Raw genomic sequence first — 141,549 nt, forward strand, 5'->3', positions numbered from 1 at the left:
GTTTTAATATGTTTAACCTGTTCATCTTTAACTACAAGTTGTTCAGTTTTAATATGTTTAACCTGTTCATCTTTAACTACAAGTTGTTCAGTTTTAATATGTTTAACCTGTTCATCTTTAACTACAAGTTGTTCAGTTTTAATATGTTTAACCTGTTCATCTTTAACTACAAGTTGTTCAGTTTTAATATGTGTAACCTGTTCATCTTTAACTACAAGTTGTTCAGTTTTAATATGTTTAACCCGTTCATCTTTATCTACAAGTTGTTCAGTTTTAATATGTTTAACCTGTTCATCTTTAACTACAAGTTGTTCAGTATTAATATGTTTAACCTGTTCATCTTTAACTACAAGTTGTTCAGTATTAATATGTTTAACCCGTTCATCTTTAACTACAAGTTGTTCAGTTTTAATATGTGTAACCTGTTCATCTTTATCTACAAGTTGTTCAGTTTTAATATGTTTAACCTGTTCATCTTTAACTACAAGTTGTTCAGTATTAATATGTTTAACCTGTTCATCTTTAACTACAAGTTGTTCAGTTTTAATATGATTAACCTGTTCATCTTTATCTACAAGTTGTTCAGTTTTAATATGTGTAACCTGTTCATCTTTAACTACAAGTTGTTCAGTTTTAATATGTTTAACCCGTTCATCTTTATCTACAAGTTGTTCAGTATTAATATGTTTAACCTGTTCATCTTTAACTACAAGTTGTTCAGTATTAATATGTTTAACCCGTTCATCTTTAACTACAAGTTGTTCAGTTTTAATATGATTAACCTGTTCATCTTTAACTACAAGTTGTTCAGTTTTAATATGTTTAACCTGTTCATCTTTAACTACAAGTTGTTCAGTTTTAATATGTTTAACCTGTTCATCCAGAGGACCCAGACCTCCTGAGGTCCTTCCAGGTTTTCAGGTGTCTCAGACTCTCTGATCAGCTCTCAGGAGCTCCTTCTGTTAGAAATGGTGTCACCGTCTGCTTTCATGTGTGAAAGACGGAGCAGAGTGACGACAGCGAGGCCTCGAGCTGCCCCCCCGACCTGCTGGAGGTGACAGCTTCACACACGTTTCCACGGTGATAATTTATGAGGCGGGAAAGTGATTCTGGCAGCGGGCAGCTGATGCTTCTGCAGCTTCATGGAGGTGTCCTCATGTCCTCCTCCTACCTTCATCCTGACCCAGAGCTGGATTTACTGCAGATGAGCGACTTTAGACCCAATTTATTAAAAGGGACACATTTGTACTTCGGTTAAGGAGAAACTTCGGGGCTTTATAGCTTCATCAAACTGACTTTATCTTTGACATCATGTCATTGTGTTTAAGATTTTTGTCTCTTTGATCTCAAACTTCTGCAGCTCATGACTTCAGTTTCATTCATACAGCGATAAATGTTGACCCGGCAAACAGGAAGCAGAACGAGCCGCTGATTTATTCTGGGAATAAACGCCGTCTTCGTCCTCGGGTTTCCGCACAGCTGCTTCCTGTTAAAGTCGTAATGGCCGTGTTGTTGTGGTGTGTTTGTGTCCCACAGGACCAGTTTCTGACGGAGACTCAGACCAGGCTTCAGTCGGAGATCGCTCAGCGCTGCCTCGCCAACGCCGGACGCCTCGAACCCTCTGAGACCTGAGCTGAGCTCAGAGAGTCCAACACAGATCCCCTCAGGAACCTCAGGAGTTCCCTCTCACAGAAAAATAATTCCACAGCAAGTAATGATGACCATAAAACTCCAAATCCAGGCAATAAAGTCGGAGGAGAGCTCCCTGATGCTTCCTGCCTAATGTTCCCGCCGAGCCGCTCGCCACTTTCCATAAAGCAATTCTGCACGCCCACTTCAAACGTGAATCACCCAAAAATGAAGAGAAATACCCCCCCCCCATCAGCCTGAACCCCCAGCAGCCATCCCCTCTGCTCCTCCGACACTTTCTGCCACAAATTCCTGTTCGCCTGGGTTCCATCATCCCTTAATGTTCACAGAGATGCATTGTGGGACGGCGTGTGTGTGGAAATATGTAACCTCTTTACTCTACGGGACATCAGACCAAACACAGGGCGTTACGCACCTGTGAGAGGGCGGGGCATCAGACCAAACACAGGGCGTTACGCACCTGTGAGAGGGCGGGACATCAGACCACAGACAGGGCGTTACTCACCTGTGAGAGGGCGGGACATCAGACCACAGACAGGGCGTTACTCACCTGTGAGAGGGCGGGACATCAGACCACACAGGGCGTTACGCACCTGTGAGAGGGCGGGACATCAGACCACAGACAGGGCGTTACTCACCTGTGAGAGGGCGGGACATCAGACCACACAGGGCGTTACACACCTGTGAGAGGGCGGGGCATCAGACCACAGACAGGGCGTTACGCACCTGTGAGAGGGCGGGGCATCAGACCACAGACAGGGCGTTACACACCTGTGAGAGGGCGGGGCATCAGACCACACAGGGCGTTACACACCTGTGAGAGGGCGGGGCATCAGACCACAGACAGGGCGTTACTCACCTGTGAGAGGGCGGGACATCAGACCACAGACAGGGCGTTACACACCTGTGAGAGGGCGGGGCATCAGACCACACAGGGCGTTACACACCTGTGAGAGGGCGGGGCATCAGACCACAGACAGGGCGTTACACACCTGTGAGAGGGCGGGGCATCAGACCACACAGGGCGTTACACACCTGTGAGAGGGCGGGGCATCAGACCACAGACAGGGCGTTACTCACCTGTGAGAGGGCGGGACATCAGACCACAGACAGGGCGTTACTCACCTGTGAGAGGGCGGGACATCAGACCACACAGGAAACCCTTTCACATCCTGATCAGCCACCTGCTGATGTGTGTAAAACTAAAATAAAGTTTCAGCTTTCATGAAAAAAAGCAATGCTTCTGATTATTATTGATCCAACGTGGATAATCAGGAGAAGTGGAACGTTTTTCTGTGGATTCCTGCTTCTGGACCCTTTCAGTTCTTATTTGGGATAAAGCTTGTTGCCCCCCCCTCAGTGACAGTTGATGTGAGTCAGCACCGAGCACATCGAGTCGTTACCATGGTAATAAACATGTACAGACCGAAGATAAGAGTCTCTTTAAGGTGCATTTAGATCAGATATTGAATGTGATTAACACAACTTCACATTCTAAACTGCTCTGTTTTTTTCAGCTGTCTTTGATGCTTTTCTTCTGGTGTACCTCAAGGATCCATTTTGGGTCCTTCTCTGTTTTTGTCATGTCAGCGTTTGGGATGATTTTCGTTGTGATGACTTCAGGTCCTCGTTAAGCTGGACGCCTCCGTCCCTCTGCAGCCTTTAACTCCCCTTTGGAGCAGTTTCCCCTCTAGCTTCTCTTTCTTCCTCCACTGTCAGACATCTTGGACAAAGTTCCTATAAATAAAGAAGCAGGTGAGCTGTCAGGACCAGTTTTCATCAGATCATATATTGTCAAAGTAGAATCTTATCTCCCTGCTTCCCGATCAGCTTCAGATCTTTATCCTCGTCTCTCCATCAGCTTCAGATCTTTATCCTCGTCTCTCCATCAGCTGCAGTCAGTGCAGAGCGCTGCTGCTCCTTTTAAACGGTAATTTAACTGCTCCACTTACATAAAGAGCACTGAGGTCCTCCGACACAGAGGCAGCTGGATTTAAACCAAGTTCCTGGGTCAAAGGTCATTTGGAGGCGGATCTTTCCCGGTTTCCTCCATCCTGGAGGTGAGACTCCGGCCCGGATGAGCCGGTCTAAGAGCTTCCTCCATCTCTGCTGCTCCTTTAAACATCTTCAGAGGAACTCTGTCACTGATTCACTTTATTTAAATATGTGTTTCTGTATTTATCAGACGCTTTTATCCAACTTACAAATGAAGATATAACAGCTTTATAAAAAGCTAACAATAAGCTAACAATAAGCTCCATAGAAGGAACCCAGGAGTCCGACTCTGTCAGAGGGGACAGAGCAGAGATAGGGTGCAGGCATAGAAGGAAGAGCAGAAAGATAAAGTGCAGAGATAGAGGGGGGAGGGAAGTACAAGGTAAGTGCTGGGATAGGAGATGCTCTCTGAAGAGATGGGTTTTCAGGAGCTTCTTGAAGATAGACAGGGACGCCCCTGTTCTGGTAGCGCTCGGTAGGTCATTCCACCATCGTGGGACGACACATGAACAGAGTTTGGATTGTCTTAGGCGTGGTGTAGGAGCTGCTAGACGACAATCCTGGGACCAACGGAGGGACCCAGTTGGGACAGAAGCCTTTTTTATCACCTGAAGTGTGAGCATGCTGGAGCAGGCTATATAAATATATATGAACTGATGAGGAGGCGATGCAGACCGCCCCCCCACTCCACTGACTGTGATTGACAGACGGCATCAGTGGGTTTACTCACAGCTCCTCACACGGCGCTCTGCGGCCCCCGACCTGAGTGGGAGGCGTGAAGCAGACTGACAGCAGCATGTGGCACCACCCCCCCCCCCCAGTCCTGCCTGATGTTTCACATCCAAACCCTGCTGCAGCCAAACTGACCCCAGAACTGGTTTCCAGCCCGCTCACCGGAGCGCCCCCCAGCCCGGCTGGTCTGAACCTGGTCCAGTTCTGATGGCAGAGGCAGGGGAGGCAGATGCCGGGGCAGTGGGAGCGCGGCGGCGTCTGGGAAGAGGCCACGCCTACTCCATCATTGTTAGAAAGGCGAGGTGTGAATGTCAGCACACACACGGCTGCTGTGGTTTCCAACAAACTCTCAGTTTGAATGAGACTGAATGAGACTTTTAAAGGAAGTTAGGGCCGTCCACATTAAAAATACTCAAAATACTCAAAATACTCAAAATACTCCAACAAAGGAAATAACACAGAGAAACTGAGAGGTTCTGATAGTTTGGATCAAAGAGATCTGAGCTCTCAGCTTTTATTCAACAGGCAGAGGCTCGATCATCATTAACAGGGAGAAGGCCACGGTTCTGACCCTCCGGGTCGGGATGAGTCTCTGCCTCAGCTGGAGCAGTTTCAGCATCTCTGGTTCTGGTTCTGACCCTCCGGGTCGGGCTGAGTCTCTGCCTCAGCTGGAGCAGTTTCAGCATCTCTGGACCTGGTTCTCAGTGATGGTGAGTTGGATCAGAGATGGACAGACGGATCGGGGCTTCGTCAGCAGTAATGAGGGCGCTGCTCCGGTCCGTTTGGTGAAGCTGAGCCGGAAGGAGAAGCTTTCAGGTTCCTGCTCCATCTTTGTTCCAACCCTCACCTGAGCTCACAGATCTGGGTTCTGACCCAAAGAAGGAGGAGCTGGATACAAGCGGCTGAAATGAGTTTCCTTCGGAGGGGGGCGGGGCTCAGCCTTAGAGATAGGGGGAGGAGCTCCAACATCAGGGGGAGGAGCTCCAACATCAGGGGGAGGAGCTACACTATCCAAGGGGGAGGAGCTCGGAGTAGAGCCGCTGCTCCTCCACATAGAAAGGAGTCAGCTGAGGTGGCTCCTCTGGTTAGATGCCTCCTGGGAGGAGGCCCCGGGTCAGAACCAGAACTCTCTGGAGGGGTTATTCATCCAATCTGATGGATAGAAGTTGATGACGTTTTCTAAACTTTATAAGAACTCCTGAAAGTTCAGAGGGCGGGGCATCAGACACACACAGGGCGTTACGCACCTGTGAGAGGGCGGGGCATCAGACACACAGGGCGTTACACACCTGTGAGAGGGCGGGACATCAGACCACAGATAGGGCGTTACGCACCTGTGAGAGGGCGGGACATCAGACACACACAGGGCGTTACGCACCTGAGAGAGGGCGGGACATCAGACCACACAGGGCGTTACTCACCTGTGAGAGGGCGGGACATCAGACACACACAGGGCGTTACGCACCTGAGAGAGGGCGGGACATCAGACCACACAGGGCGTTACTCACCTGTGAGAGGGCGGGACATCAGACACACACAGGGCGTTACGCACCTGAGAGAGGGCGGGGCATCAGACACACACAGGGCGTTACGCACCTGTGAGAGGGTGGGACATCAGACCACACACAGGGCGTTACGCACCTGTGAGAGGGCGGGACATCAGACCACACACAGGGCGTTACGCACCTGAGAGAGGGCGGGACATCAGACCACACACAGGGCGTTACTCACCTGTGAGGGGGCGGGGCATCAGACCACACACAGGGCGTTACGCACCTGAGAGAGGGCGGGACATCAGACCACACACAGGGCGTTACGCACCTGAGAGAGGGCGGGACATCAGACCACACACAGGGCGTTACTCACCTGTGAGGGGGCGGGGCATCAGACCACACACAGGGCGTTACTCACCTGTGAGAGGGCGGGACATCAGACCACACAGGGCGTTACGCACCTGTGAGAGGGCGGGACATCAGACCACACACAGGGCGTTACGCACCTGAGAGAGGGCGGGACATCAGACCACACACAGGGCGTTACGCACCTGAGAGAGGGCGGGACATCAGACCACACACAGGGCGTTACGCACCTGTGAGAGGGCGGGACATCAGACCACACACAGGGCGTTACTCACCTGTGAGAGGGCGGGACATCAGACCACACACAGGGCGTTACGCACCTGTGAGAGGGCGGGACATCAGACCACAGACAGGGCGTTACGCACCTGTGAGAGGGCGGGACATCAGACCACACACAGGGCGTTAGGCACCTGTGAGAGGGCGGGACATCAGACCACACACAGGGCGTTACGCACCTGTGAGAGGGCGGGGCATCAGACCACACACAGGGCGTTACGCACCTGTGAGAGGGCGGGACATCAGACCACACACAGGGCGTTACGCACCTGTGAGAGGGCGGGACATCAGACCACACACAGGGCGTTACGCACCTGTGAGAGGGCGGGACATCAGACCACAGACAGGGCGTTACGCACCTGTGAGAGGGCGGGACATCAGACCACACACAGGGCGTTACGCACCTGTGAGAGGGCGGGACATCAGACCACAGACAGGGCGTTACGCACCTGTGAGAGGGTGGGACATCAGACCACACAGGGCGTTACTCACCTGTGAGGGGGCGGGACATCAGACCACACACAGGGCGTTACGCACCTGTGAGAGGGCGGGACATCAGACCACATACAGGGCGTTATGCACCTGTGAGAGGGCGGGGCATCAGACCACACACAGGGCGTTACGCACCTGTGAGAGGGCGGGACATCAGACCACACACAGGGCGTTACGCACCTGTGAGAGGGCAGGACATCAGACCACACACAGGGCGTTACGCACCTGTGAGAGGGCGGGACATCAGACCACACACAGGGCGTTACGCACCTGTGAGAGGGCGGGACATCAGACCACAGACAGGGCGTTACGCACCTGTGAGAGGGCGGGACATCAGACCACACACAGGGCGTTACGCACCTGTGAGAGGGCGAGACATCAGACCACACACAGGGCGTTACGCACCTGTGAGAGGGTGGGACATCAGACCACAGACAGGGCGTTACGCACCTGTGAGAGGGCGGGGCATCAGACACACAGGGCGTTACGCACCTGTGAGAGGGCGGGACATCAGACCACAGACAGGGCGTTATACACCTGTGAGAGGGCGGGACATCAGACCACAGACAGGGCGTTATACACCTGTGAGAGGGCGGGGCATCAGACCACACACAGGGCGTTACTCACCTGTGAGAGGGCGGGGCATCAGACCACACACAGGGCGTTACGCACCTGTGAGAAGGACATCAGACCACACACAGGGCGTTACTCACCTGTGAGAGGGCGGGGCATCAGACCACACACAGGGCGTTACGCACCTGTGAGAGGGCGGGGCATCGGACCACACACAGGGCGTTACTCACCTGTGAGAGGGCGGGACATCAGACCACAGACAGGGCGTTACGCACCTGTGAGAGGGCGGGACATCAGACCACAGACAGGGCGTTACGCACCTGTGAGAGGGCGGGACATCAGACCACAGACAGGGCGTTACGCACCTGTGAGAGGGCGGGGCATCAGACCACACACAGGGCGTTACTCACCTGTGAGAGGGCGGGACATCAGACCACAGACAGGGCGTTACGCACCTGTGAGAGGGCGGGACATCAGACCACACACAGGGCGTTACGCACCTGTGAGAGGGCGGGACATCAGACCACAGACAGGGCGTTACTCACCTGTGAGAGGGCGGGACATCAGACCACACACAGGGCGTTACACACCTGTGAGAGGGCGGGACATCAGACCACAGACAGGGCGTTACGCACCTGTGAGAGGGCGGGACATCAGACCACAGACAGGGCGTTACACACCTGTGAGGGGGCGGGACATCAGACCACACAGGAAACCCTTTCACATCCTGATCAGCCACCTGCTGATGTGTGTAAAACTAAAATAAAGTTTCAGCTTTCATGAATAAAAGCAATGCTTCTGATTATTATTGATCCAACGTGGATAATCAGGAGAAGTGAAACTTTTTTCTATGGATTCCTGCTTCTGGACCCTTTCAGTTCTTATTTGGGATAAAGCTTGTTGCCCCCCCCTCAGTGACAGTTGATGTGAGTCAGCACCGAGCACATCGAGTCGTTACCATGGTAATAAACATGTACAGACCAGGCTCCGAAGATAAGAGTGTTAAAATGTCTCTTTAAGGTGCATTTAGATCAGATATTGAATGTGATTAACACAACTTCACATTCTAAACTGCTCTGTTTCTTTTCAGCTGTGTTTGATGCTTTTCTTCTGGTGTACCTCAAGGATCCATTTTGGGTCCTTCTCTGTTTTTGTCATGTCAGCGTTTGGGATGATTTTCGTTGTGATGACTTCAGGTCCTCGTTAAGCTGGACGCCTCCGTCCCTCTGCAGCCTTTAACTCCCCTTTGGAGCAGTTTCCCCTCTAGCTTCTCTTTGTTCCTCCACTGTCAGACATCTTGGACAAAGTTCCTATAAATAAAGAAGCAGGTGAGCTGTCAGGACCAGTTTTCATCAGATCATATATTGTCAAAGTAGAATCTTATCTCCCTGCTTCCCGATCAGCTTCAGATCTTTATCCTCGTCTCTCCATCAGCTTCAGATCTTTATCCTCGTCTCTCCATCAGCTGCAGTCAGTGCAGAGCGCTGCTGCTCGTTTTAAACGGTAATTTAACTGCTCCACTTACATAAAGAGCACTGAGGTCCTCCGACACAGAGGCAGCTGGAATTAAACCAAGTTCCTGGGTCAGAGGTCATTTGGAGGCGGATCTTTCCCGGTTTCCTCCATCCTGGAGGTGAGACTCCGGCCCGGATGAGCCGGTCTAAGAGCTTCCTCCATCTCTGCTGCTCCTTTAAACATCTTCAGAGGAACTCTGTCACTGATTCACTTTATTTAAATATGTGTTTCTGTATTTAGCAGACGCTTTTATCCAACTTACAAATGAAGATATAACAGCTTTATAAAAAGCTAACAATAAGCTAACAATAAGCTCCATAGAAGGAACCCAGGAGTCCGACTCTGTCAGAGGGGACAGAGTAGAGATAGGGTGCAGGCATAGAAGGAAGAGCAGAAAGATAAAGTGCAGAGATAGAGGGGGGAGGGAAGTACAAGGTAAGTGCTGGGATAGGAGATGCTCTCTGAAGAGCTGGGTTTTCAGGAGCTTCTTGAAGATAGACAGGGACGCCCCTGTTCTGGTAGCGCTCGGTAGGTCATTCCACCATCGTGGGACGACACATGAACAGAGTTTGGATTGTCTTAGGCGTGGTGTAGGAGCTGCTAGACGACAATCCTGGGACCAACGGAGGGACCCAGTTGGGACAGAAGCCTTTTTTATCACCTGAAGTGTGTGAGCATGCTGGAGCAGGCTATATAAATATATATGAACTGATGAGGAGGCGATGCAGACCGCCCCCCCACTCCACTGACTGTGATTGACAGACGGCATCAGTGGGTTTACTCACAGCTCCTCACACGGCGCTCTGCGGCCCCCGACCTGAGTGGGAGGCGTGAAGCAGACTGACAGCAGCATGTGGCACCACCCCCCCCCCCCCCCCCAGTCCTGCCTGATGTTTCACATCCAAACCCTCTGCTGCAGCCAAACTGACCCCAGAACTGGTTTCCAGCCCGCTCACCGGAGCGCCCCCCCAGCCCGGCTGGTCTGAACCTGGTCCAGTTCTGATGGCAGATGCCGGGGCAGTGGGAGCGCGGCGGCGTCTGGGAAGAGGCCACGCCTACTCCATCATTGTTAGAAAGGCGAGGTGTGAATGTCAGCACACACACGGCTGCTGTGGTTTCCAACAAACTCTCAGTTTGAATGAGACTGAATGAGACTTTTAAAGGAAGTTAGGGCCGTCCACATTAAAAATACTCAAAATACTCAAAATACTAAAAATACTCCAACAAAGGAAATAACACAGAGAAACTGAGAGGTTCTGATAGTTTGGATCAAAGAGATTTATTCAACATGCAGAGGCTCGATCATCATTAACAAGGAGAAGGCCCTGGTTCTGACCCTCCGGGTCGGGATGAGTCTCTGCCTCAGCTGGAGCAGTTTCAGCATCTCTGGTTCTGGTTCTCAGTGATGGTGAGTTGGATCAGAGATGGACAGACGGATCGGGGCTTCGTCAGCAGTAATGAGGGCGCTGCTCCGGTCCGTTTGGTGAAGCTGAGCCGGAAGGAGAAGCTTTCAGGTTCCTGCTCCATCTTTGTTCCAACCCTCATCTGAGCTCACAGATCTGGGTTCTGACCCAAAGAATGAGGTCGTGGTTTCCTTCAGAGGGGGGCGGGGCTCAGCCTTAGAGAAAGGGGGAGGAGCTCCACCATCAGGGGGGAGGAGCTCCAACATCAGGGGGAGGAGCTCCAACATCCGGGGGGGAGGAGCTCCAACATCAGGGGGAGGAGCTCCACCATCCGGGGGAGGAGCTCGGAGTCGAGCCGCTGCTCCTCCCCATAGAAAGGAGTCAGCTGAGGTGGTTCCTCTGGTCAGGATGCCTCCTGGGAGGAGGCTCCGGGTCAGAACCAGGACTCTCTGGAGGGATTATTTATCCAATCTGATGGATAGAATTTGATGACGTTTTCTAAACTTTATAAGAACTCCTGAAAGTTCAAGTGTCTGATGGCCTCAAAGCAAAGAGAATGTGCAGCTTGTTGTTTCCTCAGTCTGCAGGAAGTCTGGAAGCCAAATTAACTGGAACCTGCTGCAGGGAAAATGAGTGAAAATGGGCCAAAGAAGAGCTGAAATCTTCTTTCAGAGTCTGAAAAGTGTTAACTAACCTGTTCTGTTCTCCTGAAACAATAAAATGTGGAAATAAAGAAGCTGAACGGTGGAAATTAACCCTCTGTTTGTGTCTTCCTCCTCCAGGTTTAGCGTCCCATCAGGCTACAGCGCCACCTGCTGGCCACCTGAAGCAGCTGATGGAGAGACAGGTTTTCCAGAAACACACGTTCAGGCCGCTCCCCGGCGTGATGGCGGCGCTCCGTGGCCTCGGCGCGGCACAGCGGCGTGTTGTTGGACTCTGTGGAAACCTTCCTGAGAGCAGATGATGAAACGGAGGCTGCGCCTCACTTTTCTGGCTGCAGCGCAGTGATGAATACGCAGCGGCGTGTTGGATGAGGAGGTGAAGCTTTGCTGAGAAGAAGCTCTGCTTGTAATCACTCATCAGACTCTGACATTCTGGCTGAGCAATTAGGCAGAACAGTTGTGTACTTTACTAATGAACAATGGTTGAACGAAGCCTCCTCGGATGCTCTCATCCATCACACGCTCGCCCTGCTGTTGCTGGGCTGTTGGAGGTGTTTCCACCGCTTTGATGAGTTTCTGGCCGCTGCTCCCAGCCTCCCTGCTGAACGTGTGGCTGCCTCTCCTCCTCCTCCTCCTCTTCCTCTTTCCCCCTTGTCAACACAATCCCTCCATCCATCCGTCCTGCGGCAGGGGCCCGGCGGGGGCCAATCCGCCCCTCGCAGCGTCCTCTGGGTGCTCTCTGCTTCTCCTGTGCCCCCCCCCCCCCTCTTGTCTTTGGGCAGCAGTGAAGACCTTTGATTTATTGCAGCAGTTCTCCAAACTCACAGCTTGGCGCTGTGTGGGTTCAAAACTTCCCGTTACAAGTGGCGACTGAACCCGAAACCTGAAACTTCCTCTGACCTTAACAAGGGGACAAATCTGCTGTGAAATCAGTTCTTTAGGAAGGTCGAAATATTCTGCCGCCGTGAGAAAAAGCCAACATGTCTGAGCTGAATCAGACGGGTTCTGCTGAGACACATTTCATTTCAACTGTATTTTCTTACAATCTCCAAACTCTCTGTGTAGAAAACCTAAGAAGTAAAAAAAAAAAGCTTTTTTTCACATTGAAACTTCAGCAGAAACAGGTCTTCACTGTATTTATAAAACAGAACCAAATCCAGTTTCCATCGGGTTCCTTCAGCTTCCTTTAATGACTCTTTTTAATGAGTTTTTCACAGGAATCTGAGTCCATTCCTGCTGAATCCCAGATTCCAGCTGCTCAGCAGTCCCTGGTTGTCTGGTTCTCCTCTTCATGATGCTCCAACATCTGCAGCAGGAGACAGATGTGGACTGCAGGCAGCAGCCGAGCTCACACACTCTGTGTGTCTGAATCTGTTGGAAGTCCTGCAGAATGAGGTCTGGCATCGTCCTGCTGAAAGAACCACGGACCTCCCGGGAAAAGACGGCACCTTGATGGCAGCATCTGTCTCTCCAGAACTCCAACATCCAGCTGTGCATCAGTGGTACCTTCACCCAGATGAAGCCCTCCATGCCCTGGACTCTGCTGCAGCCCCAGACCATCACAGACGCTGCTTTAAACCTTCCTCTGAGAACAGCTGGATGCTCTTTCTCAGCAGTTTTTCCCAGAAGCAGCTGAAACGTGGACTCATCTGCCCACAGAACACGTGTCCACTGTCTTTCTGTCCCTCTGAGATGAGCTGGAGTCCAGAGAACTGGGCCGTGGTTCTGCTCAGAGCTGATATATGGCTTCCTCCTGGTGTGATGCAGCTTCAGCTCACATTTCTGGATGCAGCCGTGGACTGTGTTGAGTGGAAATGCTTTTCCCAGCTCCTCCTGAGCCCATGTGGCTGTATGGATCATGGTGGCCTGACGGTTTCTCCTGCAGTGCTGCCTGAGGGCTCCGAGCTCATCCAGCAGGGCTTTCTGTCCTTGGCCTTTCCACACTGAGACTTCCCCAGACTCCCTGAATCTGTTCCCAATATCCTGCTCTGTAGATGCTGAAAGACCAAAGTTCTTTACAGTCTGACTCTGAGGAATATTTCCTGAACTTATTGATGATTCTCTGATGGAGTTTGGCCCAAAGCGGTGAGCCACGACCCATCCTTGTTGGAGAGGCTGAACCTTTGGTGGAAGCTGCTTTTATACCCAATCCTGCTTGGAGAAGCTCCAGAAGCTGTTGCTGTAGATTCTGTAAACTTTCTGTCTTTCTTTGGCTCCAGAACAACTAAATAAATCCCAGGGTTGTTTTTGGGGAGTTTTATACCCTGATATCTGCTCCCAGGAGCCGGAAGAAGACTCTGAATTTGCCCATCAGAGCATTTTTGGTGTAAAATGTGTGATTTGTTTCCATTCAGAGCATCATTTTTAAACCAAAGAAGCACCGTTCACTGTGCTGTCAGACAGGGCTGAGCTGTGGCCAAGCTGCCTCTCATTAATGGAGAGGAGGAAGCAGACTGCTCCTCTTCCTCTCTGGAGTTGGCCTGCCTGCTGGAATGACACACGAGCGTTCATTACAGGGAAATACGGAGCGGGGAGGAGGAGGCTCCGCGGGGCTCCTTCTCTGTGCCAGCTTTCAGGAAGCACCGGCAGGAGTGGAAGTCTGAGAGGAGGCGAGTCGGAGCTCGACGGAAACTTAAATTAGTCTCGTTCAGAGAAGCAGAGGAGCTGAAGGTGGAGCTGAGTGGAGGTCAGGCCTCTGCTGAGACTTCATGAAGAAGGACGCCCCCTGTGAGCGCTTCATTTTAAACGCCCTGAATGCAAAGGTCTCCATGTTGACTCATCTCTGCTCATCTTCAGCCGGGCCTCCATCAGGCCCTGATCACCATCTGAGTGCGTAAGCAGGTACAGATGCAGCCATCCACCCATTCATCCTAATAACCCCCTCTTCCTCTCAGGCTTCTCACAGAAAAGCAAAGCGTTGGGAGCCGCCGGTTTTGATAAATTTCCATCGGAGGAGCTGAGGTGTGCGGCGGCGCCGCCTTTAATCAATGAAAATCTTTCTGAGCCTCCGGAGAGCCAGCGGAGCCCAAGATAAATATTGGCAGAAAAGAAATATGTGTCGTCCTCCACAGTCGAGGGACGAAATGATATTCAGACGGAGACCTCCCGCTGAGACTGTTCCTTAGCAACAAAACACCAACGCGAGAGGTGTGTGTGGCGCCTGTTTGTCGTTTATCTGCGGGTTAGTGCGCGATCCCTCGTGGATTAAGGGTGTTTGGGAACAGTGACCAGCATCAGTGAGAGTGGATTCAGCCCGGATGCTGCCACACAGTTTACTGCGAGCGATGGCTGGTATTAGTTCTGATGTGTCGCTGTGGCCAGTTTACTGATGAATATCCGGTGTTCTGCAGGGGTTACAGAGGAGGCTGAGCTGGATGTTCTGCTGGAGTAAACCTCGTGTTTCTGAGCCTTTCTGACATCCTGTGGGTCTGCACCAGCACACTCTGCTCCGGGATCCAGGGGGAATGTGGGAAAGTAATGGCCGGCTGCATCTTTAACATCTCCTCAGATGCTGGAAGTCGGTCAGAGTTGGAGGAGCTGAGGTCAAATCTAATGATTCACAGCAGTTTCAGAGCATTTTACACCACGAGAGGCAGCAAATCTCACTGCCAGCGTGCTGTATGTCAAACTAAAACAAAAACCGAATGCCCACCAAGAACAGCCATCTTTTGGGAACCAGAACCCGGGCGGCAGAAGCAAGGATGCTCCAAGCTGTCCACCTCCAGGCCTTCCATCCACCTCCAGGCCTTCCATCCACCTCCAGGCCTTCCATCCACCTCCAGGCCTTCCATCCACCTCCAGGCCTCGGATCCACCTCCAGGCCTCGGATCCACCTCCAGGCCTCGGATCCACCTCCGGACCTTGGATCCACCTCCAGGCCTTCCACCCACCTCCAGGCCTTGGATCCACCTCCAGGCCTTGGATCCACCTCCAGGCCTTGGATCCACCTCCAGGCCTTCCATCCACCTCCAGGCCTTCCATCCACCTCCAGACCTTCCATCCACCTCCAGGCCTTCCATCCACCTCCAGGCCTTCCATCCACCTCCAGACCTTCCATCCACCTCCAGGCCTTCCATCCACCTCCAGGCCTTGGATCCACCTCCAGGCCTTGGATCCACCTCCAGGCCTTCCATCCACCTCCAGGCCTTGGATCCACCTCCAGGCCTTCCATCCACCTCCAGACCTTCCATCCACCTCCAGACCTTCGATCCACCTCCGGGCCTTGGATCCACCTCCAGGCCTTCCATCCACCTCCAGGCCTTGGATCCACCTCCAGGCCTTGGATCCACCTCCAGGCCTTGGATCCACCTCCAGACCTTCCATCCACCTCCAGACCTTCCATCCACCTCCAGGCCTTCCATCCACCTCCAGGCCTTCCATCCACCTCCAGGCCTTTGGGTTATCTGGGGACGGATGTGCAGATCGGTGCAGGTGCAACTCTAAGCACATACCTGGGCCCACTGTTCATCCTGTGGATAAACCCGGCTTTTCCACCGTATAAATGTCCAACACGTCTTTAGCACGGAGGCTGCATCGTAATCTCTTCCCACCGGGTCCCTTCTGTCGTACGGACACACTGACAATGACCCCACTAACTTTACCTGCTCTGTAGCAGCTGTTTGTGGCGGTCTTCGGCCACATTTCTCCCCCTGGCTGGATGCCTCTGTCTGAGATGCTGAAATAAATCGGTGGAGCTGCCGTTAGCTGCAACCTTTGAACAGACTGCGGTGGACCGTGCTTTGTTCCAGGTCTGACTCTGGAGAACCAAAGCAGTCCAACCCTCAGGTGTGCGCAGGGCTCTGTCTTTGGCCCCCTCTTTTCATCATTTGCCTCATTCCACTTGACAATATTTTCCTTAAACATAGAAAATGTTTTCCCTGCTACATCCAGCTGTATTTCTCCCTCCCACCTTCCTCCCCGACTGACTGCCTCTGAATTAAAATCCTCCTTAAACTAAACAGCGTTAACCTGAATCTCTTCTATCTGGTTTAACAAACACTATCCAAAGCTCTCCCCTCAGGTGTCTGCCAGTCAGACATCAGCAACATCACTCTGTTTCACCTTCACCCCCAAACCCCCACCATCCCGGTTCATAGCCTCGTCACTTCCTGAATCGACTCCTTCAGATCCCTCCATAAACTTCAACTAATCCAGACTTCTGCAGCTCGTATAGTCCCTAAAACCCTCGCTGTTCTGCAGCAGCTTCTCTGACTCATGGATGAGTTACGAATCACCTTCAAAGCCTTCTTTACACATTCAAGGCCGTCCATGATCCGTCTGACCTCGTCCACATTCCTTAAAACTTCCTCCGAGCTGCTCTAAAACGTCTCACCACCGGACATCAGACTCATCTGTTCAAACAGCACTGCTGACTGCCCCCTTTTATATTGTTTTAGCTGCTTATTATTCTTATTTGAGTTTGGGATTTTTATTTTCGGTGTCTGTGAGTGTTGTGAAAAAATAAAGTATTATTATTCTTATCAAAATGATTCATTATTGACTGAAACGTGGTCAAACATGTGGGAGGCAACAGAAATAACTAAATAATGAACTAAATTCAGATGTTCTGTAAAGCAGAAAGTCACACAAACAACTGAAATCACTTTAGGGCTGAAAACTGCATCCAGAAACATTCAAATGAAATGATTTAACCAGGTTTTAAGTCGGCTGAATGACCTTCAGATATTAGTTTCAGTCTTTTTCTTTGTGCAGTTTAAACGGGTTCAAACTGTGTAAATATGTCTGGTTCCTGTAACAACACCCACAGAGATGGACCTCAGGTAGGTTTGATGTAAATAAACTGATGAGGCTCCCAACATCAAACTGAAAACACATCAAACAGGACATTCTGTGTTGTTACAGCCCTCTGCCAGTAGGGGGCACTGCAGCTCCCACAGCCGCCACACTTCAGGCGTCGCTGCATAAAATTCAGTTGAAATTACCTGTTAATTCACACTTAATTCTCATTTATTAGCATCAGTCAGTGGTCTGTTATTAGCTCTGAATTGTTGAAAATTGCCTTTGTTTTAATTCTGTCAAACGCAGCCTGAGTTTCACACACAATCAGATAAAAATGTGTCGTCTGAATCCTCTGCTCTGGCTTTTTCATTTGATATATTCATATTTTCAGCAGCACTTCAACACATAAAGTGTGTCATTTATTCACATTGTTTAAAATAAGATGATCTGCAGCCACATGTGAAGGGTTCGAGCCCCAGATGTGTGTCAGTAAATAACTGCTTCAGTTGGAGAGTCGCTCCAGTGAGAAATTAAAGAAAAATTAAGTTCAAACTGCTGCAGCATCACCTGGACATGATCAGGATTATCGGCTCAGACCTCAGGAAGCTCCACCACAGCCACAGGTTTTCTCCACCGGCACATTTCTCCTAAATAAACCTGCTCTCCTGCAGGCTGATAGATGGTCTGAGGCTGACACCTGGTGGAAGAAGGCTGCCGTTGAACCAGCAGCTCTGCAACCAAACAAGCTGCTGTGACTCTGCTTTGTTAAGGATGTGCTTCTGCTGTGACTCTGCTTTGTTAAGGATGTGCTTCTGCTGTGACTCTGCTTTGTTAAGGATGTGCTTCTGCTGTGACTCTGCTTTGTTAAGGATGTGCTTCTGCTGTGACTCTGCTTTGTTAAGGATGTGCTTCTGCTGTGACTCTGCTTTGTTAAGGATGTGCTTCTGCTGTGACTCTGCTTTGTTAAGGATGTGCTTCTGCTGTGATGCCTGAACAAATGGATCCGGGTCAGTTCGGATCAGCACTGGATCGGGTTTCATAAACACCGGCTGCTCTTTTAAGACTGGATCTAACTGTCCGCGGATCCTCTGTGATGCAGCAGCTACAGAGAAGAAGAAGCACATCTGTCACCATGGAACAGTCACAGATTACAGCAGAAGTCAATTATTCAAACTTTTCAGATCAATTTTAAAAGAAAAAACCAAACTGTTGTGTTAATATCTGTTTTGTCCTTCCTGGGACACTGTAGCAACATGAAGGAGTCCTCAGATAAAGACTGCTTGGTCTTTCTTCTTCTGTGGTTCTGCATTAATGAGCATTAAACTGTTTTCCTGCCTGAAACCATGTGTTTATGGCAGAAAGTCAGCGTGTTGGACCTGAGAACACCTGCAGCATGTGGTCCAGATGATGCAGGATGGATGTGGGACTGCTCTGGGCTGCCGGGCCTGAACAGAACCAGCCCGTCTGCTTCTGTGGTCAGGTCTCAGCCACTAACGGAGGAAGCTGTTTCAGAGAGACGAACTCCCATGTTGTGTTTGTTATTTGTCGCAATGTTTCCCACATAAACTCAGCTAATTTCCCCGTGCAGTGATTAAGTCCAATAAAATGATTTGGTGTTGTGTGACAACAAATTATGAACACTTTGGATCTGTGAGTGGCAACATGAGGGATCCACAAACGAGCCGCCGATGCTAACATTCATACTTCCTGATATCAGAAGCCAAATCAGAGCAATTACGACCCGAGCGCGTCTGCTCTGGAGTTTACTGAGTTCATTAAGTAAATTAACTTCCTAATGAGCTTCTGGCTACAAACACACTTTTTGGGCTGCTTTTAAGTGATGGCCAGCACACAGGAGCCCAAACAGAGCGGCAGAATGGGCCCCTACCAAATCAGACCTAATCAACATCCCAGCGTGACCGGAGGGACACTTTGCATGTGACGACTGAAACTCCAACAGAAAAGCTGCATGTAATGAGTTTAATATCCAAAGAGCTGCAGAACACTCAGAGAAACTCTCTGCATCCCTTCTGTGGGAAGTCAAAGGTGTTGTTCTTCAACAAGAACTCCGCCTGCAACGAGAAGCAGCAGAACACATGGTTAGGACCACAAACAGCGACACAGCGAGCGAGGAGCTGTGGCAGCTCAGTACCAGGAAGTCCACTGGGTCCGGGGGCTGAGTTCTGCAGCATTCGCTCAGACCCTGGACCAGCGTGGGCATGATGTGCTCCAGCAGGTAGCTCCTCATGGGGGCTGACAGGTCCTCCAGCTGCTGCTCCTCCTGCCGCTTCGCCTCCTCCAAACTCTGAGTCTGAAACCAGGAAACAGGAAGTGAACCTGACCTGTGAGGACAGGAAGCCCCGCCTCCACCCTGATCTGAGAGGCTCCACCTACCCACTCCGCCCAGCGTTCAGCCCTGCTCCTGGCCTCCTCCTGCTCCTGCTTCTCCTCCTCCACCCTCTCCCGAGCCTCTGTCCTCGTCCTCTCCTCAGCCTTGCTCCTCTCCTCCTCCTCCACCTCCTGGCGGCTGGGGCTGTAGTTCCTGGGGGGGCCCAGGCTGTCGAAGACCTTCTGCATGAGCAGCGAGCTGCCGGGCTCCTCACTGCTGGTGACCTCTGGATGGAAGAGACACAGCTGCTTCAACAACATGCCGGTGGCGGGCTGAAGAACAGCAGCAGGCCTGCTGGATTACCCAGGTGCAGAGGGGCGATGTCCTGCTCTATGAAGTAGCTGACGACCGTTTCGTCCCACGTGACGCTCTCTCTGTAGGCCTCCAGCCGCCTGAGGAACAGCTCCGGCTCGTAGTCGTGCTCCTGCACCAGCCTCTCGGGCAGCTCGATCACTCGATCCATCAGGAAGTCGTCCGACGCGTCGAGACACAGCACAAAGTCTGCGAGCACAGCACAGGGAGGCTTACAGACTGTGGGAAATGTGGCTGAAGCATGGAGGGCACAGATGTTTTACAATTATTCCTCGGTTCTTTAATCTATTCTGTCTTTTGTTTTTCAGATGTGTTTTTGGTTTGCTTTAAAATAAAGACCTCAGTTATCATCCGGACTCCTCCGGATCCTCCAAGACTGTTTACTACTGACATGCATAGACAGAACAAAGACCGATTGATCAGATCCAATATGGAAGTATTGATTAAGGGGAAAACCTCCTTGAACAGTCTGGTTGGGATTGGGTCTAAAATACAAGTTGATGGTTTAGAAGAGACTATTGCTGTTGTTAGCTCAGAAAGATCATCTGGACAGAAGCCGTCTAAATACAATTCAGGTTCTAAAGATACTTCTAAAGCTGCTCTACTTGATGATACATCAGTGATAATAGTGGGAAGGATTCCATTAATCTTCTCTCTGATAGAAACAATTTTATTGATGAAGAATCTCATGAAATCATCACTGCTGAGAGTTAAAGGAATACATGGCTCAACAGAGCTCGGACTCTTTGTCAGCCTGGCTACAGCGCTGAAGAGAAACCTGGGATTATTCTTATTCTCTTCTATCAATGATGAATAATAAGCAGTTCTAACTTTACGAAGTGCTTTCTTATACGATATTAAACTGTCTCTCCAGCTTTCTTGCAGTCTGCTTTAAAGCAGCTGTGAATTATACCAAGGAGCCAACCTCTTCTGACTGATTACCTTCCTTTTCAGAGGGGCAACATTGAAGCTGTAGTGCTGTCAACAGGAGAGTCAAGTTCTACTGGAGTAAAATTTAGGTAGCCGTCCTCTGTCATATCTGCACATGGCAGTGAAGAAAAGGATGATGAAATCAACTCTTTAAATCTGGTTACAGCATTCTCTGACAGACACCTTCTATATGTAGAATTATTCTCAGAAGCTGTACAGTAAACCAAAATAAACGAGTGTGATGATCACCTGGCATCCTCCTCCTGCTGTGTGGAGTCGCTTCATCCTGTTCTTCACCTGAAGAGCGAGTAAAACACAGTTGTGTTATATGTTGTGTGTGTTGTAGTCATCCTGTTATCCTGACGGTGCAGCAGCTTTCCGACTCACCATCAAACACTTCTTTAGCTTGTTCGTATATGTTGGGGAAATCATCGAGAACAAAACCCTGGTTTCTGCAGGGGTAGGACATCAGTTTATCCTTCAGCACCTGCAGCTGCTCCTCTGAAACTCCTGTGAGAAAGAAACATTCCACTCATTTACGACTGCATTTCTGTAGAAAACACAGAAAAGTAGACTTTCTATAACTTTGTGGTGAACTTTATTTTACATTTGTTTCTATGAATGTTTACTGATGGGAACTCAGCTGATGATTCACATGTTCAGCATTTGTTTCTGAAAAGAAACAGTTTTCATTAATTGAATCGTCTATTTTTAACTCTTCTAACCTATCTAACAGACTCAAAGGAGCCTGTTGGAGCAGCTAACCAAGTTTTCCAAAGCCCAACTAATACCTGGAATAAGACCCTAAATCAAAATGAGATGAAGAGGAGACGTCCAGGATGCAGAGCAGGAACAAAATGGAGGAAAAGGAGGAAGTTTAAAGCATTTCTTCCTTTAATCATCAGGGGAAATGTGAGATCTCTGGTGGATAAAATGGACGAGCTTGGAGCCCTGATGAGGACACAGCAGGAATATCAGGCAGAGACCTGGCTGCAGGAACAACTCTAACAGCTCTCTGCTCAGCTTTAAGACTATCCGGGCAGACAGAGACTGCAGACAGAGCGCTGACAGTAAAGGAGGAGGATCACAGAGCTGGTTAACAACAGATGGTGGAATCCTGGACCTGGCTGCAGGAACAACTCTAACAGCTCTCTGCTCAGCTTTAAGACTATCCGGGCAGACAGAGACTGCAGACAGAGCGCTAACAGTAAAGGAGGAGGATCACAGAGCTGGTTAACAACAGATGGTGGAATCCTGGACATTGAGAACCCACTGATGGAGACCTCTGAAGGTTCCTACCACACCTTCCTCTCTGCTACACTTCAGCTGGTTTACATTTTATTCTGTTATCTGTAACAACAGCTGATTAATAATAACTGATACTGCAGGGATATAACTCACCTTCAGGGATTAATAAAGCATTACTGAACAGAATTAAATGGTTTCAGTAGACAGACCTCTGTCACTCTCCCCACTGTCCTTCAGGCTGCTGAGCAGCTCCTGGGCCTCCGTCACAGAGTCCTCCACATCACTGTTCTTCACTACATCTTCCTAACAGCAGGGACAAACATGGGGAGTGTTAACAGTGGAAACACCTGCAGCCACATGGGTGAAAATGGATGTCAGGCCTCCGTGTGATGTGGCGGCTAACCAGCTGGGCGATGGCCTCGGAGACGACGTCCATCAGCGTGATGTGGTGGAGCTTGTAGCGCTCACAGATCTGCTTGGACACGGTGGTCTTACCGACCGCCGGAGGACCAAGAACACAGATACGGATGGGCTGCAGACGGCAACATGGAGTACAGCCTCATGAGAACCAGTGCAACAGATCAGTGTGTTAGCTGCAGTGTGATGTTCGCTGCTCCCACCTGCAGCCCCCGGGTCTGCCGGTACTCCTCCACCACCAGCTCCATGTTCTCCACCAGACCAAACTCACACAGCCAGTTGATGGAGAACAGCTTCTTGATGCAAACAGCCTCCATCCGAAGATTGACCAGCAGGGAATCAATTTCCATCACCTGCCACATGGAAACGACTTATCACAGATGTTTTAATGCCCTCTTCAGAGACAAAATGACAAATCAGGTGGTTAAAAATCAGCATGTTCATCCATCTGAGTCCACCTGATGACATTCACTCTGATTCAGACCCGACCTGAGTCTCAGCTCCGTGTTTCTGAGTCTCAGCTTCGTGTTTCTGAGTCTCAGCTTCGTGTTTCAGAGTCTCAGCTTCGCGTTTCAGAGTCTCAGCTTCGCGTTTCAGAGTCTCAGCTTCGCGTTTCAGAGTCTCAGCTTCGCGTTTCAGAGTCTCAGCTTCGCGTTTCAGAGTCTCAGCTTCGCGTTTCAGAGTCTCAGCTTCGCGTTTCAGAGTCTCAGCTTCGCGTTTCAGAGTCTCAGCTTCGCGTTTCAGAGTCTCAGCTTCGCGTTTCAGAGCCTCAGCTCCGCGTTTCTGAGTCTCAGCTCCGTGTTTCTGAGTCTCAGCTCCGTGTTTCTGAGTCTCAGCTCCGTGTTTCTGAGTCTCAGCTCCGTGTTTCTGAGTCTCAGCTCCGTGTTTCAGAGTCTCAGCTCCGCGTTTCAGAGTCTCAGCTTCGTGTTTCAGAGTCTCAGCTCCGCGTTTCAGAGTCTCAGCTCCGCGTTTCAGAGTCTCAGCTCCGCGTTTCTGAGTCTCAGCTCCGTGTTTCTGAGTCTCAGCTCCGTGTTTCTGAGTCTCAGCTCCGCGTTTCAGAGTCTCAGCTCCGTGTTTCTGAGTCTCAGCTCCGCGTTTCAGAGTCTCAGCTCCGTGTTTCTGAGCCTCAGCTCCGTGTTTCTGAGCCTCAGCTTCGTGTTTCAGAGTCTCAGCTTCGTGTTTCTGAGTCTCAGCTCCATGTTTCTGAGTCTCAGCTCCGTGTTTCTGAGTCTCAGCTCCGTGTTTCTGAGTCTCAGCTCCATGTTTCAGAGTCTCAGCTCCGTGTTTCAGAGTCTCAGCTCCGCGTTTCAGAGTCTCAGCTCCGTGTTTCTGAGTCTCAGCTCCGTGTTTCTGAGTCTCAGCTCCGCGTTTCTGAGTCTCAGCTCCGTGTTTCTGAGTCTCAGCTCCGTGTTTCTGAGTCTCAGCTCCGCGTTTCTGAGTCTCAGCTCCGTGTTTCTGAGTCTCAGCTCCGTGTTTCTGAGTCTCAGCTCCGTGTTTCTGAGTCTCAGCTTCGTGTTTCTGGATGTTTTCTCCTGAAGCTCTTTGACTTTTAAAAGCTTTCTTTAAAACTGCAACAGCTGAAATCAAACCACCTTTAACTGCTCTAATAATGACTGAATATGTTTCTTAGCTTTTCTACTGAGACAGACGATAGATGGATATCAGGTTGAATGTGATTAAGAAAGAAGATCAAAGGACGTTAACAGCTGAACTGTAGCAGCTACATTTCTAATTGTGTGAATTTAACTGAAGCCACTTCCTGTAACCATGACCCGACTTACCTGAAACACCACAGATACAGATCACAACATGTTGAAGCGAGCACAATAAGTGTGTTAATAAATACCACTAAATACATTCTCCGTGGGTCAGTGGAGGAGACCATATGTCACAAATTAGAAATGTTCTTTAAATGAAAGAAACAGGAATGAAAGATGATTCTGGTGGCGTTTAAAACACTAATCTGGGTCAGATAGTGGACCGCCTGAAAGGACACAAACAGCTGAATATCATCAGCATAGAAGTGACGAGAAATGTTAGAAAAAGATCGAATGATGCTGGTTCAATGAATAATGTAGAAATAAACTATTAATGGACCCAGGACTGAACCTGGTGGAACTCCACAGGTTAAAGATGTTATCGGAGAACCTGAGAAAGTCCTGTCAGATAAACAGAAAGAAAACCAATCTGATGCAGAGACCTTAAACCTCTGAAGTCAAATCTTATGCTCAACAGTATGAAAGGTGCACTGAGACCAAGTAAAACCATCACAGAACAACAGCCTGTGTGGGTAAATGTGGCGTTCGCCTACACTCATGTCCTGTAAGAGGAAGGCCTCCTCAAACGGGCGTTTCTGGATCTGTCCTGGTCCCAGTGCGGCGGCGACGGCCTGCAGGAGAAACAGCTCACAGGTTAGTGGGCTGCGATGTGTTGGTGAAACAACGAGGAATCTCAGAGATTTCTTCATCGGTTCCTCACCTTAATGATTTCCTCCATGGTGTTGTGGGAGGAGTCCACGGCCAGCAGGTAGAACGGTTTGGGTTGGTGTGCGATCACGCTGTGGACCACGCTGGAACACAGGGAACCACACAGTCAGAGCTCCCACTTAAGTTCTGATCCACGTCAGAACGTGCACACACGTGCACGTGCACACAGCGTGCACGTGCACACAGCGTGCACGTGCACGGTGGGTGCCCCACCTGGACAGGTCCCTGATGTGAATGGTGGGAACGATGTTGTGTCCATGTCCAAACACAGATATCTCAGCTGCCCGTCCGAGCCACGATTCCTGCAGACACACAATGTTTCTGATCGTCACGCACAAGATGGCGGCTTTGGTCCAACAACATGTCGTGTGATAAGAGAAAGGAGCCCGTCCTCCATCAGGCTTCCATCCATATAAATGTTCCTTATAGGTATCCATTATACGTAGCTATATAAACAGATATATTTATATTTATATGTATTTATATGTATTTAATGTTCCTTATAAGAATCCATTATATGTAGCTATATAAACAGATATATTCATATATATTTATATGTATTTATATGTATTTAATGTTCCTTATAAGAATCCATTATATGTAGCTATATAAACAGATATATTTATATATATTTATATGTATTTATATGTATTTAATGTTCCTTATAAGAATCCATTATATGTAGCTATATAAACAGGTATATTTATATTTATATGTATTTATATGTATTTAATGTTCCTTATAAGAATCCATTATATGTAGCTATATAAACAGATATATTCATATTTATATGTATTTAATGTTTCTTATAAGAATCCATTATATGTAGCTATATAAACAGGTATATTTGTATTTATATATATTTATATGCATTTATATGTATTTAATGTTCCTTATAAGAATCCATTATATGTAGCTATATAAACAGGTATATTTATATTTATATGTATTTATATGTATTTAATGTTCCTTATAAGAATCCATTATATGTAGCTATATAAACAGATATATTTATATGTATTTATATGTATTTAATGTTCCTTATAAGAATCCATTATATGTAGCTATATAAACAGATATATTTATATGCATTTATATGTATTTAATGTTCCTTATAAGAATCCATTATATGTAGCTATATAAACAGATATATTTATATGTATTTATATGTATTTAATGTTCCTTATAAGAATCCATTATACGTAGCTATATAAACAGATATATTTGTATTTATATATATTTATATGCATTTATATGTATTTAATGTTCCTTATAAGAATCCATTATATGTAGCTATATAAACAGATATATTTATATGTATTTATATGTATTTAATGTTCCTTATAAGAATCCATTATATGTAGCTATATAAACAGATATATTTATATTTATATATATTTATATGTATTTAATGTTCCTTATAAGAATCCATTATACGTAGCTATATAAACAGGTATATTTATATTTATATATATTTATATGTATTTAATGTTCCTTATAAGAATCCATTATATGTAGCTATATAAACAGATATATTTATATGTATTTATATGTATTTAATGTTCCTTATAAGAATCCATTATATGTAGCTATATAAACAGATATATTTATATTTATATATATTTATATGTATTTAATGTTCCTTATAAGAATCCATTATACGTAGCTATATAAACAGGTATATTTATATTTATATATATTTATATGTATTTAATGTTCCTTATAAGAATCCATTATATGTAGCTATATAAACAGATATATTTATATGTATTTATATGTATTTAATGTTCCTTATAAGAATCCATTATACGTAGCTACATAAACAGATATATTTATATTCCCACGCGTTAGCGGCTCTTCTTCCAGGTTTCATCGGTTGAGAAATGAATAGAACATTTGAACAGGATCTGCTGGATCTGAGCTGGTTGTTGGTCTTCAGGCCTCACCTTGAAGAAGTGATGGAAGAGCTGCTCTCCCATCCCGTACTGCAGTCCGGACGCCACCACGTACGTGGACAACAGCGCTCGGTTCTGAAAACAACCACCATGAGACAGAGGAAGGTCTGCTGCACAGAGTGAAACAGCTGGACCATGAACGCACCGTTTTGCCCAGTTTCACCACCCGTTTCTCCAGCTCCAGGTGCCGTTTGAAGTTGGGATGAGCTTTTCTGCTCCAGAAGATCTGGTCAGTGAGAGGCAGCTCCGGATCATCCTGGTGCACAACAGGTGTTCAGCGTTAGCACGACGTCAGACACTCACACAACATCTCATGTTAGGTATGTGCTGGGGAGCACGAGGAGTCCCTGACAGGGTCGATGGCTTTGCTGCAGGCCCAGGTCATCACCGTGGAGACGAGGACAAACAGCTTCGGCCCACAGAAGCGGCTCATCTCTTCATGGAGGGCTGGGAATAAACCGAGAGCAGTCGTTAGTTGCTTTTCTCTGGAAGGAGGAAGCGTTCAGGAAGCTGGAATCAACATCCAGAAGATAATGTTTCTGAGGCTTCTTTCTCCTAAAGTTTAATGTTCCGCTCTCCAAAGATCACACATGGAAACAGTCAAAGCAGCAGTTAGTTCAGCTGCTAACAGACAAGCTTTTATTTCCCTTTAGTAGCTGAGCACATTACACTCCTGAGAAAGCCGTCCTGCCCTAATAAGTTCAAGGTTAGACTACAGCAATGGACTTTATGTCGCCTTCAACTGGTGCAAAATGCTGCTTTAACCAACACTAACAGACCTGTGCACATCACTCCTGTTCTTAACTCCCTTCATCGGCTTCCTGTCCTTTATAGAACTGATTTTAAACTTTTAAAGTTTGTTTTTAAAGCTCTTAACGGCCTCACCCCATCGTATTTATCTGAGCTTTTAACTGTAATCCTGGTGGAGCTCTGAGGTCAACAAATCAACTTTTGCTGGAAGTGTTCAGGATAAAATACAAACCCTGGGGTGACCGAGCCTTTTCTGCTGCTGCCCCTCTGCTCTGGAATAAGCCCCCCCCCCCCCCCGAGATGCGTCTTATTTCTGACCTGGGCCTCTTTGAAATAAGTAGGTTTTTAGCCCTGATTTAGATGGCTTTTAATACCCAGCAGTATGGTGACACTTTTATATTATCTTATTCAATTTTGCTGTATCTTATTGCATTTACTGTTATTTTATTGTTTTATTCTTTTCTTTATTTATCATCTGCTGTAAACCGAAACGGATTGTTGTAAAGGGCTGTAGAAATAAATTACATTTACATTACAGAATAATTCAGTTATTTTATCTGCAGCGTTGAGCTTTGTTAAAAACGTTCAAACTCTTTGTTTTTAACTTGAATATTTTCCATATTTGTCCCTCAACACAGTCCAGTCCTGAGCGGTTCTCACCTGTGACAGCCCAGGTCGCCTCCTCCACCTGGTCAGCGTGCTGAGTGACGTCATAGATCACTACGTCACAGTCCATCAGGTGAGACAGAAGCTCATCTCTGCCCGGATGCTTCCAAATGCAAAACAAAGCTGCTCATCGTGCTGCCTCACCTCTTTGGACAGGTTTGGATCAGTTCACCTACCAGATATTCCTCCAGCACGTGCGGCCTGCCCTCATTGGATCGGTCAGAAACGGTTCCAACCACCTGGAAAGCTGCGCCTCCGCTCAGGTGAGACCCCTGCTCCTCTTCTTCCTCATCCTCCTCCTCTTCCTCCTCCTCCTCCTCCTCCTCAGCAGGGGCTCCGGTCACACTCTCACACAGAAACTGAACAACGGACAACGTCAAACCAAGCCGCGTGACGTAACCAGCAACTGATCTCAGACCTGCTCTCGCGCCATCACCTTTGCGATGTTTCCGGATGAGTACGAGTCGATGTTGTTGAGAAAAACTCTTCTGGGAGACTGCTCGACTTTCTCCATCAGCTTCTCCGCCATCTTACCTGCGTTCAGCCGTTAGCCGATCTGTTGGTGTCGCGTTGCCATGGAGACGCGCTCCCTGGCGACGCGGACGGCCCGTTTTTTGTCATGTTTATTTCGTTCAGAGAAGTTTTCTTCTGGAAAATGATGTTTGCAGGCTGTTCATGCTGATCAGAAGTGTGTCGGACTGATAAAGTGCTCCTTAATTTAAGGCTGTGAACGATTTAAAGCCTGAAAACAAAGCTGTGAACGATTTAAAAGCACTAAAGTAACGGTAACGGATATTTTATGTGCCACATCTAACTTCACCCAGAACCAAGTCACCCCAAACCCCAAGAATGACTGAACTTTGGTCCGAACAAGGCTGATATTGTGAAGGTTTTCCAGGTTTTTACTTTGAAAACACAGATTTAAGCTGCTGGAAGAACTTGTTAACCTGTTAATGCCTGGAGTAGGACTCCAAATCAAGACGAGTTAAAAAAATAAGATGTTTAGGATGCAGAGCAGGAACAAAATGGAGGAAAAGGGGGAAGTTTAAAGCATTTCTTCCCCTGATCATCAGGGGAAATATATCTCTGGTGGATAAAACAGACGAGCTTGGAGCCCTGATGAGGACACAGCAGGAATATCAGGCAGAAACCTGGCTGCAGGAACAACTCTAACAGCTCTCTGCTCAGCTTTAAGACTATCCGGGCAGACAGAGACTGCAGACAGAGCGCTAACAGTAAAGGAGGAGGATCACAGAGCTGGTTAACAACAGATGGTGGAATCCTGGACCTGGCTGCAGGAACAGCTCTAACAGCTCTCTGCTCAGCTTTAAGACTATCCGGGCAGACAGAGACTGCAGACAGAGCGCTAACAGTAAAGGAGGAGGATCACAGAGCTGGTTAACAACAGATGGTGGAATCCTGGACCTGGCTGCAGGAACAGCTCTAACAGCTCTCTGCTCAGCTTTAAGACTATCCGGGCAGACAGAGACTGCAGACAGAGCGCTAACAGTAAAGGAGGATTCACCTGTTACCTGCTGACACGATGTGACATAATCAACTCAGTTGTTGCCAAGCTACAAAAACAAAAAGTGTCCAAAGTTTGTAAATTTTCCAACAAAGCCAGAGAAGTTTAAGTGATTCAGCCGAAATACGTGTTTTAAACAGACATTTAACTGAATAAAGCTTATGTTAAAGAATAAATCTGCATCATGTTCAGCTCCAGTCTGATGAATGTTCTGAGATATAAAGTCTCCATAATTACTCAAGTCACATGTTTTTTTAATTGAATTAATGAAATTCAGAGTTGATTCCACAGAGTTACATTCATTTAAAACAGTTAAAACAGTAAAAAGCCCACAGTGTAGAACTCATTGTGTTCAGGTCCAGATCAAACAGCTTCATTCTGCCGACACAGCAAAGTTATCAAACTGAGCCAGTTCAAACGAGCGAGTCCCTATCGCCGCCCAGCCGTTCTTCGGCGCCGGAACCACGACGTTCTTCCACAGCGGCGTTCCGTCCAGCGTCCCGAAGGCGTTCTGACCCTACAGGGGAGACAGCTCGCGTTACTCCGCTTCCCGCGCTCTCAGCCACCTCACATCAGCTACTTACCTGCACAGTGAGCGCTAAGGTGTGCCAGCCGTGCGCTGCGGTCCCGGACCGCCCCTCCGCCAGTACGGTCTGACCCGCTGTGACAAAACAGAGCCCATCAGAACCGGCAGAACAATCAAAGGGCATCAGAGGAGTCACACTGACCCAGATCATTGGTAACTTTGTAGGTGCCGTCAGCAAAAACCCAGAAGAAGACTCCTTTGGCGCTGCGGACCGCCTGGCCTCCTTTATCCACCCGGGCCGCGACAAACACGCCGCCGGCGTTCACGGTCTCCATGAAGACGTCACACGTGACCGTCAGGTTCTGCCTGCTCACACACACCTGGATGTTATCAAAGTTCTACCGTCACAGAACCACCGGCACCGGAGCGCCGCTCACCACTGATAGTCTCCGATGACGCTGATGGTCTGGTCGGCGTCCGTCGCCCAGGTGACCGGTCGCTGCATCACGACCTGTCGAAAGGTGAAGACGTGCGGCCCGGGGTCGGTGAGGTTCACGTGGTACTCGAAGACGCCCGTCTGGTCGGCGAAGTCCGGAGCCTCTGAGAACGGCGGGTTTCCTGCAGAGCGGCGAGAAAACGGGACGTTACCGTTCGGAGGCGTCCTCTGCGGCGCCCGTTTGACCAGAACAGAAAAATAAGCTGGTTTCCTTTTAATTAGCTCCGTATGAACCGGACTCAGTTAGAATTGGACAACATGAACTTATTTAATGAAAAGATTATTTTAACTTCACGGAAGTTTTATTAATAAAAATATAGAAAAACAAAATTACAATTTTTTTTATTAAAAATTCAGTCTAAATAAGACTTTTTTTTTTAAGAATCAGTGAAATTGTTGGAAATATTTTCAGCAGATTAACAAAATAAATAAATCTTTTCCAAATTTATGATACGAGTGTAAATTTTTTTAGGTTCACAGAAATATTTTTAAATAATAATTTTTTGCCAGAAATATTTTGATTTTTAACAATAATTTTGCCTCTAAAAAAACAAAATTATTTGTTGAAAATTAAAATCAGCTCATTAAACATTTTTATTTGATTCTAATCCATTTATTTTCTTAGTTAATATTAAATTCTTGTGTTTTTTCCCTGTAGAAATAAATCATTTCATTTGGAGATAAAAAATATTTATTTATTAATGACCTGAACCTGTTTTTTAATTAAATCTGAGTTTTATTTAAATAGCTGCTGCGTCGGTCTTTGGACTTACGGACATCGAAGTCGTCCTTGTAGGCTTTAGGGAAGCGGGCTGACGGCGGCGGCTCGGGGTGGCTGCCTTTCCTTCCCGTGGTGACGGTGGTGAGCGTGTAAACCTCGTCTTCAGACAGGTTCAGAGTAAACGATCCGTTGACCAGCTGCAGACACCAGAAACAGGTCAACACGAGACCCCACCCAACCTTTCCCTCAGAGTCTGCGTGGCGGTACCTTCACTGGAGTCAGCCTCTCGAAGAAGGACGGCGTCTTGGTCTTGAAGTTGAACTGCGTCCGCCACAGCTGCAGCTCCTTGATGGGGGCCTGGGGATAAAAGATGTTGAATGAGAGAAGAGCTCCACGCCTGGTGAAGAACTCTCTGAACTTACGAAGGATCCCTTCAGCTGGAAAGTTGCGCTCTGAGGCGTCACGTTGAAGGGAGGAAGAGGAGGTCGGACGCAGACTGAGTGGTCATGAGTCTGAGGGAAACATCGGAGAAACACGTCAGAGACTCCTGATAATCAGCTGATAATCAGCTGATATCAGGATTAAAAACACAAACCAACCGTCTGTGTTCAGCAGAAGGAATAAAAGAATCAGAGAAACGGTTCGTTTCCTATCCTAGCACAAAGGATTCATCTTTAACGTGTCAAACCACGACCGACTCACCATGGTTTCTATGACAACAGTGAGGTTCCCCTTCCCGTCGGTCAAGGCGACGTAGCTTCCTCCCTGTTCCAGGTGTCCGACTGTCTGCAGGTAGGTCCATCCAGGCTGAGCGAACTGTGTGCTGTGGGCTACAGGAAGAGCCATCAGTCAGTCCTACACAGATCCCAAAGCTCTCACCTTCAGCCATCTGCTGCCAAACCAGTTTATGGTTTATTTCTCAACCAGAACCGGCAGAAACCCTCAGTTTTATCCTCAGATGAAGGATAAACTCAGCTGCATCTTTATTTCACAGCGTATCAGAATCCGTTCAGAACCTGTTTCGGACGCAGACCTGTGATCCAGATCGGAGACTCCACCACATAGTTCCCGCTCCAGGGTTCCTGAGCCGTCATCAGCCCGTCTCGGCCGAACGGCAGCTCCTCGTAGTAACTCGCCACCAGGTTCCAGGAGATGGTTCTGCGGGGCGGTTCACCGTTAACCACACAGCTTCACCACCTTGTGAAAACGTGTGTTTGTGCGTCCTTACGAGGTCATGTGTCCGTTGACGTAGTTCTGGTTGAGGATGCGGGCCCAGCAGCCTCCGCCCACCTCATCGTTGAAGGTGCTGTAGTCCTCCGATGACCACAGCTTCTTCTGCGTCTTCAGGGCCTGCGTCATCGTGACGGTGCCCGGGTAGTGAGCCCTGAGCGCCACAACACAAGCGCCGGGTTAGTAAGACAGGAAGTGAAATTCCTGGGGTTTCAGAGACATCGCGGTCCTGTTAGTAAAGACTCAGCTGTTGCACCACACCTCAGGGTTAGAAAGGAGACAGACGGCGAGCATGAAAACAGCGCCCACACACGGGGCTCCTACCCTATCACGTCTACAGCTCCGCTGAGCTCGGGGTCGAGCAGCAGCGACTGGGCAATGGGTTCCCACAGGTTGTCGCTGGCTATGATCCTGACCCGCTCCAGACCAAATTTATCCAGAGTGTACCGCAGCAGCTGGTGACGGTCACACCGGGAGATGGAGAGGAAAACACAGACATTCACAGCTCTGATCATCTGACATTTGCTGCCAACACGCAAAACCGGACCGAAAGGATCGTTTCTGATCAAAGTTAAAGCTGATTTATGTCCCGTTTTACTCATCTGGAGGCAGCCATGAGGAATGATCTTTTGTAGAAATACAAACATTTACTTTCACTGAACCTGCTTTACATGATTCAGGAGATTCAGCGTTTTGCCTGCCCTGTGGGGTTCCTCAGGGTTCTGTACTGGGCCCATTAATGTCCCAGTTAAATGATTCAACAGCACCTTCTGCCACAGTGATAATCTGCTAATCCTTTGGGAACTTCATCATCCTCAAACTGCACAAACTGCCACATCCAGGCTCTGAGGGGGAATAGCATGCTAACATTTTTGGTTTATTTGGTGTTTAAACATTTAGGAGAAAATCCCACAGAGAACAGAGAGAGTTCAAACCAACCAAGTAAAGCAGGTCCTCTTTAGAGTCGTGTAGCTCCAACATACTTTACAGTAGAAACATTCAAAGTTTAAAACAGGTCACTAAAAGTTGGATTTTTTTCTGACAGAATCTGTATTTTCGTATCTTTCACAGTTTTTACAGAATCACAGTTTAAGTTTTAGTATTTTGATGCTCATAATTTACACTGGGTACAACATTCATACATCCAAACGTAGGCATTTTCTCCTCTTTCACCCAGTGTGACTGTGACAGGCCTTGCAGTTTAATCTCAGATCACCCACAGAAAGACTTGATATCTGCTAAATTACCAAATTACTGCAGCCTTAAAACCAACTGAGAGGTAAAAACATGTAAAGTTTGAGATGCTTCACGTGATGGCAGCAACAAGGTACAGTTCATTACCACCAAATGCCAACACTGGTCATGATGTGGAGCAGTTTTACATCTGTGTTAGTTTATGATTGAAAGGAAGAACAGCCACAAACATTCAGCTGAGGCGTTATAGGAAGAAAGAATTTCTGAGGAAAGCCAAACCCTGCAAAAGTTTTACCATCTGAGCATCACATGTTCAACAGGCGATTATACAGAGATCTCAGCACACTTTGTGCTGTACTTACCCAATCACCTCAACAGAATCATTAAGATACGGGTCAGAGATCATAGAATTAGCGACGCTCCAGTCGCCGTCTGCTGCGATGATGCCAACGCCAGCCAGACCAGCTCTATCCAACATCTCCCGCAGCACCTTGGCAACAAACAGACGCTCTCAGATGAGCCCAGAGAGAACCTTAAACATCTCAGTGGGACTCAGCTCAATGCGAGTGGCTGTTTTTCCCCTCAAGTCAGAGCAGACTGAGCTAAAATCAATGACAGGACATTCAAAGATGCAGATTGAGAGTAGGCTGCGTTACCTTGATGTACTTCACGTCGAATTGTCTCTCATTCCAAATCTAAAACAGACAAAAGTGAATTTTAGAATCATAGCAAACACATTCCTCTCAAAGACTGTTAAAAGGTTCCAGTTTATTTTAATGCTGAAACGACTGCTTGAGTAACTCAAACAAATTTATTACAAAAAATCTTTCCTTTAATTCACTGAAAATCAGTCGACTTGTTAGCAGAGAACAGAAGGAAACAAGCTAGCAGAGAACAGAAGGAAACAAGCTAGCAGAGAATAGAAGGAAGGAAGCTAGCAGAGAACAGAAGGAAACAAGCTAGCAGAGAACAGAAGGAAACAAGCTAGCAGAGAACAGAAGGAAACAAGCTAGCAGAGAACAGAAGGAAACAAGCTAGCAGAGAACAGAAGGAAACAAGCTAGCAGAGAACAGAAGGAAACAAGCTAGCAGAGAACAGAAGGAAACAAGCTAGCAGAGAACAGAAGGAAACAAGCTAGCAGAGAACAGAAGGAAACAAGCTAGCAGAGAACAGAAGGAAACAAGCTAGCAGAGAACAGAAGGAAACAAGCTAGCAGAGAACAGAAGGAAACAAGCTAGCAGAGAACAGAAGGAAACAAGCTAGCAGAGAACAGAAGGAAACAAGCTAGCGGAGAACAGAAGGAAGCTAGTGGAGAACAGAAGGAAGCTAGTGGAGAACAGAAGGAAGCTAGTGGAGAACAGAAGGAAGCTAGTGGAGAACAGAAGGAAGCTAGTGGAGAACAGAAGGAAGCTAGTAGAGAACAGAAGGAAGCTAGAGAACAGAAGGAAGCTAGCAGAGAACAGCTTCAGCCTGTTAATATGAACAAATATTCTGAGTTACATCAAAGTCCAAACAGAACAAAAACAGCTCATTTATCAGACCGTGTATCTGAAACATCAGAGACTGACAACTCCAAAAAGTACTTAAAATCTTGTCCTCATATCTTAAATGCAGCGTAGAAATGTGTTAACGAAAGCTCACAGATACTTCACACAATCCCTTTAACAACTATATCTTTAGCAGCATGCTCGGGACTAAAATGTTCCTGTGGGACAGTAAAAAAGCAGACTTCTCTTTAATCATTGCTCCACATGTAGGTTCGATCCACATTAAGTGGATCAGCCTGAAAAGTGTAAACCACAGCGGGTGCAGGAGTACACACCCCAACATACTGGATATCCAGGTCGTGATACTGCTTGGCACCGAGGATCCAGTTCACCACGTATGTAGCAGTGATGTCTGGGAAGTCATAAGGCCAGTTCTTCCCATGACCCACCCAACCAGGGAAGGCCCAGGGCAACCCTACAGAGAAGATGCATTAGCTTCACCATCCCTGGTGTCTACACAGCCTCTACAAACAGGTATGTTCACACCAGATATGCCTCATTTAACTGCTAAACCAAAGCTGGAGTTCAGCTCAGGAGAGCTTATTTGTATCTGTAAGTAGATCCATTTACCAGCCTGACAGAAAAGATCCACACAACAACATCAAATCTACTAAAACATGTTAAAAACATCCAAACTAATGATAAAAAGGTTAAAAACTAGAACTCCAACTCATTCTGGGACTAAAACCCTTCATCCAGATGGAAGAAGAACAAAGGATGGGAGTCATTCAGCTGAATGCTGCTGCTGTCTGTGGTTGATGGCACCACAGAAGAAGACAGTCAGAGGGAAGGTTTCCTTAAACACAGAAGCTTCTGAGCCCGTTTCCAGTCGGAGGGTCGGAGATGGTCCCAGATGTTTAACAGTCGGCGTAATATCCATGAACAAAGAGCCGGGTTCTTACCTATGAGCGTGATGTTGGGGTTCCTGTTCTTGGCCTCCTTCATCAGCCACCACTCGTAGCCCCTGAAGTAATTCTCATCGTTCTCGTAGTGCATGTGTGACGGCTCCGTTCCATCTGACCAAGACACAGCGTTATAAATAAAGTTAAAAATAACTCAATGATGACATAATCTTCCTTTTCTCAGCAATAAGACGTCAACAACAACGAAGAATGTGGCAGAAACATTAAAACTGGTTTAATAATGTACATAAAGTGGTTAAAATGGCTGCACCAAAGGTCATCAGCAGGTGGCGTTACTGAGCATCACAACAGGAAAGAGCTCCATAAATTAGGCTGTGTTGGTGACGTTCACATTATGGAACACCAATTTAATCCATAAATCCATAAAATCCATAAATCCATAAAAACAAACACATCAGCAGATGGAAGAAAGTAACATCAAAAGCAAATGAGCACATCGAATACACACACTAAAACGTTTTTAAATGGGCAGGTTAACCGTTTCCATTCGTATATTTGATATTTATATTTTTTATTTACATTTATTATTTATGTTAAAATGTCCCTAATGACATTCCGTACTTTCATCTGTAAGATGGATGGTTTTAATGATCAATAAGCCTTTTAAAGCTCTGATAAAGAGATTGGTATTCATAAAACAAACAACCTGAGGGAGTCACGTGACTCCTGACAGGAGCCAGGTGTGGTCACGTGACGCAGGAGGAGGCCGTCTCACCTGTGGTCTGAGCGTCTCCCCCAATCTCCACCTTCAGGATGTGCAGAGAGGCTCCGAAGTTTGGCTGCAGGCGGCGACACAAACACACAAACAAACAAACAAACAAACAAACAAACAAACAAACAAACAAACAAACAAACAAACAGTGAGTTTCCTCCAGCTGCACTCTGACCCGCTCACCTGTGGGAGGAGCTGCGTCACCTCACCTTGAACAGGTAGTCCAAGATCTGGCTCCGGTACGGCTCCGCGTAGTTCACCAGTAACCGAGACGTCGCCTGCACGCGCACACACACGCACGCACGCACGCACACAGATGAAGGGTCACATCAGTAAAACTGCTCCGCTGCGCGCACGCTTCCAGCACCAGGAAGTAGACGGTGAACTCACCCCTCCGCCGCTCAGACCTCCGATCCCATCAAAGACTCTGCCCAGCCCGCCCTCATCACCCAGCGGGTAAGACTGAGCGGAGGAGTCGGCGGAGAGGAGGAGGAGGAGGAGAGCGGGCACAGCCCGGGCGGACACCCGCTGCTCCATACTGCCAGCCCGGATACGAAGCTGCGCGGCGCCTGGTTTTTATGAGCGCGCTCACGCGTCTAAGCGTCACATGACAGCGCAGCTGAGTGGTCACGTGCTGTCAGAGCTGGCCAATCAGCAGTTTCAGGGAGCAAAAGTACAACATTAAAATAAAGAAAAGTCGTTAATGTCTCGTGACGTCCTGTTCCTTTAATAAACTCCATTTCCCAGAAGCCCCAGCGGGCTCCAACCAATCACTGCTCACTGCCCAAAAGCACAGCGAGAGCTTATTCTCTGAGGCAGATTCAGCTGATCTGCAAAGGAAGGCCTGAAATAAAGATGTTTAACTAACTCCTCTCACATCTAAACTCGAGTTTTAGACTTACAGGATCAAGTCAATTCAACTTTTATTTACGAAGCTCCAAATCTCAACAAAAGTCATCTCACTTCAGACATACAGCCCAATTCAAACTGATTACAGTACAATTAATTCAGTTCCAAATGAATTCACACAGAGCCTTTTAAATAAAGTATTTTAGCTCAGGAAACCAGCAGATTGCACTGAATCTTCTCTCTGATCCAATCCGTGAGCTGCACGAGGCGACAGAACCAGAACCAGGAAGGAATAATATAATCATTTATACTGCAGCAACAAAAGTTTCCGACAGTGATTATTAAGTATTATTGAACTGGATTGAAAAGTGAATCAATAATCCAACAAATGCAAGAAATAACTGGAAAAAATATGATTGAATTGTTTTAACAATTTCTTGGCAACATAATTTGAGTTTATCCATATTTGCATTATTACACAGCCCTCATTTCTTTATGTATTCATATATATAATGTACAATATATATATATATGAAATGAAAAAAATCAATATATGAAGCAAAAAAAAACATTTTTCTTCGACACAGCCTGAAGGATCAATAAGTAAAAAAATATGGATCAAAGAACAGAACATTAAATACAACATTTGAATTAGATTTAATTGATACATTGATTATAATCAGTTTAATCTCTGCTGATGTTACTGCAACAGGTTCACAAGCAGTTAAACGGTGGAATTACCTCGAAATGAAATGGTTTAAAGTATAATTTAAAGTATAATACACAGCTGGATCAAGGCTGACTCTAAACTCATCGTTATAACTGACACAGAGGTCCATAATGACACTTTTTATTGGATCTATCAGCAGATTCTCCCATTCACCATCACTCCCACGTCTGTTACTCTCTGATGCAGATGGTTTCTCTGCTGGTGAACTTTGTGGGTCATATTACTCTGAAGAAGGTCACCAGAAGCAGCTTCATGACACCGATACACAGGAGCAGCTCCACAGTCTGATGATGGAATACGTTTCTTTGGGTTTGCTTCATTTTGACCTTCTTTGGGTTCGCTTCATTTTGACCTTCTTTGGGTTTGCTTCATTTTGACCTTCTTTGGGTTTGCTTCATTTTGACCTTCTTTGGGTTTGCTTCATTTTGACCTTCTTTGAGGTGATTCAGCTGCTTGTCAGATGAAAAGGTTGAAACTCCCAGCATGAAGCTGTCTGCTGCCTCTGCAGCAGTGTGTTCAGCAGCTGATTCCAGCTGCTCAGTTCATCACTGCAGAACACATTTGTCTTTCCTCACCGAGCCTCCGGCTGAAGCCGCCTCCTGCTCCACCTGCACCCTCAGGAGGCTCCTCCTCTGCTGCTCCGCTGCCTTCAGCTCCTTTGAAAGTCTCCGTTTCTCCCTCTTTAAGGACCTTTGAGCCCTCAGGAACATCTTTTTGGAGTAGAATCCTCCGCTGTTGTCGACTATGATTTTGTCGATTTTGTCCAGCAGCTGCCTGGTTTGCTCCTCGTCCTTCACTTCGTTGTTGAAGACGTGATATCTGCCAGAGAACCGCTGCATGAGGGCTGTGAGTTCTGCACTCTTTGAAATAAACTGCTCGATAGTTTGTGTCTTTAGCTTGTCTCCATGTGTGAACAACACCAAGGAGTAGTTGGCGGCCGCCTCACCGAACGTATTCAGGATTATCTGGAGAGTGTCTGCCTCCTCCTGGGTGAACCTGCCCAGCCTCAGAACCACCAGGAAGACGTGAGGACCCGGAGCCGACAGCGACAGGCAGCTTCCAAGCTTCCTCAACACTTCATCTCCACTGATGTTTGTGTCAAACAGCCCCGGAGTGTCGATGACGGCGACCTCCCTGCCCCCCACGGCCGCCTCGGCCCTGTCACACTGAGCTGTCCAGGAGGACGGAGACGCCTGGGACTGGAAGGCTCCTCTGCCCAGGAGGGTGTTTCCTGTGGCGCTCTTCCCTCCTCCAGTCTTCCCCACCAGGACGATCCGCAGTGCGTCACTCTTCTTCTGCTTCTTAGATCCTGCAGACAGGAGAGACAACCACAGCTTTTTGTTCTTTAGCTGCTCAAACAATGGATCCCTGAGCTCCAGCAGCTGACCTCACGGTGCAAGATGCTGTCAGTCTATCCAAGAAAGAATGATATGAACATAGACTCCTTATCTGACTACAGAGGAAAGGAGTTTATTATACGCAGCTGTTATAATACAAGCAAAGGAAGGAAAAACGTGGATCTGAGAAAAATCACATTTCAACAGGAAATAAAATCAGTTTCCAATTCAAAGGTTGAGGAAACAAAAAGAGTTTCTACTTTAGTCGTCATGTTAAGAAGGACGAATGGATTTATTGTGTTTGTTAAAACCAGATTTTTAACATGATATTATTAACTGAAGTTGAATTCTCCTGCATGTATTTATTTATTCATCCGACCTAAAGCAGCACACAGTTCTCATCCCGGTGACCCAGAAAAAGCTGTTTCACAGAAGAAGAAAAAGCAGATAATGAGGCAATAACCAAAGGGGGGATCATACATCCCATTCATTGGAAAAGACGTGTACAGAGCTGTGAAGCTGTCCAACTCAACATGGCACCAATTTATCACAGATTCACCAGGTTTTACCTCCTGAGTCAGATATATGTCTGTAAATAAATCAATTCCACTGTTTGTGTTTCATGACAGAAGACAATCAAACGGCCGAGCTGAGCAACTGCTGGACGCTCCGTGTAAACAGGCTGACCTCTGACCTCTGGCAAAAACTGCATTCAGAAACAGCTGGAAGCCAAGAAGGTTTTAACTGAATTCCTCTGATCAACACATTCATTCTGGTCCAAACACCTGATTTAACCTGTTGCTGTGATAAGTTTAGCTTTTGCTCCACAGCTAAACCAGACAAACCAAACTTAGCTTAGCTAGCTAACAGGCTAGTTTGAATATTGCTGCTCTGGAAACATGTAAACTGTTTATTAATATCTTTCTTTTGATATTTTCACTTTGTATATCAAACAGGTTTAATGAGTAATTGTATTAAATCAGAGTGAAGTGATGAACTCTATATTATTACAGCTCCCTTTGGCTGAATATTTCAGTCTGATTGTCGGCGGGTTGTTTTTATGCTTTTGTCTTACTTTGGATTTATAACTTCAGTTTTACTTTGTTGTCTCATCTGTTCAGTCTTTGTTTCATGTCCTGTATTATTGATTTATTTCCTCAGTTTGTCCAGTGTTCTCAGGTAGTCCTTCTTTCTTCTCCCCTGTACATTAATCCCTAACCCTTGTTACTCATTAACCCCCTCGGTATACGTCCTGATTTTCCTTGTCCTTGCCACACATTTAATCAGCCTATCTGTTTGTCTGTCTGTCAGCCTGTCTTCCTGTTGGTTAGCTTTATAACTTTCATCTTATCCTGCTCCATCAGCGCCTTTAGTTTTAATTAAGCCTCCTGGATTATTTCTGCCTTTCTTCGCCTCCTCCCTCCTAACATGTCTGTAGACCCTTTGCGTTCCACTTTACAAGTAACCACTTGGTGATCCGAACACAACCGAGCTTTGCTAGCTTGCTTAAGTCCAGAGAAACGGAGACCATCGTTGCACATTGGTCATTATTCAGCAGTGGTTTACAGGCAGTTATGGAGCAGAGGAGACAGACGTGTCTTTTGAATAAATTGTGTTGTTTATTTTTTGTACATCTGCAACCATGCTAAGCTAATGAGCTAACAGTATTTCACCATTTCAGCGTTATTAGCTTAGTTTATCAAATGTCAGCAAACACAAAGAGCCTTTTTAACCTTATTTCAGGTCCACCCATAGAAAATGTAAACTAGATCTCATGCTCCATTGAATTTAGGGTGTTTTGATTTGTTTGTGCGCCTTATTGTAAAGATATTGTGTTAGCTCAGATCCTGTCCTTTGTTTGGAGGGACCCTGATATCTCTAGGATCATGTTTTAACGAATATACTGTAAGATGAGCCTCTGAAAACACCAATAATAATAAAATTCGATATATCTGCCCACGCCAAGTAAAAAAAACAACATTTTTAACAAGTTTCAGGGTACTGGCATCATCTTTATTGACAAGATGGCAACTTATATCAGCCACTGACCATGGCTCCATAACATGAACACACAGCTGAATATATGTGGAAGTGCTAGGATTTGTTGACTGGAATAAATGGATGAAAGTTGGGGATTTAGCAGGGAACCAGATCTGTGTTGACATTACAATGTAGGGTTGGATAATAAGTGGTGATCGTGATGCTTGTAACAGAGATTTAAAGTCTAAAGAGTTTTTCCTGATTGATCAAAATATTCTGGTTAAGCTTCAGATAAAAGATTATCACTGATTATGTGTTTAAGTGTAGAATCATGTGAAAGCTCATGCAGGTTCTCCCATTAACACACCGAACCACCATGTTTCCACAGACCGACTCAAACCAAATCAGGAATCTGATTTTCACAGTTTCTGCTACATGCATGGAAGGATGAGTTTAAATTATTCTTTCATGACTAAATGTCCTTCATTTAAAACTTTTGCTCCTTCGGTTTCCGGTTGTGTCTGTTGTTCTTTTCCAGTCAGCATGATATATGTACCCATACCCTGAGCTGGTTAAAGCAGTTTTCCTCTGACAGAGGGAGGTTTTCCTGTCAGTAATAAACTTTCTTCAGTTCTCCTTATTGTATGGTGCAGCGATCTGAGACCCCCACTGCTAAAGCTCCAACAGCAGCTCCAACAGCAGCTCCAGCAGCAGCTCCGACCACCAGGCCGATCGGACCCGCCGCAATCCCCAACACGCCGCCAATGGCAGCGCCGCAGGTCGTGGCGACAGCGATCGCTGGCGCCGCAGTGAAGTTGTTGGACCGCTCAGCTCGAGCTCGGGCTTCGCACTGGTATCTCACATGCAGCCGGGTCTCCTCCCGGCGGTACGATCTTCCTATGAATTTGACTCTGAGTGCTTGCAGCTCCTTCTGCTTCTCCTCTTGCATCTCTTTCAGGAGTCGCTCCTTCTCTTTCTCTATTGCCACCTCCGCTCTCTGATACATTGCATTCGTATAGTAGCTTCCACCGTTAGCCATGGTCATCTTGTCAATTTTGTCCAGGAGCTGTCTGGTTTGTTTGGGGTCTTTGATCTCGTTGTTGAAGACCTGGTATCTGTCATAGCACTTTCGGATGATGGCCTTCAGGTCCGGGCTCTCTGAGATGAAGGCCTCAATGGACTGGTTCTTCAGCTGGTCTCCATGTGTGAACAGCACCATCGTGAATCTCTCTGCATCCTCCCCAAAGGTGGTCTGAATCATCTTGACGGTGTCCTTCTCCTCCTGGGTGAACCTGCCCAGTTGGAGAACCACTAGGAAGGCATGAGGACCAGGAGCTGACAGAGATATGCACGTCTTGATCCGGTTCAGCACTTCTTCTTGGCTGAAATTTGTGTCAAACAGGCCCGGAGTGTCGATGACGGCCACCTTCTGACCATCGACATCTCCTTTGGCTTTATGACATTCAGACGTGAGGGAAGACGGAGAAAGGTCTGATTCAAAGGCCTCCCTCCCCAAGATGGTGTTGCCTGCTGCGCTCTTTCCCACTCCGGTCTTCCCGACCAGAACAATCCTTCTCTCGTCTGGATCTGTGTGTAACACGTAGTATTGTTATAACAGAACACTGCAGTGAGAATAAGCATCTTTTTGTTTCTTTGGAACAAACTACATAAGACTATTGGCTTCCAGAGCAATGTTGCAGCACCTTGTTTCTACAGAAGCCCAGAGAGGACAAACCCAACACTGGCTCTGGTTTTAAGTTACTTCTTCTCTGCAGCTTCACCATTAGATGCCACGACAAACTGCTCCTACTTCAAGGCAGTATTTGGAATCAATGAGTGTTTAAAACATTTTATGAGACAAAAGTTTAGAAATTTAGAAGAAGAAATGGTTCAGTAGGTATTGTCTATGCTTTAAAACACCATCCATTAAACGCGACCCAATGCGACCAATAAACCCAACACACCAATAAACACGACCCAACTTGACTCAACGCAACCCAACGTGACTCAATGTGAGTCAAAGTGACCCAACGTGAGTCAAAGTGACCCAACGTGACTCAACGCAACCCAACGTGAGTCAAAGCGACCCAACGTGACTCAACGCAACCCAACGTGAGTCAAAGCGACCCAACGTGACTCAATGTGAGTCAAAGCGACCCAACGTGAGTCAAAGCGACCCAACGTGACTCAACGCAACCCAACGTGAGTCAAAGCGACCCAACGTGAGTCAAAGCGACCCAACGTGACTCAATGTGAGTCAAAGCGACCCAACGTGAGTCAAAGCGACCCAACGTGACTCAACGCAACCCAACGTGAGTCAAAGCGACCCAACGTGAGTCAAAGCGACCCAACGTGAGTCAAAGCGACCCAACGTGACTCAACGCAACCCAACGTGAGTCAAAGCGACCCAACGTGAGTCAAAGCGACCCAACGTGACTCAATGTGAGTCAAAGCGACCCAACGTGAGTCAAAGCGACCCAACATGAGTCAACGTGAGTCAAAGCGACCCAACGTGACTCAACGCAACCCAACGTGAGTCAAAGCGACCCAACGTGACTCAACGTGAGTCAAAGCGACCCAACATGAGTCAACGTGAGTCAAAGCGACCCAACGTGAGTCAAAGCGACCCAACGCAACCCAACGTGAGTCAAAGCGACCCAACGCAACCCAACGTGAGTCAAAGCGACCCAACGTGAGTCAAAGCGACCCAACTTGAGTCAACGCGACCCAACGTGAGTCAAAGCGACCCAACGTGACTCAACGTGAGTCAAAGCGACCCAACGTGAGTCAAAGCGACCCAACGTGAGTCAAAGCGACCCAACGTGACTCAATGTGAGTCAAAGCAACCCAACGTGACTCAACGTGAGTCAAAGCGACCCAACATGAGTCAACGTGAGTCAAAGCGACCCAACGTGAGTCAAAGCGACCCAACGCAACCCAACGTGAGTCAAAGCGACCCAACGTGAGTCAAAGCGACCCAACATGACTCAACGCGACCCAACTTGAGTCAAAGCGACCCAACATGACTCAACGCGACCCAACGTGAGTCAAAGCGACCCAACTTGAGTCAACGCGACCCAACGTGAGTCAAAGCGACCCAACGTGAGTCAAAGCGACCCAACGTGACTCAACGTGAGTCAAAGCGATCCAACGTAAGTCAAAGCGACCCAACGTGAGTCAAAGCGACCCAACATGACTCAACGCGACCCAACGTGAGTCAAAGCGACCCAACATGAGTCAACGTGAGTCAACGTGAGTCAACATGACTCAACGCGACCCAACGTGAGTCATCGTGAGTCAAAGCGACCCAACGTGACTCAACTCGACCCAACGTGAGTCAAAGCGACCCAACGTGAGTCAAAGCGACCCAACATGACTCTACGCAAATTCAAACCAGTCAGGGCTCATCTTTCCTGTTTTAGTTGTGCTCTGATGTGAGGTCAGACATTTTTTAAGATAATCTGTCACAGCTCAGAGATCTGAATCAATGAGAATCCTTCATGTAGGTTTAAAAGTCAGCAGGAATCAGTTTGATGATGATGGAGATCAGTGAAGGTCGAACTGCGTCATGATGCTGTAGCTTCAGACGCATATTTTCTCCAGACTGTAAAGCTTTGACCGGCAGCTCATTCAGACCCGACTCTATCGGCGCTTTGTTAGCTGCCTGCTCCAAACACCACGAAGAGCCTCAGACAGCACAAAGAAGACAAAGTTAATAAAAGATTAAGCTGTGTCAGAGGTTTGTTGGTGGAATTATACGCAACTTTGACTTTGATCCATCCCTTTCACTTTTGTTTTCAGTTGCTGTTAATCGAGGTTTACCCACGAAAAACACTGAGGTTATGGTTAGAAAACACGGTGTCAATCAAACACAACCTGTCAATCAAACACGACCTGTCAATCAAACACAACCTGTCAATCAAACACAACCTGTCAATCAAACACGACCTGTCAATCAAACACACAACATGTCAGTCAAACACACAACCTGTCAATCAAACACAACCTGTCAATCAAACACACAACCTGTCAATCAAACACGACCTGTCAATCAAACACAACCTGTCAATCAAACATGACCTGTCAATCAAACACACAACCTGTCAATCAAACACAACTTGTCAATCAAACCGATCCTGAAAAGTCACAAAGTGAACCTGAACCTGTTACCTTGATAATTTGCCCCGTACATGCTGAGAGACTCAGTGTTCCTGCTGATGTGCGTCCTGTCCTGAATGAATCTGACTTCCTGACACTCGTTATCTTTCATCACACCTGCAGGGGCGTTCCCTCCGTCTGAATTTTTACAGAACGAGGAAGTACAGCTTTAGTTTAAAACAACAATCTGAAGTCACGAGGATCGTCCCGCTCATAGCTTCCGTTTCCTTGGCGTCAGCTGATGCCTGAAGGCTGAGAAGCATCAGCTGGAGCGTGTGAACCCTGCAGCCAGCCCACAGGTGGACGGGCCTCAGAGCTGCATCTCTAACAACATTCCTCTGTGGTGAACATGAAATTCAGGTTCCAGCCGGTTTGTGTGCCAGCGTTCAGATGCCTGAGGATGACTTCAGTTTTATGAGAAACAACCAAAACCAAAACCAGCTGCTGAACAGATTCTCACAAAGATCTCTGAATTCATAGAAATTATTATTATATCTTTTGAGTATTGCAGCTGCTGAGTATAAAGTATACAACATATTCAAAAGTTAAAAAGGACACTCAATGATATAAAAGTAAATATGAATTCACTAACTTATTAGATAACTCCTGGACCTGTTGGTTCTGAGACCCGAACTCAGATAAGAGGAAGATGATGGACGGATAGATGGTGGTTTTGGACTTTAACTCATAAATGACAGTGTTCTTCTGTCTGTGGGATTCTTCTGTCTGTGGGGTCTCGCATCATTAATGTGTTTCTTCATGTGAGAAGAACAGCTGAATTAAAACATGCAGACAGACGAGTCTGACTTGTCTTTCTGTGTCTTCTGACTTCTGGATCTTTCTTTCAGTGAATCAAAGGAACACCTCTAACATCTGTGAATGTTTGTCAAACTACAGCAAAGAAAATAACTGGAATCTGCTTCCTGTGACACACTCATACAGGACATAATGGAGCTGTAAAATCCCATGATGTCTCCCCATGAACACATGCAGCGGCTCCTACACGATGCAGTACCTAAAGGTGGCCACTTGATGTCAGTGTTGGCTGACAAATATCAACCATCAGCGTCATAACCACAGAAAACAAACCAACCCTACAGCCTAACCCAAGTCTGTGAATAATTTAATCTTTATAGGAACTTGTTTTGTCCCCAAAATGAAGGTGGCTCCACACTCAGAACCACAGACTACATTTATGACTGTATTCTGGTCTGCATGCAGAGCTTTAATGTTAAATAATATCCAGAAGCAGATATTTCTGAAGCAGACAATTAATGCAAAAACAACTCAAATGCACAGCTAACAATCTAATAAAAGTGAGACAAAATAAGTCATTTAATACTTCCATAGTGTGTAAAAATCCCCTCTTCCTGTTCCATATATCAGTCTTCTGGTGGAAATGTTCTGCTGTCAGCTGCACTGAGGAGCATGCATCTTCCATCCAGCAGCAGCCTCAGAGGATATAAGAGCCCAGTGGATAAACTATATCTGAGGCTAATGTTCCAGCAGAGTTAGCTAAAGACTGTGAATGTGCAGCAGACACTTTTCATCCCACTGTTTTAACAACTTGGTCCAGTTCAACGCTGGACTGAAGGAACTGAGCCACAAAGAGGATCAGTTCCAACTCTCAGAGCCTGAACTTCAGAGCAGGGAAATGGAAGCATCTGAGAAATAACTCCTCATGGTTTATTTACTGATTTATTTCTTCCTTTAGCAGCAGCTAACGCTAACAGCTTAGCTAATGAAATAACTCCTCATGGTTTATTTACTGATTTATTTCTTCCTTTAGCAGCAGCTAACGCTAACAGCTTAGCTAATGAAGATGACGTACACCAGCTTCTAAGGAGTTACTGCTGTTCCTTTCTGAAAGATGAACATTATTGTTCCCACATTACTTTGTCAGCTGAAGCTTTCTAGTTGAACGGTTGAACAACCTGCAGCTGTGTTTAAGGTGTGTTTCCAACACAACACCGGTCCTCTCCTCACTCTCGCTGTGTTAGCATTATGTGGCTAATAAAATAAAATAAATAATAAAATAAAATAATAATAATAATAATAATAATAATAATAATAATAATAATAATAATAATAATAATAATAATAAAATGAAAATAAAATTAATTTAATTTCTTGTAAAACATTTGTGTTTATGGGACACTTTTCATAAATATACATATTTATTTTTGTTTAATTTAAAATAGAGAACCATACGAAAGGGGGTCTGTTGATTCTGAAAAGCAGCGGGCGGAATGTTTGTGGTCGCTGCAGGTGTTCGGGGGAACGGTAACGGAGCGACACCTTCCGCTTCTCCCTCCCTCACACCCTGGCCCGCATCGTGTCTTCACCTGCTGTTACAGGTCAGTAAATGGTGTGTGAACCGGAAAAAGGTTGTTTAATGTGGTCACCTTTTATCCACCATACTGTAAATAAGAGAGTTGGAGGCGGTTTGTCTGAGTTATTTATGGGAAAAACGGGAGAAATTTCCCGCGCAGCCGCCATTACGAGCCAAGCTCGTTTAGGTCAGGAGCCTGTTAATGAGAGCTTTATACACGTTGAAACCACGGTTTATTTTTGTATGTTTCCTGTTAAAGTGTTTTTTTGAGATGTGAACACTTACAGTATATTTAAAAGTGAGCTGATTAGCACATGTAGCTCAGAGCGGTTCTGTACAGCTAACAGATGCACCTTAGATGCTGGATTTCATGGTACACTGAGTGATTCCTACCAGTAATTTACCGAATGAGACTAACATGATGTATTTACTGATACTGTTTATTGGATATAACTGTGTATGAAAGGAAATGTGATGATTAGAGACTGAAATGGCTTAAGAAGAACACATTTCACTGTGTGAATAGTTGAATGTAAGTGATGTGAACATAGAACCAACTGAATTGTGCTGTAAAGACTCATGTTTAGAGTTTACAGAGCTTGATTCTGTGTAAAATAAGTCGGACTCAGACACATTCTGGAGAAAAACGGAGACGCATCGTGTCTTCATTACTCTGCTTTCACAGGTAACACATCTGTCACCGCGGCCCCCATCCTGGGAACCCGTAATTACATTAATTACATCATCGGCATGTTTCTTATGAAGATGTGGGTCTAAAAGTACAATTGTTTAATGAGGTTAATGTATCCAAAATACCAACCTTGACCTTGTCTCATCCATCTCAGTAAGACCTCAGAAAATTGTGTCAAATTGTTAAAAAGGGCATAAAAAGATGGAATACGTCGCCTTTAAAGACGGGTTCTGAGCCCTGTGGGGTGATGGGGAGATCTTTGGGAAAAGGCTGGAGCTTGGCTGTTACAGGCACTGAGGTATTTCCAAGTCTTTTTTACACTTCACAGGGAGCTAATGTGGTGAAGCTGATGCAGGGAAAGTGTGATCAGTTCTCTGGCTGCAGCACTTTGGATCAGCTCAAGGAATGAATTATACGCCCAGATAAAAGGCCTGATGGTGGTTTAGCCTGGATGTGATGGATTTATGAACTAGACTTAGAAATATTCTGGAGATGAAAGGAAGCTGCTCTAAAGATGTTTAATATGTGAATTATCAGATGATGCTGGTTTGGGTTTGCTTCATTTTGACCTTCTTTGGGTTTGCTTCATTTTGACCTTCTTTGGGTTTGCTTCATTTTGACCTTCTTTGGGTTTGCTTCATTTTGACCTTCTTTGGGTTTGCTTCACTTTGACCTTCTTTGGGTTTGCTTCACTTTGACCTTCTTTGGGTTTGCTTCACTTTGACCTTCTTTGGGTTTGCTTCATTTTGACCTTCTTTGGGTTTGCTTCATTTTGACCTTCTTTGGGTTTGCTTCATTTTGACCTTCTTTGGGTTTGCTTCACTTTGACCTTCTTTGGATTTGCTTCACTTTGACCTTCTTTGGGTTTGCTTCATTTTGACCTTCTTTGGGTTTGCTTCACTTTGACCTTCTTTGGGTTTGCTTCACTTTGACCTTCTTTGGGTTTGCTTCATTTTGACCTTCTTTGGGTTTGCTTCATTTTGACCTTCTTTGGGTTTGCTTCATTTTGACCTTCTTTGGGTTTGCTTCATTTTGACCTTCTTTGGGTTTGCTTCATTTTGACCTTCTTTGGGTTTGCTTCACTTTGACCTTCTTTGGATTTGCTTCATTTTGACCTTCTTTGGGTTTGCTTCATTTTGACCTTCTTTGGGTTTGCTTCACTTTGACCTTCTTTGGGTTTGCTTCATTTTGACCTTCTTTGGGTTTGCTTCATTTTGACCTTCTTTGGGTTTGCTTCATTTTGACCTTCTTTGGGTTTGCTTCACTTTGACCTTCTTTGGGTTTGCTTCATTTTGACCTTCTTTGGGTTTGCTTCACTTTGACCTTCTTTGGGTTCGCTTCATTTTGACCTTCTTTGGGTTTGCTTCATTTTGACCTTCTTTGGGTTTGCTTCATTTTGACCTTCTTTGGGTTTGCTTCACTTTGACCTTCTTTGGATTTGCTTCATTTTGACCTTCTTTGGATTCGCTTCATTTTGACCTTCTCTGGGTTTGCTTCATTTTGACCTTCTTTGGGTTTGCTTCACTTTGACCTTCTTTGGGTTTGCTTCACTTTGACCTTCTTTGGGTTTGCTTCATTTTGACCTTCTTTGGGTTTGCTTCATTTTGACCTTCTTTGGGTTTGCTTCATTTTGACCTTCTTTGGGTTTGCTTCATTTTGACCTTCTTTGGGTTTGCTTCATTTTGACCTTCTTTGGGTTTGCTTCACTTTGACCTTCTTTGGGTTTGCTTCATTTTGACCTTCTTTGGGTTTGCTTCATTTTGACCTTCTTTGGGTTTGCTTCACTTTGACCTTCTTTGGATTTGCTTCATTTTGACCTTCTTTGGATTCGCTTCATTTTGACCTTCTCTGGGTTTGCTTCATTTTGACCTTCTTTGGGTTTGCTTCACTTTGACCTTCTTTGGGTTTGCTTCATTTTGACCTTCTTTGGATTCGCTTCATTTTGACCTTCTCTGGGTTTGCTTCATTTTGACCTTCTTTGGGTTTGCTTCATTTTGACCTTCTTTGGATTTGCTTCATTTTGACCTTCTTTGGGTTTGCTTCATTTTGACCTTCTTTGGATTCGCTTCATTTTGACCTTCTTTGGGTTTGCTTCATTTTGACCTTCTTTGGGTTTGCTTCATTTTGACCTTCTTTGGGTTCGCTTCATTTTGACCTTCTTTGGGTTTGCTTCATTTTGACCTTCTTTGGATTCGCTTCATTTTGACCTTCTTTGGGTTTGCTTCATTTTGACCTTCTTTGGGTTTGCTTCACTTTGACCTTCTTTGGATTTGCTTCATTTTGACCTTCTTTGGGTTCGCTTCATTTTGACCTTCTTTGGGTTCGCTTCATTTTGACCTTCTTTGGGTTTGCTTCATTTTGACCTTCTTTGGGTTTGCTTCACTTTGACCTTCTTTGGGTTTGCTTCATTTTGACCTTCTTTGGGTTCGCTTCATTTTGACCTTCTTTGGGTTCGCTTCATTTTGACCTTCTTTGGGTTTGCTTCATTTTGACCTTCTTTGGATTCGCTTCACTTTGACCTTCTTTGGATTTGCTTCACTTTGACCTTCTTTGGGTTTGCTTCATTTTGACCTTCTTTGGATTTGCTTCATTTTGACCTTCTTTGGGTTTGCTTCATTTTGACCTTCTTTGGGTTTGCTTCATTTTGACCTTCTTTGAGGTGATTCAGCTGCTTGTCAGATGAAAAGGTTGAAACTCCCAGCATGAAGCTGTCTGCTGCCTCTGCAGCAGTGTGTTCAGCAGCTGATTCCAGCTGCTCAGTTCATCACTGCAGAACACATTTGTCTTTCCTCACCGAGCCTCCGGCTGAAGCCGCCTCCTGCTCCACCTGCACCCTCAGGAGGCTCCTCCTCTGCTGCTCCGCTGCCTTCAGCTCCTTTGAAAGTCTCCGTTTCTCCCTCTTTAAGGACCTTTGAGCCCTCAGGAACATCTTTTTGGAGTAGAATCCTCCGCTGTTGTCGACTATGATTTTGTCGATTTTGTCCAGCAGCTGCCTGGTTTGCTCCTCGTCCTTCACTTCGTTGTTGAAGACGTGATATCTGCCAGAGAACCGCTGCATGAGGGCTGTGAGTTCTGTACTCTTTGAAATAAACTGCTCGATAGTTTGTGTCTTTAGCTTGTCTCCATGTGTGAACAACACCAAGGAGTAGTTGGCGGCCGCCTCACCGAACGTATTCAGGATTATCTGGAGAGTGTCTGCCTCCTCCTGGGTGAACCTGCCCAGCCTCAGAACCACCAGGAAGACGTGAGGACCCGGAGCCGACAGCGACAGGCAGCTTCCAAGCTTCCTCAACACTTCATCTCCACTGATGTTTGTGTCAAACAGCCCCGGAGTGTCGATGACGGCGACCGCTCTGCCCCCCACGGCCGCCTCGGCCCTGTCACACTGAGCTGTCCAGGAGGACGGAGACGCCTGGGACTGGAAGGCTCCTCTGCCCAGGAGGGTGTTTCCTGTGGCGCTCTTCCCTCCTCCAGTCTTCCCCACCAGGACGATCCGCAGTGCGTCACTCTTCTTCTGCGTCTTAGATCCTGCAGACAGGAGAGACAACCACAGCTTTTTGTTCTTTAGCTGCTCAAACAATGGATCCCTGAGCTCCAGCAGCTGACCTCACGGTGCAAGATGCTGTCAGTCTATCCAAGAAATAATGATATGAACATAGACTCCTTATCTGACTACAGAGGAAAGGAGTTTATTATACGCAGCTGTTATAATACAAGCAAAGGAAGGAAAAACGTGGATCTGTGAAAAATCACATTTCAACAGGAAATAAAATCAGTTTCCAATTCAAAGGTTGAGGAACCAAAAAGAGTTTCTACTTTAGTCGTCATGTTAAGAAGGACGAATGGATTTATTGTGTTCGTTAAAACCCGATTTTTAACACGATATTATTAACTGAAGTTGAATTCTCCTGCATGTATTTATTCATCCGACCTAAAGCAGCACACAGTTCTCATCCCGGGGACCCAGAAAAAGCTGTTTCACAGAAGAAGAAAAAGCAGATAATGAGACAATAACCAAAGGGGGGATCATACATCCCATTTATTGGAAAAGACGTGTACAGAGCTGTGAAGCTGTGCAACTCAACATGGCACCAATTTATCACAGATTCACCAGGTTTTACCTCCTGATTCAGATATATATCTGTAAATAAATCAATTCCACTGTTTGTGTTTCATGACAGAAGACAATCAAACGGCCGAGCTGAGCAACGCTCCGTGTAAACAGGCTGACCTCTGACCTCTGGCAAAAACTGCATTCAGAAACAGCTGGAAGGTTTTAACTGAATTCCTCTGATCAACACATTCATTCTGGTCCAAACACCTGATTTAACCTGTTGCTGTAATAAGTTTAGCTTTTGCTCCACAGCTAAACCAGACAAACCAAACTTAGCTTAGCTAGCTAACAGGCTAGTTTGAATATTGCTGCTCTGGAAACATGTAAACTGTTTATTAATATCTTTCTTTTGATATTTTCACTTTGTATATCAAACAGGTTTAATGAGTAATTGTATTAAATCAGAGTAAAGTGATGAACTCTATATTATTACAGCTCCCTTTGGCTGAATATTTCAGTCTGATTGTCGGTGGGTTGTTTTTATGCTTTTGTCTTACTTTGGATTTATAACTTCAGTTTTACTTTGTTGTCTCATCTGTTCAGTCTTTGTTTCATGTCCTGTATTATTGATTTATTTCCTCAGTTTGTCCAGTGTTCTTAGGTAGTCCTTCTTTCTTCTCCCCTGTACATTAACCCCTAACCCTTGTTACTCATTAACCCCCTCGGTATATATCCTGATTTTCCTTGTCCTTGCCACACATTTAATCAGCCCATCTGTTTGTCTGTCTGTCAGCCTGTCTTCCTGTTGGTTAGCTTTATAACTTTCATCTTATCCTGCTCCATCAGCGCCTTTAGTTTGAATTAAGCCTCCTGGATTATTTCTGCCTTTCTTCGCCTCCTCCTAATATGTCTGTAGACCCTTTGCGTTCCACTTTACAAGTAACCACTTGGTGATCCGAACACAACCGAGCTTTGCTAGCTTGCTTAAGTCCAGAGAAACGGAGACCATCGTTGCACATTGATCATTATTCAGCAGTGGTTTACAGGCAGTTATGGAGCAGAGGAGACAGACGTGTCTTTTGAATAAATTGTGTTGTTTATTTTTATGTTTCTGTTTCTGTATTTATCAGACGCTTTTATCCAAAGTGACTTCCAAATGAAGATATAACAGCTCTATAAAAAGCTAACAATAAGCTAACAATAAGCTAACAATAAGCTACATAGAAGGAACCCAGGAGTCCGACTCTGTCAGAGGGGACAGAGTAGAGATAGGGTGCAGGCATAGAAGGAAGAGCAGAAAGATAAAGAGATAGAGGGGGTAGGGAAGTACAAGGTAAGTGCTGGGATAGAAGATGTTTGTACACCTGCAACCATGCTAAGCTAATGAGCTAACAGTATTTCACCATTTTAGCGTTATTAGCTTAATTTATCAAATGTCAGCAAACACAAAGAGCCTTTTTAACCTTATTTCAGGTCCACCCATAGAAAATGTAAACTAGATCTCATGCTCCATTGAATTTAGGGTGTTTTGATTTGTTTGTGCGCCTTATTGTAAAGATTGTGTTAGCTCAGATCCTGTCCTTTGTTTGGAGGGACCCTGATATCTCAGGGATCATGTTTTAATGAATATACTATAAGATGAGCCTCTGAAAACACCAATAATAATAAAATTCGATATATCTGTCCACGGCAAGTAAAAAAAATAACATTTTTAACAAGTTTCAGGGTACTGGCATCATCTTTATTGACAAGATGGCAACTTATAACAGCCACTGACCATGGCTCCATAACATGAACACAATATATGTGGAAGTGCTAGGATTTGTTGACTGGAATAAATGGATGAAAGTTGGGGATTTAGCAGGGAACCAGATCTGTGTTGACATTACGATGTAGGGTTGGATAATAAGTGGTGATCGTGATGCTTGTAACAGAGATTTAAAGTCTAAAGAGTTTTTCCTGATTGATCAAAATATTCTGGTTAAGCTTCAGATAAAATATTATCACTGATTATGTGTTTAAGTGTAGAATCATGTGAAAGCTCATGCAGGTTCTCCCATTAACACACCGAACCACCGTGTTTCCACAGACCGACTCAAACCAAATCAGGAATCTGATTTTCACAGTTTCTGCTACATGCATGGAAGGATGAGTTTGAATTATTCTTTCATGACTAAATGTCCTTCATTTAAAACTTTTGCTCCTTCGGTTTCCGGTTGTGTCTGTTGTTCTTTTCCAGTCAGCATGATATATGTACCCATACCCTGAGCTGGTTAAAGCAGTTTTCCTCTGACAGAGGGAGGTTTTCCTGTCAGTAATAAACTTTCTTCAGTTCTCCTTATTGTATGGTGCAGCGATCTGAGACCCCCACTGCTAAAGCTCCAACAGCAGCTCCAACAGCAGCTCCAGCAGCAGCTCCGACCACCAGGCCGATCGGACCCGCCGCAATCCCCAACACGCCGCCAATGGCAGCGCCGCAGGTCGTGGCGACAGCGATCGCTGGCGCCGCAGTGAAGTTGTTGGACCGCTCAGCTCGAGCTCGGGCTTCGCACTGGTATCTCACATGCAGCCGGGTCTCCTCCCGGCGGTACGATCTTCCTATGAATTTGACTCTGAGTGCTTGCAGCTCCTTCTGCTTCTCCTCTTGCATCTCTTTCAGGAGTCGCTCCTTCTCTTTCTCTATTGCCACCTCCGCTCTCTGATACATTGCATTCGTATAGTAGCTTCCACCGTTAGCCATGGTCATCTTGTCAATTTTGTCCAGGAGCTGTCTGGTTTGTTTGGGGTCTTTGATCTCGTTGTTGAAGACCTGGTATCTGTCATAGCACTTTCGGATGATGGCCTTCAGGTCCGGGCTCTCTGAGATGAAGGCCTCAATGGACTGGTTCTTCAGCTGGTCTCCATGTGTGAACAGCACCATCGTGAATCTCTCTGCATCCTCCCCAAAGGTGGTCTGAATCATCTTGACGGTGTCCTTCTCCTCCTGGGTGAACCTGCCCAGTTGGAGAACCACTAGGAAGGCATGAGGACCAGGAGCTGACAGAGATATGCACGTCTTGATCCGGTTCAGCACTTCTTCTTGGCTGAAATTTGTGTCAAACAGGCCCGGAGTGTCGATGACGGCCACCTTCTGACCGTCGACATCTCCTTTGGCTTTATGACATTCAGACGTGAGGGAAGACGGAGAAAGGTCTGATTCAAAGGCCTCCCTCCCCAAGATGGTGTTGCCTGCTGCGCTCTTTCCCACTCCGGTCTTCCCGACCAGAACAATCCTTCTCTCGTCTGGATCTGTGTGTAACACGTAGTATTGTTATAACAGAACACTGCAGTGAGAATAAGCATCTTTGTGTTTCTTTGGAACAAACTACATAAGACTATTGGCTTCCACAGCAATGTTGCAGCACCTTGTTTCTACAGAAGCCCAGAGAGGACAAACCCAACACTGGCTCTGGTTTTAAGTTACTTCTTCTCTGCAGCTTCACCATTAGATGCCACGACAAACTGCTCCTACTTCAAGGCAGTTTCACGCTCAAAGAATATTTGGAATCAATGTGTGTTTAAAACATTTTATGAGACAAAAGTGTAGAAATTTAGAAGAAGAAATGGTTCAGTAGGTATTGTCTATGCTTTAAAACACCATCCATTAAACACGACCCAATGCGACCAATAAACCCAACACACTGATAAACACGACCCAACTTGACTCAACGCAACCCAACGTGAGTCAAAGCGACCCAACGTGACTCAATGTGAGTCAAAGCGACCCAACGTGAGTTAAAGCGACCCAACATGAGTCAACGTGAGTCAAAGCGACCCAACGTGAGTCAACGTGAGTCAAAGCGACCCAACGTGACTCAATGTGAGTCAAAGCGACCCAACGTGAGTCAAAGCGACCCAACATGAGTCAACGTGAGTCAAAGCGACCCAACATGAGTCAACGTGAGTCAAAGCGACCCAACGTGAGTCAAAGCAACCCAACGTGAGTCAAAGCGACCCAACGTGACTCAACGTGAGTCAAAGCGACCCAACGTGACTCAACGCAACCCAACGTGAGTCAAAGCGACCCAACGTGACTCAACGTGAGTCAAAGCGACCCAACGTGACTCAACGCAACCCAACGTGAGTCAAAGCGACCCAACTTGAGTCAAAGCGACCCAACATGACTCAACGCGACCCAACATGACTCAACGCGACCCAACTTGAGTCAACACGACCCAACGGGAGGCAAAGCGACCCAACATGACTCAACGCGACCCAACATGACTCAACGCGACCCAACTTGACTCAACGCAACCCAACGTGAGTCAAAGCGACCCAACATGAGTCAACGTGAGTCAAAGCGACCCAACATGAGTCAACGTGAGTCAAAGCGACCCAACGTGACTCAACGCAACCCAACATGAGTCAAAGCGACCCAACGTGAGTCAAAGCAACCCAACGTGAGTCAAAGCGACCCAACGTGACTCAACGTGAGTCAAAGCGACCCAACATGACTCAACGCGACCCAACATGACTCAACGCGACCCAACTTGAGTCAACGCGACCCAACGTGAGTCAAAGCGACCCAACGTGAGTCAACGTGAGTCAAAGAGACCCAACGTGACTCAACGCGACCCAACATGACTCAACGCGACCCAACTTGAGTCAACGCGACCCAACGTGAGTCAAAGCGACCCAACATGAGTCAATGTGAGTCAAAGCGACCCAACGTGAGTCAAAGCGACCCAACATGAGTCAACGTGAGTCAAAGCGACCCAACATGAGTCAACGTGAGTCAAAGCGACCCAACGTGAGTCAAAGCAACCCAACGTGAGTCAAAGCGACCCAACGTGACTCAACGTGAGTCAAAGCGACCCAACGTGACTCAACGCAAACCAACGTGAGTCAAAGCGACCCAACGTGACTCAACGTGAGTCAAAGCGACCCAACGTGACTCAACGCAACCCAACGTGAGTCAAAGCGACCCAACTTGAGTCAAAGCGACCCAACATGACTCAACGCGACCCAACATGACTCAACGCGACCCAACTTGAGTCAACACGACCCAACGGGAGGCAAAGCGACCCAACATGACTCAACGCGACCCAACATGACTCAACGCGACCCAACTTGACTCAACGCAACCCAACGTGAGTCAAAGCGACCCAACATGAGTCAACGTGAGTCAAAGCGACCCAACATGAGTCAACGTGAGTCAAAGCGACCCAACGTGACTCAACGCAACCCAACATGAGTCAAAGCGACCCAACGTGAGTCAAAGCAACCCAACGTGAGTCAAAGCGACCCAACGTGACTCAACGTGAGTCAAAGCGACCCAACATGACTCAACGCGACCCAACATGACTCAACGCGACCCAACGTGAGTCAACGCGACCCAACGTGAGTCAAAGCGACCCAACGTGAGTCAACGTGAGTCAAAGAGACCCAACGTGAATCAACGTGAGTCAAAGCGACCCAACATGAGTCAACGTGAGTCAAAGCGACCCAACGTGACTCAACGCAACCCAACATGAGTCAAAGCGACCCAACGTGAGTCAAAGCAACCCAACGTGAGTCAAAGCGACCCAACGTGACTCAACGTGAGTCAAAGCGACCCAACGTGACTCAACGCAACCCAACGTGAGTCAAAGCGACCCAACTTGAGTCAAAGCGACCCAACATGACTCAACGCGACCCAACATGACTCAACGCGACCCAACATGACTCAACGCGACCCAACTTGAGTCAACGCGACCCAACGTGAGTCAACGCGACCCAACGTGAGTCAAAGCGACCCAACGTGAGTCAAAGCGACCCAACGTGAGTCAACGTGAGTCAAAGAGACCCAACGTGAGTCAACGTGAGTCAAAGAGACCCAACGTGAGTCAACGTGAGTCAAAGCGACCCAACGTGACTCAACGCAACCCAACATGAGTCAAAGCGACCCAACGTGAGTCAAAGCAACCCAACGTGAGTCAAAGCGACCCAACGTGACTCAACGTGAGTCAAAGCGACCCAACGTGACTCAACGTGAGTCAAAGCGACCCAACTTGAGTCAAAGCGACCCAACGTGACTCAACGCAACCCAACGTGAGTCAAAGCGACCCAACTTGAGTCAAAGCGACCCAACATGACTCAACGCGACCCAACATGACTCAACGCGACCCAACTTGAGTCAACGCGACCCAACGTGAGTCAAAGCGACCCAACGTGAGTCAAAGCGACCCAACGTGAGTCAACGTGAGTCAAAGAGACCCAACGTGAGTGAACGTGAGTCAAAGAGACCCAACGTGAGTCAACGTGAGTCAAAGAGACCCAACGTGAGTCAACGTGAGTCAAAGAGACCCAACATGAGTCAACGTGAGTCAAAGCGACCCAACGTGACTCAACGCGACCCAACGTGAGTCAAAGTGATCCAACTCGACCCAACGTGAGTTAAAGTTATCCAACATGACTCAACGCAAATTCAAACCAGTCAGGGCTCATCTTTCCTGTTTTAGTTGTGCTCTGATGTGAGGTCAGACATTTTTTAAGATAATCTGTCACAGCTCAGAGATCTGAATCAATGAAAATCCTTCATGTAGGTGTAAAAGTCAGCAGGAATCAGTTTGATGATGATGGAGATCAGTGAAGGTCGAACTGCGTCATGATGCTGTAGCTTCAGACGCATATTTTCTCCAGACTGTAAAGCTTTGACCGGCAGCTCATTCAGACCCGACTCTATCGGCGCTTTGTTAGCTGCCTGCTCCAAACACCACGAAGAGCCTCAGACAGCACATAGAAGACAAAGTTAATAAAAGATTAAGCTGTGTCAGAGGTTTGTTGGTGGAATTATACGCAACTTTGACTTTGATCCATCCCTTTTACTTTTGTTTTCAGTTGCTGTTAATCGAGGTTTACCCACGAAAAACACTGAGGTTATGGTTAGAAAACACGGTGTCAATCAAACACAACCTGTCAATCAAACACGACCTGTCAATCAAACACAACCTGTCAATCAAACACGACCTGTCAATCAAACACGACCTGTCAATCAAACACACAACCTGTCAATCAAACACACAACCTGTCAATCAAACACAACCTGTCAATCAAACACACAACCTGTCAATCAAACACACAACCTGTCAATCAAACACATAACCTGTCAATCAAACATGACCTGTCAATCAAACACACAACCTGTCAATCAAACACATAACCTGTCAATCAAACATGACCTGTCAATCAAACACACAACCTGTCAATCAAACACATAACCTGTCAATCAAACATGACCTGTCAATCAAACACACAACCTGTCAATCAAACACGACCTGTCAATCAAACACACAACCTGTCAATCAAACACAACCTGTCAATCAAACCGATCCTGAAAAGTCACAAAGGGAACCTGAACCTGTTACCTTGATAATTTGCCCCGTACATGCTGAGAGACTCAGTGTTCCTGCTGATGTGCGTCCTGTCCTGAATGAATCTGACTTCCTGACACTCGTTATCTTTCATCACACCTGCAGGGGCGTTCCCTCCGTCTGAATTTTTACAGAACGAGGAAGTACAGCTTTAGTTTAAAACAACAATCTGAAGTCACGAGGATCGTCCCGCTCATAGCTTCCGTTTCCTTGGCGTCAGCTGATGCCTGAAAGCTGAGAAGCATCAGCTGGAGCGTGTGAACCCTGCAGCCAGCCCACAGGTGGACGGGCCTCAGAGCTGCATCTCTAACAACATTCCTCTGTGGTGAACATGAAATTCAGGTTCCAGCCGGTTTGTGTGCCAGCGTTCAGATGCCTGAGGATGACTTCAGTTTTATGAGAAACAACCAAAACCAAAACCAGCTGCTGAACAGATTCACACAAAGATCTCTGAATTCATAGAAATTATTATTATATCTTTTGAGTATTGCAGCTGTACAGAAAATAACTGTCCAGAAAGATAAGATGTGAAAGTATACAACTTATTCAAAAGTTAAAAACTTATTAGATTTATATATTATTTTTATAGAAATCTCTACACGCATTTATAAGATAAGAATTTATAAATCAGAGCTGGTCTACGGTGCGTGTTGGACTCCATCAGAGTTTAAGTAAGGCCCCGGGGCAGAACCAGAACTCTCTGGAGGGATTATATATCCCATCAGGCCTGAGAACGCCTCAGGCTTCCCCAGGAGGAGCTGGGGGGGGGGGGGGGGGGGGGGGGGGGGTTAACTCCTGGACCTGTTGGTTCTGAGATCCGACCTCAGATAGGAGGAAGATGATGGACGGATAGATGGTGGTTTTGGACTTTTTCATCTTCATCTACAAATAAACAAGATTTAGTTGGACTTTGACTCATAAATGACAGCGTTCTGTTGTCTGTGGGGTTCTTCTGTCTGTGGGGTTCTGTTGTCTGTGGGGTCTCGCATCATTAATGTGTTTCTTCATGTGAGAAGAAGTCATGAACAGCTGAATTAAAACATGCAGACAGACGAGTCTGACTTGTCTTTCTGTGTCTTCTGACTTCTGGATCTTTCGTTCAGTGAACCAATGGAACAACATCTGTGAATGTTTGTCAAAACTACAGCAAAGAAAATAACTGGAATCTGCTTCCTCATACAGGACATAATGGAGCTGTAAAATCCCATGATGTCTCCCCATGAACACATGCAGCGGCTCCTACACGATGCAGTACTTAAAGGTGGCCACTTGATGTCAGTGTTGGCTGACAAATATCAACCATCAGCGTCATAACCACAGAAAACAAACCAACCCTACAGCCTAACCCAAGTCTGTGAATAATTTAATCTTTATAGGAACTTGTTTTGTCCCCAAAATGAAGGTGGCTCCACACAGTGACCAGATTTATTTAGCTGGCTCAGAACCACAGACTACATTTATGACTGTATTCTGGTCTGCATGCAGAGCTTTAATGTTAAATAATATCCAGAAGCAGATATTTCTGAAGCAGACAATTGATGCAAAAACAAAAACTCAAATGCACAGCTAACAATCTAATAAAAGTGAGACAAAATAAGTCATTTAATACTTCCATAGTGTGTAAAAATCCCCTCTTCCTGTTCCATATATCAGTCTTCTGGTGGAAATGTTCTGCTGTCAGCTGCACTGAGGAGCATGCATCTTCCATCCAGCAGCAGCCTCAGAGGATATAAGAGCCCAGTGGATAAACTATATCTGAGGCTAATGTTCCAGCAGAGTTAGCTAAAGACTGTGAATGTGCAGCAGACACTTTTCATCCCACTGTTTTAACAACTTGGTCCAGTTCAACGCTGGACTGAAGGAACTGAGCCACAAAGAGGATCAGTTCCAACTCTCAGAGCCTGAACTTCAGAGCAGGGAAATGGAAGCATCTGAGAAATAACTCCTCATGGTTTATTTACTGATTTATTTCTTCCTTTAGCAGCAGCTAACGCTAACAGCTTAGCTAATGAAATAACTCCTCATGGTTTATTTACTGATTTATTTCTTCCTTTAGCAGCAGCTAACGCTAACAGCTTAGCTAATGAAATAACTCCTCATGGTTTATTTACTGATTTATTTCTTCCTTTAGCAGCAGCTAACGCTAACAGCTTAGCTAATGAAATAACTCCTCATGGTTTATTTACTGATTTATTTCTTCCTTTAGCAGCAGCTAACGCTAACAGCTTAGCTAATGAAATAACTCCTCATGGTTTATTTACTGATTTATTTCTTCCTTTAGCAGCAGCTAACGCTAACAGCTTAGCTAATGAACGTACACCAACTTCTAAGGAGTTCCTGCTGCTCCTTTCTGAAAGATGAACATTATTGTTCCCACATTACTTTGTTAGCTGAAGCTTTCTAGCTGAACGGTTCCGTTCTGTAACTCAGACAACCTGCAGCTGTGTTTAAGGTGTGTTTCCAACACAACACCGGTCCTCTCCTCACTCTCGCTGTGTTAGCATTATGTGGTTAATAAAATAAAATAAAATAAATAATAAAATAAACACTTAATATAATAATAATAATAATAATAATAATAATAATGATAATGATAATGATAATGATAATAATAATGATAAAATGAAAATAAAATTAATTTTATTTCTTGTAAAACATTTGTGTTTATGGGACACTTTTCATAAATATAGATATTTATTTTTGTTTAATTTAAAATAGAGAACCATACGAAAGGGGGTCTGTTGATTCTGAAAAGCAGCGGGGCGGAATGTTTGTGGTCGCTGCAGGTGTTCGGGGGAACGGTAACGGAGCGACACCTTCCGCTTCTCCCTCCCTCACACCCTGGCCCGCATCGTGTCTTCACCTGCTGTTACAGGTCAGTTAATGGTGTGTGAACCGGTAAAAGGTTGTTTAATGTGGTCACCTTTTATCCACCATACTGTAAATAAGAGAGTTGGAGGCGGTTTGTCTGAGTTATTTATGGGAAAAACGGGAGAAATTTCCCGCGCAGCCGCCATTACGAGCCAAGCTCGTTTAGGTCAGGAGCCTGTTAATGAGAGCTTTATACACGTTGAAACCACGGTTTATTTTTGTATGTTTCCTGTTAAAGTGTTTTGTTGAGATGTGAACACTTACAGTATATTTAGAAGTGAGCTGATTAGCACATGTAGCTCAGAGCGGTTCTGTACAGCTAACAGATGCACCTTAGATGCTGGATTTCATGGTACACTGAGGGATTTCTACCAGTAATTTACCGAATGAGACTAACATGATGTATTTACTGATACTGTTTATTGGATATAACTGTGTATGAAAGGAAATGTAATGATTAGAGACTGGAATGGCGTAAGAAGAACATATTTCACTGTGTGAATAGTTGAATGTAAGTGATGTGAACATAGAACCAACTGAATTGTGCTGTGAAGACTCATGTTTAGAGTTTACAGAGCTTGATTCTGTGTAAAATAAGTCGGACTCAGACACATTCTGGAGAGAAACGGAGACGCATCGTGTCTTCATTACTCTGCTTTCACAGGTAACACATCTGTCACCGCGGCCCCCATCCTGGGGACCCGTAATTACATTAATTACATTATCGGCATGTTTCTTATGAAGATGTGGGTCTAAAAGTACAATTGTTTAATGAGGTTAATGTATCCAAAATACCAACCTTGACCTTGTCTCATCCATCTCAGTAAGACCTCAGAAAATTGTGTCAAATTGTTAAAAAGGGCATAAAAAGATGGAATATGTCGCCTTTAAAGACGGGTTCTGAGCCCTGAGCTCAAACTCAGAGCTGCTTCCAAACAAAAACTGAATGTTCTGAATCCCAATCCAGTCTGAGAGATTCTGGGAACACGCAGTTCCTGTGGGGTGATGGGGAGATCTTTGGGAAAAGGCTGGAGCTTGGCTGTTACAGGCACTGAGGTATTTCCAATTCTTTTTTACACTTCACAGGGAGCTAATGTGGTGAGGCTGATGCAGGGAAAGTGTGATCAGTTCTCTGGCTGCAGCACTTTGGATCAGCTCAAGGAATGAATTATACGCCCAGATAAAAGGCCTGATGGTGGTTTAGCCTGGATGTGATGGATTTATGAACTAGACTTAGAAATATTCTGGAGATGAAAGGTGCTCTAAAGGTGTTTAATATGTGAATTAACAGATGATGCTGGTCCTCTCTGGGGGGCTGGAGGTAATAATCCATGTTTGGATCATTCTGAAGGTTTTTAGGCCGAAGACATTTACCTCAGTAGAAAACTGGCCTGATTTGTAACTTCACTGGTTACTGACCTCAGGTGTCCCTGATAAATAGAGCTGAGTGTCATCAGCATAATGTGTGTCATTCAGTTAGGGTGGACGAGGCGTTATTTACATGAAACAACTGGAATCTGTCAGATAAATAGGACTTAAAGCAGTACCCGTGACCCAGATGATGTGTTCAAGTCTTTGTAGGAAAACATCGACTCTGAGGTCCGACAGAACCGGATCAGAGGCTTTAACTTTAACCAGTGCGGTTTCAGTACTGCGATGAGGCAGAGCTTCAGGGTCAGTGGTTCCCTGGGGGTGGAAGGCGCTCCCTCAGCAGACTCCTCAGAGAACCTCCTCTCTGAAAAGGGTCACCCTGACTTTGGACTGGATGGATGCTCCGGTTTTATACCCAGAAAGTCTCCAAGAGCAGCAAGAAACCATGAGAATGCAGTCAGACACGTTAGCAACTCAACTTTAAAGACCAGTGCAGGTCAAAGATGAGTCCAAGGTTCCTCTCAGTGGAACCAGGAGCCAAAGGAGCTTCATCCAGAGACACTGAGTGGTTGGATGGTGCCTGTCGGAGCTTTTTATGGTTTTACCTGGATTCAAACGGAGAAAATTACAGCTCATCCAAGCTTTTCTCTTCAAGACAGGCTTCTATTTCATATGCTGTTACAGGAAATCAGGTAACGTTCGGTTTGGAGTCCATGTTGACAAATGAGCATGAAATTAAAGATATTATCAGTTCTGAGTTTTATTTACATGGCAACGGTTCACATGAAGAAGCTCTGCATCCAGAAACACTCCAGAGGTAGAAGTGAGAGCCCCTGCTCCGGTTTAAATGATCCAACAGTGTAGTAACAGCGCCGCCCTGGTGGCAGCAGCCTGCTGCAGCGCAGGCTCGGTCTTTTCTTCAGATTCTCTGTGCAGGTGTAACTGACACAACCCTGTTTCATGTGTGATTGCAGATGTTTCTGAGTGATGTCATCAGTCTGACCCAGTTCCAACTGCAGCTGCCGACACATCTCTGTTGGTTCATGAGGTTTAATCTTCATCAAAGATGTTTCCTTCTTTATAAACCTCAAGCATCTTTTATGCAGGGAACCCTTTAAATCTTTGCTGGTTGAGCCTTTCTGGCTCTGAAATCGGCTCCAGACTCATGGGTAACTGCCCTCATTGGTTAGTTTCTGCCCCCCCACCTGTGGGTAATTGTTTGAGCAGGATGTACCTCCACAGATCTGATCTTTGGACCTTTCACAGCTTCAGAGGAACTGCAGAGGCCCGTTCATCCTTTCTGGACTGATGCAGAAGAAGGAGCGACGCTTTATTCGCAGAAGCCATCTTACTTAGTGGAATGTTTTCCACTCCAGATGTGAGGGAGAAACTCTTTGATGTTATGGGGTTTTACCTTTTCCATCTCAGAACCAGCAGGTTGGAACCAGAACACTGCTGCTGTGGATCAGTCAGGGTTTAGAATCGGCTGTAATATTACATCTCAGGGTTTAGAATCGGCTGTAATATTACATCTCAGGGTTTAGAATCAGCTGTAATATTACATCTCAGGGTTTAGAATCGGCTGTAATATTACATCTCAGGGTTTAGAATCAGCTGTAATATTACATCTCAGGGTTTAGAATCAGCTGTAATATTACATCTCAGGGTTTAGAATCGGCTGTAATATTACATCTCAGGGTTTAGAATCGGCTGTAATATTACATCTCAGGGTTTAGAATCGGCTGTAATATTACATCTCAGGGTTTAGAATCGGCTGTAATATTACATCTCAGGGTTTAGAATCAGCTGTAATATTACATCTCAGGGTTTAGGTTTAGAATCAGCTGTAATATTACATCTCAGGGTTTAGAATCAGCTGTAATATTACATCTCAGGGTTTAGAATCAGCTGTAATATTACATCTCAGGGTTTAGAATCAGCTGTAATATTACATCTCGGGGTTTAGAATCAGCTGTAATATTACATCTCAGGGTTTAGAATCAGCTGTAATATTACATCTCAGGGTTTAGAATCAGCTGTAATATTACATCTCAGGGTTTAGAATCAGCTGTAATATTACATCTCAGGGTTTAGAATCAGCTGTAATATTACATCTCAGGGTTTAGAATCAGCTGTAATATTACATCTCAGGGTTTAGAATCAGCTGTAATATTACATCTCGGGGTTTAGAATCAGCTGTAATATTACATCTCAGGGTTTAGAATCAGCTGTAATATTACATCTCAGGGTTTAGAATCAGCTGTAATATTACATCTCAGGGTTTAGAATCAGCTGTAATATTACATCTCAGGGTTTAGAATCAGCTGTAATATTACATCTCAGGGTTTAGAATCTGCTGTAATATTACATCTCAGGGTTTAGAATCAGCTGTAATATTACATCTCAGGGTTTAGAATCAGCTGTAATATTACATCTCAGGGTTTAGAATCAGCTGTAATATTACATCTCGGGGTTTAGAATCAGCTGTAATATTACACCTCGGGGTTTAGAATCGGCTGTAATATTACATCTCGGGGTTTAGAATCGGCTGTAATATTACATCTCGGGGTTTAGAATCGGCTGTAATATTACATCTCAGGGTTTAGAATCGGCTGTAATATTACATCTCGGGGTTTAGAATCGGCTGTAATATTACATCTCGGGGTTTAGAATCGGCTGTAATATTACATCTCAGGGTTTAGAATCAGCTGTAATATTACATCTCAGGGTTTAGAATCGGCTGTAATATTACATCTCGGGGTTTAGAATCGGCTGTAATATTACATCTCAGGGTTTAGAATCAGCTGTAATATTACATCTCAGGGTTTAGAATCAGCTGTAATATTACATCTCAGGGTTTAGAATCAGCTGTAATATTACATCTCAGGGTTTAGGTTTAGAATCAGCTGTAATATTACATCTCAGGGTTTAGAATCAGCTGTAATATTACATCTCAGGGTTTAGAATCAGCTGTAATATTACATCTCAGGGTTTAGAATCAGCTGTAATATTACATCTCGGGGTTTAGAATCAGCTGTAATATTACATCTCAGGGTTTAGAATCGGCTGTAATATTACATCTCGGGGTTTAGAATCGGCTGTAATATTACATCTCAGGGTTTAGAATCAGCTGTAATATTACATCTCAGGGTTTAGAATCAGCTGTAATATTACATCTCAGGGTTTAGAATCGGCTGTAATATTACATCTCAGGGTTTAGAATCAGCTGTAATATTACATCTCGGGGTTTAGAATCAGCTGTAATATTACATCTCAGGGTTTAGAATCGGCTGTAATATTACATCTCAGGGTTTAGAATCGGCTGTAATATTACATCTCAGGGTTTAGAATCAGCTGTAATATTACATCTCAGGGTTTAGAATCAGCTGTAATATTACATCTCAGGGTTTAGGTTTAGAATCGGCTGTAATATTACATCTCAGGGTTTAGAATCGGCTGTAATATTACATCTCAGGGTTTAGAATCAGCTGTAATATTACATCTCAGGGTTTAGAATCAGCTGTAATATTACATCTCAGGGTTTAGAATCTGCTGTAATATTACATCTCAGGGTTTAGGTTTAGAATCAGCTGTAATATTACATCTCAGGGTTTAGAATCAGCTGTAATATTACATCTCGGGGTTTAGAATCGGCTGTAATATTACATCTCGGGGTTTAGAATCGGCTGTAATATTACATCTCAGGGTTTAGAATCGGCTGTAATATTACATCTCAGGGTTTAGAATCGGCTGTAATATTACATCTCAGGGTTTAGAATCAGCTGTAATATTACATCTCAGGGTTTAGAATCAGCTGTAATATTACATCTCAGGGTTTAGAATCGGCTGTAATATTACATCTCAGGGTTTAGAATCAGCTGTAATATTACACCCACTCCTCTCATAATGAGTGGAACCTCCTCATTCTGGGGGGGGTTCCCGGAGGGTCTGCTCCCGGGACAGTTGGGGTCCATGAGATCGGTATCTGGGGAGCACCTCGGACCTCCCTGTTGGACTGTGTGGTGACCTGCCCAAAGGCAGGGAGAGAATTCAATGAGAACATTAAGTTTAGTAATAATGGAGTCGGTATAGTTTAATTCCTGGGTCCATATTTTATCTGCTAACATTAAAGGGTCAGTATCTCCAACAGGCTTCTGTGTTGTAATTTATTTATTCTGCTCGGGGCTTGGCTGAGGTGATTACTCCGGCTGAGCTGAGCAGGAGTTTAAGCTTGAAAATGTGTTTTAATGGCTCATTTCATCATGTTCTGTCATGAAGTAGAAGATTCTGTAAGGACTTCCCAACTCTTCCTGTGTTTTCAGCCCTGAAGCCTCAGCAGCAGTTTTTCTGGGGCTCATTAGAACGGGGGAGGGCCTGACGGTGGTTTTAATGTTGTGGCTGAAGACATCTGATTCTGAATGAGCAGATTCATAAATCCAGTTTCATGCAGGAAGCCTCGGCTGAAGCTGTGCTGCAACAGAGTCCGTTTCATGGATTCCAGCCTGTGACTTTGATGAATCGCCTGTACTTACCTGTTCCTTACAGGACCAAATGGACCATAATCAAGATGAATGTGGCTGGCCGGCTCAATTACATCCGTATGGCTCGGGGCTTCTGAAGGCTCCCGTGTTTCAGCTCAATCAGATCAATAAGTTATTTATTGTTGCCTAAATCCCCCCGATGCTGACCAACTGAGAGAGCCGGGCTAATAATTGAGTTTCCCTGTAATCACGAAGGGTTTGACGGGTAAATGAAGTTTTAATGTGAAAACTAACTGTACTGATGGTCAGAGTTCCTTATCGCTTCAGTTCTATAAAGATGTTTTGTCTGTTTTTACTGATAAAGGAAAATATATAACAGAACTCTTCTGGAACAAAGTCTTTCTAACTTTACTGACAAAAGATCACAAAACCACGGCTGCAGCCTGACAGCAGATAGCAGGAAGCTCGAGGCTGGATGCAGATAGTCAGAAGCAGCAGGAACTGGGGGAGGGTGGAGCACCAGGACTCCTCACACCAGGCCTAACTCTCTGAACCGGGCCCAGGAGTTCTGCAGCGGTTCTCTGGGGTCAGAGGTTTCTGCTGGTGCTCACCAGGCTTGCATGAGTCCCCCCTGACCCTAACCCACGCTCTCTTTCACAAACACACAGTCGACACCCTGGAGAAGTTAATGTAACCAAAGGTGACCAGATTCCTGGGGGGGGCAGTTCACACTAAATAAATAAGTTAATAAAACATACCATTTATCGCGGCCGCTGGCCTCCTTTTCTTTCCTTTTAGATTGTGGTTGTTGCTGCTTTTATACTTTATATAACGTCTCTGGCGATGCGTTAAATGGCTGCTGTAATAACTGGAGTTACTTTGACTCTGCGAGCATTTCCCCCCCCATTCAGTGTCAAAATCGGGGACGTTTTCGGGGACAGGTCATCCAAAACAGGGACTGTCCCCGGAAATCAGGGACGTCTGGTCAACTTAAAGGGGAACTCCGGTGTTTTTAAACCTTATTTCTGGCATGAAATACGTTCATCTACTCACTGAGAACAGTTTGGTGAAAGTCGGCGTCCTTCGGAAGATATTTAGATAACTGGAGATCCATATAACGGACTGAACGGGGCTTAGAGGATGCAGCCTCTAAATAAGGCATTATCTGCCTTTATTTCACCAATACTTTAAGAAGAATGAATGAATGAACGTGTGCTATAGCTCTGTTAGCTGTTAGCTCTGTTAGCTCATAGCTGCTGTTAGCTCATAGCTGCTGTTAGCTCATAGCTCTGTTAGCTCAAAGCTGCTGTTAGCTCATAGCTGCTGTTAGCTCATAGCTCTGTTAGCTCATAGCTGCTGTTAGCTCATAGCTGCTGTTAGCTCATAGCTGCTGTTAGCTCATAGCTGCTGTTAGCTCATAGCTCTGTTAGCTCATAGCTGCTGTTATGTGGCTACTTGCAGCTATAGGAGAGCTAACGGAGGGATTTCTACACAGGCACTCTACTGGGACCACTTCATCCACACGCCCCCCTGCAGCACAGCTCATTCACTCCGGTAAGAACGTCCATCTTACTCAAAATCTGATAAATATCCTGCCATGTTGCACAAAGCTATCAGCAGCAAACTCTGTGTGAAGTTAGCCGACTGTCACAGAGCACGGAGTGAATAAGCTGTGCTGCAGGGGGGCGTGTGGATGAAGTGGTCCCAGTAGAGTGCCTGTGTAGAAATGTAGAAAGGAGTTTTACACTTCAGACGCCCTGATATATGCTCCCAGGAACAGGAAGAAGGAGTTTTACACCTGCTGGTGACCTCAGACGCCCTGATATCTGCTCCCAGGAGCAGGAAGAAGGAGTTTTGCACAATATGCACGCTTTAAGATAGGATTGTTGAACTGATAATGATACCAACAATTTAAATGAAAGGTGCTGATCTTTATTCTGATGCCAATCATTTAGGATGAAGCACAGCCACATGGCTCCCAACCTGAGGGAAAGCTCCATGAGAAAGTTAGAAGCTGAGCATAGAAATGTCATCACACATGGGACATAAATGCTGTAGACACTGTGGAAATATGTAGAATTACACTAAAACAGTGACTTTCTGTCTTCATAAAGACATTTGAAACATTCTTTGTGATATTTAATAGATTTTGAGCCAAATCCAAAAGAGCCAGGAAGGAAAAAGATGGAGATTTCCCCTTTTTTCAGGCTACAGCAGCAGCACCTTCTGTGCACCTTCTGTGCACGTTGGTGCACGTCCCACCTGACAGCGACTGCACTTCCTGAGAGAAACTGCAAACTGCAGAGCAGGTGATTAATTTTTCATTCATCGTATTCCTGCAGAAACCTCCACTGAGCAGGATGTAAAGTGGATAATTCCTCGCTGCCGCTACATTAGAGAAGCTGTGAAAATGTTCTCATCAGAGGAGAATCAACGCTCCCCGAACCCACATTTCAGAGGAAGTTCAGATGATGAGTGACCGCCACAGAGCACTTCAGCTCCCAACATGAAACCGGTTAAACTCGGTTAATCATTTCATATCAAGTCAAACGGCCTTTAAATAAGCAGTGTGTGCACAGTTCAGGGTTTACTCTCTGAAACAGTCTGTGAGCAGCACAAAGCAGGCCAAAGTCCAGCCAAACACGACCGACTGGAATTTCAGCCGCTGCTGCACCTTTTCATTCACAGACAGCGACATCCCGACCACACAGAGCATCACAGACAGCGACATCCCGACCACACAGAGGAGCATCACAGACAGCGACATCCCGACCACACAGAGCATCACAGACAGCGACATCCCGACCACACAGAGCATCACAGACAGCGACATCCCGACCACACAGAGCATCACAGACAGCAACATCCCGACCACACAGAGCATCACAGACAGCGACATCCCGACCACACAGAGCATCACAGACAGCGACATCCCGACCACACAGAGCATCACAGACAGCGACATCCCGACCACACAGAGCATCACAGACAGCGACATCCCGACCACACAGAGCATCACAGACAGCGACATCCCGACCACACAGAGCATCACAGACAGCCTGAAGCAATGATCAGTTTATTAACAGGGTTCACACACAGACAGCAGAAAACAGCCTCTACAGGATGAGGACTGAGCTGAGCACGTTGTACGCCATGGAGAGGGTGGCCAGCATGCCCCCCAGGTAGGACAGCGCCCTGCTGGGCTGAGGCAGCTTTCCCACGTACGCCACGGTGTGGAAGAGGCGGGAGGCGGTGAAGACCCGGAAGTGAAGGAGGGCGGCGGAAAGCTCCGGTCCGGTCAGAGCGTAAAGCAGGCCGACCATCACGAAGGGAACGATGTTCTCCAGGTCGTTACGGTGACACCTGAGGGGGAAAAACACGTCATGTGACCAGCTGAACCCGTCATCTGCAGCACCGGAGGAACCAGAAAATCCACAGTTACAGCCACGAAACTCTGTGGTTCTGACTCCAGCTGCTTATCGGACCAAGAGCTCTGGGCAAGCGTTTTCTTTAGAGCATGAAAGTGGTTCTGTGAGACCGGTTCAGCCTGAGGTGGAAGCATCCAACACAAGCTGAGCAGCTTCAGGGCACCGAGGTGTGCAGACGTTTATATCAGAGAGACAGAAAGCACCTGTTACCAAGGAAATGAACCTAAGATTTATGGTTTTTATCAACTGAAACATGCTCAGAAACGCCCTCCATGCCCTGGACTCTGCTGCAGCCCCAGACCATCACAGACGCTGCTTTAAACCTTCCTCTGAGAACAGCTGGATGCTCTTTCTCAGCAGTTTTTCCCAGAAGCAGCTGAAACGTGGACTCATCTGCCCACAGAACACGTGTCCACTGTCTTTCTGTCCCTCTGAGATGAGCTGGAGTCCAGAGAACTGGGCCGTGGTTCTGCTCAGAGCTGATATATGGCTTCCTCCTGGTGTGATGCAGCTTCAGCTCACATTTCTGGATGCAGCCGTGGACTGTGTTGAGTGGAAATGCTTTTCCCAGCTCCTCCTGAGCCCATGTGGCTGTATGGATCATGGTGGCCTGACGGTTTCTCCTGCAGTGCTGCCTGAGGGCTCCGAGCTCATCCAGCAGGGCTTTCTGACCTTGGCCTTTCCACACTGAGGTTTCCCCAGACTCCCTGAATCTGTTCCCAATATTCTGCTCTGTAGATGCTGAAAGACCAAAGTTCTTTCCAGTCTGACTCTGAGGAATATTTCCTGAACTTATTGATGATTCTCTGATGGAGTTTGGCCCAAAGCGGTGAGCCACGACCCATCCTTGTTGGAGAGGCTGAACCTTTGGTGGAAGCTGCTTTTATACCCAATCCTGACACCCTCACCTGTCAGCAGGTAACCTGCTGGTTGGAGAAGCTCCAGAAGCTGTAGCTGTAGATTCTATAAACTTTCTGTCTTTCTTTGGCTCCAGAACAGCTTTCACTGAGTGTTTCTGCTTCAGATTCTACTTTTGGTTCTTAAATAAAGGTTAAAACTCATCAACTTTTTACTGCTGATATATGCAATATACATGTTATATGTATATATAACAGCTGATATATGGCTTCCAACAGAACTTTTGGTTCTGTGAAGACTCTGAAAATCGTTTCTTTGGACTTTGTTAAACAAAGTGGTTGAAACAGATGAACTGATTTAAGTTGAACTTGAGGAAAAACAGGAGTTTCTGTACAAAAAGACTCTTATCTGGACACAGAAGGCTGTAACACTCACATTAAAGGGGGGGGCGTTAAAACACCTGAACCTCTGAGCAGTCGGAGGGGAAACCAGTCCAGCTGCCCTCTGCCTCAGAGAGCTGATAAGAATCTGCAGTTTTACTGAGGAGATAAAACCTTTCTCGCAGCATTCCTGCTGGGGAACATTTCTTTAAGCCGCCTGTTCAGACGCCGGCTGAAGTGCAGATTAGAAGGTTTGCTGCATCCGTGAAGAATGTGGTGGATGCCATAAATCCTGCAGAAAATGTATCAAACGTCTGTTTTTTTAACACATCGTCTCACCTTCGAACTCGCTCCACATCTGGATGAGCTCTCAGCAGCTTCTTCTTCTCCTCTGCAGACTTTCTGGCAACATCTTCCTCATTGGCAAAAGACTAAAAAGGAGAGACTTTGCTTCAGCTGCTGTCCACACACCTCAGGTCCTCCTCCTTCCTCTCAGACCAACAGGGGTCCTGTGGATCTGAAGGCTGGACGTGCTGCTGTTACTCACCCCTCTGGTGAAACGGAAGTAAGCAGTCATGGGCCCCATCAGTATCATCTTCAGGATGACTATGGCAGCGTGGGTGGTGAAAGCCATGAATACCTGGTCCTCCATCAGCTGGGCCATCTTTGCTGATCCACAACTGAACCACAGGAAGGGGAGAAGCACTTTAACCTGCAGCTTCTGATGCTCAAAACTCACATTAAAGCCGTCATATTGTATTATTTAAAGAGTATAAAGCATTAAAAGTGAGTTTAGATCCAGTGTTTAAACCAGCAGTCAAACCAGTTCAATTCTTTCCTGTTAGAACATCATAAAGCAGTTTTAACTGAACACAACACAGCAAAAAAGTGACAGTGTGGCAGCTATGCTTACCTCGTGGTGACTCAGCAGAAGTGGAACAAGTCTGGAAGTGTTGCATAAGGACACATCCCAGATAACTGAGGGGGTGGGACAAAGCCAGCTTCCTGTTTGTGCTGCGCTCCTCTGAATGAGCTGAGTTCATATTCAGAGCAGCAAAAATAACGGCAGATTCAGCATGGAAATAATGTCTCGGGGCTAAAAGACATAAATGTTTGATTGTTTGAACCTTATCCACACAACTGCAGGTTGTCTGAGTTACAGAACGGAACCGTTCAGCTAGAAAGCTTCAGCTAACAAAGTAATGTGGGAACAATCATGTTCATCTTTCAGGAAGGAGCAGCAGTAACTCCTTAGAAGTTGGTGCACGTCATCTTCATTAGCTAAGCTGTTAGCGTTAGCTTCAGCTAACAAAGTAATGTGGGAACAATAATGTTCATCTTTCAGAAAGGAACAGCTGTAACTCCTTAGAAGTTGGTGTCATCTTCATTAGCTAAGCTGTTAGCGTTAGCTTCAGCTACCAAAGTAATGTGGGAACAATAATGTTCATCTTTCAGAAAGGAACAGCAGTAACTCCTTAGAAGTTGGTGTACGTCATCTTCATTAGCTAAGCTGTTAGCGTTAGCTTCAGCTAACAAAGTAATGTGGGAACAATAATGTTCATCTTTCAGAAAGGAACAGCAGTAACTCCTTAGAAGTTGGTGTACGTCATCTTCATTAGCTAAGCTGTTAGCGTTAGCTTCAGCTAACAAAGTAATGTGGGAACAATAATGTTCATCTTTCAGAAAGGAACAGCAGTAACTCCTTAGAAGTTGGTGTTCGTCATCTTCATTAGCTAAGCTGTTAGCGTTAGCTTCAGCTAACAAAGTAATGTGGGAACAATAATGTTCATCTTTCAGAAAGGAACAGCAGGAACTCCTTAGAAGTTGGTGTACGTCATCTTCATTAGCTAAGCTGTTAGCGTTAGCTTCAGCTAACAAAGTAATGTGGGAACAATAATGTTCATCTTTCAGAAAGGAACAGCAATAACTCCTTAGAAGTTGGTGTTCGTCATCTTCATTAGCTAAGCTGTTAGCGTTAGCTTCAGCTAACAAAGTAATGTGGGAACAATAATGTTCATCTTTCAGAAAGGAACAGCAGTAACTCCTTAGAAGTTGGTGTATGTCATCTTCATTTGCTAAGCTGTTAGCGTTAGCTTTAGCTAACAAAGTAATGTGGGAACAATAATGTTCATCTTTCAGAAAGGAACAGCAGTAACTCCTTAGAAGTTGGTGTACGTCATCTTCATTAGCTAAGCTGTTAGCGTTAGCTTCAGCTAACAAAGTAATGTGGGAACAATAATGTTCATCTTTCAGAAAGGAACAGCAGTAACTCCTTAGAAGTTGGTGTTCGTCATCTTCATTAGCTAAGCTGTTAGCGTTAGCTTCAGCTAACAAAGTAATGTGGGAACAATAATGTTCATCTTTCAGAAAGGAGCAGCAGTAACTCCTTAGAAGTTGGTGTTCGTCATCTTCATTAGCTAAGCTGTTAGCGTTAGCTTCAGCTAACAAAGTAATGTGGGAACAATAATGTTCATCTTTCAGAAAGGAAAAGCAGTAACTCCTTAGAAGTTGGTGTTCGTCATCTTCATTAGCTAAGCTGTTAGCGTTAGCTTCAGCTAACAAAGTAATGTGGGAACAATAATGTTCATCTTTCAGAAAGGAGCAGCAGTAACTCCTTAGAAGTTGGCGTACCTCATCTTCATTAGCTAAGCTGTTAGCGTTAGCTTCAGCTAACAAAGTAATGTGGGAACAATAATGTTCATCTTTCAGAAAGGAGCAGCAGTAACTCCTTAGAAGTTGGTGTACGTCATCTTCATTAGCTAAGCTGTTAGCGTTAGCTTCAGCTAACAAAGTAATGTGGGAACAATAATGTTCATCTTTCAGAAAGGAGCAGCAGTAACTCCTTAGAAGTTGGTGTACGTCATCTTCATTAGCTAAGCTGTTAGCGTTAGCTTCAGCTAACAAAGTAATGTGGGAACAATAATGTTCATCTTTCAGAAAGGAACAGCAGTAACTCCTTAGAAGTTGGTGTTCGTCATCTTCATTAGCTAAGCTGTTAGCGTTAGCTTCAGCTAACAAAGTAATGTGGGAACAATAATGTTCATCTTTCAGAAAGGAACAGCAGGAACTCCTTAGAAGTTGGTGTACGTCATCTTCATTAGCTAAGCTGTTAGCGTTAGCTTCAGCTAACAAAGTAATGTGGGAACAATAATGTTCATCTTTCAGAAAGGAACAGCAATAACTCCTTAGAAGTTGGTGTTCGTCATCTTCATTAGCTAAGCTGTTAGCGTTAGCTTCAGCTAACAAAGTAATGTGGGAACAATAATGTTCATCTTTCAGAAAGGAACAGCAGTAACTCCTTAGAAGTTGGTGTATGTCATCTTCATTTGCTAAGCTGTTAGCGTTAGCTTCAGCTAACAAAGTAATGTGGGAACAATAATGTTCATCTTTCAGAAAGGAACAGCAGTAACTCCTTAGAAGTTGGTGTACGTCATCTTCATTAGCTAAGCTGTTAGCGTTAGCTTCAGCTAACAAAGTAATGTGGGAACAATAATGTTCATCTTTCAGAAAGGAACAGCAGTAACTCCTTAGAAGTTGGTGTTCGTCATCTTCATTAGCTAAGCTGTTAGCGTTAGCTTCAGCTAACAAAGTAATGTGGGAACAATAATGTTCATCTTTCAGAAAGGAAAAGCAGTAACTCCTTAGAAGTTGGTGTTCGTCATCTTCATTAGCTAAGCTGTTAGCGTTAGCTTCAGCTAACAAAGTAATGTGGGAACAATAATGTTCATCTTTCAGAAAGGAAAAGCAGTAACTCCTTAGAAGTTGGTGTTCGTCATCTTCATTAGCTAAGCTGTTAGCGTTAGCTTCAGCTAACAAAGTAATGTGGGAACAATAATGTTCATCTTTCAGAAAGGAGCAGCAGTAACTCCTTAGAAGTTGGTGTACGTCATCTTCATTAGCTAAGCTGTTAGCGTTAGCTGCTGCTAACAAAGTAATGTGGGAACAATAATGTTCATCTTTCAGAAAGGAACAGCAGTAACTCCTTAGAAGTTGGTGTACGTCATCTTCATTAGCTAAGCTGTTAGCGTTAGCTTCAGCTAACAAAGTAATGTGGGAACAATAATGTTCATCTTTCAGAAAGGAGCAGCAGTAACTCCTTAGAAGTTGGTGTACGTCATCTTCATTAGCTAAGCTGTTAGCGTTAGCTTCAGCTAACAAAGTAATGTGGGAACAATAATGTTCATCTTTCAGAAAGGAGCAGCAGTAACTCCTTAGACGTTGGTGTACGTCATCTTCATTAGCTAAGCTGTTAGCTTTAGCTTCAGCTAAAGGAGGAAATAAATCAGTAAATAATCCATGAGGAGTTATTTCTCAGATACTTGTGATTGGGCGGGGCTCAGAGGAGGTGGAGTCAACTTAAGGAGTGACGTACTTTAGAAATGAAGCTCAGAACCGTGATGCTAACAGAACCTCCGGGCTAACCTTCAGCCCTGGCCAGAAGCAGTGATTAACCCACAGTTAATCACTGGACAGGCTGCAGCTCCTCCGAGGACTAAACTTGGTGTTCAGGACACAGTCCCAAACAGCCTGTCGGCGTGCAGGCGCCACAGAGGCCTCGGCCCTGTGGCTGATGTCCACGCCTTCATTGGTCTGACCTTGCGTGCCTCAGCCCGGGTTGAGCTGCTGACTCCTCAGTGGAAATAGATTATCACCAGAGAGGGTCTGTTAGCAGATGATGAATGAATGTGAGGCTGGGGTCTCGGAGGTCTTCGACCCCTCAGAGCAGGTGTTGTCCTGCTGTTTTAGGATGGGGGGAGTTTCTGTGGCCAAACACAGGTCAGATAAATGTGTGATGTGGGCCTCGATGTGACCTTTGTACGCAGCCATCGCAGGAGGAGGAAACTTTAATACCACGGCTTACAGAGACACAGCAGCATGGATCTGTTGTTTCTGACTCCTGTAGCTCCTGTGGTCGGGTTTTAATCAGTGGTGGGGTTTGTTTAAGTAAGTTTAGGTAGCTTTTATGTTGTTGTGTAGTTGTTTTATCTGCCTGCAGGAACGGATGAAGTCGCCTGAGCTGACCTCCTTCCTCTGAGGCAGCGCCTCCTCCTAGCCCCGGGCTGTAGTTTCATCAGAAGCTGGCTTCCTCGCTGCTGCTCAGCCGACGGAGCTTTAACGGTACACCTGCTGCCAGATGGTTGCCTCCATTACCTCCACACTCCTGCAGCACCAGAGGTGCTTCCCTGACAGCGAGCTGCAGCCCCGGAACGAGGCCGTGGAGACTCCAGGACCCAGACCATCCATCACACGGCGTCCTGCTCGTGTCTTCGGTGGCGAGGACGCAGCCCGTTGTCACGGCTGGATTTAACAACCGGCGCCTCAGTGTCCCCATGCAGAGGGGACGGTCTGCTTATAACTCGGCTCCCTCTCAGGGCTTTATTACCAGCAGGCTGACACCATCACAGGGGGGGGGGTGACAGCACAGTTTGGATTGGTTAAGGAGGGCACGGCCCGGTTTATCCTGAGGAGAAGGTAACTTTCAGTAAGAATTAACCTTTTCTTTTTCAAAACAACCAAAAATAAGAAGTTGACTCAAAGAATGAATAAATGTTGATGATCAACAGTTAAACTGAAAGATTCAGCTGCAGTCATACCTCAGTTTTATATCAGTTTAGCACCTGATCTCTGAACATTTACGCATTAAACAGCTCAATCTTATATCTGGTTTTAAGATTTACAGAAATACAGTGTATTAGTGAATTATCTGTTATCTTTAAAGACATAAAGCTGAAACTTCTCATTGATCCAAAGTCAAAACTTCATGGTTTGAAAATGAATTTCTTTTAAGGTTTGGACAAAGCGTCACTTTGAGATGATTTTCTGAACAGAACGGACAGACTGAGCAGTGCAGAGACGCTTATCTTTAAGACTTAAAGCGCCGTTATAGTAGTCTGTTCTGTCTTTAAAGGGGACGTATTATGCAAAAATCACTTTTCCAGCTCTTCTACTCTAATATATTTGCATTTGAGTGCATACAAATGTACAGTTTCCTTCATCGCAGCGAAGAACAACTGAACAACAAGAAGAAGAACAACAAAGCAGAATGTTGAATTTTAGAGCTCAGCGTGAAAGTTGCTCAGTTGGCTGCATGAGCAGCACGACCCTGCGTAACACCCCAGTCTCGTATTTTTTCACATGGCACCATTAGCTTAGTGCTAAAACACTTTAGCTTAGAGCTAAAACACTTTAGCTTAGAGCTAAAACACATTAACTTAGCGCTAAAACACTTTAGCTTAGCGCTAAAACACTTTAGCTTAGAGCTAAAACACTTAAGCTTAGAGCTAAAACACATTAGCTTAGCGCTAAAACACATTAGCTTAGCGCTAAAACACTTTAGCTTAGCGCTAAAACACTTTAGCTTAGCGCTAAAACACTTTAGCTTAGAGCTAAAACACATTAACTTAGCGCTAAAACACTTTAGCTTAGCGCTAAAACACTTTAGCTTAGAGCTAAAACACTTTAGCTTAGAGCTAAAACACATTAACTTAGCGCTAAAACACTTTAGCTTAGCGCTAAAACACTTAAGCTTAGAGCTAAAACACTTTAGCTTAGAGCTAAAACACATTAGCTTAGAGCTAAAACACATTAGCTTAGCGCTAAAACACATTAGCTTAGCGCTAAAACACTTTAGCTTAGCGCTAAAACACTTTAGCTTAGAGCTAAAACACATTAACTTAGCGCTAAAACACTTTAGCTTGGCGCTAAAACACTTTAGCTTAGAGCTAAAACACTTTAGCTTAGAGCTAAAACACATTAACTTAGCGCTAAAACACTTTAGCTTAGCGCTAAAACACTTTAGCTTAGAGCTAAAACACTTTAGCTTAGAGCTAAAACACATTAGCTTAGCGCTAAAACACATTAGCTTAGCGCTAAAACACATTAGCTTAGCGCTAAAACACTTTAGCTTAGCGCTAAAACACTTTAGCTTAGAGCTAAAACACATTAACTTAGCGCTAAAACACTTTAGCTTAGAGCTAAAACACTTTACATGAAGTAAACATGTCTGTCCTCGGGTCTCTTACTTCTTCTGGGGCCTCTTCATTCTCAGTCTGAGTCGGGCTCAAACATACATGGTTGCAGCGGTGTGTGGGCAGCCTTGACCGGCGCTCGTGCTCAACATAGCAACCTGACGCCGAGGTCGGGGGCGGACTGAGCGGCAGCGACACGAAACGGAAAGTGCTACAGTCGGTGTACAGAGAGGCTGCTGTGCTTTAGCCGTGAGGAACCAAATGATTTCACAGACGTGTCATTAAGCTTTCTGGGACCTGGTGAACTGGTGGAAAAGGGCTGTAATGGTTCTTTAAACAATTTGAGTTGTTAAAAGGTTTCTGACAATAACTTTTTGGGAAATGATTCGCCTGTAAGGGGCAGAGAAGCTGCAAAGTGATTCTAATGACACTCGGGTTGGGTTATGGTTAAGTTATTAAGTTATATTAAACTGACTGACGGATTAAGCAGGTACAGAGGCAGATGAATGCATTTAAATTGATGCACAACATGTGTGAAGCAGGGCTGTAGCCATCATTTCAGAGGTGAGGGGGCTGAATGATGGTGGCAAAGGAACCAAACCCATCAATGAGAAAGAAGCGGGTAAAGATGGACTCCTGTGTGTTGGAATTAATCTGAGGTCCACCTTCTATAGATTCTGTGTTTAATCTGTAAGTTTAACTGCTGCTGCCTCCTTCTTCTGACCCAGAGAGCTGCCTGCTCTGTTAAATATGTGCAAAGCGAATCCATTACAGTGGATCTATTTCCAACATGACGCTGGCATGCTAGCTAATTATCTCGCCTTCCTAACAATAGCTAGTTTGCTTGTTAACGAGTCAAATTGGTTCTAATTAATCTGACATCATGTAGCTAATGTTATTAACAACAGTGCAGCTTAGATGGGCCGATTGCATCGATTCTTTTCTGAATATATTAACATGCGATTAGCAGCTCACGTCCACCGGTGTCTGCACAACGCTGCGTTCAAGGCAACTCGGAAAAACAAGCTCTAACTTTATGGTATGAGGAATTCCCTCATTCTGCCTCCCTCTGCCCTGCTGTCGTCAGTTTGTGGGCATTAATGATGTCACGGTCAGAAGTTTGAGCTCAGACACACTCTGAGGATCTGGGAGGGAATCTGGGCTCACTCAGCTCGCCCCAAACTCTGAACAGCAACACTTCAGGACAGCTCAAATGTCAGATTAACAGTTTTATTTGGTGTTCTGTGGTGGAAGATTAAAGAACAAATAATTGGAATGAAGTTGATGAATGAGATGAGAATAAGTTTGGTGGTGAGACTCGAGTCGGACGTGATGAATGATGTTAAAGCCCGGAGTCCTGGTCCTGGTCATCGGCTGAGGTTCATCCAGAACTCAGCTGCTCGAGTCCTCACTAAGACCAAAGAAGTGGAGCACATCAGTCCAGCTGTGAGGTCTTTACACCGGCTGCCGGTCCATCAGAGGATAGACTTTAAAGTTCTGCTGCTGGTCTATAAAGCTCTGAATGGTCCAAAATACATCAGTGACCTCCTGACCCACTATGAACCTCCCAGACCCCTCAGGTCATCTGGATCCGGTTCTTTATCAGTTCCCAGAGTCAGAACCAGACCTGGAGGAGCTGCATTCAGCTTCTATGCTCCACATGTCTGGAACAAACTCCCAGAAAGCCTCAGATCAGCTGAAACTCTCAGGATTTAAGTCCAGGTTGAAGAAACATCTATTTTCAGCTGCATTTGAATAAGCTTGAGTTTCAAAACGGAATCAGAGTTTAACTCCTGATTTTATCTTTCATATATATAATTTTTTCTGATTTTATCTATTGTTCCTATTTCTTTCTTTTGTTTAAATTTTAAATCCTGCTTTTTATTTCTTCTGTTTTAATGTCTCTGTAAAGCACTTTGAATCACCTTGTTGTTGAATTGTTCTATTCAAATAAACTTGCCTTACTTTGGGCTGAAGGAACAGTTGGAGTGGGGAGGAGCTACATGATCTCAGAGGAGACGAAGTGAGAAGGAAAAGAAACTGATTGGCTGGGAGAGAAAGGAAGCAGGAAGACTATTGGATCAAAGTAGTGACATCATAGTTAAAGGTTTTGACACCAAGAGGTAAGAAAAGTGAATAAAACATCAGATCTCCCTTAATGAACTTTTGCTAAAGCCTCATCTCAAACTTCATATTTCAGTTTAGACGTCTCTTCAGCAAAGATTTGTGCTCTGATTGGATGAAATCATCTGATAATCAGTTCTGCTGTCTGTCACCTTCATGTCTGCGGTTTCCTCAGCAGCTCAGGTCATGCAACTGTTTTGCTGTTGAATTGGGATTTAAGAGAAATGAATCTGTCTGCCTGCTGGAGCTGATAACCCTAACCCTGATGACAGATCATCCTCTGAGTGCTTTAAATCTGAAATTAGATGCAAGTCCCTCATGAAAACTCCACTTTTCCACAGATAATACAGACTTGAGTCATTAACATTTTCTTTATGAGCTGGGCTGAGCCCCTGCTGATAGTTTTTTTTCTCCTCCAGCATCTGCAGACGGGCCTCAGGAGCCAACTCCCAGGCAAATGAGAAATGGAAGTAATTAAGTGTGAGGTGGAGGCAGGGCGGAGAAAATGAGGAAGGGAAGGTATGAAGTGGAGCATCAGCAGAGACACAGAGGAGCCATCAGTGCTGACAGATCTCAGTAAGGTCCAGTTCATTTAATTCAGCACCCTCATTACCTGCTCAGGCCCTCACAGGTGTGGAGCCATTAAAAGTGTGAAGCTGGAAACTCTGAGGACACTGCAGCCCTCAGAGTGAAGCAGCCACATTATACCACCTTTTACCATTCAAAGATGTTTTAAAAACGGATCATTATGAACTCTGCAACAACTAAAACAAATGCTAAATGTTTTAAATGCAGCCCGTTTACTGCGATAAAGGCTGGTGTCAACATGGGCTCATATGGATGTTAATTATGATGTTTCAGGTGGTGTGTACCTGGTAGAAGTCAAATAACGGCAAATTAGAACTGTTGTCCATGTGAATCGCATCCACAGCTCGATCAAAGGTCCGGTGCGTGTCAGGCAGATGGAAACGACCTTCAGATTAATGTTGATGTTGGTTAGGACCATAAATCAGCCTGTTCTTTAGATGCTGAGTTTAACTGTTCTCCTGCTGTTCTCATGTTCACACATTCGTGTCCACATCAGTCTGTTAAAGGAACCACGTTCATTCATTCAGACATCAGCCAGTTCTCCTGATGTTCTTCATCATTCAGGCGTGACGGAGAACCATGCGAGATAAGTACTCACAGTTTTCTCACAACGTGTCGGTTCACCATAATAACTCAGACCAGGTATCAGGCATGCAGTGGTTGTGTTAAACTCAATCCTTCTACAGTCACAGTTTTCTCACAACATGTCGGTTCACCATAATAACTCAGACCAGGTATCAGGCATGCAGTGGTTGTGTTAAACTCGATCCTTCTACAGTTACAGTTTTCTCACAACGTGTCGGTTCACCATAATAACTCAGACCAGGCATGCAGTGGTTGTGTTAAACTCAATCCTTCTACAGTTACAGTTTTCTCACAGCGTGTCGGTTCACCATAATAACTCAGACCAGGTATCAGGCATGCAGTGGTTGTGTTAAACTCGATCCTTCTACAGTTACAGTTTTCTCACAACGTGTCGGTTCACCATAATAACTCAGACCAGGTATCAGGCATGCAGTGGTTGTGTTAAACTCAATCCTTCTACAGTCACAGTTTTCTCACAACATGTCGGTTCACCATAATAACTCAGACCAGGTATCAGGCATGCAGTGGTTGTGTTAAACTCGATCCTTCTACAGTTACAGTTTTCTCACAACGTGTCGGTTCACCATAATAACTCAGACCAGGCATGCAGTGGTTGTGTTAAACTCAATCCTTCTACAGTTACAGTTTTCTCACAGCGTGTCGGTTCACCATAATAACTCAGACCAGGTATCAGGCATGCAGTGGTTGTGTTAAACTCGATCCTTCTACAGTTACAGTTTTCTCACAACGTGTCGGTTCACCATAATAACTCAGACCAGGTATCAGGCATGCAGTGGTTGTGTTAAACTCAATCCTTCTACAGTCACAGTTTTCTCACAGCGTGTCGGTTCACCATAATAACTCAGACCAGGTATCAGGCATGCAGTGGTTGTGTTAAACTCGATCCTTCTACAGTTACAGTTTTCTCACAACGTGTCGGTTCACCATAATAACTCAGACCAGGTATCAGGCATGCAGTGGTTGTGTTAAACTCAATCCTTCTACAGTCACAGTTTTCTCACAACATGTCGGTTCACCATAATAACTCAGACCAGGTATCAGGCATGCAGTGGTTGTGTTAAACTCGATCCTTCTACAGTTACAGTTTTCTCACAGCGTGTCGGTTCACCATAATAACTCAGACCAGGCATGCAGTGGTTGTGTTAAACTCAACCCTTCTACAGTTACAGTTTTCTCACAACGTGTCGGTTCACCATAATAACTCAGACCAGGTATCAGGCATGCAGTGGTTGTGTTAAACTCAATCCTTCTACAGTTACAGTTTTCTCACAACGTGTCGGTTCACCATAATAACTCAGACCAGGTATCAGGCATGCAGTGGTTGTGTTAAACTCGATCCTTCTACAGTTAGTTTTCTCACAACATGTCGGTTCACCATAATAACTCAGACCAGGTATCAGGCATGCAGTGGTTGTGTTAAACTCAATCCTTCTACAGTTACAGTTTTCTCACAACGTGTCGGTTCACCATAATAACTCAAACCAGGTATCAGGCATGCAGTGGTTGTGTTAAACTCAATCCTTCTACAGTTACAGTTTTCTCACAACGTGTCGGTTCACCATAATAACTCAGACCAGGTATCAGGCATGCAGTGGTTGTGTTAAACTCAATCCTTCTACAGTTAGTTTTCTCACAGCGTGTCGGATCAATATAATAACTCAGACCAGTCAGCAGGCATGCAGTGGTTGTGTTAAACTCGATCCTTCTACAGTTACAGTTTTCTCACAGCGTGTCGGTTCACCATAATAACTCAGACCAGGCATCAGGCATGCAGTGGTTGTGTTAAACTCGATCCTTCTACAGTTACAGTTTTCTCACAGCGTGTCGGTTCACCATAATAACTCAGACCAGGCATGCAGTGGTTGTGTTAAACTCAATCCTTCTACAGTTACAGTTTTCTCACAACGTGTCGGTTCACCATAATAACTCAGACCAGGTATCAGGCATGCAGTGGTTGTGTTAAACTCGATCCTTCTACAGTTACAGTTTTCTCACAACGTGTCGGTTCACCATAATAACTCAGAACAGGTATCAGGCATGCAGTGGTTGTGTTAAACTCGATCCTTCTACAGTTAGTTTTCTCACAACGTGTCGGTTCACCATAATAACTCAGACCAGGTATCAGGCATGCAGTGGTTGTGTTAAACTCAATCCTTCTACAGTTACAGTTTTCTCACAACGTGTCGGTTCACCATAATAACTCAGACCAGGTATCAGGCATGCAGTGGTTGTGTTAAACTCGATCCTTCTACAGTTAGTTTTCTCACAACGTGTCGGTTCACCATAATAACTCAGACCAGGTATCAGGCATGCAGTGGTTGTGTTAAACTCAATCCTTCTACAGTTACAGTTTTCTCACAACATGTCTGTTCACCATAATAACTCAGACCAGGTATCAGGCATGCAGTGGTTGTGTTAAACTCAATCCTTCTACAGTTACAGTTTTCTCACAACATGTCGGTTCACCATAATAACTGAGACCAGGTATCAGGCATGCAGTGGTTGTGTTAAACTCGATCCTTCTACAGTTAGTTTTCTCACAATGTGTCGGTTCACCATAATAACTCAGACCAGGTATCAGGCATGCAGTGGTTGTGTTAAACTCGATCCTTTTACAGTTACAGTTTTCTCACAACATGTCGGTTCACCATAATAACTCAGATCAGGCATGCAGTGGTTGTGTTAAACTCGATCCTTCTACAGTTAGTTTTCTCACAACATGTCGGTTCACCATAATAACTCAGACCAGGTATCAGGCATGCAGTGGTTGTGTTAAACTCGATCCTTCTACAGTTAGTTTTCTCACAGCGTGTCGGTTCACCATAATAACTGAGACCAGGCATGCAGTGGTTGTGTTAAACTCAATCCTTCTACAGTTAGTTTTCTCACAACGTGTCGGTTCACCATAATAACTCAGACAAGGTATCAGGCATGCAGTGGTTGTGTTAAACTCATTCCTTCTACAGTTACAGTTTTCTCACAACGTGTCGGTTCACCATAATAACTCAGACCAGGTATCAGGCATGCAGTGGTTGTGTTAAACTCAATCCTTCTACAGTTACAGTTTTCTCACGTGTCGGTTCACCATAATAACTCAGACCAGGTATCAGGCATGCAGTGGTTGTGTTAAACTCAATCCTTCTACAGTCACAGTTTTCTCACAACGTGTCGGTTCACCATAATAACTCAGACCAGGTATCAGGCATGCAGTGGTTGTGTTAAACTCAATCCTTCTACAGTTACAGTTTTCTCACAACGTGTCAGTTCACCATAATAACTCAGACCAGGTATCAGGCATGCAGTGGTTGTGTTAAACTCAATCCTTCTACAGTCACAGTTTTCTCACAGCGTGTCGGTTCACCATAATAACTCAGACCAGGTATCAGGCATGCAGTGGTTGTGTTAAACTCGATCCTTCTACAGTCACAGTTTTCTCACAACATGTCTGTTCACCATAATAACTCAGACCAGGTATCAGGCATGCAGTGGTTGTGTTAAACTCAATCCTTCTACAGTCACAGTTTTCTCACATCGTGTCGGTTCACCATAATAACTCAGACCAGGTATCAGGCATGCAGTGGTTGTGTTAAACTCGATCCTTCTACAGTCACAGTTTTCTCACAACATGTCTGTTCACCATAATAACTCAGACCAGGTATCAGGCATGCAGTGGTTGTGTTAAACTCAATCCTTCTACAGTCACAGTTTTCTCACAGCGTGTCGGTTCACCATAATAACTCAGACCAGGTATCAGGCATGCAGTGGTTGTGTTAAACTCAATCCTTCTACAGTTACAGTTTTCTCACAGCGTGTCGGTTCACCATAATAACTCAGACCAGGTATCAGTTATGCAGTGGTTGTGTTAAACTCAATCCTTCTACAGTTAGTTTTCTCACGTGTCGGTTCACCATAATAACTCATAACAGTAACACATTACTTCTAATGCGTTACTGTCCATCGCTGCTGAGTGTAATGTGAGTTACAGGTTTTACTGTTCATGGGTCATAGTTCCCAACATGTCGTGTAATGTATTATATATTGATGTGTAACAAACAGACTCCAGACAGGTCGAAGGTTGTGCCAAAAAGGCACACAAAAGCTACCAAAAAGTCAAGTACAGCACAGGGTGCAAGACATTCAAGAGGTTGATACTACAAAAACTGTCACTGGATTAGTTGACTGAACCTTCAATAACCTAAATGGATAAACCTCAAGTTTGGTCTACAATACAGGTTAAATGATTCTGGACTAGTCCCCACATGTTAGGGTCCCTAAGATAAACAAGAGGTCAGAGAAACCATAACTTTGAAGACCACCACAAAACAACAATAATTCAACAGAAATGTAATAAAATAATTGTCTGACAAACCAAACACACAAGGGAGAAGGGAGACTCGAACCAAAACAAACAAAACTGAGAGCTGGCTGAAAACCAACCTAACAGTAGACTGTTCGATCTGGGCAGCCCCCTAATCTAAAATCCTAAAAATAACCGTAAAGAACCAAAAAAACAAACGAAAACAGGACAACTTGTAACTCCAAACTTCTAAGTAACCAGAAAGCTAAATCTAAGATGGCAGCATTCTCTGGCTGGAGTTGGTGCTGCAGACAGAGAGAGGATCGTGCATCCAGCCAATCAGCAGAGAGAGAGGAGACGAGCCAAGTTAGTCACAAAATAATACACTGACACAAAGGCATGCGTAACATCTCCACCCCTAACAGTGTTGAGCAGTGCGAGAGGTCCCCGGTTCAGATCCTGGACGAGCCCCCAATCTATGGTCCGACTCGGCTCGTTGGGTTGCAGCATAAATTGGAGACTGAACACAACGGGTTAAGTAAGGACTTTATTGTTAAACCAGCATTAAGTCAACAATACACTACAAGCAGCAGGAGTGGTGAAGCCCCTTCCAACCACACCAGGCATGCTTTATGCTTACCTTCACCTTCAGGTGCAGCCAATAAAGCCAAATAAGCCCGTACACCACCCACAGACCCCTGCAGAAAAAAATCTTAAGAGGGAGTCTGAGATACTGAAGCCTGGCATCCTGAAGTAAAGGGGTCAGCATTAGCGTTATGGGAGGAGCTTGATCAGTGTTCAGCCAACAAACAAATCTCTGCCATCAGCACTTCAAACAGAGGGGGGTCATAGTGAAGTCGCATGATTGATCTCCCTCTGAGGGCTGTGAGATTAAAAGCTCGGTACGTGCAGCGCGGCCACTGTAACGCATCCATGTCTGATTCTTCATCTCGTGCAGCAGAGTTTCTTCTTGCTACGAACAGAACGAGGTTCAGCTGCTACTTAATCAAACCCAAAGCACGCAGCATGAAATGAGCTGTCTGAGGGCTCTGGAACAGGCTGCTGTCTCCACTTGTTCATACAGCAGCACCAAACTAATTATCACTCAACATGTTCTGCTGGCCAACAGATAACTGCTGGACAGCATCAGCAGCTCCATCTGTAACCCTCCCCTGACTTTACCTCCAGTGCTGCTCAGACCACAAGCTAATCCGCCTGCAGATCCAAGTGGACACCAGCCATCCATCCTGCGTGATCTGAGTGCTAACGCAGCCTCAAACACAATCACAGGGAGGGGCTGTCACACACATGCACTGCTTTCCTAAGGACCACAGCATTGTGGGTAAATCGTATTGTCCTGACCCACAATGAGTCTGTCTTTCTTAATGTTGGAGGTGAGATGTCGGTAGCAGCTATTAACCCAGGGACAGCTTTGTTGTCCCGTAGTCTTCACCAGTCCTTCAGCTTCCAGCCTCCTTTCAAGTCTGCACTCATTTCAGCTTCATTTGCTTTCCTGTGTGACAGCTCAGAAATACGGCTCCATACTTCACCCTGCAGAGGTGGCTCCAGAGTGTGCAGCTCAAGCCTGAAATAATGCCTTATTGTTTTCTTATGAGGCTAAGTCGGAGTGTGTGCTTGGATTCTGCTGCATTCATCATGTTCTGGTTCTTCTGGGATCACAGCTCCAGCCCTGATGTGTCTGTTTCTGCACAGAAATGTCTTTTTCCAAAACAAAGCGCACACATGAGAGAATCTCTAAATTCAAGCAGACTGGTGATTAATTAGGGCCTGGATCCGGCGCTGCCCTCAGACCTCAGGGGAAGACTCGCTCCTTCCACCAAAGCCGGCTTTTCTTCTGGGTCGGAGACTTGAGTCGATCCCCTGACGTCTGGTCTCAGGGTGCCTGTGCTACATTTCACTGCGCTCTGTTCTTACATGCTCTGAGCTGAACATATTAAAGCGCTGTCATCAAGACATCCAGACATGTGCAGAAGGTGACATGCTGTCTGTTAACTGTACAGCTGCTGAAAACACAGCAGCCGGCGATAATGAGGTCAGAACCCAAACTGTTTGATGCACACTGAATGTTCTGTTCCACTGATGAAGTTTGGAACAATGCTGTCACTTTCACACAAGCATTCCTGCTCTTGGATTCTTCTGTCGACACTTTTAACCAAGTTACAGATTAAGATCACATAACTCTGCTCATCTGAGTTCATACAGGCTTGAAATGGAAAAATGTACGTATCCTGCCAAATTAAGTGAAGTTGATGAGAAAAAACATGAAATGTCTTGAAGATAAAGGTCAGAATTAATGGAAGAATCATGAGATTTTTTTCTAAAATTTGTACTTGCTATGCTTTTTCTGATGTGGGGTTGTACGGTGCACAGTATGGGGCACAGTATAGTGCACAGTACGGTGTTAACTGCACAGTACGGTGCACAGTACGGTGCACAGTATGGTGCACAGTATGGTGCACAGTATGGTGCACAGTATAGTGCACAGTACGGTGTTAACTGCACAGTATGGTGCACAGTATGGTGCACAGTATGGTGCACAGTACAGTGCACAGTATGGTGCACAGTACAGTGCACAGTATGGTGCACAGTACGGTGCACAGTATGGTGCACAGTATGGTGCACAGTACGGTGCACAGTACGGTGCACAGTACGGTGCACAGTACGGTGCACAGTACGGTGCACAGTACGGTGCACAGTATGGTGTACAGTATAGTGTTAACTGCACAGTATGGTGCACAGTATGGTGCACAGTATGGTGCACAGTACGGTGCACAGTACGGTGCACAGTACGGTGCACAGTATGGTGCACAGTATGGTGCACAGTATGGTGCACAGTACGGTGCACAGTATGGTGCACAGTATGGTGCACAGTATGGTGCACAGTATGGTGCACAGTATGGTGCACAGTATGGTGCACAGTATAGTGCACAGTACGGTGTTAACTGCACAGTATGGTGCACAGTATGGTGCACAGTATGGTGCACAGTATGGTGCACAGTATGGTGCACAGTACAGTGCACAGTATGGTGCACAGTATGGTGCACAGTATGGTGCACAGTATGGTGCACAGTACGGTGCACAGTATGGTGCACAGTATGGTGCACAGTATGGTGCACAGTATGGTGCACAGTATGGTGCACAGTATGGTGCACAGTATAGTGCACAGTACGGTGTTAACTGCACAGTATGGTGCACAGTATGGTGCACAGTATGGTGCACAGTACAGTGCACAGTATGGTGCACAGTACGGTGCACAGTATGGTGCACAGTACGGTGCACAGTATGGTGCACAGTATGGTGCACAGTACGGTGCACAGTACGGTGCACAGTACGGTGCACAGTACGGTGCACAGTACGGTGCACAGTACGGTGCACAGTATGGTGTACAGTATAGTGTTAACTGCACAGTATGGTGCACAGTATGGTGCACAGTATGGTGCACAGTACGGTGCACAGTACGGTGCACAGTACGGTGCACAGTATGGTGCACAGTATGGTGCACAGTATGGTGCACAGTACGGTGCACAGTATGGTGCACAGTATGGTGCACAGTACGGTGCACAGTATGGTGCACAGTACGGTGCACAGTATGGTGTACAGTATAGTGTTAACTGCACAGTATGGTGCACAGTACGGTGCACAGTATGGTGTACAGTACGGTGCACAGTATAGTGTTAACTGCACAGTACGGTGCACAGTATAGTGTTAACTGCACAGTATGGTGCACAGTATGGTGTTAACTGCACAGTATGGTGCACAGTATAGTGTTAACTGCACAGTATGGTGCACAGTATGGTGTTAACTGCACAGTACGGTGCACAGTATAGTGTTAACTGCACAGTACGGTGCACAGTATGGTGTTAACTGCACAGTATGGTGCACAGTATGGTGCACAGTACGGTGCACAGTATGGTGCACAGTATGGTGCACAGTATAGTGTTAACTGCACAGTATGGTGCACAGTATGGTGCACAGTATGGTGTTAACTGCACAGTACGGTGCACAGTATGGTGTACAGTATAGTGTTAACTGCACAGTATGGTGCACAGTATGGTGTACAGTATGGTGTTAACTGCACAGTACGGTGCACAGTATGGTGTACAGTATAGTGTTAACTGCACAGTACGGTGCACAGTATGGTGTACAGTATGGTGTACAGTATAGTGTTAACTGCACAGTATGGTGCACAGTACGGTGCACAGTATGGTGTACAGTATGGTGCACAGTACGGTGCACAGTATAGTGTTAACTGCACAGTATGGTGCACAGTATGGTGTTAACTGCACAGTATGGTGCACAGTATGGTGTTAACTGCACAGTACGGTGCACAGTATAGTGTTAACTGCACAGTATGGTGCACAGTATGGTGTTAACTGCACAGTACGGTGCACAGTATGGTGCACAGTACGGTGCACAGTATGGTGCACAGTATGGTGCACAGTATAGTGTTAACTGCACAGTATGGTGCACAGTATGGTGCACAGTATGGTGCACAGTATAGTGTTAACTGCACAGTATGGTGCACAGTATGGTGTTAACTGCACAGTATGGTGCACAGTATGGTGCACAGTATGGTGTTAACTGCACAGTATGGTGCACAGTATGGTGCACAGTATGGTGCACAGTACGGTGCACAGTATGGTGTTAACTGCACAGTACGGTGCACAGTATGGTGCACAGTATAGTGTTAACTGCACAGTATGGTGCACAGTATGGTGTTAACTGCACAGTATGGTGCACAGTATGGTGCACAGTATGGTGCACAGTATGGTGCACAGTGCATGGTGCACAGTATGGTGCACAGTACGGTGCACAGTATACACTGTACAGCACAATACCCAAAAGGACTCGTATTTGTACAGATTAACAGTCGGGCTTTAAAGGGGACATATGGTGTAAAATCTCTTCTTCCTGTTCCTTGGAGCATATATCAGGGCGTCTGAAGTAGGGATCGACCGATTCTTGGCGCAGATTTTCAGCACTTCGACGCATTTAAATGTTCAGTTAACTGTATAAGAGGTACTGCTGAGCCTTTAAAACTCCCTGCACTTTTTGTTTGAACTGTAAACTTTATTTACAGTTAAACTTCAGGGAGCCATTTCTTAGTTTAACTTTCACTTTATTATACATGCTGCTGAGCCTGGGAGCTCCCATGTTTCTTTTAAAATTCTAAGAAAAAAACCCTTTAACATGCTCTGTTATCTGAAAATCTGTTTAATAAACATATGCTCAAATTCAAGTGTTGGAGTTTGTGTATCCTAAAATTTTGACGCCAATATTTTCACTTTTACTGCAAATAAATATCGGCTCCAAATATTTTATCAGCCTCCTTGACCACTAATAATCTGTATCAGCCCTGAAAAAAACATCTCTAGTCTGTCTGAGGTCACCAGCAGGTGTAAAACTCCTTCTTCCTGCTCCTGGGAGCAGATATCAGGGCGTCTGAGGTCACCAGCAGGTGTAAAACTCCTTCTTCCTGCTCCTGGGAGCAGATATCAGGGCGTCTGAGGTCACCAGCAGGTGTAAAACTCCTTCTTCCTGCTCCTGGGAGCAGATATCAGGGCGTCTGAGGTCACCAGCAGCTGTAAAACTCCTTCTTCCTGCTCCTGGGAGCAGATATCAGGGCGTCTGAGGTCACCAGCAGGTGTAAAACTCCTTCTTCCTGCTCCTGGGAGCAGATATCAGGGCGTCTGAGGTCACCAGCAGGTGTAAAACTCCTTCCTGTTCCTGGGAGCAGATATCAGGGCGTCTGAGGTCACCAGCAGGTGTAAAACTCCCCAAAAACACAACCCTGGGATTTATTTAGTTCCTCTTTGTTTGAAAGTTCCTCATTTAACGAGCCGTTCTGATTTTCATTTCTAAAGTACGTCGCTCCTTAAGTTGGCTCCGCCTCCTCTGCTAAGCCCCCCCCCCCCCCCCCCCCCCCCCCCCCCCTCCACCCTGCTGGACGGATGAAGCCAGCTTCTGGTGGAAATGTTCTGCTGTCAGCTGTACTGAGGAGCATGCATCTTCCATCCAGCAGCAGGCAAAGCATTGTTTGCTAGCATCTGCTGCTAACTTACAGCTAACTGCTAACTTACAGCTAACTGCTAGCTTACAGCTAACTGCTAACTTACAGCTAACTGCTAACTTGCAGCTAGCTGCTAATTTATTGCTAACCTACAGCTAACTGCTAACCTACAGCTAACTTCTAACTCACAGCTAACTGCTAACCTGTTTCCCTCTGGGATCAGTAACTATCTGTATCTACAGAGCTGGAGTGTTTCTGACTGCAGGAACAGCTTCATTCTGTCTGTGTTTCTGCATTAAATCAGCAGCTGTCCAGATGTTGATGAGGTAACGCAGGTAAACACACCTGAACTCTCCTCAGCAGCATGACAGAAACGGACCTTTCACCAACGTCCTGTTGAGGCCTTGATGGTTGAACCTCTCTGGCAGCTCATTGAATCCAGTTCAAACTGATATAATTCCAGATTCGTAAAAAAGTAAGGTCCCAAAATGGCTGAAAGAAAGACTGAGCTTAAACTAACGGGTATATTGACCAAAGTCAGTCTTAAACATCTCAATAAAACCGTGGAAATTGTTAAAGGGCAGAACATGTGACCTTTAAGATTAAGAACAGCTGGTTATTTCTGTGCAGTAAATATGTAAAATGAATGTAAACCGAGCATAAATCCAGCTAATCTGAATGAGTGTTACCGTAGGAACCCATGTATACTGCATCAAAGATGTGCAAAGGAAAGCTGGATGTGTTCTCCTGAAACCAGTCTTTGCACCCCCTGCAGCTCAGACTCCACCAGGAACAACAGGCCTTCGGGCAACTTGGAAGCAAAGTAATCAGTGGATAAAATCAGGCCGGGCCGGCTCTGCCTCCAACAGCAGATTCATTACACGTCCATCAGGGTGGGCGGGGGGGAGGTGACGGCTGAGTTCAGAGAGGTAAAGCAGGGCAGGAGACGGCCCGGAGGAGCGATTAGCTGCTGGAGTGGAGCGATCAGCCGCTGATGAGCTGCTGGACAGGCGCAGGATTGGGGCACAGGGAGATGCTGCAAGGGTTCATTACAGCTCGTTCATCTTGTGTTGTGCTGCTTTTAGCTGCATTCCCAGTTTGCTCCGTTCTCCAGGCAGCCCGGCCTTATCGGCGCCGGCCCAATCACGCCCTCCATAACGGTGGAAGCTTTCAGGAGCTGGAAGGCTTGAAACAGCAGCCTGATTGCCTGGCAGAGCTGATGTGTTGGGCTCAGGAGGAGAGTTATGTCAGGAGCTGCTGTGCTAGTTATGCAACCTACAAAGAAATGAATGAGTGAGTGATTACAACACTTAACAGACAGCTTTATAGACCGCACACAAACAGCGTGTCATGAAATGTGACCTCAGCTTTCAGCAGAGCACCAGTTTCAGATCATTTGTACCAAATGATGCTTCCTCCAAGGACAGGGTGACGCTCTGTCAGCGGTGGGCTCTCCATCTGTTCCCTGCTCTTATTGAGCACATGAAGGCTGATTCTAAGGTAGCAGTGAAAGGTTTGTTTTGTACTGTTCACTGAAGTCTGCGGGCAGTTAGAGTGACGCTTTAATCCTGTCTGTAAGGACAGCAGAGGCCCTTCTAACAGTGACTGTTTGCATAGAGCTGAAGGACTAAAGTATGGAAATATATAACCGTAACAATCCCAAAGAGAAATGCTTCTGAGCACAGGAAGCTGAGAGGAGGAAGGGACTCTCTGCATGTCTCCATCAGTTAATGTGACAGAGTTAATGATTCCTTTAGGTTCAGATTAATTAGCAGAAACGGAATCCTCATCAATAGAGTAATGAACCAAAAACCTACAATTAATGTTTTAGCATCTCTGAAAATCAGGACCTGAAACCTCTCAGCAGGACCTGAAACCTCTCAGCAGGACCTGAAACCTCTCAGCAGGACCTGAAACCTCTCAGCAGGACCTGAAACCTCTCAGCAGGACCTGAAACCTTTCAGCAGGACCTGAAACCTCTCAGCAGGACCTGAAACCTCTCAGCAGGACCGGAAACCTGTCAGCAGCAGGACCTGAAACCTCTCAGCGGGACCTGAAACCTCTCAGCGGGACCAGAAACCTCTCAGCAGGACCGGAAACCTCTCAGCGGGACCAGAAACCTTTCAGCAGGACCTGAAACCTCTCAGCAGGACCGGAAACCTCTCAGCAGGACCTGAAACCTCTCAGCAGGACCTGAAACCTCTCAGCAGGACCTGAAACCTCTCAGCAGGACCGGAAACCTCTCAGCAGGACCTGAAACCTCTCAGCAGGACCTGAAACCTCTCAGCAGGACCTGAAACCTCTCAGCAGGACCTGAAACCTCTCAGCAGGACCAGAAACCTCTCAGCAGGACCGGAAACCTCTCAGCAGGACCAGAAACCTCTCAGCAGGACCAGAAACCTCTCAGCAGGACCTGAAACCTCTCAGCGGGACCTGAAACCTCTCAGCAGCCTGATCTATGCAGGCCGTCGGACCACAGAGAGGAAAAACATGTTCAAACTTCTCCTTTCTGCTGTTTCTGAGTGTTTTCATCGCAGCAGCCTCACCGGATGCAGCTTCCTGTCCCACAGGGAGCGTCCCAGAAGCATCTGATCTGCCACAGCTTGTAGACAGTCAAGGAGAATCCTGCACAGAGCCTTTGTTTTCCACCCTGTCCTGTCAGGTGTCGTCCTCCATAAAAAGGATCTGTGGCATTACGACATCGTGTGTTTCTCAGTTAGCGAATTATTTTATCCAAGGAGCTCCTCAGGTATCTGACCTGCTGCCTCTGATTGGCTGATGTATGAGCAGGAGTCTGCAGAGTTTCATGTTAAAGTGAACTGGAGTGGAGCTGTGATGCCCAGAAGACCTTACAGTGCAACATGTAAGAATCAGTGCTGTTTGTGCATATCAGGGAGCAGCCTGAGATCAGTGTCCCGACATAACAACCCAGCTGCTGCTGAACTCTTTAACCGAAGGCTCTGCCTCCCATTCTGCTTTTAGGGGCCTGATAACTGAAGGCTCTGCCTCCCATTCTGCTTTTAGGGGCCTGATAACTGAAGGCTCTGCCTCCCATTCTGCTTTTAGGGGCCTGATAACTGAAGGCTCTGCCTCCCATTCTGCTTTTAGGGGCCTGATAACTGAAGGCTCTGCCTCCCATTCTGCTTTTAGGGGCCTGATAACTGAAGGCTCTGCCTCCCATTCTGCTTTTAGGGGCCTGATAACTGAAGGCTCTGCCTCCCATTCTGCTTTTAGGGGCCTGATAACTGAAGGCTCTGCCTCCCATTCTGCTTTTAGGGGCCTGATAACTGAAGGCTCTGCCTCCCATTCTGCTTTTAGGGGCCTGATAACTGAAGGCTCTGCCTCCCATTCTGCTTTTAGGGGCCTGATAACTGAAGGCTCTGCCTCCCATTCTGCTTTTAGGGGCCTGATAACCGAAGGCTCTGCCTCCCATTCTGCTTTTAGGGGCCTGATAACTGAAGGCTCTGCCTCCCATTCTACTTTTAGGGGCCTGATAACTGAAGGCTCTGCCTCCCATTCTGCTTTTAGGGGCCTGATAACTGAAGGCTCTGCCTCCCATTCTGCTTTTAGGGGCCTGATAACTGAAGGCTCTGCCTCCCATTCTGCTTTTAGGGGCCTGATAAATGAAGGCTCTGCCTCCCATTCTGCTTTTAGGGGCCTGATAACTGAAGGCTCTGCCTCCCATTCTGCTTTTAGGGGCCTGATAACTGAAGGCTCTGCCTCCCATTCTGCTTTTAGGGGCCTGATAACCGAAGGCTCTGCCTCCCATTCTGCTTTTAGGGGCCTGATAACTGAAGGCTCTGCCTCCCATTCTGCTTTTAGGGGCCTGATAACTGAAGGCTCTGCCTCCCATTCTGCTTTTAGGGGCCTGATAACTGAAGGCTCTGCCTCCCATTCTGCTTTTAGGGGCCTGATAACTGAAGGCTCTGCCTCCCATTCTGCTTTTAGGGGCCTGATAACTGAAGGCTCTGCCTCCCATTCTGCTTTTAGGGGCCTGATAACTGAAGGCTCTGCCTCCCATTCTGCTTTTAGGGGCCTGATAACTGAAGGCTCTGCCTCCCATTCTGCTTTTAGGGGCCTGATAACTGAAGGCTCTGCCTCCCATTCTGCTTTTAGGGGCCTGATAACTGAAGGCTCTGCCTCCCATTCTGCTTTTAGGGGCCTGATAACTGAAGGCTCTGCCTCCCATTCTGCTTTTAGGGGCCTGATAACTGAAGGCTCTGCCTCCCATTCTGCTTTTAGGGGCCTGATAACTGAAGGCTCTGCCTCCCATTCTGCTTTTAGGGGCCTGATAACTGAAGGCTCTGCCTCCCATTCTGCTTTTAGGGGCCTGATAACTGAAGGCTCTGCCTCCCATTCTGCTTTTAGGGGCCTGATAAATGAAGGCTCTGCCTCCCATTTTGCTTTTAGGGGCCTGATAACTGAAGGCTCTGCCTCCCATTCTGCTTTTAGGGGCCTGATAACCGAAGGCTCTGCCTCCCATTCTGCTTTTAGGGGCCTGATAACCGAAGGCTCTGCCTCCCATTCTGCTTTTAGGGGCCTGATAACTGAAGGCTCTGCCTCCCATTCTGCTTTTAGGGGCCTGATAACTGAAGGCTCTGCCTCCCGTTCTGCTTTTAGGGGCCTGATAACTGAAGGCTCTGCCTCCCGTTCTGCTTTTAGGGGCCTGATAACTGAAGGCTCTGCCTCCCATTCTGCTTTTAGGGGCCTGATAACTGAAGGCTCTGCCTCCCATTCTGCTTTTAGGGGCCTGATAACTGAAGGCTCTGCCTCCCATTCTGCTTTTAGGGGCCTGATAACCGAAGGCTCTGCCTCCCATTCTGCTTTTAGGGGCCTGATAACCGAAGGCTCTGCCTCCCATTCTGCTTTTAGGGGCCTGATAACTGAAGGCTCTGCCTCCCATTCTGCTTTTAGGGGCCTGATAACTGAAGGCTCTGCCTCCCGTTCTGCTTTTAGGGGCCTGATAACTGAAGGCTCTGCCTCCCATTCTGCTTTTAGGGGCCTGATAACCGAAGGCTCTGCCTCCCATTCTGCTTTTAGGGGCCTGATAACCGAAGGCTCTGCCTCCCATTCTGCTTTTAGGGGCCTGATAACTGAAGGCTCTGCCTCCCATTCTGCTTTTAGGGGCCTGATAACTGAAGGCTCTGCCTCCCATTCTGCTTTTAGGGGCCTGATAACTGAAGGCTCTGCCTCCCATTCTGCTTTTAGGGGCCTGATAACTGAAGGCTCTGCCTCCCATTCTGCTTTTAGGGGCCTGATAACTGAAGGCTCTGCCTCCCATTCTGCTTTTAGGGGCCTGATAACTGAAGGCTCTGCCTCCCATTCTGCTTTTAGGGGCCTGATAACTGAAGGCTCTGCCTCCCATTCTGCTTTTAGGGGCCTGATAACTGAAGGCTCTGCCTCCCATTCTGCTTTTAGGGGCCTGATAACTGAAGGCTCTGCCTCCCATTCTGCTTTTAGGGGCCTGATAAATGAAGGCTCTGCCTCCCATTCTGCTTTTAGGGGCCTGATAACTGAAGGCTCTGCCTCCCATTCTGCTTTTAGGGGCCTGATAACTGAAGGCTCTGCCTCCCATTCTGCTTTTAGGGGCCTGATAACTGACAGCTCTGCCTCCCATTCTGCTTTTAGGGGCCTGATAACCGAAGGCTCTGCCTCCCATTCTGCTTTTAGGGGCCTGATAACTGAAGGCTCTGCCTCCCATTCTGCTTTTAGGGGCCTGATAACTGAAGGCTCTGCCTCCCATTCTGCTTTTAGGGGCCTGATAACTGAAGGCTCTGCCTCCCATTCTGCTTTTAGGGGCCTGATAACTGAAGGCTCTGCCTCCCATTCTGCTTTTAGGGGCCTGATAACTGAAGGCTCTGCCTCCCATTCTGCTTTTAGGGGCCTGATAACTGAAGGCTCTGCCTCCCATTCTGCTTTTAGAAACTCTGGGAACAACAAGGAAACCTGCAGCCTGAGAGCAAAGTGCTCTGTTGGGGAAATATCCAACTGTGAGATCTTTAAGATGTGATGGAGCTCGGTCATTAAGAGCTTTATATGTGAGGAGAAGAATCTTAGATTCTATTCTGAATCTAACAGGGAGCCAATGAGGAGAAGCTAAAACTGGAGGAGTCCAGAATGACCTGCCAGCATCAGGACTGAGGAATAAGTCTTTAAATAAGTCCTCCTGTGCAGGCCCAGAAAAGGCTCACATGTCTCCCATCTCTGAGTCAGAGCTCCTTCATTTCCATGAAACACACCATGATACCATGTTCCAAATGAATCGGCCCAATGTTCCTGAAGCTTGTGCAACGCCTGCATAACTAAAGAAGTGATGCATCAGACAGCTTACAGGTGAAGACGTGTGGCTCCTCTGTCACATGTGTGATGGGAAAGGTTCACGGGATCTAATTCAGATGGCAGCCTGCACACCTCCTCGGGCTCTTTGGTCTCAGTGGCTGAGTGAGAAGCAGTAATTATCTGTAAACCCATGTCAGTGCCAGATCAAGGAAAAGTCTATTGTCAAAGATTACACAGTCGATACAGCGGCTCCCAGCAGTGTCAGCTTGCCTCGCTGATAACATCACGACTTAATCCTCCACCCGGGCAGCCGCTGTGTGACAGGAATCCTTTAACACTTGGAGAGAAACACTGGTTTCTGCACTTCTGAGGGCCGAGGCTCGCTGCCTCCAGACTTCCTGCTGAGAGGATCAACACGATGTCACTTTTCATTTCACTCTTTACAGTAAAGAGGAAGGCTTGTGTCCAGTCAGGCCAGAGTTTGACCTCTGACCTCAGCACATCTGTAAGCCGTGAACACGCACTGGGACCATGTTCAACACACAGGCTGCTGGGGAGACGTTTGGGATTTCTGTCTCCAGGTGCTCAAGATCTGTAGATACTGGTGCTGATGGTTCAGCTGCCTCCAGGGAAGCCAACCAGCAACTGTTCCTCTGTCCAAGCTGCAGCCAGTGAGTGGAAACCGCACAACAGGGATTATATGAGCTCAAAAATGATTCATTTGTTTTTTACTCGGTTCCTGACAGAGACACAGCGGCCGTCTCGTGGAATCCGTCAGACGCTGTTTGCCGTCTCGCTGCGGGATGATCTGCATATTTCATTCTGTTGATTCAGTCATGAGGAGAAAAGAAGGGATGAAATAAGGTTATCAGGCCCCAGCAGAGGTGTCCTTACGGCTGCTCTGCAGCACGCTGCTCGACACTTTCAAGCATCGCCACACCTGAAAAAACCCACTTCAGCAACTCTTCTTCTATGGTGCTTTAATACGTTTTATTAATGTTATGTTTTGTCCTTTTATAGCAGCGCGGTGGAGAGATTCATTACAGATGTTGAGAAATAACCCTCACCTGAGCTCACAGATGGGGGTTCTGACCCAAAGAATGAGGTCGTGGATACAAGCGGCTGAAGTGAGTTTCCTTCAGAGGGGGGCGGGGCTCAGCCTTAGAGAAAGGGGGAGGAGCTCCACCATCCGGGGGAGGAGCTTCACCATCCGGGGGAGGAGCTTCATCATCCGGGGGAGGAGCTTCATCATCCGGGGAGGAGGAGTTTCATTATCCGGGGGGGAGGAGCTCCACCATCCGGGGGAGGAGCTCCACCATCCGGGGAGGAGGAGCTCCACCATCCGGGGAGGAGGAGCTCCACCATCCGGGGAGGAGGAGCTTCACCATCCGGGGAGGAGGAGCTTCATCATCCGGGGGAGGAGCTTCATCATCCGGGGGAGGAGCTTCATCATCCGGGGGAGGAGCTTCATCATCCGGGGGAGGAGCTTCATCATCCGGGGGAGGAGCTTCATCATCCGGGGGGGAGGAGCTTCATCATCCGGGGGGGAGGAGCTCCACCATCGGGGGGGAGGAGCTTCACCATCCGGGGGGGAGGAGCTTCACCATCCGGGGGGGAGGAGCTCCACCACCCGGGGGGGAGGAGCTTCATCATCCGGGGGGGAGGAGCTTCATCATCCGGGGGGAGGAGCTTCACCATCCGGGGGGGAGGAGCTCCACCACCCGGGGGGGAGGAGCTCCACCACCCGGGGGGGAGGAGCTCCACCACCCGGGGGGGAGGAGCTCCACCACCCGGGGGGGAGGAGCTCCACCACCCGGGGGGGAGGAGCTCCACCACCCGGGGGGGAGGAGCTTCATCATCCGGGGGGGAGGAGCTTCACCGTCCGGACCTGTTGGTTCTGAGACCCGACCTCAGATAAGAGGAAGATGATGGATGGAAATCCTAAAGAAAGTTAACTGAATAAACTCTTCAGTTAAGTCTCATGGTAAACATTTTATTGTATAGTAGAAGTATTTTTAGTAATTATTCAGATTATTATGCATTAACCTGCATTATTCCTTTAGGAACAAAAAATACAAATACGATACGAAGTATTTACTCTTTCTGCTGAACTTCCACTTTTCTGCTTCATGATTTGAATGAAAACATCACAAATGGTTAGGGGTTGCACACGTTTCCATGGTTCCCACCAACCCTCGCTCCATTTCTATACCTGCTTTATTCATTCAGGGTCACAGGAAGAGTCAGACGGCTGTTTCTAAATGTTAGAGAAAGCAGCCGCTCATTCACTCATGAAGCTGAGTGACAGGAAGCAGAGCAGGTCTGAAGGCACAATAACACTCAGTAAAGTACTTACAAAAAGCTCAAATTCTCTGTGAAATACCCAGATTTATTCAGACAGAAAATGTCACCGTGTAAGAAGGATTAAAAAGAAAATGAGCTGTTTAATAGAAGCTTTTTACTGTTTCATTACTGGACTTGGATTAAGATGGTGTTCGAGATCCAAATCAGGTAATAGAGGACAAGTTGGTGCCATATTAAGAAAAAACTGCAGATTTTCTTTTCAATACAGCGTTTTTTATCATGAAAGGTTCTACTACAACGGTCCAGACCAGTGTTTCCCAATCCTGGTCCTCAAGGCACCCGCCCTGCATGTTTTCCATGTTTCCCTGCTCCAGCACACCTGATTCAAATGAATGGGTCGTCCTCAGCCTTCTGCAGAACTTAAAGACCTGACCCATTGAGTTCAATCAGGAGCGCTGGAGCAGGGAAACATGGAAAGCATGTTTTCATAGTTCCCATCATGATGTAGCTCCGGGCCGTGGTGGTGAGAGTGGGTCGTCCAATAACCTGAAGGTTGGCGGTTCGATCCCCACTCTCACCGATCAAAATGATTGGTGAACTGACAGCTGGAGGTTCACCTCCTTGTCAGGTGGTGAACTCCAGTGTATGGCGTCTGTCTCTCTGAGTGTTTGACCCTGTGCATGTGCATCCCAACAGGATGTAGCTCCCACCACGACACAAGGCGCATTCCCACTGTAGGAACCTTTTGCAGTTCCTATAATAGGGTGTTTTTTTTACGCATTTGGACATACAGGAACCAGGGACCACGGCCCTCCAGAACCAGGGACCACGGCCCTCAGCAACCAGGGACCACGGCCCCCAGGAACTAGGGACCACGGCCCTCAGCAACCAGGGACCATGGCCCTCAGCAACCAGGGACCACGGCCCCCAGGAACTAGGGACCACGGCCCCCAGGAACTAGGGACCACGGCCCCCCGGAACCAGGGACCACGGCCCTCGGGAACCAGGGACCACGGCCCCCGGGAACTAGGGACCACGGCCCCCGGGAACTAGAGACCACGGCCCCCAGGAACTAGAGACCACGGCCCCCGGGAACTAGGGACCACGGCCCCCGGGAACTAGGGACCACGGCCCCCGGGAACTAGGGACCACGGCCCCCGGGAACCAGGGACCACGGCCCCCGGGAACCAGGGACCACGGCCCTCTGGAACCAGGGACCACGGCCTTCGGGAACCAGGGACCACGGCCCCCGGGATCCAGGGACCACGGCCCCCGGGATCCAGGGACCACGGCCCCCGGGAACCAGGGACCACGGCCCCCGGGAACCAGGGACCACGGCCCTCAGTTCCTAGAACCATTTCAGCTCCTTCAGGGTCTTTTCTGGGTTCCACAGGAACACATATGTAGGTGTTTGGTGGCTGTAGCTCCGCCCCTTCTCTGAAATGTTTAATAAGTTAAACTTCGTCTCCTTTGTCTGCGGCGCTCTGCTCTCCTTCTTTCCTCCATGAAACATGAAGTATCGCCCGCTGCTGGATTCTCCGTCTCCTGACTCTCGCTGTGAGCTCTTCCAGCCTCCATCTTGGACGCCTGATGTGATGCAAAATGAAACAGTTCCTCTGGGGAAGGACAGTCCAAAGGATCCAAAATGATCATCCAGAACACGTCTGGAAACTTTCAGGCTGCAAAGCATCAACTCTACAATAAATCTCATGGCTCCTTTAGATTAAAATCAGTTGCATTCATCAGTTTCCTGCTGAATGTGTGAAGCTTCATCAGTTTGGTGCATCTCTTATAAGGCTGCAGCCACTGAAGCCTTCTCTAACTCGCCCTGCAATATTTCTCTGCCAACACACCGTTGTGTAATAGGAACAAATGATATTTTAATATGTTTTGATACCAGACGGGTCAGATGACCTTGGCAGGGTGGGGAAGGGGGTTGGTGGCAGCAGACATTACTCTCAGCTGCTGAATGCTGATCAGACCAGCAGCAGGTAATAATGTGGAAGCAACACACTTTCATCTCTCCTCATATAGTCCTGCTGCTGCTAAGCTCTACAACAACTGCAGTTTCCATCACATTTATCTGAAGCTAACGTGTGTAACACCGTGTTTTAACAAACCTTCATATATCAGGACCCGTTCCTTACTTTCTCAGTAAATATTTGTCATTTTACATCATCGTCTGAACTTTGGTCTTCAGGTGTTCCCCAGGGTTCTGTTCTGGGCCCGGTGCTGTTCGCTTCCTTTGGGTCATATAATAAGAACATTTCCTGCTTTGTTGCACAGATGATGTTCAGCTGTATGTTTTCAACCTGATGACATGTGATTAAATGTAAAGTCAGATTGTTTCTTAAAGAGATTAAATTGGAAAGAAACCATTTGGCTGATATTTGGCACGATATTTAACGAGGCTAAAGTTAGGCCAAACCTGCTTCTGGATCATTTTATTCACACCAGCGGCTCACTAATTTCACTGTTGAATAACCGGCTGCAGTAACCCATTTATTTCAGCTGCTGGAACAAACATAACAAAGTTTTCAGAACCCTCAGTTTGACTTCTCTTTGGTAAAGTTAATGCTTTGTGCCTTTGTCCTCTTCAAAAACAGTTATTCAGATTTACTCTTTATCCCACCACACGTCTCCCCTCCTGATGACCCAAGATGCCATGAAACATCAACATGAAGATGGACTCTTTCATCCCACTGTTTTAACAACTTGGTCCAGTTCAACGCTGGACTGAAGGAACTGAGCCACAAAGAGGATCAGTTCCAACTCTCAGAGCCTGAACTTCAGAGCAGGGAAATGGAAGCATCTGAGAAATAAGTCCTCATGGTTTATTTACTGATTTATTTCTTCCTTTAGCAGCAGCTAACGCTAACAGCTTAGCTAATGAAGATGACGTACACCAACTTCTAAGGAGTTACTGCTGTTCCTTTCTGAAAGATGAACATTATTGTTCCCACATTACTTTGTTAGCTGAAGCTTTCTAGCTGAACGGTTCCGTTCTGTAACTCAGACAACCTGCAGCTGTGTTTAAGGTGTGTTTCCAACACAACACCGGTCCTCTCCTCACTCTCGCTGCTACTGAACGCCGTGCACCGCTCTCGGGAAGCAGAAAGTAGAGCAGCAGCTGACCTCACCAAAGGTCTCTTTTAAAAAAGAAGAGAGAAAATAGTTTTGGGTTCTTTCATTTTGAGTTTCACAGCTGATCTCATGACCGATCAGCTGTTTCTGCTTTATTTGACATGTCTGACGTGTTCCTGCACAGCTCTCCCTGTTTCTCTGGTTTTTCCCTCCAGGTTTAGTTTCAGGTCAGAGACCACCCCTCCTTGTTATTCACATACTTTTCTATCAACCGTTTTGTCAGATACTCTGATTGGAAATGCCTCCCTTTGTTCCTCGGGTGATAAAGTGTAATCTGTGCTGCAGCTCATAGCTGATAACAGACTGAGCAGCAGCAGTAAAGGCAGCCGGCCTCTTGGGCTCTAACAGTTAAAAACCTGTGAAAGCCTTTTCATCTGCAGCGTCCACATCCGGGTTCATCGTCCGATGATGAATGTTGTGTCACAGCAGCGATAAACAAACCCTAAACTCTGTCCTTGTAGCACAGAACAGCAGAATTATCTCACAATCGGCTCATAAATGCAGGATCAACTCTCCGTAAAACAGGAAATGTTGAACAGATTTCAGCTTTAAGGAAGTAGGAAACCCCTGAAGGATGCCTCAGACCACTGAGATACTTTAACACACACAGTAGTCAAAGTCTTAGCAAGTCAGCAGAGAGGAACCAACATACAGTTCACTTTGCAGGCCTTTCTTGAAGATATTAAGGTCTGGATGAGCTGTAATTTTCTACTTTTTAATCCAGGATTGTTGTTTTCGGTCCTAAAACCCTCAGAGACTCTCCATCCAACCCCATAGTTAGTCTGGATGTTCTTTCCTTGGCCGGCCTTCTTTCAGCCTTTGTTTCTCACTGCGGGGGAGCAGAGCCTCGACACGTATTGTGTGCTGAAGCTGCTCGATGCTGCTGAGGTCAGAATGAACCCTGCGCCGCACACAGATTGCTTTGGGCCACGCACTGAATGATAGAAAGGTATCGGAGGATGTCACATAGGAGGTCGTTGGGAGCTCCTGTGACGATCTGTTCAATAATTCCCCTTAAGATGCTGACCACGGCGAGTCCGACCGCTCTTTGCTCCACAGCAATACATCACTTCTTGCTTTTATTGATTTTATATTTTTCTGTTAAACTTTGATCTAATTTCTCACTTTACACCCATTTTGTCCACTTAGGGCTGAAGCTGTCACTTCCTGTAAGCATCAGAGGACTCTTATTTACCAGATTTAACCTTCAAGTTCCTCCTGTTTCTGACATTCGATCCTGAATTCTTCAGAGCCTCTAACTGAAAGCTCCTGTTTGATATGTTCAGATGACACAAAGTCAGTCCGTTCCCACACCTTGATGTCAGGCCCAGCAGGATGTAGCCCTGAGAGCTGAGCCTGGTGCACTCCTCGCCTCTGTCAGTGGTCAATGAGGGCAAACGGGGTGGATGGCAGCTCATGTAGCTGAACCAGAGCGACTGGACCAGATGAAACTGTGAGTCTTTGCAGGTTGTTTGAGGGAAACAAAGCTGCCCTCCCAACCAGTCTATTACGTTCCCAGTTTAAAATCTTTTTCCTATGATTAACACCTTTTATTTTCCCAGTGTTTGAGTAAAATGCTCAGTTTGAGATGCAGTTTCAGACCATCCTGCAGCTGTAGGCTAAGATTGAGAGAAGAAAAAGCTTTAACTGCAGTCCATCTTTCACCAACTAAACATGGAGTTACGCTGAGCACATCTCCGGCTTGGTCCATTACTGTGGATGAGAAAGCATTGTTTGCTAGCATCTGCTGCTAACTTATAGCTAACTGCTAACTCACAGCTAACTGCTAACTCACAGCTAACTGCTAACTTACAGCTAGCTGCTAACTTACAACTTCCTGCTAACTTACAGCTAGCTGCTAACTTACAGCTAACTGCTAACTTACAGCTAGCTGCTAACTTACAGCTTCCTGCTAACTTACAGCTAGCTGCTAACTTACAGCTAACTGCTAACTTACAGCTAGCTGCTAACTTACAGCTAACTGCTAACTTACAGCTAACTGCTAACTTACAGCTAGCTGCTAACTTACAGCTAGCTGCTAACTTACAGCTAACTGCTAACTTACAGCTAGCTGCTAACTTACAACTTCCTGCTAACTTACAGCTAGCTGCTAACTACTAACTTACAGCTTCCTGCTAACTTACAGCTTCCTGCTAACTTACAGCTAACTGCTAACTTACAACTTCCTGCTAACTTACAGCTAGCTGCTAACTTACAGCTAACTGCTAACTTACAGCTTCCTGCTAACTTACAGCTTCCTGCTAACTTACAGCTAGCTGCTAACTTACAGCTAGCTGCTAACTTACAGCTAACTGCTAACTTACAGCTAGCTGCTAACTTACAGCTAACTGCTAACTTACAGCTAGCTGCTAACTTACAGCTAACTGCTAACTTACAGCTAACTGCTAACCTGTTTCCCTCTGGGATCCATAGAGTAACTATCTGTATCTATATGTAGCTGCAGTGTTTTTAGCACCCTGAAAACAGTTAACAGAGAGGAGTTACAACCCACTGAGCTCAAACCAACAGGTATTTTGACCAAATCTTATCTCATACATATCAATAAGAGCTCAGAAAATTGTGTCAAATTGTTTTTTTGTTTTTTTTTTAAAGGTAGAAATGTCACCTTTAAGAGTCTCTGGCTGATATTTATCTGCAATAAGATAGAAATCTGCTCTTTGCTCTACTTACAGTGCTTCATGTCAGAGTGAGAAATAATTGAATTGAATCCCTTGTAAATGATTTACATCTTGTGTGTGATTACAGCGCTTCGCAGCTTTCTCTCTGGTCTTTAAACACTGATGCAGACGATCCGGTCCTGCAGCTGGAGCACACGGAGGCATTTCAGAAAGGTGATTATCAAAGGCTTCATCTGCCCCAGAATGGATGAGCGCCAACAGGATGCCCTTTACTCTCATTACGAGCCACATCCCACGTCAATAAACCCTGAAAATCGCTCTCCATCCATCATCGGCTGGAGGTTACCGTGCACACAGTGGAGATGAAGGTCGGCTTTTGTCCCAGACGTCATATTTGGCTCTGACCTCCTTCCACCTCAGAGAAGATGAGCTATCAGAGCTGACGTGACATTTGATGAGGTGAGAGAGACGACCTCACTCAGGTAGACTAATGGAGGATCAGACTCATGGAACAATCTCAGTTTGTTTTCTTCAGTTTAAACAGTCATGATTATCGTTATCAGAAATCTCCTCCATGTTAAAGTCCATTCTGTCTCAAACCAAGGCGGCAGTTTGTTTTTGTAATGCTCTGCTCTGCCACCAGAGGGCGTCACATCACACTTTGGTCCACAGGAACCTCCCTCCCTCACTGCCACTCATCTTAAAACTGTTGTTGGCCACAGAAATGTTGGAAAGCGCATCACACGTTCATAACAAAGTCCAAATGTTTGTTCCCATGAGCCCCCGGCTCATCGGCATGGAAACGGTCCGTGGTCAAAGTTAAAAGTAAGACAGGGAAGTTACACGGTGCGTAACTTTGGTTCAGACCCAAATCAGGCTCTGCTCAGATCGTGGTGGGATGGTTTCCCAGGTCCAGACCTTCGGTTCGGTCTGTCAGAGGTCATTAAAGGTCAGAGGTTCAGTTAGACTGCCTCTGGTGGCAGAGAAGAGAATTACAATCACAACACATCCATCTTATAAAGTGCTGAAGAAAGAAAATAATGGCAAAACCAAACTGAAGCCTGTAATTTCCCAATGTGAGCGTCCTGAACAGTTGGTGTAGTTCGTTTGTCATCTTTGGGTTGCTTTGGGTCGTACTTTCAGCCTCCAGAACTTCTAAGATGTTATTTCCTGTTAAATGTCACTTTTTGGTTAAATTTTCAGCACCTAAACTACATTGTTAGCTTTAGACATTAAAACTATTGGATTAACATTAGGATGAAATATAAATGATCAAATGAAAGTAATAAAACAAATGGATTCATATTTAATTACTTTACTACAGAATCTTTTGTGTGTCCAGAATGAGAAAGACTGGCGTCTCCTGTCTCTTCCCACCTCTTCCCCCTTATCCCCAAACCCTCCTGCTCCAGGAACATCTGCACCTCTTGGAGCTCCATCACGGTTCGATTCCCTGTGGGCGTCCGCCTTCGGGCCAGATTACTGTGACCTTATCATGATATAATGCTGTGGCCGGCCTCACTCCTTCCTAAATGAACGTGTTCAGTGACTTCTGCTGAGTCTGATAGCTCCAGCTTTACTTTGCCTTCAGGAATTAAAACATTAATTCTCCTCACTGCTGTTGGAGGCTGAGGTCAACTTGGGAATGAAGGCAGAGAAGATAAAATTCATGATTTTACAGAAACATATTCTTATGCAAAGCAGCATGTGCAACATTAAGGAGTAAAATGTCAGAGCTGTCATAATGTCATGCTGCACAAGCATATCTCTCAGACAAATACCACTGTGACACTTTGCATATAAAAACTCTGCTTTTAGCTTCCAATGAGCTGCCGGGCGGCTCGGCTCCTCCAGGAAGAGGCAACAAATGGCCGAGTGTGTGTGTGATGGGGGGTGTCCTTCTGAATGCCAAATGAGGCAGAAACCGTGGCCAGGAGTTCTTGTCCTGAGCAGAATCTGCAGCAGCAGCGGTCGGCTGTTATTAATGACTCATCCCCCGGGGCCCCGGGCCCTCGGGGGTACAGTCTACGCTGTGTCTGCTCCTGTCAGAGATCACCTCAACCTCCCGTAACTCTGCTTGCTGTGAGCAGAAAAAACCTCTGGGAGGGACAGAAGAGGAATGTGGAGCAGTGTCTACAAAGTAAGGTGTTGCAGCCTCATTAAATCCTGCTAATGAACAATTAATGATTATGGCTAAGTTCATTAGCTGGACGGTGCCGTCCACAGGGGAAGTTCTTCATCACATTCCTTATTATCCAGAAATGCACGAAAAAAGGAGCAAAGCTCCTTATTGTCTTTGTAACCAGGCAACATTTACCCAATATTCTGGAGAAGTTCTCCGTTTGGTCATGTGATTACGGTCCTGCAGGACAGATGGGTGACTGGGTCAGGTCTTTAAGCTCTGCAGAGGGCTGAGGGCGAATCAGGGGAACATGGGAAACCTGCAGGGTGGGTGCCTTGAGGAGCAGGGTTGGGAAACGCTGCCCTAATAACAGGGAGGAGGATTTTTTTATGGAAGCTTTAAAAGGTTCCTGCGATCGGGTTTAACTTTAAACCATTTTAGTTTGTCTTTAGGACCTCCAGCCCTGCAGTTTCTAAATGTTTCCCAGCTTCAAAACACCAGGCTCAGACACACGAGTCGGTTTGGAAGCGACTCTCCAGAAGCCTGATGGCAGTTTATTTGAATCCAGGACTGAGACATCTGAGCTGAGTGTTTCAACCCTAACCACAAAGTTTACAGTGTCTGTGCAGAACCAGACAGAGCAACAGGGAAGTTTAAAGTAAAGCACAGTTCAGTCAAAAGTTTGGACTCACCTGCACATTTCTTTCTAACTTTAGGCTCAAACTTTAGGCTCAAACTTTAGGCTCAAACTGTGGGCTGCATGGTGAGTAAACTCCTGGGTGACAGCAACACCTCCAGCCTTCACTCTTCTCTCAGCTGTTTAAATCTTTCTTGCTGCTGATTTATTTCCTCCTGTGCCCCTGCTGCCCTTCTGATGGATGTATTTCCACTGGTTTCCTGTTTATCTTGTCCTCAGAGCTACTTTAACCTCGTGTTGTGGGTCCAAAGCAGCTTCAAACAGAGACGCACAGATGGAGTCGACTTGGACCGTTTATCTGATGAGGAAATGAATGAAACTGCCCCCTTTGAGGGATGATCGAGTTACTTTAGAGCTGAAGTTCTCCTCCCCTGTTTGGATGGGACTAAAGCTGGGAGTGAGCTCTTTGAGTCCATCATGCAAACTAACTTCAGTAGGTTTTGGTCGACAGATACTATAAACACTGAGCCGGTGTCCAACTGACCTCTGACACGAAGCTCAGACTTAACGAATGCCTCCATTAATTCAGCTCCCTAATTACTCCCCACTGAGCGAGTCCCGCTGTTAAACTGACGGGTGATGAAGCACGCCGGGGGGAGGACTTTAATGAAGCCGTAGAACTGACGTTCTGCTCGTCCAGTATTATGGAGACTGGATAGTGTATGATTGCCACCTTCCTGAGCTAAATGCATAAGCATATTTAGTCTTTTCCTGCTGTAGATGTTAAACTTCGATGTAAGCTGTTGTGTGGCTGAACAGCAGCACTTCTGACAGGTTTCTGTTTAACAAGTCAGGAACTAAATTTCACTGAATCTCTGAGTGGCTGAAAATGGGGAAAGATCACAAATCTGTGTGTTTAGAGCGAGTTTTCTGTGTTTAAATCTATAAAACATTCATCAAACAGTCTGAGTTTATTATGATAAACTGACTCAACACTAATTTATCCGTTCCTTAGCATGTGGAATCAGACATAACTGCATGAAGCTCTAACAGGGGGAGTTTCACTCATGTGGAGCCCCACAGGGCTGCGTGTTGAGCCCCAGGTTCTTCACATAGTTCACCTCAGACTGCACCCCCATAAAGTTCACAGGTGACACCGCGGTGGTCGACCTGATGCCTCCCAGCTGGAAGTGGACAATAAGCTGGTTCATAGCACCTGGAAAACTAAAGAGGATCAACCTCAGGACTAAGATCTCTGAGTAAAATGAGTTGGGAGGGGGGCAGTCAGCATATTCAGGGTGAGCACTTCCTGTTTAAACTGCTGCCTTCTGGGAAGTGGGTGTATATGTGATGTATTCCTATGATATCTGTTAAGACGTTATTTAAAAAGCATTTGTTTCAGTTTCCACCTTCCCTCGGAGTTATTTCCGGGGGTGTACTTGGGTTTGGCTCTGCTGTGGTGCTGTGTTCAGACGAACTCTGTGTTCGTCTGGGCCTCAGTGAAGCTCCTCCTCAGTGATTCCAAATACCAGCACAGAAATGTAAAGAGTAAAGGTCTTCTTCTTGTTTTCCTGCAGACCTCTTAGCAGGAAACGACCCAGAGGGATGGAGTCGTAGAAAGAGTCTGAACGAGTGGAAACACAACAGCAGCTACAGTATTAGCACAACCTTATGCTGCGATTACCGTGCAGCTGACTTTATTACACAGTGCGATCCTCTTAAATTAAGATAAATTAAAGGGCAGCTGGAGCTTGAGATTTAATTAAGATTCAGCATTCACCTTCTGCTCAGCTACCTTTGCTACTTCATTTAAATTAGACCATGGACCTGGCTAAGTGCTGGATTTAAAATGCTCCGATATCCTTGTTTTACCCTCTACAAAAAAGAAATGTGCTCCAAGAGGAGAAACTATTTTATTTATATATATATATATATACCGTTAGTGTGAAGTGTTTAAATCTAACCTTGGCGTTTCCTGCCAGGTGAGATGGAGTCTCGCAGAGTCTGGACGCAGAGATCGGTTCAGTTGTTGACTTCAAAGCTGCAGTTTTCTGATGGACCGACTGACTTCTTCTCGCTCTGGTGCCGACCGACCCGGCCACCAACGGGCCAGATATGGATAGGACTGACGTATAAATGTGCAGCACAAGAAGAGATTTAATCCTGAGCTCAGGTCGGTTTGATCAGACCGTGTTATGAAGACGTTTGTCAGGTCTCTGCTGCATCCAGGTTGCAGCCGCCCACTCAGCCTCAAACCTCTTCTGCTGGAGCATGAATGAATCATGTTTGGTGGTGAATTCAGAGTTCTGTGCTGGTAATCCTCAGTGGATTACTGAAGCCTTTACTGGCTGAAAGTGGAAAAACTTCCAGCTTTTCACCCACAGATCTCTGTCTGCTGCTGGCTTCATGCAGAAACTTATCTGTCATTGACAAATACTCCCCTTTGTGCCCATTCCGTTTCCACCTGAACGAGGGAACAACTGAAGGAATCTGAGGCAGTTTTCCGTGTCTGTCAGGTTTCAGGTGACCTTACCTGCTCAGTAAGGCTGAAAAAGGAGCCCATTTATCCTGATTATCCAATATCTGGAGCCGGGTTACAGTTTCTCTGCTCTGCCCCTCCTCAGTATCTAAAGTTAACGTATTATCAAGGTGTCCCACATGTTTCTGAACCCTGAAACAAAACTGATCCAGCTTAGTTATTAGCAATTATTAATAAGTGTCCAAGGACGGTCATTAATATTCAATAGAATTATTAATGAAAGTCATTAATTATGAGGCGACGCCGCCAAAGTCAGACGCTCCGAACTAAACGTGTCGATCTGATGCACACAGAGCAGACATGGCGGCTCAGAACCGGAGCAGCGACCTTCAGAGCGAGCAGTTATTACAGTGAAGCCGGAGGTTTATCCCGCCTTCTGGGCCGGGTCCAGTTCCCACAGAGACTTAAACATGTAAGACTGTACCAACATGGACTCAGTTTAAACTCATCACAACAACGGCTCCTCACAGAGGTTCTGTGTGCAGGTAAGGTCCAGCTCGCTGGAGAAGGGTTCTGGTACAGTTGGCAGTCATGCTAACGCTGGGTCTTCTGTGAGGAATCTCAGCCGTATGCTCGCTGTGGTCCGATGGGTCGGGCCGGGTCGGCCTTGTCCTCTTCGCTCATGGGGAGGAGCGAGACTGGATAATACCTGGAGCACAGTTCTACCTGCAAAGGAAGCCGCTGACTTTCGGAGTAAAAGTCTTGTTGATTTCAGGTTTGTGAGTTTCCAAAGAAACAGACAACATCCTTACAATCATGAAGAGTTTGGTTCTGATGAGGAGGAGGAGCTAAAAGCCAACAGCATCATGTTCTGAGGTGATCATACACAGGAAAGATGCATCAGCAGGACGTCTTACAGGAACGTCTTACAGGAACATCTTACAGGAGGATCTTAGGAACATCTTAGGAACATCCTACAGGAACATCTTAGGAACATCCTACAGGAGCATCTTACAGGAACATCCTACAGGAACATCTTAGGAACATCTTAGGAACATCCTACAGGAACATCTTAGGAACATCCTACGGGAACATCTTAGGAACATCCTACAGGAGCATCTTAGGAACATCTTAGGAACATCCTACAGGAACATCTTAGGAACATCCTACAGGAGCATCTTACAGGAACATCCTACAGGAACATCTTACAGGAACATCTTAGGAACATCCTACAGGAACATCTTAGGAACATCTTAGGAACATCTTACAGGAGCATCTTAGGAACATCCTACAGGAACAATCTTACAGGAACATCTTAGGAACATCCTACAGGAACATCTTACGGGAACATCCTACAGGAACATCTTACGGGAACATCTTACAGGAACATCTTAGGAACATCCTACAGGAACATCTTACGGGAACATCCTACAGGAACATCTTACGGGAACATCTTACAGGAACATCCTACAGGAACATCCAACAGGAGCATCTTAGGAACATCCTACAGGAATATCTTACAGGAGCATCTTAGGAACATCCTACAGGAACATCTTACAGGAGCATCTTAGGAACATCCTACAGGAATATCTTACAGGAGCATCTTAGGAACATCCTACAGGAATATCTTACAGGAGCATCTTAGGAACATCCTACAGGAAATTCTTACAGGAGCATCTTAGGAACATCCTACAGGAACATCTTACGGGAACATCCTACAGGAACATCTTACGGGAACATCTTAGGAACATCTTACGGGAACATCTTACAGGAACATCCTACAGGAACATCTTACGGGAACATCTTACAGGAGCATCTTAGGAACATCCTACAGGAACATCTTAGGAACATCCTACAGGAACATCCTACAGGAACATCTTACAGGAACATCTTAGGAACATCCTACAGGAACATCTTACAGGAACATCTTACGGGAACATCTTACAGGAACATCTTACGGGAACATCTTACGGGAACATCTTAGGAACATCCTACAGGAACATCTTACGGGAACATCTTACAGGAACATCCTACAGGAATATCTTACGGGAACATCCTACAGGAACATCTTACGGGAACATCTTACAGGAACATCTTAGGAACATCCAACAGGAGCATCTTAGGAACATCCTACAGGAATATCTTACAGGAGCATCTTAGGAACATCCTACAGGAACATCTTAGGAACATCCTACAGGAACATCTTACGGGAACATCTTACGGGAACATCTTACAGGAACATCTTACGGGAACATCTTACAGGAACATCTTACGGGAACATCTTACAGGAACATCTTACGGGAACATCCTACAGGAACATCTTACGGGAACATCTTACAGGAACATCTTACGGGAACATCTTACGGGAACATCTTACGGGAACATCCTACAGGAACATCTTACAGGAACATCTTACGGGAACATCCTACAGGAATATCTTACGGGAACATCCTACAGGAACATCCTACAGGAACATCTTACGGGAACATCTTACGGGAACATGAGGGAAACAGGACGCTGACTAACTTCACATGGCCCACCAGAACAATCCTGTGTTCTGTTAGTTAACTCAGCGAAGCCCCCCAGCTGACGTCGGCTCGCTGCGAGGAGAACATGCAGCTGATGTTTTATCTCTGCTGAGCCTCAGCTCGCCTGGATAATGAGAATAAAACGTTCCTCAGCAGGTGATTTCCTGCTCTGATCCGTCCAGTCGCAGGCTTTAAACTGGACCAGGAGTCCGTGCTGTGACCTGTAAAGAAGGAGCTCTGCCACAGACATTCAGGCTGAGGATATCCACAAAGGGTCATATGAGGCCGATTCCTTAATAAGACGTCTCTCATGGAGACATTCATCAGCTGTGGCTGGACCCTTTTCTGCTGCTGACAGATGCCCTTTGGTTCAGACTCTCCCCGCTGAGCGGGCTGCGTTCAGCATCTATCAGGCAGCCACGAAACGTCGATAAAATGAGGCCCGCCTGCAAATGAACACATTTAGCACTTCAGTTTAGCCTCACCTTTCGGGGGGGGGGGGGGCAGTCTTTGAAGGCTGCTCTGATTGAAATAATGGAAGACTGAAGCCATTTGCCCCATGTGGCGGCTTCAAAGCCCGGCATCAGCGAGCTGCAGAGAGCTGCTCAGCAGGAGGCGGCCGACTGGCCTTCAGTCGCCGCTGATGCTCTGAATTCTGGGAAGTTTCCCTCTCACTACTGTGAGTCTGGGAGGCACAAAGTGCTCCTTTTGGGTCATCTCTCACATTCACCACCATCTGTAACGTGTTGTTTTTACTTTGTGCGCAATTAGCAGCAAAGTGGGACCATCCAGCTCTGAATGTTTCATCAGGAAAGTGACGCTTTATGCCCCGACCAGGAGGAGCAGAACTCTTTGTGCTCCTGCATCACAGTCAGAAGCGCTGCCAAACCCTGCTGCCCAAAGCCCAGAGGAACAGCAGTCCAGCTGCAGCCTCAGCAGCGCGTCCAGGAGTGGAGTAAACCTATGCTAACATATGCTAACATATGCTAACATACCTTAAAGCCTTCACAGGTGCAGCCCCCACAGGTGCAGCCCCCACAGATCTGCAGCAGGAGCTCAGACAGAAACCATGAAAGGTCACTGCTTTGCTGATGATGTCACAGCCTCAGCATCCAGGCAGGATTAAAGGCACACTTGGACAGGGCCATGCCTCTGCTTCCATGTCATATGCGACACATAAAAGCACGTCAGATCATTTCATGCTTGGAAAATGGAGGAACATTTAATTTATTTTCTGCTGCAAATCCAGGACAATGATTCTGGAGTCTGAGCACAGATGCTCAGCCTCCTCCTCCTCCTCCTGAGATGTTCCCAAGCCCAGCATCTCCTGCCCCCCGTCAGGTCCAGGTTCCTTCCAGATGCCCAGTAAACCTCAGCTGGCTCCTTTCAATGGAAAGGTCTCTTTAAGTATTCAGAAAATCCTTTAAGGACCAAAGTTGGAGCATCTTTACCTGCTTGATCTGATCTCAGCTGATAAAATGAAATAAATACTCATGAGAAATGAGGCTTTTAAACATTTCTTTGCAGTTTTTCACCTCTTTCTTTGTTTTAATTCAGTAATGAAAAGCGACTTGATTCAAAGGATCCAGTTTTAGTGATTTTAGTATAAAACATGTGAGACTGAGGCTCAGCTCGGTCCTCAGAGTCTGTTTGTGATTATTTGACGATACATTTATAAAATCTGAATCTGTGTTTTTTACTGTTTTATTTCTTGTGTTCTGTTTTAACTGGGATCAGTTTTATACTTTATACTATATGTGAATATATATAATTGCATTTTAGTTACTTTCTTTGGTCTCTTTCTCAGACGTTTTAGCTTCAGGTTTTCTTTTAATAACCCTTTAAAGCTAGAAGCAGAGAGCTGGGAACAGGCTGCAGGTTCAGCTTCTCTCACGGAGGTCTCTGCTTCGTTGGAAACCCAAATGATGGCAGCACTGATCTTCCTCCACCTTCACAAACAGGTCTTCCTGCTGCAGACATGTGGGGAGCAGCTGTGGAGCCACCGTTAGGCTAACAGAACCACCCTGAAGCTCAGGGTCCAGGTTAAAGTCCTGTTCCTCTGGTGGTCAGGCTCCTTCTGATCTGAATGAGCGTTTAAGGCCACAGCAGCTGGACTCTGGTCAGGGTCTGCTGGTTGGACCTCAGTCCAGAGTCGGACCTAAAGGGGGCTGAGAAACTCTGTGGACTTAAAACACAGCTGGACTCTGGTCAGGGTCTGCTGGTTGGACCTCAGTCCAGAGTCGGACCTAAAGGGGGCTGAGAAACTCTGAAACTGGGACTCTGGACTTAAAACACAGCTGGACTCTGGTCAGGGTCTGCTGGTTGGACCTCAGTCCAGAGTCGGACCTAAAGAGGGCTGAGAAACTCTGAGACTTCCAAACTGTGGACTTAAAACACAGCTGGACTCTGGTCAGGGTCTGCTGGTTGGACCTCAGTCCTCAGCTGGACTGTTTCCACACGCCTTCGGTCCAAATGACTCCTTTTCTCTGTTTTACTTCTTGATGTTGGGATCTGCTGAAGGTGACGCCTTCTCTCCAAAGGTGTGAATAAACAAACTTTACTTTGTAAGCAGCAGCTCAGACTGAGTCTCACCTTCAGAGTTAACGCCGCCTCGGCTCCTGAACCAGTTCATTTATTATCTCTGCTCTTATTGGGAGGTCACCCCGCAGGTCACAGCCGCCACCTGGCGCCACAGCGAGCTCGTGTCTTCCTGCTGGAGCCGACAGGTGCCAGGTCATTCAGCCAATCAGAGGCTCCTGTTCCTGCAGATGCAGCGGCGCTCATTAAAACATCATCGCTTCAGTTTAACAGGAACTTCTCAGAAAAGAGGAATCATTTTGGTGGCTGAGCCGCGCCTCGTTACAACTTTTTAATTGGGTAAAAATCCTCGCAGCCTCAGATGTTGTCGGAGTTCAGTCGCTTTATGGCTCTGGTTGTTTCTGCAGTCTGCTTATTCATTAGTTTGCTGGCATGTGTTTACACAGCGCTTCAGCTAAGTGCTCAACGGCAACTGGGTCAGAACACCGACTCTAATTAACAAGAAGAGTGTGTCACTTCAGGTTAAGTAGCTCTGTCAGAGATTCCTCTTTTTATTTTGGCTTCTTCTTCTTCTGGAACCGCAGATTAACTGCAGCAGACTGAGGACGCAGCTCCTGTTAATACCCATCATGTGATTTTAAACTCTCCCTCTGCTTAAAACTGCTTTAATTCTGTTAACCTGTCCAAAAGGTGTCTTTTTTATGAGTTAAAAGATGAATCACGGCACCAGAACCAGACTTAGCAGAGTCGACCTGTCATAAACGGATGCATGAGCCTCAGATCAGCAGCCTGCATGCTGCCTGCTCTGCTGAACCCTCTCTGGATGGCAGGGTTTGCAGAACTCGAGCTGAAAAGCCACATCTCTGCTGATCTGGCAACAAACCAGCTCAGGTTTCTGAACCAGACTGAAAACCAAGGATGGAACCAACAACAAACCGTGCATAAAATCACAAATTCAGCCTCATGGAGAGGATTTTTCATGACTCCGGTCCCCAAATTTCACATCTCAGGCTGCTCTACCTGCTGCAGGAACTCAGGTAGCCGGTCAACATCCCTGATTTTGGGCCGAAAGCATTTCTACAGAACTGTTAATTAGCATAAAAACCGTCTTTTTTTGGGAAGAACAGCTTTTTGTGTTTCTCTGTTACAGAGAAGAGGTCCAACCAGAGGATTGATATCATTTATTAAAGGGGAACTCCGGTGTTTTTTAACCTTATTTCTGGCATGAAATACGTTCATCTGCTCACAGAGAACAGTTTGGTGAAAGTCGGCGTCCTTCAGAAGATATTTAGATAACTGGAGATCCATATAACGGAGAGAACGGGGCTTAGAGGATGCAGCCTCTAAATAAGGCATTATCTGTCTTTATTTCACCAATACTTTAAGAAGAATGAATGAATGAACGTGTGCTACAGCTCTGTTAGCTCATAGCTGCTGTTAGCTCATAGCTCTGTTAGCTCATAGCTGCTGTTAGCTCATAGCTCTGTTAGCTCATAGCTGCTGTTAGCTCATAGCTCTGTTAGCTCATAGCTGCTGTTAGCTCATAGCTGCTGTTAGCTCATAGCTGCTGTTAGCTCATAGCTGCTGTTAGCTCATAGCTGCTGTTAGCTCATAACTCTGTTAGCTCATAGCTGCTGTTAGCTCATAGCTGCTGTTAGCTCATAGCTCTGTTAGCTCATAGCTGCTGTTAGCTCATAGCTCTGTTAGCTCATAGCTGCTGTTAGCTCATAGCTGCTGTTAGCTCATAGCTCTGTTAGCTCATAGCTGCTGTTAGCTCATAGCTCTGTTAGCTCATAGCTGCTGTTAGCTCATAGCTGCTGTTAGCTCATAGCTCTGTTAGCTCATAGCTGCTGTTAGCTCATAGCTCTGTTAGCTCATAGCTCTGTTAGCTCATAGCTGCTGTTAGCTCATAGCTGCTGTTAGCTCATAGCTCTGTTAGCTCATAGCTGCTGTTAGCTCATAGCTCTGTTAGCTCATAGCTGCTGTTAGCTCATAGCTCTGTTAGCTCATAGCTCTGTTAGCTCATAGCTGCTGTTAGCTCATAGCTGCTGTTAGCTCATAGCTCTGTTAGCTCATAGCTGCTGTTAGCTCATAGCTGCTGTTAGCTCATAGCTCCGTTAGCTCATAGCTGCTGTTAGCTAATAGCTCTGTTAGCTCATAGCTGCTGTTAGCTCATAGCTGCTGTTAGCTCATAGCTCTGTTAGCTCATAGCTGCTGTTAGCTCATAACTCTGTTTGCTCATAGCTGCTGTTAGCTCATAGCTGCTGTTAGCTCATAGCTGCTGTTAGCTCATAACTCTGTTAGCTCATAGCTGCTGTTAGCTCATAGCTCTGTTAGCTCATAGCTGCTGTTAGCTCATAACTCTGTTAGCTCATAGCTGCTGTTAGCTCATAACTCTGTTAGCTCATAGCTGCTGTTAGCTCATAACTCTGTTAGCTCATAGCTGCTGTTAGCTCATAACTCTGTTAGCTCATAGCTGCTGTTAGCTCATAACTCTGTTAGCTCATAGCTGCTGTTAGCTCATAGCTGCTGTTAGCTCATAGCTCTGTTAGCTCATAGCTCTGTTAGCTCATAGCTGCTGTTAGCTCATAACTCTGTTAGCTCATAGCTGCTGTTAGCTCATAACTCTGTTAGCTCATAGCTGCTGTTAGCTCATAGCTGCTGTTATGTGGCTACTTGTAGCTATAGGAGAGCTAACGGAGGGATTTCTACACAGGCACTCTACTGGGACCACTTCATCCACTTCATCACCTCAGAACACGATGTGATTCTCATTAAAGAACTCTCTGATCCACATGAGCCACTATCTGTAACACATCTGTCCATGTGAGGATGAGTGATGTGCATTTTACTGACAGATAAATGAGACGCCACATCATCAGAGGGCCGCGCTTCAGCGTGGAAAACGACCGCAGCAGACAGAAGCGGCGCTAAATGAGACGTGGACAGTGAAAGCTGCTCAGGCCTGAGGATGGCTGCGAGTCGGCTGTTTCACGCTCAGTTTAACGTTGGCTTTTGATCTGGTTCCCCACAGTTTGGCTTTTCTGTGACATACGGAGCGTTAGGAGGGTCTGTGGAGAGGGTGGGGGGGGGCAGCTGCTGTCCTCTACAGCGACGAGAACACGAGGAGAGCTTCTCCGAACATGTGAGAAAGCTTTCAGGCTCCCGTCTGATACTTACCAGCAATCATTGGGAGGTTCCTGATTTCTGACACGTCTGTGGCTCGGTTCAGGAGTAGCTGGGAGATACTCATCGATGTTTCTTTGGTTCCCTTCAGTCCCACGTGGGACATCTGTATTTACAGCTCTTCTGTCTGTCTGGAATCAGGAGCAAGAACAGCCGAGACGTTTCTTTCCTTTTCTTTCTAAAAGTATTCCTTTAGCTGGATTAGCTGCCGGGGAACTTTGGCTGGAGTGTTTCTCCTCCAGCTCTGGCATCAGCTGCAGTTCAGACGGATCAAAAGCCTCCAAAGGCCACAGCCATAAAGCTGCAGAGAACAGCGAGGTAACCTGATGCAGGAGGAAGGAGGAACATGACAAACTGTCATGCTGAGATGAACTGAAGCTACAGTTGGGTCCTTATCTGAGGGTAATTATCCTTGGATATATGGCGGTGAATGAATGGAATCACTGGCACAAAGCAGGTCATACCCCGGTACCATAGGTGGCGCTGTCCCCATTTCAGCTATCGCTAATAGAGCCACTTCCTGTTGGCGTCTTCACCGCCAACAACAACAAACTCAGGCATTCAGAAAGATGGCGAACGCAGAGCGAGATGAAGCTGCGTCCCTCTCCATCTGTGATGAGCTGGTTATGGCACAGACGATGCACAACGGTCTCCATCGTTTCTTTCTTTCTGACGACAGGAATATCGTCTCCTTCCACTTCCGGGTGACGGAAAAAATCTGGAGCATGCTCAGAAGGCTTATCTCTGGGTCTTAATCCGACTGCGAGGAGCCCGACCCGGTCCAATTTATAGTCGGACTGAGGTGTCTCCATGAGCTGAATAACTCGTTAATCCGGTTCTTTACAGACGCACTGGAGCACGTCGCCGCTCTGCTGTCTCTCTTCATGATCCTTCAGCTGTCGACTTCAGCAGCATCAGCGCTGACAAATCGAATTATCTAGTCTTTACCTGAGAGAACTTATTACAGAAACATTGTTGTCAAGGAGCCCAGAGGACGAAGCGCAGCAGGCCGGTTAAATCAGTGCTTTTTAAATCCGATCCGACGTGCCTCAATGAGAGCGAGGCCCAGTGACAGCTGGCAGCAATGCATGCATTTATAAGAATATCATTATCTAAAAACGGTGCGGCGGGTGCGTGACGCTGATCCCAGAAGACAGGAATTAGATTTGAATGTCATTCTGATTACTGAGTCCAGCTGCCTCAGCATCTTAATGTGCTGATGCTCCTCCACCGTGAGGCAGGAAGAACCGACTGATGCTCACCGTGAGGCAGGAAGAACCGTCTGATGCCCACCGTGAGGCAGGAAGAACCGTCTGATGCCCACCGTGAGGCAGGAAGAACCGACTGATGCCCACCGTGAGGCAGGAAGAACCGTCTGATGCTCACCGTGAGGCAGGAAGAACCGTCTGATGCCCACCGTGAGGCAGGAAGAACCGTCTGATGCCCACCGTGAGGCAGGAAGAACCGACTGATGCCCACCGTGAGGCAGGAAGAACCGTCTGATGCTCACCGTGAGGCAGGAAGAACCGTCTGATGCCCACCGTGAGGCAGGAAGAACCGTCTGATGCTCACCGTGAGGCAGGAAGAACCGTCTGATGCCCACCGTGAGGCAGGAAGAACCGTCTGATGCCCACCGTGAGGCAGGAAGAACCGTCTCCTGCCCACCGTGAGGCAGGAAGAACCGTCTGATGCCCACCGTGAGGCAGGAAGAACCGTCTGATGCCCACCGTGAGGCAGGAAGAACCGTCTGATGCTCACCGTGAGGCAGGAAGAACCGTCTGATGCCCACCGTGAGGCAGGAAGAACCGACTGATGCTCACCGTGAGGCAGGAAGAACCGTCTGATGCTCACCGTGAGGCAGGAAGAACCGTCTCCTGCCCACCGTGAGGCAGGAAGAACCGTCTGATGCCCACCGTGAGGCAGGAAGAACCGTCTGATGCCCACCGTGAGGCAGGAAGAACCGTCTGATGCCCACCGTGAGGCAGGAAGAACCGTCTGATGCTCACCGTGAGGCAGGAAGAACCGTCTGATGCCCACTGAGGCAGGAAGAACCGTCTGATGCCCACCGTGAGGCAGGAAGAACCGTCTGATGCTCACTGTGAGGCAGGAAGAACCGACTGATGCCCACCGTGAGGCAGGAAGAACCGTCTGATGCCCACTGAGGCAGGAAGAACCGTCTGATGCCCACCGTGAGGCAGGAAGAACCGTCTGATGCTCACTGTGAGGCAGGAAGAACCGACTGATGCCCACCGTGAGGCAGGAAGAACCGTCTGATGCCCACTGAGGCAGGAAGAACCGTCTGATGCCCACCGTGAGGCAGGAAGAACCGTCTGATGCTCACCGTGAGGCAGGAAGAACCGTCTGATGCTCACCGTGAGGCAGGAAGAACCGTCTGATGCTCACTGTGAGGCAGGAAGAACCGACTGATGCTCACTGTGAGGCAGGAAGAACCGTCTGATGCCCACCGTGAGGCAGGAAGAACCGTCTGATGCCCACTGAGGCAGGAAGAACCGTCTGATGCCCACCGTGAGGCAGGAAGAACCGTCTGATGCCCACTGAGGCAGGAAGAACCGTCTGATGCCCACCGTGAGGCAGGAAGAACCGTCTGATGCCCACTGAGGCAGGAAGAACCGTCTGATGCCCACCGTGAGGCAGGAAGAACCGTCTGATGCTCACCGTGAGGCAGGAAGAACCGTCTGATGCTCACCGTGAGGCAGGAAGAACCGACTGATGCCCACCGTGAGGCAGGAAGAACCGTCTGATGCTCACTGTGAGGCAGGAAGAACCGACTGATGCTCACTGTGAGGCAGGAAGAACCGTCTGATGCCCACTGAGGCAGGAAGAACCGACTGATGCCCACCGTGAGGCAGGAAGAACCGACTGATGCCCACCGTGAGGCAGGAAGAACCGTCTGATGCTCACTGTGAGGCAGGAAGAACCGACTGATGCTCACTGTGAGGCAGGAAGAACCGTCTGATGCCCACTGAGGCAGGAAGAACCGACTGATGCCCACCGTGAGGCAGGAAGAACCGTCTGATGCCCACTGAGGCAGGAAGAACCGTCTGATGCCCACCGTGAGGCAGGAAGAACCGTCTGATGCTCACCGTGAGGCAGGAAGAACCGTCTGATGCTCACCGTGAGGCAGGAAGAACCGTCTGATGCCCACCGTGAGGCAGGAAGAACCGACTGATGCCCACCGTGAGGCAGGAAGAACCGTCTGATGCTCACTGTGAGGCAGGAAGAACCGACTGATGCTCACTGTGAGGCAGGAAGAACCGTCTGATGCTCACCGTGAGGCAGGAAGAACCGTCTGATGCTCACCGTGAGGCAGGAAGAACCGTCTGATGCTCACTGTGAGGCAGGAAGAACCGACTGATGCTCACCGTGAGGCAGGAAGAACCGTCTGATGCCCACTGAGGCAGGAAGAACCGTCTGATGCCCACCGTGAGGCAGGAAGAACCGTCTGATGCTCACCGTGAGGCAGGAAGAACCGTCTGATGCTCACCGTGAGGCAGGAAGAACCGTCTGATGCCCACCGTGAGGCAGGAAGAACCGACTGATGCCCACCGTGAGGCAGGAAGAACCGTCTGATGCTCACTGTGAGGCAGGAAGAACCGACTGATGCTCACTGTGAGGCAGGAAGAACCGACTGATGCTCACTGTGAGGCAGGAAGAACCGTCTGATGCCCACCGTGAGGCAGGAAGAACCGTCTGATGCTCACCGTGAGGCAGGAAGAACCGTCTGATGCCCACCGTGAGGCAGGAAGAACCGACTGATGCTCACCGTGAGGCAGGAAGAACCGTCTGATGCCCACCGTGAGGCAGGAAGAACCGTCTGATGCTCACTGTGAGGCAGGAAGAACCGTCTGATGCTCACCGTGAGGCAGGAAGAACCGTCTGATGCTCACTGTGAGGCAGGAAGAACCGACTGATGCCCACCGTGAGGCAGGAAGAACCGACTGATGCCCACCGTGAGGCAGGAAGAACCGTCTGATGCTCACTGTGAGGCAGGAAGAACCGACTGATGCCCACCGTGAGGCAGGAAGAACCGTCTGATGCTCACTGTGAGGCAGGAAGAACCGTCTGATGCTCACCGTGAGGCAGGAAGAACCGTCTGATGCTCACCGTGAGGCAGGAAGAACCGTCTGATGCTCACTGTGAGGCAGGAAGAACCGTCTGATGCTCACCGTGAGGCAGGAAGAACCGACTGATGCTCACCGTGAGGCAGGAAGAACCGTCTGATGCCCACCGTGAGGCAGGAAGAACCGTCTGATGCCCACCGTGAGGCAGGAAGAACCGACTGATGCTCACCGTGAGGCAGGAAGAACCGTCTGATGCCCACCGTGAGGCAGGAAGAACCGACTGATGCCCACTGTGAGGCAGGAAGAACCGACTGATGCTCACCGTGAGGCAGGAAGAACCGACTGATGCTCACCGTGAGGCAGGAAGAACCGTCTGATGCCCACCGTGAGGCAGGAAGAACCGACTGATGCTCACTGTGAGGCAGGAAGAACCGTCTGATGCCCACCGTGAGGCAGGAAGAACCGTCTGATGCTCACTGTGAGGCAGGAAGAACCGTCTGATGCTCACCGTGAGGCAGGAAGAACCGTCTCCTGCCCACCGTGAGGCAGGAAGAACCGACTGATGCCCACCGTGAGGCAGGAAGAACCGACTGATGCCCACCGTGAGGCAGGAAGAACCGACTGATGCCCACCGTGAGGCAGGAAGAACCGTCTCCTGCCCACCGTGAGGCAGGAAGAACCGTCTGATGCTCACCGTGAGGCAGGAAGAACCGACTGATGCCCACCGTGAGGCAGGAAGAACCGTCTCCTGCCCACCGTGAGGCAGGAAGAACCGTCTGATGCCCACCGTGAGGCAGGAAGAACCGTCTGATGCTCACCGTGAGGCAGGAAGAACCGTCTGATGCCCACCGTGAGGCAGGAAGAACCGACTGATGCCCACTGTGAGGCAGGAAGAACCGTCTGATGCTCACCGTGAGGCAGGAAGAACCGACTGATGCCCACCGTGAGGCAGGAAGAACCGTCTCCTGCCCACCGTGAGGCAGGAAGAACCGTCTGATGCTCACCGTGAGGCAGGAAGAACCGACTGATGCTCACCGTGAGGCAGGAAGAACCGTCTGATGCCCACCGTGAGGCAGGAAGAACCGACTGATGCCCACTGTGAGGCAGGAAGAACCGTCTGATGCTCACCGTGAGGCAGGAAGAACCGTCTCCTGCCCACCGTGAGGCAGGAAGAACCGTCTGATGCTCACCGTGAGGCAGGAAGAACCGACTGATGCCCACCATGAGGCAGGAAGAACCGACTGATGCTCACCGTGAGGCAGGAAGAACCGTCTGATGCTCACCGTGAGGCAGGAAGAACCGACTGATGCTCACCGTGAGGCAGGAAGAACCGACTGATGCTCACTGTGAGGCAGGAAGAACCGTCTGATGCCCACCGTGAGGCAGGAAGAACCGTCTCCTGCCCACCGTGAGGCAGGAAGAACCGTCTGATGCCCACCGTGAGGCAGGAAGAACCGTCTGATGCTCACCGTGAGGCAGGAAGAACCGTCTGATGCCCACCGTGAGGCAGGAAGAACCGACTGATGCCCACTGTGAGGCAGGAAGAACCGTCTGATGCTCACCGTGAGGCAGGAAGAACCGACTGATGCCCACCGTGAGGCAGGAAGAACCGTCTCCTGCCCACCGTGAGGCAGGAAGAACCGTCTGATGCTCACCGTGAGGCAGGAAGAACCGACTGATGCTCACCGTGAGGCAGGAAGAACCGTCTGATGCCCACCGTGAGGCAGGAAGAACCGACTGATGCCCACTGTGAGGCAGGAAGAACCGTCTGATGCTCACCGTGAGGCAGGAAGAACCGTCTCCTGCCCACCGTGAGGCAGGAAGAACCGTCTGATGCTCACCGTGAGGCAGGAAGAACCGTCTGATGCCCACCGTGAGGCAGGAAGAACCGACTGATGCCCACCGTGAGGCAGGAAGAACCGTCTGATGCTCACTGTGAGGCAGGAAGAACCGACTGATGCTCACTGTGAGGCAGGAAGAACCGACTGATGCTCACTGTGAGGCAGGAAGAACCGTCTGATGCCCACCGTGAGGCAGGAAGAACCGTCTGATGCTCACCGTGAGGCAGGAAGAACCGTCTGATGCCCACCGTGAGGCAGGAAGAACCGACTGATGCTCACCGTGAGGCAGGAAGAACCGTCTGATGCCCACCGTGAGGCAGGAAGAACCGTCTGATGCTCACTGTGAGGCAGGAAGAACCGTCTGATGCTCACCGTGAGGCAGGAAGAACCGTCTGATGCTCACTGTGAGGCAGGAAGAACCGACTGATGCCCACCGTGAGGCAGGAAGAACCGACTGATGCCCACCGTGAGGCAGGAAGAACCGTCTGATGCTCACTGTGAGGCAGGAAGAACCGACTGATGCCCACCGTGAGGCAGGAAGAACCGTCTGATGCTCACTGTGAGGCAGGAAGAACCGTCTGATGCTCACCGTGAGGCAGGAAGAACCGTCTGATGCTCACCGTGAGGCAGGAAGAACCGTCTGATGCTCACTGTGAGGCAGGAAGAACCGTCTGATGCTCACCGTGAGGCAGGAAGAACCGACTGATGCTCACCGTGAGGCAGGAAGAACCGTCTGATGCCCACCGTGAGGCAGGAAGAACCGTCTGATGCCCACCGTGAGGCAGGAAGAACCGACTGATGCTCACCGTGAGGCAGGAAGAACCGTCTGATGCCCACCGTGAGGCAGGAAGAACCGACTGATGCCCACTGTGAGGCAGGAAGAACCGACTGATGCTCACCGTGAGGCAGGAAGAACCGACTGATGCTCACCGTGAGGCAGGAAGAACCGTCTGATGCCCACCGTGAGGCAGGAAGAACCGACTGATGCTCACTGTGAGGCAGGAAGAACCGTCTGATGCCCACCGTGAGGCAGGAAGAACCGTCTGATGCTCACTGTGAGGCAGGAAGAACCGTCTGATGCTCACCGTGAGGCAGGAAGAACCGTCTCCTGCCCACCGTGAGGCAGGAAGAACCGACTGATGCCCACCGTGAGGCAGGAAGAACCGACTGATGCCCACCGTGAGGCAGGAAGAACCGACTGATGCCCACCGTGAGGCAGGAAGAACCGTCTCCTGCCCACCGTGAGGCAGGAAGAACCGTCTGATGCTCACCGTGAGGCAGGAAGAACCGACTGATGCCCACCGTGAGGCAGGAAGAACCGTCTCCTGCCCACCGTGAGGCAGGAAGAACCGTCTGATGCCCACCGTGAGGCAGGAAGAACCGTCTGATGCTCACCGTGAGGCAGGAAGAACCGTCTGATGCCCACCGTGAGGCAGGAAGAACCGACTGATGCCCACTGTGAGGCAGGAAGAACCGTCTGATGCTCACCGTGAGGCAGGAAGAACCGACTGATGCCCACCGTGAGGCAGGAAGAACCGTCTCCTGCCCACCGTGAGGCAGGAAGAACCGTCTGATGCTCACCGTGAGGCAGGAAGAACCGACTGATGCTCACCGTGAGGCAGGAAGAACCGTCTGATGCCCACCGTGAGGCAGGAAGAACCGACTGATGCCCACTGTGAGGCAGGAAGAACCGTCTGATGCTCACCGTGAGGCAGGAAGAACCGTCTCCTGCCCACCGTGAGGCAGGAAGAACCGTCTGATGCTCACCGTGAGGCAGGAAGAACCGACTGATGCCCACCATGAGGCAGGAAGAACCGACTGATGCTCACCGTGAGGCAGGAAGAACCGTCTGATGCTCACCGTGAGGCAGGAAGAACCGACTGATGCTCACCGTGAGGCAGGAAGAACCGACTGATGCTCACCGTGAGGCAGGAAGAACCGACTGATGCCCACCGTGAGGCAGGAAGAACCGTCTGATGCTCACCGTGAGGCAGGAAGAACCGACTGATGCCCACCATGAGGCAGGAAGAACCGTCTGATGCTCACCGTGAGGCAGGAAGAACCGTCTGATGCTCACCGTGAGGCAGGAAGAACCGACTGATGCCCACCGTGAGGCAGGAAGAACCGACTGATGCTCACCGTGAGGCAGGAAGAACCGTCTGATGCTCACCGTGAGGCAGGAAGAACCGTCTGATGCTCACTGTGAGGCAGGAAGAACCGACTGATGCCCACCGTGAGGCAGGAAGAACCGTCTGATGCTCACCGTGAGGCAGGAAGAACCGTCTGATGCTCACCGTGAGGCAGGAAGAACCGTCTGATGCTCACGGTGAGGCAGGAAGAACCGACTGATGCCCACCATGAGGCAGGAAGAACCGACTGATGCCCACCATGAGGCAGGAAGAACCGACTGATGCTCACCGTGAGGCAGGAAAAACCGTCTGATGCTCACCGTGAGGCAGGAAGAACCGACTGATGCTCACCGTGAGGCAGGAAGAACCGTCTGATGCTCACCGTGAGGCAGGAAGAACCGACTGATGCCCACCGTGAGGCAGGAAGAACCGTCTGATGCCCACCGTGAGGCAGGAAGAACCGTCTGATGCTCACCGTGAGGCAGGAAGAACCGTCTGATGCTCACCGTGAGGCAGGAAGAACCGACTGATGCCCACCGTGAGGCAGGAAGAACCGACTGATGCCCACCGTGAGGCAGGAAGAACCGACTGATGCCCACCGTGAGGCAGGAAGAACCGTCTCCTGCCCACCGTGAGGCAGGAAGAACCGTCTCCTGCCCACCGTGAGGCAGGAAGAACCGTCTGATGCTCACCGTGAGGCAGGAAGAACCGTCTGATGCCCACCGTGAGGCAGGAAGAACCGTCTCCTGCCCACCGTGAGGCAGGAAGAACCGTCTGATGCTCACCGTGAGGCAGGAAGAACCGTCTGATGCTCACTGTGAGGCAGGAAGAACCGTCTGATGCCCACCGTGAGGCAGGAAGAACCGTCTGATGCCCACCGTGAGGCAGGAAGAACCGACTGATGCCCACCGTGAGGCAGGAAGAACCGACTGATGCCCACCGTGAGGCAGGAAGAACCGTCTGATGCCCACCGTGAGGCAGGAAGAACCGACTGATGCCCACCGTGAGGCAGGAAGAACCGACTGATGCCCACCGTGAGGCAGGAAGAACCGACTGATGCCCACCGTGAGGCAGGAAGAACCGACTGATGCCCACCGTGAGGCAGGAAGAACCGTCTCCTGCCCACCGTGAGGCAGGAAGAACCGACTGATGCCCACCGTGAGGCAGGAAGAACCGACTGATGCCCACCGTGAGGCAGGAAGAACCGTCTCCTGCCCACCGTGAGGCAGGAAGAACCGTCTGATGCCCACCGTGAGGCAGGAAGAACCGACTGATGCTCACTCTGAGGCAGGAAGAACCGTCTGATGCTCACCGTGAGGCAGGAAGAACCGTCTGATGCTCACTGTGAGGCAGGAAGAACCGTCTGATGCCCACCGTGAGGCAGGAAGAACCGTCTGATGCCCACCGTGAGGCAGGAAGAACCGTCTGATGCCCACCGTGAGGCAGGAAGAACCGTCTGATGCCCACCGTGAGGCAGGAAGAACCGTCTGATGCTCACTGTGAGGCAAGAAGAACCGTCTGATGCTCACCGTGAGGCAGGAAGAACCGTCTGATGCCCACCGTGAGGCAGGAAGAACCGTCTGATGCCCACCGTGAGGCAGGAAGAACCGACTGATGCCCACCGTGAGGCAGGAAGAACCGACTGATGCCCACCGTGAGGCAGGAAGAACCGACTGATGCCCACCGTGAGGCAGGAAGAACCGTCTGATGCCCACCGTGAGGCAGGAAGAACCGACTGATGCCCACCGTGAGGCAGGAAGAACCGACTGATGCCCACCGTGAGGCAGGAAGAACCGTCTGATGCCCACCGTGAGGCAGGAAGAACCGACTGATGCCCACCGTGAGGCAGGAAGAACCGTCTGATGCTCACCGTGAGGCAGGAAGAACCGTCTGATGCCCACCGTGAGGCAGGAAGAACCGACTGATGCCCACCGTGAGGCAGGAAGAACCGACTGATGCCCACCGTGAGGCAGGAAGAACCGACTGATGCCCACCGTGAGGCAGGAAGAACCGTCTGATGCCCACCGTGAGGCAGGAAGAACCGACTGATGCCCACCGTGAGGCAGGAAGAACCGTCTGATGCTCACCGTGAGGCAGGAAGAACCGACTGATGCCCACCGTGAGGCAGGAAGAACCGACTGATGCCCACTGTGAGGCAGGAAGAACCGTCTGATGCCCACCGTGAGGCAGGAAGAACCGACTGATGCCCACCGTGAGGCAGGAAGAACCGTCTGATGCTCACCGTGAGGCAGGAAGAACCGTCTGATGCCCACCGTGAGGCAGGAAGAACCGTCTGATGCTCACCGTGAGGCAGGAAGAACCGACTGATGCCCACCGTGAGGCAGGAAGAACCGACTGATGCCCACTGTGAGGCAGGAAGAACCGTCTGATGCCCACCGTGAGGCAGGAAGAACCGACTGATGCTCACCGTGAGGCAGGAAGAACCGACTGATGCCCACCGTGAGGCAGGAAGAACCGTCTGATGCCCACCGTGAGGCAGGAAGAACCGTCTGATGCCCACCGTGAGGCAGGAAGAACCGTCTCCTGCTCCTCACAGGCAGGTCCAACAGGAGCGGGATGGAGAAGTCAAAGCTGAGAATATGTGAGGAAATAAGACGGTGAGCAGCTGGAACAACGATCCATCAGCTCTGCAGAACAGGAAGTGCATTTCTCAGAAGAACTCGTCCAAACAGCAGTTTGAGTCTCTGGCTCATCAGCCTCAGACAGTCGGTCTGCTTATTCTATAACCGTTAAATAACCGTGTGCTCTGATGGAAACTGTGGCTGAAGTTTGGACGACGGCTATCATCAGCAGCAGACTGGAGAAGATTCACATCTACTGACATTTATCCACAGAACAAGTCACTGAGAGGAAAAGGCAGCGCTGCAACTGAAGGAAAACTGGCCCCAGGCTGCTCCTCCTGACCTTCCTGCTCCTCCTGCTCCTCCTGACCTTCCTGCACCTCCTGACCTTCCTGCTCCTCCTGACCTTCCTGCTCCTCCTGACCTTCCTGCTCCTCCTGACCTTCCTGCTCCTCCTGATCTTCCTGCTCCTCCTGATCTTCCTGCTCCTCCTGACCTTCCTGCACCTCCTGACCTTCCTGCACCTCCTGACCTTCCTGCACCTCCTGACCTTCCTGCTCCTCCTGACCTTCCTGCTCCTCCTGACCTTCCTGCTCCTCCTGATCTTCCTGCTCCTCCTGATCTTCCTGCTCCTCCTGACCTTCCTGCACCTCCTGACCTTCCTGCACCTCCTGACCTTCCTGCACCTCCTGACCTTCCTGCTCCTCCTGACCTTCCTGCTCCTCCTGACCTTCCTGCTCCTCCTGATCTTCCTGCTCCTCCTGATCTTCCTGCTCCTCCTGACCTTCCTGCACCTCCTGACCTTCCTGCACCTCCTGACCTTCCTGCACCTCCTGACCTTCCTGCTCCTCCTGACCTTCCTGCACCTCCTGACCTTCCTGCTCCTCCTGACCTTCCTGCTCCTCCTGACCTTCCTGCACCTCCTGCTCCTCCTGACCTTCCTGCTCCTCCTGATCTTCCTGCTCCTCCTGCTCCTCCTGACCTTCCTGCTCCTCCTGATCTTCCTGCTCCTCCTGATCTTCCTGCTCCTCCTGACCTTCCTGCTCCTCCTGACCTTCCTGCTCCTCCTGATCTTCCTGCTCCTCCTGACCTTCCTGCACCTCCTGACCTTCCTGCACCTCCTGACCTTCCTGCTCCTCCTGACCTTCCTGCACCTCCTGACCTTCCTGCACCTCCTGACCTTCCTGCACCTCCTGACCTTCCTGCACCTCCTGACCTTCCTGCACCTCCTGACCTTCCTGCTCCTCCTGACCTTCCTGCACCTCCTGACCTTCCTGCTCCTCCTGACCTTCCTGCTCCTCCTGACCTTCCTGCTCCTCCTGATCTTCCTGCTCCTCCTGACCTTCCTGCTCCTCCTGATCTTCCTGCTCCTCCTGACCTTCCTGCACCTCCTGACCTTCCTGCTCCTCCTGATCTTCCTGCTCCTCCTGACCTTCCTGCACCTCCTGACCTTCCTGCACCTCCTGACCTTCCTGCTCCTCCTGACCTTCCTGCACCTCCTGACCTTCCTGCACCTCCTGACCTTCCTGCACCTCCTGACCTTCCTGCACCTCCTGACCTTCCTGCACCTCCTGACCTTCCTGCTCCTCCTGACCTTCCTGCACCTCCTGACCTTCCTGCTCCTCCTGACCTTCCTGCTCCTCCTGACCTTCCTGCTCCTCCTGATCTTCCTGCTCCTCCTGACCTTCCTGCTCCTCCTGATCTTCCTGCTCCTCCTGACCTTCCTGCACCTCCTGACCTTCCTGCTCCTCCTGACCTTCCTGCACCTCCTGACCTTCCTGCTCCTCCTGACCTTCCTGCTCCTCCTGACCTTCCTGCTCCTCCTGATCTTCCTGCTCCTCCTGATCTTCCTGCTCCTCCTGACCTTCCTGCACCTCCTGACCTTCCTGCACCTCCTGACCTTCCTGCACCTCCTGACCTTCCTGCACCTCCTGACCTTCCTGCTCCTCCTGACCTTCCTGCACCTCCTGACCTTCCTGCTCCTCCTGACCTTCCTGCTCCTCCTGACCTTCCTGCTCCTCCTGACCTTCCTGCACCTCCTGACCTTCCTGCACCTCCTGACCTTCCTGCTCCTCCTGACCTTCCTGCTCCTCCTGACCTTCCTGCACCTCCTGACCTTCCTGCTCCTCCTGACCTTCCTGCTCCTCCTGACCTTCCTGCACCTTCCTGCTCCTCCTGACCTTCCTGCTCCTCCTGACCTTCCTGCACCTTCCTGCTCCTCCTGATCTTCCTGCTCCTCCTGACCTTCCTGCACCTCCTGACCTTCCTGCACCTCCTGACCTTCCTGCACCTCCTGACCTTCCTGCACCTCCTGACCTTCCTGCTCCTCCTGACCTTCCTGCTCCTCCTGACCTTCCTGCACCTCCTGACCTTCCTGCACCTTCCTGCTCCTCCTGATCTTCCTGCTCCTCCTGACCTTCCTGCACCTCCTGACCTTCCTGCACCTCCTGACCTTCCTGCACCTCCTGACCTTCCTGCACCTCCTGACCTTCCTGCTTCTCCTGACCTTCCTGCTCCTCCTGACCTTCCTGCTCCTCCTGACCTTCCTGCTCCTCCTGACCTTCCTGCACCTCCTGACCTTCCTGCACCTCCTGACCTTCCTGCACCTCCTGACCTTCCTGCACCTCCTGACCTTCCTGCTCCTCCTGACCTTCCTGCTCCTCCTGATCTTCCTGCTCCTCCTGACCTTCCTGCTCCTCCTGATCTTCCTGCTCCTCCTGACCTTCCTGCACCTCCTGACCTTCCTGCTCCTCCTGACCTTCCTGCACCTCCTGACCTTCCTGCTCCTCCTGACCTTCCTGCTCCTCCTGACCTTCCTGCTCCTCCTGATCTTCCTGCTCCTCCTGATCTTCCTGCTCCTCCTGACCTTCCTGCACCTCCTGACCTTCCTGCACCTCCTGACCTTCCTGCACCTCCTGACCTTCCTGCACCTCCTGACCTTCCTGCTCCTCCTGACCTTCCTGCACCTCCTGACCTTCCTGCTCCTCCTGACCTTCCTGCTCCTCCTGACCTTCCTGCTCCTCCTGACCTTCCTGCACCTCCTGACCTTCCTGCACCTCCTGACCTTCCTGCTCCTCCTGACCTTCCTGCTCCTCCTGACCTTCCTGCACCTCCTGACCTTCCTGCTCCTCCTGACCTTCCTGCTCCTCCTGACCTTCCTGCACCTTCCTGCTCCTCCTGACCTTCCTGCTCCTCCTGACCTTCCTGCACCTTCCTGCTCCTCCTGATCTTCCTGCTCCTCCTGACCTTCCTGCACCTCCTGACCTTCCTGCACCTCCTGACCTTCCTGCACCTCCTGACCTTCCTGCACCTCCTGACCTTCCTGCTCCTCCTGACCTTCCTGCTCCTCCTGACCTTCCTGCACCTCCTGACCTTCCTGCACCTTCCTGCTCCTCCTGATCTTCCTGCTCCTCCTGACCTTCCTGCACCTCCTGACCTTCCTGCACCTCCTGACCTTCCTGCACCTCCTGACCTTCCTGCACCTCCTGACCTTCCTGCTCCTCCTGACCTTCCTGCTCCTCCTGACCTTCCTGCACCTTCCTGCTCCTCCTGATCTTCCTGCTCCTCCTGACCTTCCTGCACCTCCTGACCTTCCTGCACCTCCTGACCTTCCTGCACCTCCTGACCTTCCTGCACCTCCTGACCTTCCTGCTCCTCCTGACCTTCCTGCTCCTCCTGACCTTCCTGCACCTCCTGACCTTCCTGCACCTTCCTGCTCCTCCTGATCTTCCTGCTCCTCCTGACCTTCCTGCTTCTCCTGACCTTCCTGCTCCTCCTGACCTTCCTGCACCTCCTGACCTTCCTGCACCTCCTGACCTTCCTGCACCTCCTGACCTTCCTGCACCTCCTGACCTTCCTGCACCTCCTGACCTTCCTGCTCCTCCTGACCTTCCACCTTTGATCTGATGCTTCACGTTTCCCTTCGTTAGAGAAACTCAGGATTCACCTGGCAGCAGTTTACCGATTCAGGATAGATTTGGAATAATAAACGTACAGAAATATGTTTGATATTTTCTGACAACTTGTTCAACTTGTTGCAGGTAAAGACTCCTGTGATGAGACTTTCCAACAGAGACCCATTACAATAATTCTGTGGGAAACAGCACAGATCTGCACAGAAACAGCTGCTGGGACGTCCCAAAGCATCAAAGAAGGGAGAAACTGCTGTGCTGATGTGCACGAGTGACACGATGATGTGAGGACTGAACAAGTTCTGCTCTGAGAACTGGACCAAAGCGAGTGAGAAAACTGTAAAATATCAAAGCTGCTTTTACAGAACCAGCCGCTACAGGAGAAGATGTGACAAAGAGTCTCACTGAACGACCGAACCGTCAATTCTTAGAGACGAAGGAAATAAAGCAGACTGATGGAGGAACCAGAACCAGTCCTGTCTTCTTCTGTGGTGTCGTGGAACAGCTCTAAAGAGAAGAAGTCCTTAAAGGGCCCGGTTCTGACTGCTGAGCCCCTGCAGCTGAACCCGTCCTCCTCCATCTTTGCTCCTGCTGCAGCTGATCTGCACATTAAGCTGTTTTATTTAGGCTGGAATCGGGTTCTAATCAGAGACATTACTGATCTGATATCTTTATATCTGTCCTGATCTGTGGAACCTTTCATCAGTTTACTGATTTTATTTGACATGTTTTAGCAGATTTTCTGTTTTCTGGCTGTAAAACAAAGAAAGTCTCCTGATCTGAGCCTGAAACAGCTGTAATGATGACGGTCGGCTCCGGCCCTGAGATGATTTCTTCTCCAGAAAACAACATTTCTCACGTCTAAAGCAGCTAATCAACCCGAGCGTGTGTTGCTGATGCCTCTCCCAGTAACCGGCCGCATCTAATTGCTTCCATCCTGCAGCTGAAATCAGAGGCAGCTTCAGCGGCGCTCGGACTCGCAGACTTGAGAGGAATCAATGCTCAGCTCGCATCTTTGAAAATTGGAGAGCCTTCATAAATAATTCATCAGAGTGCGGGTGTTTATGCGCCTGCTGTGTATTTGCACTTGAACCTTTGAAAACACAGGGCTGTAGATCATGAGGTGGGGACAGGAATCCTTCAGGCTGCAGGTAAATCACAGAGTGCTCCTCTGAGATGTCAGGAAGCAGCCGTCTGCGTTAGCTGGTTCTGCTCACTTCAGACGGCTTTATCAGAGCAGAGTCATTAACAGCTGCAACAAAGCCTGGATTCAACACGACTGATGGGAGATAAACGAGGCTTAATGAGACTCAGACAGAGCTCCACAGAATCAGTTCTCATCATCCACCGGAAACGGCAAACATGCACCTGATTCCTGGGGAGGAAACTCCTGATTTACATTTATTATTTAGAGATTTACTGATTTCCATTAAAATGTTCCCTTGTGTTGGACTCTGTGACCCGGCTGCTTTCTGCTGAGATGCTGTAGCATCGGCACTGTGCTATCCTGCTAAGCTAACTGTCGTGCTAAGCTAACTGTCCTGCTAAGCTAACTGTCCTGCTAAGCTAACTGTCCTGCTAAGCTAACTGTCCTGCTAAGCTAACTGTGGTGCTAAGCTAACTGTCGTGCTAAGCTAACTGTCCCGCTAAGCTAACTGTCATGCTAAGCTAACTGGCTTTTCCAAAGGACACTGTTCAGTATTTTCTCTTTTCTTTTCTTTGAAATGCTCCCAAACTGCAGGCATTTTTCCTCCTTTTCTCTGAATGTGCTGCTGGTTGTTTTCTCCGGTTTGCTGAGCTGCTACAAACGTGCGCACGTTGTGCACGTTGTAGTAATAACGGTAATAACTGTCCACGGGAAAGCAGACTCTGTGGCGGCCTCACAGGCCGGTTGGAGTAATGAGCTGCGAACACGTGAGTCAAAGACAGTCGTTTGACTCGTTTTCTGCAGAACAAAGAGTCTGAAACCAGCCGTGAAGCCGGTTATGATGCTGAGGAACAACATGTCAGACTGTGAGTTAAACTAGAAATCAGTCCGTTAACAGGATCCTCTGGATCCGAACAAATCCACCAGAGCAGAAAGTCAAAGCTCAGATCTGAGTCCCTCTGAAACAGGCAGAACATGTAAAGACAGCCACCTTCTGCTTATCCACTTCACCTTCAGACCACAACATGTTGGCTCTCTGGGCCTCAGATACCAACAGAACCGAACCCTGCAGCATGCAGAGCAGAGTGTAATGTCCTCTGATGGAGATGATGGCATCTGTGCTGTGACCAACCGGATTACAGCTTCTTCTGCTGTGGAGAAACAACATGATGAGTGAAGCTGTGCCAGCACAATGTTTCCCAGCACCAAGACACATCTGGAGGACATCCAAGCAAAAACAGAGCTCAGCCAGTGGAAGATCCAGGCTTTAACAGCAGGTCTGCAGGTTAAAGTCATCTTTTATCAGTCCTGCAACAGCATTCTGAAGAAAGATCAAACACAAAACAGCCTGTATCATCCATCAATCTTTCATCCTGACAGCTGACAGAGCTGCACCACTGCATGTGCCAGGAGAAATGCTGTGCTAACAGAAGAAATACGATGAGAGGAACACATCTGAGCTGCTTCAGAGGTGGGAAAAGGGGCAGAAAGCTGCTTCTGAGGTGGGAAAAGAGGCAGAAAGCTGCTTCTGAGGTGGGAAAAGGGGCAGAAAGCTGCATCTGAGGTGGGAAAAGGGGCAGAAAGCTGCTTCGGAGGTGGGAAAAGGGGCAGAAAGCTGCTTCGGAGGTGGGAAAAGGGGCAGAAAGCTGCTTCTGAGGTGGGAAAAGGGGCAGAAAGCTGCATCTGAGGTGGGAAAAGGGGCAGAAAGCTGCTTCGGAGGTGGGAAAAGGGGCAGAAAGCTGCTTCGGAGGTGGGAAAAGAGGCAGAAAGCTGCTTCTGAGGTGGGAAAAGGGGCAGAAAGCTGCTTCGGAGGTGGGAAAAGAGGCAGAAAGCTGCTTCGGAGGTGGGAAAAGAGGCAGAAAGCTGCTTCGGAGGTGGGAAAAGGGGCAGAAAGCTGCTTCGGAGGTGGGAAAAGAGGCAGAAAGCTGCTTCTGGGGTGGGAAAAGGGGCAGAAAGCTGCTTCAGAGGTGGGAAAAGAGGCAGAAAGCTGCTTCTGAGGTGGGAAAAGAGGCAGAAAGCTGCTTCTGAGGTGGGAAAAGGGGCAGAAAGCTGCTCCTGAGGTGGGAAAAGAGGCAGAAAGCTGCTTCAGAGGTGGGAAAAGAGGCAGAAAGCTGCTTCAGAGGTGGGAAAAGAGGCAGAAAGCTGCTTCAGAGGTGGGAAAAGGGGCAGAAAGCTGCTTCAGAGGTGGGAAAAGAGGCAGAAAGCTGCTTCTGAGGTGGGAAAAGAGGCAGAAAGCTGCTTCTGAGGTGGGAAAAGAGGCAGAAAGCTGCTTCTGAGGTGGGAAAAGAGGCAGAAAGCTGCTTCTGAGGTGGGAAAAGAGGCAGAAAGCTGCTCCTGAGGTGGGAAAAGAGGCAGAAAGCTGCTCCTGAGGTGGGAAAAGAGGCAGAAAGCTGCTTCGGAGGTGGGAAAAGAGGCAGAAAGCTGCTTCTGAGGTGGGAAAAGAGGCAGAAAGCTGCTTCTGAGGTGGGAAAAGGGGCAGAAAGCTGCTTCTGAGGTGGGAAAAGAGGCAGAAAGCTGCTTCTGAGGTGGGAAAAGAGGCAGAAAGCTGCTTCTGAGGTGGGAAAAGAGGCAGAAAGCTGCTTCGGAGGTGGGAAAAGGGGCAGAAAGCTGCTTCTGAGGTGGGAAAAGAGGCAGAAAGCTGCTTCTGAGGTGGGAAAAGAGGCAGAAAGCTGCTTCTGAGGTGGGAAAAGAGGCAGAAAGCTGCTTCTGAGGTGGGAAAAGGGGCAGAAAGCTGCTTCTGAGGTGGGAAAAGAGGCAGAAAGCTGCTTCTGAGGTGGGAAAAGAGGCAGAAAGCTGCTTCTGAGGTGGGAAAAGAGGCAGAAAGCTGCTTCTGAGGTGGGAAAAGAGGCAGAAAGCTGCTTCTGAGGTGGGAAAAGAGGCAGAAAGCTGCTTCTGAGGTGGGAAAAGGGGCAGAAAGCTGCTTCTGAGGTGGGAAAAGGGGCAGAAAGCTGCTTCTGAGGTGGGAAAAGGGGCAGAAAGCTGCTTCTGAGGTGGGAAAAGGGGCAGAAAGCTGCTTCTGAGGTGGGAAAAGGGGCAGAAAGCTGCTTCTGAGGTGGGAAAAGGGGCAGAAAGCTGCTTCTGAGGTGGGAAAAGGGGCAGAAAGCTGCTTCTGAGGTGGGAAAAGGGGCAGAAAGCTGCTTCTGAGGTGGGAAAAGGGGCAGAAAGCTGCTCCTGAGGTGGGAAAAGAGGCAGAAAGCTGCTTCTGAGGTGGGAAAAGGGGCAGAAAGCTGCTTCTGAGGTGGGAAAAGGGGCAGAAAGCTGCTTCTGAGGTGGGAAAAGGGGCAGAAAGCTGCTTCTGAGGTGGGAAAAGGGGCAGAAAGCTGCTCCTGAGGTGGGAAAAGGGGCAGAAAGCTGCTCCTGAGGTGGGAAAAGAGGCAGAAAGCTGCTTCTGAGGTGGGAAAAGGGGCAGAAAGCTGCTCCTGAGGTGGGAAAAGGGGCAGAAAGCTGCTTCAGAGGTGGGAAAAGGGGCAGAAAGCTGCTTCTGAGGTGGGAAAAGGGGCAGAAAGCTGCTTCTGAGGTGGGAAAAGGGGCTGAAAGCTGCTTCTGAGGTGGG

At 47.5% G+C, this 141,549-nt stretch overlaps 8 protein-coding genes across 9 annotated transcripts in view; 1 reads left to right on the forward strand and 7 right to left on the reverse strand.

Annotated features, from left to right (window-relative positions):
• The window catches only part of LOC140269848 (protein phosphatase 1 regulatory subunit 37), a 61,153-nt gene extending 59,521 nt beyond the window's left edge, over nucleotides 1-1,632 (forward strand). The window contains exon 11 of the mRNA XM_072364829.1: nucleotides 1,537-1,632. Coding sequence (XP_072220930.1) covers nucleotides 1,537-1,632 — 96 coding nt within the window. The remainder of the gene's footprint in view (nucleotides 1-1,536) is intronic.
• Nucleotides 1,633-18,879: 17,247 nt separating this feature from the next.
• ak7b (adenylate kinase 7b) lies at nucleotides 18,880-28,642 on the reverse strand. The gene is made up of 18 exons (XM_072365844.1): nucleotides 28,486-28,642; nucleotides 28,226-28,408; nucleotides 28,044-28,152; nucleotides 26,986-27,080; nucleotides 26,779-26,889; nucleotides 26,625-26,708; nucleotides 24,892-24,980; nucleotides 24,671-24,761; nucleotides 24,504-24,581; nucleotides 22,396-22,545; nucleotides 22,179-22,307; nucleotides 21,985-22,078; nucleotides 20,915-21,037; nucleotides 20,777-20,824; nucleotides 19,589-19,786; nucleotides 19,291-19,511; nucleotides 19,049-19,207; nucleotides 18,880-18,968 (listed from the first exon to the last, which is right to left on the reverse strand). Exons 1-18 carry the CDS (start codon nucleotides 28,576-28,578, stop codon nucleotides 18,903-18,905), a joined length of 2,121 nt encoding a protein of 706 aa, XP_072221945.1. The 5' UTR covers nucleotides 28,579-28,642; the 3' UTR covers nucleotides 18,880-18,902.
• A 1,206-nt stretch (nucleotides 28,643-29,848) lies between these two features.
• Nucleotides 29,849-37,482, reverse strand: galcb (galactosylceramidase b). Of its 2 annotated transcripts, none has more exons than XM_072365215.1 (17): nucleotides 37,314-37,482; nucleotides 37,133-37,201; nucleotides 36,927-36,990; nucleotides 36,191-36,304; nucleotides 35,564-35,703; nucleotides 34,398-34,436; nucleotides 32,872-33,002; nucleotides 32,546-32,701; nucleotides 32,351-32,475; nucleotides 32,020-32,147; nucleotides 31,740-31,829; nucleotides 31,585-31,674; nucleotides 31,370-31,514; nucleotides 30,538-30,718; nucleotides 30,303-30,466; nucleotides 30,159-30,235; nucleotides 29,849-30,091 (listed from the first exon to the last, which is right to left on the reverse strand). In XM_072365215.1, exons 1-17 carry the CDS (start codon nucleotides 37,458-37,460, stop codon nucleotides 29,948-29,950), a joined length of 2,004 nt encoding a protein of 667 aa, XP_072221316.1. In that variant the 5' UTR covers nucleotides 37,461-37,482; the 3' UTR covers nucleotides 29,849-29,947. The 2 variants fall into 2 exon arrangements, with proteins under 2 accessions (XP_072221316.1, XP_072221317.1); XM_072365216.1 differs by lacking the exon at nucleotides 32,872-33,002 and adding an exon at nucleotides 34,104-34,231 and having other exon boundaries at nucleotides 29,850-30,091.
• A 1,553-nt stretch (nucleotides 37,483-39,035) lies between these two features.
• On the reverse strand, nucleotides 39,036-46,034 carry LOC140270280 (GTPase IMAP family member 4-like). Its single transcript, XM_072365408.1, has 2 exons — nucleotides 45,990-46,034; nucleotides 39,036-39,811 (listed from the first exon to the last, which is right to left on the reverse strand). Exons 1-2 carry the CDS (start codon nucleotides 46,009-46,011, stop codon nucleotides 39,048-39,050), a joined length of 786 nt encoding a protein of 261 aa, XP_072221509.1. The 5' UTR covers nucleotides 46,012-46,034; the 3' UTR covers nucleotides 39,036-39,047.
• On the reverse strand, nucleotides 42,397-43,603 carry LOC140270656 (GTPase IMAP family member 7-like). The gene is made up of 2 exons (XM_072365853.1): nucleotides 43,582-43,603; nucleotides 42,397-43,406 (listed from the first exon to the last, which is right to left on the reverse strand). The coding sequence occupies exons 1-2, from the start codon at nucleotides 43,601-43,603 to the stop codon at nucleotides 42,457-42,459; spliced, it is 972 nt and encodes a 323-aa protein (XP_072221954.1). The 3' UTR covers nucleotides 42,397-42,456.
• A 5,718-nt stretch (nucleotides 46,035-51,752) lies between the features above and the next one.
• LOC140270318 (GTPase IMAP family member 4-like) lies at nucleotides 51,753-60,469 on the reverse strand. Its single transcript, XM_072365449.1, has 2 exons — nucleotides 60,440-60,469; nucleotides 51,753-52,528 (listed from the first exon to the last, which is right to left on the reverse strand). The coding sequence occupies exons 1-2, from the start codon at nucleotides 60,459-60,461 to the stop codon at nucleotides 51,765-51,767; spliced, it is 786 nt and encodes a 261-aa protein (XP_072221550.1). The 5' UTR covers nucleotides 60,462-60,469; the 3' UTR covers nucleotides 51,753-51,764.
• LOC140270657 (GTPase IMAP family member 7-like) lies at nucleotides 55,333-56,539 on the reverse strand. The gene is made up of 2 exons (XM_072365854.1): nucleotides 56,518-56,539; nucleotides 55,333-56,342 (listed from the first exon to the last, which is right to left on the reverse strand). The coding sequence occupies exons 1-2, from the start codon at nucleotides 56,537-56,539 to the stop codon at nucleotides 55,393-55,395; spliced, it is 972 nt and encodes a 323-aa protein (XP_072221955.1). The 3' UTR covers nucleotides 55,333-55,392.
• An 11,794-nt stretch (nucleotides 60,470-72,263) lies between the features above and the next one.
• Nucleotides 72,264-74,812, reverse strand: LOC140270530 (microsomal glutathione S-transferase 1-like). Its single transcript, XM_072365700.1, has 4 exons — nucleotides 74,748-74,812; nucleotides 74,382-74,514; nucleotides 74,174-74,265; nucleotides 72,264-72,531 (listed from the first exon to the last, which is right to left on the reverse strand). The coding sequence occupies exons 2-4, from the start codon at nucleotides 74,496-74,498 to the stop codon at nucleotides 72,285-72,287; spliced, it is 456 nt and encodes a 151-aa protein (XP_072221801.1). The 5' UTR covers nucleotides 74,499-74,514; nucleotides 74,748-74,812; the 3' UTR covers nucleotides 72,264-72,284.
• Between the last annotated feature and the right edge of the window lie 66,737 nt (nucleotides 74,813-141,549).

This window comes from Leuresthes tenuis, unplaced genomic scaffold, assembly GCF_036924035.1.
Source record: "Leuresthes tenuis unplaced genomic scaffold, fLeuTen1.0.hap1 SCAF_15, whole genome shotgun sequence".
NCBI classification, from domain to species: Eukaryota; Metazoa; Chordata; class Actinopteri; order Atheriniformes; family Atherinopsidae; genus Leuresthes; species Leuresthes tenuis.

What these genes read in the sequence shown, in the direction of transcription:
- ak7b (XM_072365844.1), bottom strand. Translation starts at nt 28,578, where the DNA reads ATGGCGGAGAAGCTGATGGAGAAAGTCGAGCAGTCTCCCAGAAGAGTT. An exon ending in AGCTAAAGAAGTGTTTGATG is followed by an intron (nt 20,825 to 20,914) that starts GTGAGTCGGAAA and finishes CTCGCTCTTCAG; the next exon opens with GTGAAGAACAGGATGAAGCG. An exon ending in CTGAACGCTGGGCGGAGTGG is followed by an intron (nt 19,208 to 19,290) that starts GTAGGTGGAGCC and finishes TCCTGGTTTCAG; the next exon opens with ACTCAGAGTTTGGAGGAGGC.
- galcb (XM_072365215.1), bottom strand. Translation starts at nt 37,460, where the DNA reads ATGGAGCAGCGGGTGTCCGCCCGGGCTGTGCCCGCTCTCCTCCTCCTC. An exon ending in TCCAGCTGAAGGGATCCTTC is followed by an intron (nt 31,675 to 31,739) that starts GTAAGTTCAGAG and finishes TTTTATCCCCAG; the next exon opens with GCCCCCATCAAGGAGCTGCA. An exon ending in GTCATCGGAGACTATCAGTG is followed by an intron (nt 30,467 to 30,537) that starts GTGAGCGGCGCT and finishes GTGTGTGAGCAG; the next exon opens with GCAGAACCTGACGGTCACGT.
- LOC140270656 (XM_072365853.1), bottom strand. Translation starts at nt 43,603, where the DNA reads ATGGTGAAGCTGCAGAGAAGAA. An exon ending in GGTGAAGCTGCAGAGAAGAA is followed by an intron (nt 43,407 to 43,581) that starts GTAACTTAAAAC and finishes TGTTACACACAG; the next exon opens with ATCCAGACGAGAGAAGGATT.
- LOC140270280 (XM_072365408.1), bottom strand. Translation starts at nt 46,011, where the DNA reads ATGTACGGGGCAAATTATCAAG. An exon ending in GTACGGGGCAAATTATCAAG is followed by an intron (nt 39,812 to 45,989) that starts GTAACAGGTTCA and finishes TCCTGTCTGCAG; the next exon opens with GATCTAAGAAGCAGAAGAAG.
- LOC140270657 (XM_072365854.1), bottom strand. Translation starts at nt 56,539, where the DNA reads ATGGTGAAGCTGCAGAGAAGAA. An exon ending in GGTGAAGCTGCAGAGAAGAA is followed by an intron (nt 56,343 to 56,517) that starts GTAACTTAAAAC and finishes TGTTACACACAG; the next exon opens with ATCCAGACGAGAGAAGGATT.
- LOC140270318 (XM_072365449.1), bottom strand. Translation starts at nt 60,461, where the DNA reads ATGTACGGGGCAAATTATCAAG. An exon ending in GTACGGGGCAAATTATCAAG is followed by an intron (nt 52,529 to 60,439) that starts GTAACAGGTTCA and finishes TCCTGTCTGCAG; the next exon opens with GATCTAAGACGCAGAAGAAG.
- LOC140270530 (XM_072365700.1), bottom strand. Translation starts at nt 74,498, where the DNA reads ATGGCCCAGCTGATGGAGGACCAGGTATTCATGGCTTTCACCACCCAC. An exon ending in ACTTCCGTTTCACCAGAGGG is followed by an intron (nt 74,266 to 74,381) that starts GTGAGTAACAGC and finishes TCTCCTTTTTAG; the next exon opens with TCTTTTGCCAATGAGGAAGA. An exon ending in GATGTGGAGCGAGTTCGAAG is followed by an intron (nt 72,532 to 74,173) that starts GTGAGACGATGT and finishes TTTCCCCCTCAG; the next exon opens with GTGTCACCGTAACGACCTGG.